The sequence below is a fragment of the Anoplophora glabripennis genome, unplaced genomic scaffold (genome assembly GCF_000390285.2).
Source record: "Anoplophora glabripennis isolate ALB-LARVAE unplaced genomic scaffold, Agla_2.0 scaffold288, whole genome shotgun sequence".
Lineage (NCBI taxonomy): Eukaryota > Metazoa > Arthropoda > Insecta > Coleoptera > Cerambycidae > Anoplophora > Anoplophora glabripennis.
Genome location: NW_019416427.1, coordinates 418,662 through 562,840, shown reverse-complemented (window position 1 = coordinate 562,840; position 144,179 = coordinate 418,662). Strand labels below are relative to the sequence as shown.

The following is a 144,179-nucleotide window of genomic DNA, read 5'->3' as shown; positions in this document are numbered from 1 at the left end:
ACAGGGTATTTAAAACATTTGAATGTGTTCAAAATATAAGAAGTTTTGTTTAAGGTGAAGTCACAATTGTGAACCAGAATTACTCAGAGGCAGATGAAACTAGTGAGTCCAAATAAAATTATGCCCCATCATTTTTGATGTTACATTTCGCTTATTTAGGACAAAAACCTTAAAATTCTAAATTTTAAAGTTTTGGTTCAAAGTTAGTAAATTTTTTTTTGAAGAACTGATTGGGTCAAATGGACACCGGATTTGGATTCAGCAACCCCAAAAACATTCAGATATATGAGTTTACTTGATTGGCAATTGGTTCTATACATTTGACCTTGAACTGACCTTCAACCAGACCTAATCGGATCAAACGGACACCGGATTTACTGACCCCAAATAATAAATCTCTTATGTTTTTGGGGTCATATCTACATATGTATACATGTTCCCTTTGTCGGTAATTGATTATCTACTTTTGACCTTGAACTGCCCTTCAACCAGCGTTAATCGGATCAAACGGATACAGAATTCGGATTCAGCGACCCCAAAAATATATGACTACCATGGTCTTATCTTTCGGACCTCCCACTTTTTTTTATTTTCTGGGCTGTATTATTATTCTGTTAAGAAAAAATTGGTAGTTACCTACGTGATGTTGCAATAGTTAAAAAATATTCCTTCTTGTCGCTAGTCATGTAGTTGTAAATTATCGGCAGACGCTGTAATGCATTCACTTAAATCATCAACAGTTTCCACTTCATTATAATACCATTCTCTAAATGTCCCCATAAAAATAGTCAAGAGGGTTTAAGTCAGAAGATCGCAGTGGCCATGCTGCTGGTCCGTCTTCTCCAATCCATTGTACTTCTTGGTAATTATGAACATTTTGTCAAATTATGGAGTCGCGCCATCGCATCGTGCAAGAACCACATTGGTTGTCGAATAGCTAAAGATACATCTTCAAGAACTACAAGCCGATCATTTCGAAGAAGTTCGAGATACTGAAAACCATCCAATCGATTTAACAATGAATGCTCCAGTTAAGCAGTTGTTCACAACCTCTACCTTAACATTTAAAGAATAACTATGCTGGAAGTAATTTCATTAAATCGCATGCGGATTTTCAAATATCCAGATATGGACATTACTTCATTTCGTGTAATACATCAGGTGTAAATTGAGGATTTTGTTGCAATAATTATTCACAAAATTTAACCCATAATGGATTCTGCTACATGATAAGAATACATTTGAGATTCGTGTAATCTGACTACTTATATGGAAACTTTCCTCCAATTGTCATTGAATTGTTCAAAGAATTGCCGACAAATGTCCACACCATTTTCTTTCTGCTGTTCGGTCATCAAACGAGGAACAAATTTTGCTGCATCTGGATGCATGTTCAATTTTTTAGTCAAAATTTCATTAGCATGACTCAATTGAGATGCTAAACTCTTCTGCAATTTCTCTGACAGTCAATCGGCGTTTTGCATGCACCAAATCTTTGACTTTCTGAACGTGGTACGTGGTAGTCATCAGTCGAAGGCCTTCTGGGTCGAGGATAATTTTCAATTGACTGATGAACACTTTTAAATAGTAAAAGTTTTCCTCAGTTTCATTCAAAATGTTACGTTGTTCGTTGCACAGTGGATGAAAACGTTCAAAATTCCGTGCGAGGTATTAAAAGTTGACCAAATTAGGATAGTTTTTTTAAATACTCGTAATTATGTCCGCTTTCTTATGTCACTGCGATAATTGCCATATTTTAAGATCTCAACTTGCGATATGTTAATTACTCTTAAAAACTACAATCAGAAATGTTTCCCATACTTGATACTACAAAATATGAACAATATTTAGCGAACATAAAAAAAGTAAGGTATAAATCTTAAAACTGTTAATTGTAAACCCTTCAACCACAAATTCTTGAAACCATAAGCCTAAAAACCGATCCTAATAAATCTAAATTCATTAAACTAAACCCAAAAACTCAGAACCATGAAATTTAAACCAATAAAATCTAAACTCACAAAACCTAAACCTATAAGACCTAAACCCATAAAATCCATCAAATCTAAAACCACAGAATCCAGACCCATACAATCTAAACCCAATCCCAAACTTGTAAACCTTCAAATTTCAAACTAATAGATTGTAAGCCTGTAAATCCCAAACTGTATAAATTTGTGAGTTTGGATTTTGAGCGTTTTCGCCCACTGTTCCTTGATCCAGAAAATCACAAATTTCAAAAATCGTCACTAACACTTAAACACGTTGCGCTCAAAGAACTATATCACAAAAACTAAATGAGATATCAACAACCCAAGAACATCTGGTTACAGAGGAGGATATGCGCAGCGCAATGCTGCCAATCGCATATCACTAAATATCTTAGCACGTAATTTAAAAAGAATTTTCTAAACAGACCTCGTATCCCCAAAGCTTTAGGATAAATTGTGAATCAATCGGTGTAATATAAATAAAACAACTTGATGCTGTAGTTTTTTGCTCAAGACCTCTACGTGACACAAAATGCTGAAATCACTTAACTTAATCACTTACTTAAAATTAATAAATTGTTTCATTTAATTCGCATTTTATAAGGTATCAAAACGTAGACCTATGTTATCGTTATAGCCTTTTAACAAATTCCATTTACTTAATGTAGGTAAATGTGATATGTAGACAAGTCCAATGTAATCACAAATAATATCCCCTGACAAGGGTAATATGAAATAAACTAGTTCAACTATCAAACTAGTCTGAGGAGTTTGAAGAGCTTTCGAGTACGTCATTTTATATCTACTAGCAGTGCTAGCTGGTGGCTGGAATCTCCGGTATTATGTGTTTAAACCACTTTACTACCTTCGGCAATCCGAGGTTGACGCTGTGCCCCACTTACAGAGGGAGAACGAAAAACAATGGATTGGGGCATAAATTTGGAATTACATATTATTGTGCACAGCGCCGAAGTGATAGTATCATAAACTGGTATATAAATGTCACATTTACGAAGTAATGTTGGTTAAAATTTATGGTCTGTATCTTACAGAGAACATTCATATCGTTAAATCAAACGCTTATAAAGTACATAGTCGATCAGCAACGTATTTCGTGATTGAAATTTAAACCGAAGCAAATATTTAAAACATTAAAGCATACGCTTTTCGTATATGGGAGACTGAGGCACGTTCAGATGCAGGGTTGCTCCAAAGAATCAGCAGTTGGTAGGCCAATGATTTTACGTGTGCTAGTAGTAGTATCATTTGGTAGATAGAGTAGTCATAAAACCAGCGGTAGTATGTTTATGTGATCGCGCACCCCCGTACTTGAATCGGATTCAGCAACGGTTTCTGGGTCCTCTGCTTGCCCGCAAAAGGGTTACCAGAGTAGGGGATTGGTGGACTAGGACATTAAACTTTATGTATGTGTCTTCCTTATACTGTCTGTGAAAGCTTTAGGAGCTTGTGGTTTGTATAGCAGCTTTAGGAACTTGTATAAACAAGATTTAGGAAGCTTGTATCCCGTAGGATCTTCATCGCAGGGTAGAAAATGCCTAGGTGGCACGTGCTACGTGAGCGATAGGAGCTTTTTTAGAGAAATTTAACTCGGTTTTGATTTTTATAAGAAATTGTAAGATTCATTGCAATTTTTGTATTAATTAACAACATGAATGTAATATTTTCATATAAGACAGAAGCATGAATTAATTTTGAACGTAGAACATGTATTGGCCTGGTTATTGAACTCTATGGTCCCTGGTTGACTTTCGAACTCGATGGTGACTCCGCAGGCGATCCTATAGCAAGGTCCGCATCAGAATCGGAGAAGTGGTATTTTGGTTAAACGTAGTTCACGTTTCGAATTTTCTGGACAAAAAAAATTCGAAAGAGGGTTGAAGATTTTGGTTTCACGCACTGAGCTCTAATATTCTGCGCAGTTTCGTTTGAAGTTCGGGATTACTTTATTACAAATTTTAACGAGATTTGGAGATGAGTTCCTGGTCGATTCGTCTGAATTTTTGATATGTTGTACTTGACACTCTCCTGACAGTTTTCGAGATATCGAGGACGCAAAGTCTCAAAATATTGAATATTTTCATGAACCTAAACATGGAAACGAGCACTTTTGAAAATAATTATTATCCATTTTTGATTATTTATCGGATTTAATCGATTTGAATAATCAATATATATCTGGAATGGAAATCAATACGACTACACCCCCGGGACACACCCAAAAAAAGGTTGAAAAACTAAAATATTTATATCTCAGGTTGTTACGATATTATCCACTTGTTTTTTTTATGAATCATTCTATATATACTGCTAAGAGCATGTGTGGGAAAATCCTCGAGCTATTTCCACCCTGGAACANATCTTGAAAAAGCCCTTTGTTTTATCTTTTTCCACCCTTGGCCGGGGGTTGAACAAAAAATTACTCTCACTTATTGTTATAATATACCTTAAACTAACTCATATCAAAAATTCAGCCAAGTTGGCAAAATTTCGATTTAAAGGCTTAGTTAATTGGACTATAAAGATTTGTTTAGTAAAGGACCCCGCACAAACCTTATGGATTTGAGTTCCTGGTCGATTCGTCTGAATTTTTGATATGTTGCACTTGACACCCTCCTGACAGTTTTCGAGGTATCAAGGACGCAAAGTCTCAAAATATTGAATATTTTCATGAACCTAAACATGGAAACGAGCACTTTTGAAAATAATAATTATCCATTTTTTATTATTTATCGGATTTAATCGATTTGAATAATCAATATATATCTGGAATGGAAATCAATACGACTACACCCCCGGGACACCCCCAAAAAAAGGTTGAAAAACTAAAATATTTATATCTCAGGTTGTTACGATATTATCCACTTGTTTTTTTATGAATCATTCTATATATACTGCTAAGAGCATGTGTGGGAAAATCCTCGAGCTATTTCCACCCTGAAACATCCTCCAAACAGTGGTAGAAAAACTAAAATGTTTATATCTCAGGTTGTTACAAAATTATCCACCTGTTTTTTTATAAATCATTCTGTACGGCTAAGGTCATATGTAGAAGTATCCCAGAGTTATTTCCACCCCGAAACACCCCCAAAATAGGGATTGAAAAACTAAAACTTTATGTCTTAGGTTGTTACGTGATTATTTTAGATGTTATTTGATTTGGGTTACTGACCTTGAAATTGACCTTGAAGATTAACAAACTAGTAAAACTGCCTAGCAACGCTTTTGTTTGTCGCATACTTGATGGTTCGAAGCCAAATCATACGATATATAGAATCTTCCGTTCTTACCGAATCTGGGGTAAAGTTTATCGAGAAAGTAGGGGTGCCTATTTAAAATTATAAGGTTGATCTTCAAATGACCTTGAGTATCTAGTTCCAAGTTTGCTATTACCATCAGCTAACCTCCTCTGAACCCTACAACTCCTGTACAAATCATTTTTCACTACCATGCATCCTTAGTCCAAAACTCGACCTTATCTTACCTGTTGCCTTATTAGTCCAGACGGTATCTGTTTCAAAAAGCCATATTTGGGTGAATGAATGAAAATTTTTCTATACGCATAAAAAAAAACGTGGGCTTAACTTTTGGCGGCGCAATATGTTAAAAAAATTGGAAAAATGTCATATTTTTCTTCCTATTTAATTATGTATCTTTTTAAGAGTTGATTTTAGGCGAAAATGGAAGAGGAAAAAAATGTTTGTAATTAAATTTTTTACAATACATGACTGGTTACAAATCGAATGAATCATGATTATTATGGTAAAAATCGAAAAAATCACAAAAATGGGGTTAAAAAACAAAACTTTTTAGGGAATNTATCTTTTTAAGAGTTGATTTTAGGCGAAAATGGAAGAGGAAAAAAATGTTTGTAATTAAATTTTTTACAATACATGACTGGTTACAAATTGAATGAATCATGATTATTATGGTAAAAATCGAAAGAATCACAAAAATGGGGTTAAAAACAATACTTTTTAGTGAAATTTTTTTGGTGTATTCAAATTGGGTGTAGGTCCTTTATACTTGGCTCAAGAAAACTTCATGTTATGTAGAATCATCACACCAAATTTCATCAAAATCGGTTCGATAGATTTTGCATAATAATTTTGCAATCCAGATTAAAAAGAAAATTGCAAATTTTCAAAATTTTGCACAGCAAAAACCAAGGCCCTTAGATACTTGAAAATTTAATCACATATAGAAGGGCTCTCAGGCTTTCAAACTTTTTTTAAAAAATTCGAATCCGTCAATTAGGAGAGCTCTGGCGCTTGTTTAAACATTGGTCGAGTTTGTGTACTTATAAACAATTAGAACTTTGTGAATATTTAATCAAATCAAATTTTTTAGGGCAGGTTCTACACAATGACATATTTAAATATGGCACAAATAAAACGAAAGTATACCCCTCCCAAGAAATGATGTAAATATAGAAAGAAACACAATAAAATAAAATAATACATACGTGAGATTCATGGGTACTATTTGCTTAGGATCATAATGAAATAGTCACTCTTAATAAAAAGTTTAAACCAAACATTTCATTGGAGGCATATTATGTCACGATATTCTTGGGACGTGCAAGTCGTTATTGTTACACTGCACAGTAAATTCATCTATCTTTGAAATATTGTCAGGTTCTAGCAAATCACTTTGTATATATGTACTGGGTTGTTCAGTTTTAGGATGAAGAAATAAATGTTCAAGCTGCATTAACTTTGCGGTCTAATTTTAAACGGTTTAATTCTTAATGGGATCAATTATTACTATTCATGACATTCAGCCATGACACAAAATAATATATTTTCATATTAAGAAAGCTTTTTCAAGTAACTTCTGGTTAAAAAAGAGATTAGACACCTATGTTTCAACTATTAAATTTTAAATTATATATTTAGAAAAATGTAATTTCTAAAACTGAAAAAACCAGATTAAGAAACGTGTTATTATGATCGTGACTTAATTTCGTATTGATCTTTGTCCAGAATGGTATGTTTTGTTTCGTTTTCGCAATTGGGTCACAAAATAGTTGTTTTATTTTTAAATAATTATAATTTACAGGCTCCTATGGCTCATGGAGTTATTTTTTTTAGATACAGAGATAATTGGTATCAAAAGTATGCAACATAATTTTACGAGAACTTTCAAACTCAATCAATCAATGATAATATTTCAATGTAGAAAAATGTTCCCCCCTTTTTTTGTTAAAATGCCTAACGATCCACAATGATTGAAGCTGACGTTACACGTAAATGTTATCAAATATATTAAAATTTACTTCCATTTGATCGAAATTACTTTCCGTTTTCTCAGATTTGCGACCGATACGATCTGTCAATTCAGAGACGTCCGTGTTTCCAGTGTGTGATTGTATTTATTTGTGTTCGCCGACTGCGTTTTTATTTGAGTTTATCGTTAATATTCTAAATAATCAGTGTTTTTCAACGCTAATCATCTGTTAACTGCTAGTTTTGTAGCAAGGAAGCAAATAGTGATGATTTCTTCGATTAAAGTACTCGAACTGTTTTAGGTTAGGAAATGGTCTTTTCGTTAGAAGACGATAAATTTATTGTAGAGGCCTACTTTCGGAGCCAACGAGATGAAAACGGTTGAAATTATTCAATCGATTCTTGTATTTCGCAATTCCAGGAAGAGTTTCCAAATCATGAAGCTACAAATTATAATATTTTTGCTCAGCATGTTCGACGTTTGGTGACACGATTCAGAAATACTCGCAGTGTTTGTAAAGGGAAGTCACCTGGAAGAAGGTTTAACTGACGATAAACTGGAAGATGTTAGATTTCAGCTCAGGCGGATAAATTTTTACAAAATGTTAAATATCATCATTTAAAAATATTAATTATAGGAATGTCATATGGTTCAGTATACAGAGCTGTAAGAAAATTTCATTTACATCCATATAAAGTTTCCATGGTGCAAGGATTATTACCATTAGATAATGAAAAAAGACTGGTTTAACAAAAACCTAAACGATGACAATCTTTTAGATATCACTTTTTTTACCAATGAGGCATGGTGTCATCTTAGTAGATACATAAATTCATCAAATTATCGTACGCGGTCTGCGAAGAATCCACACGTATTAATGGAAATGACTTTACATCCTGTTAAAATAGGAGTTTGGATAGCCATATCTCGACCTATTTTCTTTGAGGATAATGTTACTGCTGAGCAATATAGACAAAACATTTGGCAGCCATTTTTACATCAGCTACATGAAGACGAATTGCACAATGGTTACTTTCAAAAAGATAGTAAGTAAGTAAGTATGTAAGCATTTATTAATCCAAAAGATCATATAAAATGATATAGGACACGTCAAAAGGAAAAAAACAAACAAAAACATGTTAATCACAGTTCAAATATTCATCAATAGAATAAAAACCCTGTTTAATTAAGAACTCCTTTACTACCTTAGAAAATGCATTAAAACCAACGATATATAACGGTGCCCATATAATAAGGATTCGATTTATATAATTCCAGCCTATGCACTGGGTGTCTCAAATTAAACCCATGTCGTGTAGGATATTCACGATAAAAATTTTGAAAAAAAAATCAGACAAATTTCATTTAACAAACATTAAAATTTCGAAAATATAAAGACATGGTAGCGTTAATATGTTTTCCTTTACAAATGTTGGTTTACAAGATGCTGTATATTTTAGTCTAAAAGTAAAACGAATAGCCCTTTTTTGGAGAATGAAAACTCTACTCGCAAGTGAAGAATTTCCCCAAAAAACTAGACCATATCTGAGGTGACTTTCAAAATTTGAAAAATGGAAAGTTTTAACAGTATTAATACCAGATATTTGACGTAAGCTATTTAAAGCATAACAACTAGATGCACATTTACCACAAATTATTTACATGAGATGGGGCAACAGCACACACAGCTAACACAACACTGGAGTTCCTAAGAGAATTGAATAACGATCGCATTATTAGTCCAGGCTTATGACCTCTAAGATTTCCGGTCTTAACACCCTTAGATTATTATGTCTTTGGAACATTACAAAATTCCATATATGTAAACCGTTTACACACAGTGGATGAACTAAAGGACGCCATAATAAATAAATTAGCTAATATTACTACATAATGTATTTAATAATTTCAGAAGACGAGTAAATCTGTATATACCGAACAAAGGTAAACATTTTGAACAATCATTATAAATAAATTGTGGTAAAAAATATTAAATATTTTTATTCTTCACTTCAGTGTATAAATAATTATAACAAATTAATAACAAAAATTTAATTTTGAGATTAATAGTAATACTATCTAAAATATTCCATTCCTTTAACAAATTAATAATAAATCTCTCAAATAAATTAATGTCAACATTCTGCTTTTTGTGTTGTATTTTTGTGATTAAAATGAATATGTGACCCTATTGACATTGCACCCAACCCGCCACTTACTGAAGTAAATCACTATCAGTGTTGCCAACTACTAAGAGTGAAAATAATAGGAGAGCGGCACACAAAATATTTGTAAATAGTGGCGTCATCAATCCTCCTGGATCTCTCGGTATAAACATATTTATACTTAAACATTAGTTATAAATAATTATGAGTTATTATGTGTTAACATCGAGTACCAACTCCATGATAACGTTACAATATTTGTTTTAAAAGCTAAATCCCCTTGTTATAATAAAAATAAAGTATAATTAAAACTATTCTATTATCTTCATAAATTAGAGTTTTAAAAAAATTAAAGAGAAATTATTGTTTTAAAATGTAAATAAATAAAACTGGGTAGACGGTATTACAACTATTTTGAAATATACCGCACTTTTTTGCACCAACAATTTTGCAATAGAGCATTGTCCTTTTAAAGCATACAACGTCGATAGAATAAGCAAAAAACAGGAAATTGCGAAATTACAAATACCGCTAACAGGAAGAACCGCATAGATCAATCAGTAGGTATACGTATACTTTTACAATAGGAGAAAGTATTAATAAATTAAATTGAAACTTTGATCGCAGTACTTATATTTTTCAGGTATCTCAAAAGAAGATAAGGCAAAGCAGCTTATTTTCAACAAAACAAATATAAAACTTTTTCCAACTGAAGAGATTAAAGTAAATATGGTTAGACTAAAAACTAAAACATAAAACTTACATTTGTATTAAATATTATTTATAAAAATCTAAAATTTACATATCTGTAAAAAATAAGGCAAGATACAATAATTAGATTCAACAAAAACATTTTTGCAAGTAAAGTGTAAAACTACTTTTTTTAATTAAAATATTCTAATTTTTAAACGTCCCAAATTACTACCAAAGTTAGTAGGTACATAATAAATTGTTGACATTTTTTCTCTTTTAAGACGAAACACGAAAATAAGAGTGTAAAGTTATGATTCTTGTAAAACATGTTCTCTTAAAGTTGTTGGAATAGTTTTTATATCAGTATTAAAGCAAACAAATTATATGAATTTTTTGTTGCAAATATTTTAAAGTTACAGTATATTACAAATTATTATTTTTCCTCCATGCAACGTTAAACTATTTGACTCTTTTTAAATTAAAATACAGTTATTGTTGTGGACTATCTGTCTATAACTACTTAATGCTATTACTTTTTTATTCATCATGTTCCTAAACAATATAAAAATATAAAACACTTCTAGTTTGACTTCGATTAATCCATAAACGCGTTTCTTTTGTACTATAAAGTGTCAGTAAGCATTTGGTAATGGCTTCAGGCATAACTATACATTAGTCTGCATAGTAATACAACGAAATTTTAAAATCATACCAACTTAATACATAAGTGGATTGTGTACATGATTTACTTTATGTGTTTTCATTTAAATGTTTAAAACAATATGACAAAATATCTATAAATTAGGTATATTAATTATATTTGGAATTATTCAACCGGGAATTTTTAAAATATTGTCTTCTGACTGATGGGTTTTGTAGCTTGAATTGAATTATACTCATAGTTCGAACTGTGTAAAATATAACTTTATAATTTAATGTTCTTCCGTACCTAATGACCTGTTTTAATTGAATGTACTAAATTTTGCTGGGAAATTGGCAGTTGCTACATAACTTCCTTCAACTTTGCGTCCTGTTAACTTAGTTAAATATTAACAAATAATTAAAATTTCGTCGAAAAATAATCTTCTAGTTATCCGACTATAATTACACTAAATGAGAAAAGTTTGATATAATTTTGCATTAAGTATAATGAAAGATAATTAAAAAGATAGTATACAGAGTGATCCCAAATAAAGTACAACAAATTTAGCAGTGATTCTACTATAAAAATAATGGTACAAATTATTATGACACTTTCAGTGGAGTAACCTCAATCAATTTTGATATTTTGCCATAACTTTTATTTGGTAAAACATTTTTTTCAAATTTGGTAGACTTATTATTAGTTACAGACAACATCCGCAAATGAAAAGTCATCGAAATTTTAACGCCCTAAAGAACTTAAAATTGATTTTGTTGATTAGAGAATTGGTCAGAACTTTTCTGTTTGGGGTAAAAAAATTCAAACTATTTAATATTAAAAAAGATCTTGTTCCAAATCAATAACATAAACATTTTCGAACAAAAAAATATATTTAATGCTTTGAGATATCCTTAAAAACGGTTCAAATTGACCTACTTTGGACGTGGGGAAGCAAAATTTGAACATTATCTTGATTCATTTACAAAAACTGTAAAATAACGATAACAATCTATCCCGATTTGAATGGAAAATCTGGAATGGAAAAGTCTTACAAAACATTCATTAAATAACGATTAATGTTATCAATTTGAAACAGAAGGAATTTCTCAATTTCTTAATGATCTTTAATACTCAGTGATTTAATTATGTGTAAAACTGCAAACAATAAAGTCCTCTCTAATTAATGAATTTGTTACCAATAATGACTGTACCAAATCTAAATAAATCTCTTAACAAGAAAATAAGTTAAGATTATGTAACTCCTGTAATATTGAATTTTGAAAAAAGTGTCGCAGTAACTTTTATTACTATTTTCATGAGTAGAATCACTCCGTAATTATTTTTATAATATTAAAAAATATATTTTTCATAAATAAACCCAATTAGATACAGAAAATATTGAAGAAAATCTAGGTATGCAAATGATATATTATAGCCCCATAGACATGACTCCTAACTGCTGATATTGATGGACAACTACTCTGTGGACTACATGCCCCAACTAGTATTGAATTACATCAATGCAATACCTAGAAAACAGCTAAGAATAAATAATTATCCAAAATTGAAATTAAAAATACATGTTTGACAGTTGGGTCAGATTAAGTTCGGTTAGGTTAGGTTAGAATTGTTGAAAATGGTGGAAATGACGTACGGTAATTCACTTTTATCGAAAACTCGAGCATCCGAACGGCATTCAAACATGGTCGATATGTGGTTGATTATTATTTGTCATGTTCTTGTTATCCTTCAACGTCTTCAACTGAAGAAAACATCGATAAAGTGAACAAAATGGTGCTTGAAAACCATCATTATAGTTTGAGAGAGCTGGCGTATGAAAGCATCGAAGCACCGTTGGTTCCAAAATAGTAGAATTTTCTTCAAAAAGAGCATAGCAAACAAGTTGCTGATGACATGCTTGAAAGGGCTAATTCGAACCCTACATTCATGCAGCGCATCATATCGGGTGACGAGACAAGAATTTACGAGTTTGACATGCAAACAAGCCAACAAGTTTCGGAATGGCTCTTTTCTAATGAGCCGAAACCAAAATCGCTGGAGTTGGAGTCCATGCCAGAATATGCGTTTAAAAATTGCTGTTGTTCATTAGACAAAGTGTATTTTGCCTATTTCGAAAGAGACAGAATAAGTTTTAATGATTAATTGAATAATTTGTGTTTTATTGATAAGTTCCAGATATACTACAGTTAGAAGTCTCGTCTGTGAGATTACATATCTTTTGCACACCTAGATTTCTACTATCGAAGAACTTTGTTTGACGTCTTCATTTGATACATTTTTTTTAGAGAAATACATTATATTGAATTTGTTTGAATGAATATAATTAACAAAAAATAGGAGAGCTAATAATTAAATAAAAATTTTAGAAAAAAATATTCTCCCTTCTGAAATTTAGATGTTATAACATTATTTCACTTTATGTGCTAAATATACTGTACAATTTTTCGAAATTTTTCTGAGTTGAATTGATTGATGTGTCCAATTTCTATCGAAAGAAATTTAATTACCTATATAAAAAATTTTACAAAATGTTTGTTTCGTGTTATGTCACATCCTATATAGGTGGACAATTCAATGAAACAAAACCACTCGTGAACAATATCCATAAAAAATTGTTGGTCTCTGTTGTAACAGATTGTATTGCAGTGTACACTTGCACATCCATTCGACCATCTTAAAATGATTCGAACAATTGATTTCTTAACTCCGATAGATTCAGTCTAAATAAATTGAATCGGATTTGTTTTCTATGGTTTCTGCAATTTTTTTTTTTGAAAGAATGATACAATTCCCCTTTACTTACTACAAAGCATATAAACATTTACCCGTTGGTATAAGTAGAATTTGAAATCTTTATTGTTACATAGCGTATCTGTATCAAATCACCCCACATTGTATATTAGAATTAAATCTGGAACTAGAACCAGGTACTGAATTATTCCTGAACAGTAAGCTGTCTTGAATAATAAGTCGGTCCAACTCCCCACGAATTAATGGCGCATTCAAATTCTAATCCAGAGAATAAGGGTCGACTACTCTTTTTATATTGAATTGCTAGAAATTGTAGGTAACGCATCTTAGAAAGAAAAATAGAAAACCTTAACTTGATAGAGAAAACCATTGTTAATACGCCGATTTGACTAGCTAAGGAAATTCCAATTTTCGCGGGGTGATAGTTTTTGAGTCTTGACATAATCATGAAAATTATTTGTTTGAACAACCGAGTACATTGAAGAACCTAAATAATTGAATTTTCTTTTTACTTTCAGCGCGAAAAATATCCATTTAAATGAAAAAGTAATTTTAATCTGTTAACGATGACTTAAAAAGTTTTCTTCACATATCCTCATTTTTATATTTGAACAAATTATTATGTTATTATTATGTTTCTTGATTTTTCTTCTTCTCTGATGATAACATAATAGCCGAAATTAGTAGGAAAGAAAATTTTAAAAAATGTCATACAGGATTAAAAAGGGCTATAATTTTCCCCCTTACATTCAGTGTAAGTAATGTTTAGTTCTTTTTTGTCAAATTCATCTGCTTTCTCATTTAATCGTCTTTTTGCCTGGCACCCAACACATGAACGTAAATTATTATCCATCAAAACGCACGTTTTAGCTTGGAATGACAGACTCTAAAGCTATAGATTATTTGCTAACTGGGCACTGAAAGTTTACCCTTTGTTGCATTGTCTGTTTCTAGAATCATCAGTAAACTATGTCAGGCTTATTTTTTTCCAGTGCATTGTATATCGACTCTCATTCTTCTTGATTCCCTAGTTAGATCTCCCCATTCTTCAATGCACGTTAAAGAAACTCGGGTCTGACTGTCGAAGGGTACATTCAATGTAGCATTCTTGGTTTCAGTTTCCTAGTTCTAGGATTCATCCCAATGTCGTTAGAAGGAAAGACATGACAAAATACTTTTGCTCGATTGTAATATGGTTAAAAAAAAATCATATTAGTACTATTTAGTAATTTTGGTAGCGATTCCCTAGAACAAATCCAAGAAATTCGAAATTCGCTTCGAAATTTACTTCATTTCATTGTGGCCGATGAATGGTGGTAATTTGATATTATGCTACAAAAGTATTCTATGGATTCTAGATTCCGGAATAATTTGGAGAGTAACTCAGTATTCTGGATTACAGCTCTTAAGCCCCATTGTGCATCCTCCCAGCGAGAGATCAGCTCTCCTGAGCCATCAACCAACCTATCAAGGACAAAAAGGTGATGACGTTGCTCAAGGGGATCTCTCTGATGTAGGCCATAGAAGGCCACCGTTCTCCTAGCACGGTTTCTCTCGTTGACGAGTCACTAGTGCACTCACAGAGTACATGGAAAACTGTTTTCCTGCTCACAACCTCTACAGAGAGGTGTTTCGCACTACCTCATGTTGTAGAGGTGTTTCCTTAGCCAACAGTGTCCGGTCTGAATACCTATCACCAGGCGAAGGCTTACCATGGACATCACCAGGTACTTTTTGGCTGTGTCTGCTGGGATATCCTAAGAACTCCTTAGCAAATCGACAGCGCTTTATTTCATCCCACCGTGTTCTAAACTCTTTGTGGGTGTGTTTTCCTTAATCATTTCAAAAAATGCTGACAACGAGAGCACACTGGAGGGACCGGGTCGAAAGATAAAAATATCCTAATATCTGAATTTTTTAAAATGTTTTATTTTTAGAACATAAAAAAGTCTCTTTTGTGACAGTATATTAAGTATTATAATTAGATAGAAATAAAATGTGGAGATAAAATAGTTGCTCCAAGATATGAGATTTAAACTGTATTGCGTATGACTCAATTTTAAGTTTAAAATATGAACCAGATACCTCAAAGGATTTTTAAGGCATAATTTCATCATCTATTATTGAGAAGGTTTCTATATTTTTATATAAAAAGAACCCTTATTTTTACTACTAGTACTTCTTGAAAATATTGGGAGATAATTTAAAGCCCCTTCTTTATAAAAAAAATAATGGGAGGGTAAATTTCATTATCATATTCTATTATTTTTCTTTAAATTCTCAATATATTAAAACATGGAATGCTTGATTTGTTTTAAGAATTTATGATTCCATTTTTGAAGATTGAATACAATTAAGTTTAATGCGTTGCATTAGTGTCTTAAGAAACTGTACTATTAAGGTATTTTCAAACTTTATTCAATTGTTTCGTAAAATAATCAAGTGTGATGTGGATTTCTTGTTGAAAAAAATTGGTAAGGGTTTTGGGATGTCATAAACAAAACCATAACAAATTCAGTAAAATAGGTTTTAGTAATCTTGCCTATAAATTAGTAATCAGGTATAATGCGATTATTTACTCATATCTATTTGAGAATTAAATAGAAAGACACAAGTTAAATAAGTTAAGAAAACTATTCAGGTCCAATATTAAAAAACCTAAGACACTGTTACTAAAATAGACTCTATAATATCTTTGCAACAAATATGATGCAAATAATATTCCCAGCCCTAGTCCCTTATCCAATAAAAATTAGTTATATGGATGATTTAAAATTAAGAATACTTCAAAATTTCTTGAAATGTCAAAAAAATAACACAGTACGTTTAAGTGAAAAGTTAGTTACCACAAAATCTTATTACCAAAGGAATGTACCACAGACATTTCCTATTATTCTTAATAATGTGTGGAATGGACACATAAAACCAAAATAAGCAGTAATGGTATTAAAGAAGACAAATTAGTTCCGTATAGTCATAATTCTATTACAGAATAGTGAAACCGTAAAGTAAAAGTAGTGCCTTTGTTTTTGCCTCTCATTCTCTGTTCTTTTCAAATCAGGCATGAATATATAATTGATTAACCGCATTATATTTAGTAGAAACCAAAAGAGTCGAATTGAATCCTACTATTTATATCCTTTCGAATGCATTTTTCTATAAAAAAGCCTTACATTTTTCTACAAAAAGCCTTACACACTTTCCTGGTAATTGAAGATACGTATCGATAACCAATTAGACACACACCACAAAGATTTAGTAAAATTCAGTGAGTTTTTTAAACAAATCCCCTTTTTTGTTTTTGTATTAGGTCTAGTATATCGAAAAACTGATAATTAAGTTTAGAATACTCATTTCTAAAAAATAGAACGTCTATTAGGCATTTTTTGAAAAAAGGTTTAGAGTTGTAATTTTCTTTAAAGAACCTGCTGATTTGTTAAAAAGAAAGAAAACTTTTCTATCTCCTCTCTCTGTGCTGTACTATATAATTTCAATTTAACAATTTTGCCGCTAGATTAAATGAATACCATGCAAATTGGATTGTTGTGAAATTAAGCAATTAGATTTTTTTAACAAAAAGCACGTTATCTTTTTAAGAATTATTCACGGTATCGATAACTGTATTAATTTTCTTACTTATCAAAAAGGATAAAGAAATTACACTTCATGCTTTTGTAAAGATCAAGGAGTAGATAAAAAGTATATAAACTCATAGACGCAGCATTGTATTTTAATAATAGGTTATGAATCTAAGAATATTTGTATCACTGGTGCTACAAATCTGATAGCTACAATCTATTGGCAATTGACTACGTCGGAAATGTAGATTCTTCACCGTCAAAATTTCATGACATTTGGACGACTAGAAGCGGAGTTATTGCGCCTGAAGTGAAGTTTGTGTCGTCGCGTCGGTACAAAAATGTGCATCGAACAAACAGCTAATATGAAATTTTATTTTAACCTTTTACCGAAACGTTTCAATTAACGAACCAAGTTTCCATCAAAATTGTCCGTGAATTATTCAAAGATCAGCCAAAATCTTCATTGAAATTCATGGAGTTGGAATTGAGCATATCAAAAACATCAATTATCGCAGTTTTGCTGAATATTTGGGCTACTGAAAAGTGTATTCACGGTTTGTTCCGTACAAGTTGACTGAAGACCAAAAGTTGATCAGAACTCAACATTTGAAGGACATCATCAAGGAGGCCAAAAAGGACAAAAAAATCCTTTATAATCTAGTGACTGGTGATGAAACGTGGTATTTTCAAACCAAACGCTTAAGTGCCGAGTGCTAGGCGCCAAACAAGCCAAAATCCAAAAAATCTCGTTTGGGGAAGTCAAAAGTGAAGACAATACTGATTTACTTCTATGATTCCAAGGGCATTGTCCACATGGAGTTGGTTTCACCGTTCCAAACCAAGCGTTTGGTCCATCGTATTCGTCGTATTCGGCCAGAATATTGCTCAGAAGGAAGTTGGCATTTCTTGCACGATAATGCGCCATCTCATCGATCAACACTTGTGACCGATTTTTTTTACTAAAAATCGCATTTTAACTGTCAACCACTCCTCGTATTCGCCTGATTTGGCACCGTGCAACTTTTACCTTTTTGGAAAAATGAATTTGCCGACCAAGGAAAGCGTTTTGTGGATGTAGAAGCCATCCAAAAGGCTTGTACCGATATCCTTAAGGACATACCGGCCGACGATCTAAATTACTCTTTGACGTGCTTTTAGACTGCAAATCGCTGTATTGAGTCGTTAAAATATGGAAGTCGTTCAAGCATACATAATTTTGAAGAATGCATTTCTAATTAGAAATTGAAACTATTTTTCGATTAACAAAGTATTACAATATCGTGTAATTGTCGCTACACAAAATACCTTTATAATAAAAATTGTACTACTATTTAATTAATAACATTAAATAAATTTTAAGACTACAACTAATCTAATTACCCTAGACTAAAAATATACAGCCTTGTGAGGAAGAAAGGAATCACGAATTCTATGATCCATTGTTTTGATATGTTGGAATATAAAACTGATGCCGTTTTTTCTAACGGAAATAGACAACCAGAAATGCTACATAGCTGTTAAATTAAAACGTTTTGATTAATAATAACGCTAGGAAATACAATAATACAGGCAATGAGATACAAAATGCTAAAGACTGTTAGCGAAACTTACAGACCTTTAAATATTGAATCGAAGACAGCAGTCACCAATCACTATATCAGAATGAAAAATTCAAGGCAATAATAAAAATAATAGTAATATGATATACAAATGTTGGTTTATTTCGCCTACCTTTGCGATATTCATTAAATCTGCTAGAAAATTCTGAAGCCTAATAAACATTTTTATAAATTTATTATATTTTTATTACTTCCAAAAATAACAGCTACAGGTAGGTTGTACAGAGAGACACTCGCTACTTATGAAAAATCTTCTAAATGATCTACTTTTACTGTGTTGTCTGGTATAGATAAATTGTTCCATAAATTCAATATCAGTTTTGTAGTATAATAACTCTAGGTTCGATCAACAAAAAATACGTAAACGAACGTAGTTGTGGCCAAAAATATGTGATCGTCATAAGGAATACCTACGTTGTATGTATCTATTTTTTTAATTGACCGGAAGGCGATGGCTACTAACTTTTTTTGAGGGGATGTATGGTTTAATTTTATAAAACAAAAGCAGAGTAAATACACCTAACTTTATTATTTACGTACAACAATCTTCAAGTCAAACATGTGACAAATAGAAAGAACAACAAAAACATTAACAACCATTTAACATAGAATGAGAGTTCCAGGTTCACCTAGAGCTCCTGTGGGGAAAGAGCATCGCAGAGAAACCCACGATCGTTGCTCTTATGACCCAAATATAAATACAAAACAACCGCTAACCAAAGGCATAAATTAAGATCCTTTGCTAATGATAAATAAGACCTGTCTCATTTAATGTGTCACTAAATGTCATCTGTTACCTCATATTAGTCATACACACTTCCAAGTAAAACTGAAGAGGTTTGGTGTTAGTTAGCCGGCAGAGCCGGAAGGTACTGGAGTCCCATATGGGAGGCAATCCAGCTATAGTTGAGATTTCGGAAGATCCTTCATAACACTGGAGTCCCATACGGGAGGCAATCGAGCTTAATCCAGATTCGTTCCGCACAATATTACTTTTTCATTGTTATACAACACCCATGTAGCAGGTGACGTGGAAGTTGATAAGATAAGTACGGTTTTGCACAGTTTGTCAATTCCTTTTCAATATTTTTTTTTTGCAAAATGGGCTTGATAGTGTCTTAAGGATTGTATATAAATATCATTAATCTATTTTTAAATGGTTAATTAATATACTCTTGCATGGAATGTAGGACGTATTAATAATATTCCTGATGATCCATAATCACTAGGTACCAATAAATTATCTGCATTGTATTCTCACACGTGTTGTTCACTCATTCAAGCTGATCATAAAATATATACGATTCACCTTTTAAATTACCTCGAGTACAACTACACTATCACCTTTAAAAACAATATTAATTAATCCATATGCCTGTAGATTTATTATAGTCGAAGAAAGTGTGCTTCTTTAAACAAGGTCAGGCAGATTTTATACAAAGTTGTAGGCTTTTTGTCATGAACAGATGTGATATGTATGTTTTGACAATCTAAGCTGGCTGTTTCATCAAAACGAACTGTTCTTTGTCTATAGGAACAAGCCATTCTTTCCTTGAATGTTATAGGTTTAAAACTATTAATGAAAATGTTCCATGCACTTGCCTATATATTAAAAATAATATTTAATTCTCACGATGATTGTTTTTCATTTACCATCATTATCAGAAATAATTTTTAAAATTAATTTAAACCAGCTTAACACCTATAAAGTGAAGTAAAATAATATATAAAGTAGATAAAATCAGAAAATAATTAAGTATTTATATGCATGTTAAATACTGAAATATTTTGAAAAAACTAAAAATTCTAATTTTCGATAATGGTCAATTAGCCTTTTTCTTATACAAAGAAATACATTAAATTCAAAAAGACAACTTATGTGTCGAATTTTTACAGATGTTTTCTTTAAATATGTCATACAGAATATCAGCAGTTTTACATTATGGCAATTTTTTGTTTATTTAGTACCTACTTTACACGTTTTTGCATCTTAAATTTTTTTGCCGTGAAAACAATAACAGTTATGGGAAATAATATTTCAACAATGTATTACAGAACGGTCATTTCAAAGCCATAAAATAAGTAGGTACCTATATAAAACATTATATTTCCAAAAATAGATCTATAAATTTTTTATTTACAAATTGTAATTCGATATGTATATTTACGTTAGTTTTAAATATAAGGTGTGTGTTGTTTTACAAAAACGGTCCATAAATGATTTTTTCTAAAATTAGAATTATAAAATTTTTCAAGAATGGCAAGAGATATTTATTTTACCTTCAGACGCATGAACAGATCCAGCATTTTTTAATTTAATCTATTTCAAATTTCTAATTTACAAGATGCCAACACAGAGAAAGGAATAATGGTTCACCCTGTATACTCGTCAAATTGAATAAATTCTCAGGAAATAATATATCCTCTACAAAACACACATTGTAACATTAAACATAGTTTTCAATTATTACACAATCTCTCGCAGTTTATGTTAATTTTGACTTCATGCACCATAAAAGGTACAGATGCCAGTCAAAAGAGACAAATGTTGCACTGATAAATGATTTTTATCTGGAATTATTGGTTAAAATGATTAAGGGTGAGTTTTTTTATCTTCTAATTTTATCCGTTAGTTAGATCTAAGCCTGTCTCAAAATTATATGCGTAAATATAGGACAAATAGGTACATTTATAAACATAGATTTACTTTACGTTTGAAAGCCGACCCTTATAATAATAGTTTTTTTTATTTTTGAATAAAATAAATTTAAATAAATTCTAAAATTGAATAATCAATATAACAAATACAATGGTCGGCATTACATCGACATTTTACAAATTATTTTAAATAATTCTGGTAATTCTGTAACGTAATGTTAAACCACTATGTCATTTAAATGTACAAATATGCAAAAGCTGTTAAAAACGCAATTTGAAATACATATACCATATAATAATTACATTATAGCTATTCTAAGGCAAAATTGATGTAATTAGTCTCATTCAATAATTTAAATTAAATTATATGTTATTATTTTAGAACATTTACAAGGAAACTATGTCGTATCAATAATATGCAAGTTGTGACTTTTACCCAGTTGTTTATTCCCTTTTCGAAGTGTATTAATTAATCATATACAGGGTGTTCCACCTAAGAGGGATTCTTCTGTAACTCTGTAACTATAAAATTGATAAAAAAAAATGGTTTTAATAAAAGTTGCCTGGAATCTGTGGGCCATGTAGAGAAAATATTTTTAGCTTTACAACCCACAGTTTTCACAGTTCGGTTTGGCATAAATTACTACTTGTCATCTGTGAGCAGAACGTGACGTTATTCAGATTCGGAATTACTGAGACCTACAATAATCTTACGAGTTGAAAAACTTTTTTTTCAAATGGAATGATCCATATTAATTATCATGGGTGAATGCAAAATTCAATGCCCTTTCGACTGATATCAGATTGTCCGTACTTACCTCTAACAGTTTTCCAGAAAAATCAGGTTCTTTTCTAAAGTCCAAAAAAGTAGCTATGTAACAGCGTTAAAAAGGCCTTGCAATTGTATTAGTACAACGTCGATAGATAGGTTTTTACAAAAGCACAGCATATCATCCTTATCGCATCCAATTATACCAAGAGTTACTAAAAGTAGACTTTCAGCGGAGACTGGTGTTTTGTCAGTGGACACTTGAGATGTTAAATCAAGATGATGACTTTTTTAAACGGATCATGTTCTCCGATGAGGTTACTTTTCATAAAAATGGTTTCATTAATAGTCATAATTGCCAATATTATGACACAGTAAATCATCATCAATTCTGGAGAACTCATAGCGAACAATGGTCTTTGAACGTGTGCGGAGCAATTTTGGGATCCCATGTCATTGGATCATTCTTTGACCAACTGCTAACTGGAACAGTTTATTTAAACTTTTTAACAAACACTTTAGAAGAATTGTTACGCGACATTCCTTTATATGTATACACTTCGAAGAAGGTGATGGTGCTCCACCTCACAATATCGCTGCGGTTCGTCAGTTTTTACACGAAACTTTTCCCAGCAGATGAATTGGGCGCGGGGGACCAGTGAGTTGGCCTTCAAGGTGTCCAGATATGACAAGTTGCGACTTCTTTTTATGTGGATTTATAAAAAGCAAAGTTTACGTTACACCAGCAACTACCGCGGAAGATATGTGGCAGCGCATTACAGTAGCATTTCAAGAAATTACGCCAGACATGCTGACCAATGTTGAATAGTCTTTTAAAAACCGAATTCGTTTGTGTATTAATTAAAATAGACGACACTTCGAGCAATTGATGTAAATCAGCGGTCTAAGTGTTCTTCTCCTTGTTGTGTTCTGAGTTTCAGTTTGTTTCGTTTTGTTTTAGTCGTTGTTAGCGGATTATTTTTGTTCGTCAAACCACTTTTTAATCGTGCCAGTAAATATTGGCACTGTCAGTCTCAGGCCTGATAAAATGTGAGAGAAAAAAGTGGTTTTGCAAGGCCATCTTGAGGTTGTTACATAACTACTTTTTCGGACTTTAGAAAAGAACCTGATTTTTCTGGAAAATTGTTAGAGATAAGTATGGACAATTTTATATCAGTCAAAAGGGCATTCAATTTTGCATTCACCCATGACAATTAGTATGGGTCATCCCATTTGAAAAAAAAAAGTTCAACTCGTAAGATTATTAAATGTAGGTCTCAGTATTTCCGAGTCTGAATAACGTACACACTTTGCTCACAGATGACAATATAGAGTAATTTATGCCAAAACGAACTGTGAAAACTGCAGGTTTCTAGCTTTTACGGTTTAGACGCTATCTAGCCTCATTTAGAGAGTTGAAATCGTGTTTTTTTTTCAAAAACAACTAATTATCTGGAAAACGGTAAGTTTTAAACACCATGTACATTTAATAAACTCTACCTATGTTAACCAAGGAATTCAAAAATGCAATAACATCTGTATGTTACTCTGTAGTGTACTATTACTATTTAAAATAACAACGTTATGTAGTGCCCATGCGAAATGGATCATCCTGTAAAGCTAAAAATATTTTTGTTACATGGCCCACATGATTCCAGGCAACTTTTATTAAAACTATTTTTTTATAAATTTTACAGTTGCAGAGTTACAGAAGAATCCCTCTTAGGTGGGAGGTAAAGATTATTTTTTTTAACAGAAAATATATTTGAAATCAGAGCTACTAAGAATAATTGTTATCTCTTTGTGATCTTTGGAATTAAATTTATATATTTCATGCAAAATTCCATAGTAGTGTGGTTATGCAAGATATTAATTTTTTATTTTTTCATTGATCTTTATTTCGTATTTCATTATTAAAAGTATGTTTGTATGTTGATGTTACGCAACTACAACACAAGAAACATATTTATGAAATGATTAGTATTAGTTTTATTTTTTTAAGTAAAATAAAATTTTTAACAAAGGAGCACAATAAATATTCACGAATTATTGCAGTATTATGTAGATAAAACTCTATTGTATTTTAAAGTATTCATCAAAACAGTTTCGGTCATGAAATCCTTGAAATTTACCCAAACAGTGGAAGACCCTCAGACCTAAGCAATCCTGATTTTTGCAAGAAAGTGTAGATAAACGATGGTTTTGAAAAATCGAAAGTATTAAATATATATGGACCAAAGATTTTCCAATTCTACATTATAAACTAGTCATACGTAAAGTATTAGAAAAATTGATTCCAAAATTGTTAACTCTACTCCAGTCTAAGGAAAGATAATTTCTCTCTATGAAAGACATTTTCTGCTACCGTACGAAAATAAGAATTTTAGACTACATATACTATACAAGGTGATTCAGTCATAAAGTCATTAATTTTAACCACGTATTCAGAAGGCCCAATAAAGACAGAAAATCGAAAAAAAACAAATTTTACTCGACCTTTTAAAAAATAAGCAAATTATCCCTTAACTCCCGATAATTCGGCGCCCAACTTTGCATCACATTTTCTGACTGGGAACGCGCCGACGCACCACAGAACGTTCGAACGTTGAAGCGAAACAGCTGATTTCCCAAGTCATCTTAAATTTGCAATTGGTTTAAAAAAGAAAGTGCAGTGAATCATCGTTTTATTAACAAAATGCTATGGACGGTTGAGAGTTGTTTTAGTCGTACTGGCATTTTAAATAGGTAGATACCATACTACTTCCTGAAAAGCAATAAGTCACACAATAAGGTATACGTACTACAAACTGAATAATTTATTTAACATAATACTAAATAAAGAAAACGTACAATGTTATAAATTCGAAATTACAATAACCTAACATTCGAAAACAATTATATTATCCTTTTACATTTGCTTTTATTAACAAATAAATATCTTATTCGTTCATATGTCTAGGTAAAAATGTATGTTTTTGTCGTTTACTATTAAAAACAAAGTAAAAGCTAGGTTAATGACCTTAAAATTCACTGTAGGTTAGCGATCAGGAGCGGTCCGGAAAAAGGTATAAATAATGATGTGAAAATATTTTTTTTCAGCCTAAATATGCATTTATTTTTTTTAGTAGCGTATTCGTATTCTACTCATTTTTCCCTATGTTCCTTTAAAATTAATATTTTAAGGCTGAATGAAAAGAGATGCTGTTGAGCCAACTAAAATTTTTATGTTGGACGTCGCGTCGTGACAAGTTGATTATTCCAGATAATTGTTTTAGTAAAAGTAAATCTTCACGTTTAAACTTACGTAGCTATCAAAATTTCAAGAATCAGGTAAAACAAAATGATAAGAATCTTCTAAAAAATGTCTAGCTTACCATCAAATTAGGCAGAGACGCGTGGGATCTAGTGGACCAAGTTAATACGGACAAAGCATTATACACTGGAACGGAAGCCACAATGAAGCAGAAAATCTGAAGGAAAATTGAGAAACCACTAGTAGAGAAGTATCCTAAACGGACAAATTCTATACAAATCTCGAGTCGTCATTATGAACGTAAAGTGCCTTTTTGTGTAAGAAATGATGAGACAACTACGTGCAAGGGTTCTCCGCTGCCTCAGACGATTTTCAGCTAAAAAGCTCATAACCACCGTTTTTAAGACCGATCAGGAATTATAACCAATTGGAAGTTTGAAGAGTAACAGGAATTATTTTTTCTAATGGAACAAACACGTTGTAGGACAGGTAAGACGTGCAATGTGAAATATAACGTTTTAAATCATCTATTGTCGTTTTTGAGTCATGATTGACCGTCAAGAAAAATTTACAAACTGTGATACCTCAAACAGCCACATTAAATTAGTATCATAATTATAAACCCGCAATAATTTGTTTAGACATGCTTTAATTTATTACATACTAAAGTGGGCCACCACAGACATTTCTATGTAAATTTAATTACTGTTAAGAATCTGTAATAATTTACCTAAATTGGATTTTTTATTGGTTGCATTAATGCAACTGACGCAAATTTAATTTAGTTAACTGATGACAGAGGTTTCTAAATTATCGATCAGTTTCTCATTAGACAGCTTCTACATCAATTTAAAGTGGAGCGGTGTTAAGGCAAACTATTCGAATCAGGAATCGGAAAAGTTTTATATAGAACGACCCGGAATATTAGATACTTTCGAAGCGTGAAATCGTAATTTGCGATCTACCTCTTTGAACATATTCCTATAAACGAGATTTTGAAACTACATTTCTTTAAATAAACGATAATTTTCGAGAATTATTTCAGTTTAACACAGGATCTACAATGGATGATCACGTAAAAAAACATAAATTAACCAACGTGAATAATTGTATACAGGGTGTCCTATAACTAATTGGACATTAGCTAAGGGGAGACAGCTGGCATCAAAATAAAGCGTTGGGTCCCAACATACTTTAAGAAACTGTTACTTATTTTCGTACTACAGGCTGCTCCATTATCTTCATTTTCCAATTTTTTTTTTAAATATCTTGAAAGCTGTTCAACAAATTTCGATGAAATTTGATATTGTATTATTACTCAGCAAGCGAAATATGTATGAAAATAGAATCAATTTCACCATTGCCGCCAAATGACACCACATACAGCAACATTGGTTCAATAACATGGCCATAACTTTTTTGTCTACCCTGTATGTACAGGGTATCTTAAACTCGATAGTATAGGCCTACTGTGAGGAAAGAAAAAATTGAAATAAAATTTGGGACACATGCTGTTAAATGGGAAGGGGTAAGCTCCATTTTCAATTTAAAGTATTATCTTTGGGATTTTACAGAAACGACTAATGACGTCAACAATTATATTTTTTCCAGAAACATACCCAATTTTTTTCCTGTTAAAAAGCTTTGTTTTTTCCAATAAACTTTTATTATAGAAATTTTTCTGTGTTACTTCCCGTTTAAAAGTTATAAGCAATATCATCCTAAAGAGTCTCAAAAGAAATACCACCTAAATATCACATTAACGGTGGAAGGATAAAGTAGTCGTTGGAAAATAACACAGGTCAACAAGGGTCAAGAAGTAGACACACTAATATGCATTCCCGAAGGATTTTGGTGCGCTGAATCCGAATCTGGACGCAAAATTGCTCTATCACGTCAGGTTTTTGAGATATCCTAACCTAAATGTGCAGAAAACACTGTTTTTCGTCATATTTGAGGTTATGTAATAATGCCATATATTCTTAAAAAAAAAAATACAATTAATTTCAAAGTACAAGGCTCCCTCTTTCGAATGCCGTTGAGTTTGCTCAAATATCTTTTTTTTTTTTCGTTGAGATATCACATGTTGAAATTTCTAAGTTTATCAGTTCCTTAATATGCGAAAATCTACTAAGGACCCCTTAGACGTTAAACAGTTGATTCCAGTTCAGTAACTTCATACTCAGAAACCTTCAATACATACGAACTCAAACTCACAAACTCCAAATCCACAAATCCACAAACCCCAAACCCACAATCCTTAAACACACAAACCCACAAAACCCGAACCTACAAACTCCAAGCTTACAAACCCCAAGCCCACCAACTCCAAACCCACAAACCGTATGGGTATGAAGTTTCTGAATTGCAATCGACTGCTTGATGTCTAAGGGATCCTTAGTAGATTTTCGCATATTAAGAACCTGAGAAATTAAAAAATTTCAACATGTGATATCTCAACGAAATAAAAAAGATATTTGAGCAAACTCAACGCCATTCGAAGGAGGGAGCCTTGTACTTTTAGATTCAATGTATTAGTTTTTTTACTACATAACCTCAAATATGACGAAAAACAGTGTTTCTTGCACTTTTAGGTGAGGATATCTCAAAAACTTGACGTGATAAAGCAATTCTGCTGCCAGATTCGGATTCAGCGCACCTAAATCCTTTGGAAATGTATAAGTATACAAGTTTCTGCTTCCAAAAAAAAGTTAAATTTTGTTGGTCTGTGTAATTAAATATTCGTTGTTTAAAGTGCATAAATGTCATTAAGAATAAATAAAAGGATTAAACTCGATAATTCTTTAATACAGTTAAAACAAAAGGTGATGATAACAGTAACTAAACTTAAAAAATGGGGTAAACGCTTTCATACTACATACATATTACAATCTATTCTCTATATGACCTCCTCTCATTTCAATACACATATCCAAACTTCGCTTGACTTCTTTGTGGACTGCGTTTATTAACATTTCGCCATTTAACTCATTACAAGCGTTTGTGATTTTTTCTTTCAAATTATTAATATCTCGCGAAGGTGTTTTGTAAACGTTATTATTTAAAACGCCCCATAAAAAAATCGAGGGGTGTTAGATCTAGTGACTTTCTGCGCCACTGAATAGGTTCATTAAGCCCAATTAATTTTTCTGAGGAAGTGTTATCTAATTATTGCTGCACAATCATGATCTTATGGGGTGCTGAAACCATAGGTTTCTCCTTAGCTACAAATGCACATTCTGCAGAAGTACAGGAAGTTCTTATTGTAGGAAATTTAAGTAACTCACGCTGTTCAATGTATGTTCATAAAAATAAGACCCAATTAAATGCCTACCGATGATGCCGCACCATGCATTTACTCTAAAGTGGCCTTGATTTTAGACTGGATTTACAATGTAGGGATTTTCAATGGACCAGTAGTGTTCGTTGCGCCTGTTTCTAGATTTACTACAATTTGAGCTATAAAATTAGATAAGTCTGTTTTCAATGTGACGCTCAGGCAAATACTCCAAATTGTGACTTTTGTAGTCATGATACCCATTAAAATTCATTGAACGGCTGATTTATCCAAATTCAATTCCCGGCTAGCATGCAAACACTATAACAGTCTACCTGTATTAACATGGTTTCTTACCCTTCGGTCAATTATTTGTTTTTTCGGATCAGAAAATATTTCTTCATTTCGTCGCAAGGTCGCCTCCAATCTTGTAAAGGTTCTATGATCAGGAATGAGGCGATCTGGATACCTTTCTCGATATAACTCTACATCTCTTCTTTAATTTTTTGTGCGTGACTCGTCGTAAATTAGCAACATATCAACTTTTCCTGAATCTGAAAAGTAAAAATCTAGGGGTTTAGATTAGGACTACGTGCTAGCCATATGTGTACACTACCTTTATCAATCCACCTATGATTCATCTAGATAATTCCTAACTTCTAGGGTGTAATGTGCTGGGGCACCATCATGCATGTATCAAGAGTCACGTTTTAAAGTTAAAGGTGCATCTTCTAAAAGAATTTGTAAATCATCTGTCAAAAAAACTGAGATATTCGCTTTGTCAAGTCTAGGTGGTAGTTCAGACGGTCCCAAAATACACACCAATTGTTTATTGAAAACTCATGTTGAAAATGGTGTTCTTGGAGACCATGCGGATTTTCCATTGCATAGATATGGCTATTGTGCAAATTAAACACACGAATGAATGTGGCTTCATCAGTAATTAAATTTTTGTTGTTGAATTTGGATCCTCTAAAAGGCGCTTTCTTAGAAATTGACAAAATTGGAGCCTCACTGGAAAGTCCTGTGGTAAAAGCTGTTAGACTGGAGGAATATGGAAATAGCTTTTCTTTCAGTATTATTCTGGACACCGAAGATTTGCTTATACCCATGGCTGCACCAACACGTCTTGTGCTAGTTTCTGCATCTTCGGCAATACTACAACTTCATCCTCCCTATCCGCATCAATTACTCTCGGTCTTCACGCATTCCTGTTTTTGGGATGAAATGGGCCAGTCTAATCTGTCGTATGACTTGAAAGTTTTGTGGTTTGGCTGGCTGCAAAATTTTCCTGGGCATACAGGCAGACCATATTCCCGCATTCGAAAAATCATTATGACGTGGCATTTTAGCGCAAATACTCCATGGGCTAATACTCATTAAACAGTTAGTAAAAAATAATTATCCAAAATAAAATCCAAAATTAAATGTTTATATAATTAATAGAGAATCATTCAAAGGTGAATTCAAGAATATAGGATGTTTCTTTGATTTTTTTTTAATTAGTTTATACCTTTAAAAATAAGTAAAAACAAATGAAAGCTAATAGAATATACAATTAAACTTATTAATTCTTGGAAATCTTAGAAAAACTGTCAGCGGTATTTTTTCTTTACCTTTACAATTATTTTAAGAAAAACGAAAATAAAATTGAGGTATCTACGTACACGTGTATGTTTATATGGTTTCCGAGTCGAAATCACAAATAAAATATTCCAAATTATGAGTATGGTCTTCTCTTAGGGGATGGAATATTACATCCGCCTTTTATTTTCAAGACGTTAGTCGATCTAATTTTCAACGATATTTTCCTGTCATACAAAAGATACTCTTGGAATTCAGAGCAGAATTTCCGTATGCCGTGGAATTATTAAAACAGTAGCAGCAGATGTCTAGAAAATTCGGGGTCCCAATATTTCTCATATTTGGAACTACCGCAAGTTTCTGGTCTATACAAAATAAGTAGATTTAATTTAATTTGCTTTTATTCAAAGTTAGAGCACTAACCGCTAGAGCACGTCAAGGTTGGCAAAAAATTTTAGGTTTTTTTTTCAAATGACTTCAAATTGAAGAATAATGTGAAAACAAAATATAAAATCAAGTCCTTGCTTATTTTTATTACACAAAATTTCAGTGACGTTCCATAAAATACATTAATTTCAATTACGACCGTTATTAGATTTAGAGCCAATTTTCATTCATTACTTTAATGTATTTTGAGGGACGAGTTTCAATCACCCTTAATGCCGACTTACATTTCTCTGGATAAAATACGTCATTCCAATTCTTAAAAATAAAGGATTAATTTATTAGAACGCGGATAACAGCTGACAAATTTCATCCCCGAAAAATCTTATCTAGGTTATACATAAATAATCAGACAAATTAGATTCAAATTAGGTAAAAGTGAATTTCTATAATTATAAGAATAAGTTTTTATGTTATTTATTGCTACATATAAATAAAAAACACTAAAATTTACTCTTGACAGCTGCATTAATTTTGTATCGAAATACTGGAAGTCAATTCTAGATAACGTACGTCAGAAGTACTAACCCAAATATCGACCCATTAAACAAATATATTTGATTGATTTATTTATTTATATGTTGTTACTAAGTCATTCATAATGTATAGACTCACGAAATGATTATTTTTTAGTGGAAAATCTTAGTGACTCGCTTGCTAGTTATACTAAATTATTTTACAGTTACAAACTTACAACTTCCGTTAAATCTATAATGAGAAGTTCGAAAAAGTTGACATCTATTTAAAATTCTCAGTACTACGTATCGTGTTAATCATTATTATCATGGCTCCTTTTCTTTCGTAAAAACGAAAACTACTTTCCTTTTTTTTAATTTACGTAATTTACACAATTCTATACTATTAAATTAATGATTAAAACACTAACATAAATTCAGCAAAATACAATTCCCATAAAACTGGCGTCAGATGATATTTTGCCAGTTGTAAACAGATGCAGTATGATGTGACCGAGAAGACGAACATGTGTGTAGATTTCCCGGAGTGCGCATATTTGTCAAACCGCAAACAAGTGCTTTATCGTGTTGATGCTGCATGTCGATACAATCGAAAGCATGTCTTCTTTTGCCAAATACCCACAAAAGCTTCACAAAGGGCGCGTCGTTTGAACTATTCAACAAGTGAAGGTTATTCGGAATGTTCGCATAGAGAACGATAATAAAAATCTGCCTGAATGTATGAGCACCGCTATCAATACTTTAAATAAGTTCCACCGTCTACCTTGAATTCGTAAAAAAATAAAAATTCAAATTCGGATGTTAGTTAATGTGCTGACATGTTTCTTACCCCGTTCTTGCACTAGTCTATAGCACTAGATAAGATTCTATTAAGCGCACAGATACCATATTTGCAGCAGGTGAATCGAGTACATTTTTAAATGTACAAAAATATTTTAAAAAATGGACCTGTTTAATGAGCAGAAAATCTAGAAAAATTTATCATGATTTTAATAGAGTATCAACAATTTTGTTTTCATATCTTCCTTTTTTAAGCTTGCTCTTAGCCAGTGAATTTGAAAACAAACATTTTTATATTGTTTTATCAAATTATACATATTTTAAAATATTCCGTTAAAATTATTTCATGAATACGTTACTCTTTTATAGGAATTTAAACTAGATTTATTAAAGCAAAACATTACATTTAAACAATTCTAACTGCATTATAGAATACAAACTAACGTACACTGCATTTTCAATAGTTTGTTATATCCTCTTTTTGGACATGTATTTGATATGTTATTTGATCTATAAATTGCTACATGTCCTTTTGACTGTCCCTCAAGATTATACAGGGTTTTAATGAACATATGTCAAAAATTTAAAAGGGGTGAAAAACGAGCAAAAACTGAGTTAACTGATGTCACAAACTTATCGGAAGTTTGAGGTCATAGAGAAAGAAGCTAATTAAAAATGTGTTTAAAACTGTTTTGGAACTGCTGGAATACACGTAGTTTATCTCGGCGAGTACTTACAAAAAATTCTGTAACACTGTTTACGAGTTTGTAGGTCTCTTATGTAGCCGGACTGTATGCGAAAGTCAGTTTGTAATACATTGTTGTAGTGATTACTATGCTGTTTTTCGAGAGTACATTTAATAAACGTATTTCCAAGTTTTCTTTTGAAAATGACTCAATTTAATTAGCAATCGCGAATATTATGATATGATCATAATTTATGGCGAAGCAAACAAAAATGCTCAGATAGCTTGTCAATTGTACCGTGCAAGATATCCTGAACGAGGTGCCCCCGCACCAGAAATATCGCACAGCAAGTAAATATTTCGGATCTTGTTGTGTGGCGTACATTACGTGAAGCTCAGTTGTACCCATTTTATATTCAACGTGTTCTAGCGCTTGCTCCTGAGGATTTTCCACTACGTCGAGGTTTTTGCGAATGGTTGCTTCAGGAACATGCAAGAAATCCTCAATTTACAGCAGAAATACTTGTTACAGATGAAGCATGTTTCAGTCGAAATGGTGTACGTAACATCCACAACACTCACCACTATCGAAAATCCACACAAAATGCGTCGCGGTGCCTTTCATCAATAGTTTGCAGTGGACATGTGGGCCGGTATCGTGAATGACACCTTAGTAGGAACTTTTGAATTGCCTAGACGCTTAGACGGTGCTTCATATCTACATTTTTTGCAAAATCGCTTGTAGGAGTTATTGGAAGACGTGCCATTAAATGTTCGGCAAAATATGGAGAATACGCGACTTCCTAAGCATTATTTTTCCCGATCGCTGGATAGGCCGCGGCAGCGTAGCCCCGGGTCACCGGACCTCACCCCTTTGTGAAAAGTGTTGTGTATTCCACGGAAGTTCGTGACATCGACCAACTGCGACATCGTATTGCCGAAGCTTGTAATACGATTCGAGAGGACGTGACAATGTTGCAACGCATGCGAGCCAATTGGATAGGTCGCGCTGAAGCTTGTATGCAAGCAAATGGTGGGTACATCGAACATCTTCTATGAAAATCAGCAGTTAGCAAATCCGTGTATTTACCTCATTTTGACATAACGGACACGTGACAAAAATATTCGACATAAGTTCATTAACACCCTGTATAGATTAATGAGTGGGTATATGCAAGAACATATTCTGATATGTAAAATATTCCTCTCTTGTTTTATTGCCGTTGGAACACACTTGCATGAATATATCCAGAGAATGAACAAAAATCAATCCATTAAATTAAATGTGTTAAATGAAATTCTGAGTTCATATTAAAAACTCCCCGCTATAGAAATATCAGAGTTATGCTATGGCGTGCATACATAGCCCAATTAATACCAAAGCAGAGGTGGAATTGTGTAAACAGACGGAGTAGAAAGTAAAATAATTGGGTTTTACCTGTATATGAGAACGTACATAACAGGAAAAATCAGCTCCTTCATTAACCGCACTGTTATTAACAATGCGGCGTCTATTAATTTAATCCCGAAAAAGTTAATTTCGGAGTAATTTGTGCAGTACAAAAACAATTTATTTTCATTTACTTGACTCGTGATTCAAAATTATAACCTATTCAAATGAGCTAATTTGAATATTTTTCATATTTTTATGTGTCTAGTGAGTAAAAATTCATTTTTTGTAGAGCATTAAAAAATATAATACTTTTATTTATTATATTTTTTTGTGTATCCAGTCCTACTTAAAGAATATGGTTTCTAGTAAGTACTATTAAAAAAAAACATTTATATGGAGAATTAATATACATCTTTATTTATCCTTATTTTCTACGGTATTCATCATGTATAAGGTATCAGTGTTTGCGAGTATAGTGTAGGTACTGATACCTACCTCATAGACCAGGCAAGTTAGACAATAAATCAGAAAATTCTTTCTGATGAACCGATCGAGTTGTGTTTTTCGACATTGTCTTCGGAAAAATATCAGGAAAAAAGTTTATCTATTACACTTTGGGGTTGGATCGAAACTGCATTGCGGGTGCATAAAGTGCATCTTGGAGTGCATCAATTCTTCCGAATTTTCTAAAAATAGTAAAAATTGACTAAAAGTTGTAAAAATTTTTGTGCACGGGTTTTCGGGGTCGGAGATTCCGAATCTGACCCTGAAAAATATGTCCGACGGCCCTGGGGCTCCCCAGGGGGGCAAAGGGGGGCCCTTCTGTAAAACATCGAATAGCTAAGTAATTGCCTTCTAAATCCCCACGCGGGGTTTTTTGGGGTCGCGGATTTCGATTCTGACACTGAAAAGTATGCCCGACGCCCTGGAGCCCCCCAGGGGGCAAGGGGGGACCTTCTGTAAAACTTCGAATAGCTGAGTAATTGCCTTCTAAATCCCCACTCGGGGGTTTTTGGGGTCGGGGATTTCGATTCTGACACTGAAAAGTATGTCCGACGCCTGTAGGGTGGACTTTCTGGAAAACATCGAAAGGCACATCAGATTTTTGCAATAAAACTGCTCCACCTGCTTACCAACCATGATTTTGTAGGCTCAACAAGAAGGGTAAGAAAAACTAATAGGAAATTAATGAGTCGAAAATAATCCCCTTTATTCTGAGAACCAATTTTGTTTTTATTTTCAAGGCAATTAGTGAGACAACTACTATCATATGTTTATCTAACACTTTCACTATCAATCACAATTTTCATCATCAGTACTGTTATCACTGTTTCCATCACTATCATCTATTACATTTTCTACTATTTCAGGATTGGAACAGTTGGTTCCAAAATAATTTGTACATGCAATTGTGCATGTAATTCCATGCTTAGGAAGGCAATTACTCAGCTATTCGATTTTTTACAGAAGCCCGCCCTGGGGCCCCCACGGCATACTTTTTTCAGTGTCAGAATCGAAATCCCCGACCCCAAAAACCCCCGAGTGGGGATTTAGAAAGCAATTACTCAGCTATTCGATGTTTTACAGAAGGCTCCCCCTTGCCCCCCTGGGGGGGCCCAGGGCCATCGGGCATATTTTTCAGGGTCAGATTCGGAATATCCGACCGCGAAAACCCGTGCACACAAATTTCTACAACTTTTGGTCAATTTTTACCATTTTTAAAAAATTCGGAAAAATTGATGCACTTAAAGATGCAGTTTATGCACCTGCAATGCAGTTTCGATCCAGCCCCAAAGTGTAGTAGATAGACTTTTTTCCTGATATTTTTCCGAAGACAATGCCGAAAACCGCAACTCGATCGGTTCATCAGAAAAAAATCTCCGTATTCTGGGTGATTTTGGTCTAACTTGCCTGGACTATCAAGGATGTGAAACTATTTACCACAACCTTTGCAATTTATTCTATCGAAATAAAACATTTCATAGATGTAAAAACTTGCCAAAGCGTGTTTGCAATTTTTTTATTTTCTTTACAGCTGTGCAGAATTGTTATGATATGTTTCTTGTGTTAAATGAGATATTTTATTGCAAAAAAGTCTCAAATTATCCGTGCATGAAGGTATATCCGCTTTCACCTAAGTTTTGTAACTTGTATTTGCCTAGACGCTAAGGAAATATATTAAAAAAATAGCTGAATAAAAAAGTCCCTATAATTTACATTAACGGAACTAATCTTGTTTGTACAATAGATAACTTTTGTTACTATTTTGGTCAAGTTAGGTACGTTTTACTCGTATGTTTCAAAATTGCTTGAAAACTAAAAATAAAATTAAACCAAAATTCTATTGGTATCGTTTACAAAAACTTTCAAAGAATATATATTACTACTGTAATTTAGATTAATAGTTATTATTACTGAATCATAAAAATTAATTTCTGATATAGATATACCTGTATGTATAAAACAGCCATCAATATTGTTATATTCAAACATTCTAAACTAATAAGTAATAGGTATACATGCCTGAAAGGAAAGCTGTAGAAATTCCGTAATAATTAACAAAACGATTTCAGATGAAAAAGCAATCATTGGGCATGCAATCGCTTAGGTAAATGGAGTATCGATTTACTTTTTACTAGAAAATTGTTACGCAATGAATAGTTCTTTAATAATACAAGTGTACTGCGAAACCCATTTTGTTGATTTTAAAATGGAATATTTCGGTTGTTTGTAGATATTTCATTGTTTGAATGTTCTTAAAATATAATATTAGATAAATATTATTAAATTTACATATTATGTCAAGTTATTTATTTGCGGTACAGTTTTAGTAGTAGTAGTGAAAAGGTGCGGTCTCAGCCTGGCAATTAGGCCACAAGTGGGTCCTTTTTGAGTTTGAGTGAGTTTAAATGTACATATATTAATTTCGAGTAATTTGAAAGGCGCCGTGAAGATGGCACCACTTACATATTGCTTCTGTAATCTCGACCATAGCTGATAGGGGGCCGTTAGAAAATAGTGAATTAATTTCAACATTGTAAAACCTAATTAATCATTTATGAGGGATTTATTTTTGCACTCAATATTTAGTTAATTGAAAACCAAGTCTGAGTAAAAAATGACTCAATAATAGTTTAATAATAATAAATTAAATTTAAATCATATTAGAGAAAAAGTCAACTCTAAATTGGTTTTATATACTCAGAATAGAATCAAGTCGCTCAATTGATAGTCAGTAATAACAGTTGTACTCATACTAATAGAGTGAAAATTTCATTTATTCGGATGTGGACAGAAATTGATACATTATTGAGTAAAATTGAGTGAAATTTGAGTGAAATTTTTTTTACAGTGCAGTATAGAAGTTCTACAGACACATTTTCTGTACGTACCTAATTAGATATCTAGAACTGGATTCACTGAACAGAATGTCAAAATATTTATTGTATGGCTGTATTTCGCATGTTGTTCGCACATAGGCACTCATATTTTAGTTTTTATATTTACTATAAATTGATATCAATATGGCAGATGTGGTTGATCTTATACAAGCTTAAAACTTTCCTATACAACATTCTTTAGATTTGAAAGGCATATGTATATCTATACCTATACAGGGTGGTCCGAATTTTATGTAGGAAACTTCGAGGGTAGATAGATCTCTTTAAAATAATATGTGTTTGCCTTATAAACATAGGTCTGGAACGGCCCCGTTTTAGAGATACAGGGTGTTGAGGTTTTCAAAAAAATTGATTTTTTGTTTATATCGCACACTACCTCACAGATGGTGTAGAAAGGAGTGTAAATAACTTTGTTGATGTGCTTACAAATTGCACTTACTTTTAAACATAAACAAATATTCTTGTAATATTATCGTTAGAATTGTTTGTCACAAGGGGATTGTATTGGTATGAATAACTTGAGAACGGCGAATCTTAGGGAAAAAACTAAAGTCACCTTTTTTACGTATTTTGTGCATTAAAATATAAATCAGTTACAATGACATGTAAAAAATGCAGTGGCGTAGGTTTTTTTGTAAAAGAAGGGGTGACCCCTGTCCAGTTGTACACCACTGGTTGAACCTTTAATGCTCATATTTCAGTGAATATAAGGCCTACTATCATACATTTTATGTACCAAATTTTATTGAGATCGATTAATAGATTCGGGAGATATAAACAAAAAATAATTTTTTTTGACAATTTCAACATCTGTATCTCTAAAACTTTGCCGTTCCAGACCTATGTTTATAAGGCAAACACATATTATTTTAAAGAGATCTACCTGCCCTCGAAGTTTCTTGCATAAAATTCGGACCACCCTGTATATGTGGGACTTTTTACGTAGAACTTTGTGTAAAGGTAATTGTACCTTCTTATTGATTTCGACTATATAATTTGGCAACCAATTCCCAGTATACGAGTAATATCAAATAATGTTAAAATACTAAAATCAATATTGTTAAAGGACAAAATGTAGGTAACTTTTTGCCAAATAATAAATCACATCCTGCGACATTTCTAAGTTCTTTTCAGTCGTGCTTGTTTTATTACTTGTTTATACTATTTTTTAAGATGTAATAATTATTGGTAAACTAGTTTTTGACGCTAAAATCATATTTCCCTAGTCTTTATACGAGGTGTAGCTATAAAATAACGAGACTGATGCTGTAAAACTTTTGATTTTAAATTTACACATATTCAATATACACCCCTTCTCTATCCCTACACCGCTGGAATTGGGAGTCTTCTTCTGTGAGCTCGCTCATAACGCGTGCGGCTTTCTCTTTCACAGCTTGTTCTGAAGTATTGTTCCTTTTAATGCAAATTTGACCTTGGAGAACAGATAAAATTCACATAGTGCCAGGTCAGGCGAATAAGGCGGATGGTCTAACGTTGTGGTATTATACTTGGCTAGAAACGTCTTAACAGACAATGCAGTGTGAACCGGTGCGTTGTCCGGATGAAGTACCCATGACTTTTCCACAATTCGGGTCCCCTTTTTCTGATTTTTTTCACGGAGTTTAGCAAGAACCTCGAGATAGTAATGCTGATTAAAAGCTTGAACTTCAGGAAATCAGTGAAAGTACACTATCCCATAGATATTCATCATTGCTGTGAATTTTGATTGCTCATTCGAGCTTTTTAACCCTCGAATTTGAGCTCCCCCAATTCATCGCATGTTATAATTCTTTCCAAGAATGTGGGTCATTTCAATGGCATTTAGTGTCATTACAAATATTTTCCCGAGCTTCTTTTTGTTCGATTGTAAGAATTTTGGTACCACTTTCGCAGAAATTTTTTGCAAGTTTAAATTTTCATGTAAGACTTGCTCTACGCATATTTGTGAATTCCTAAAGCTTCAGCAATAGCACAAATAGTTAACCGACAGTCGGATCGGATCAGATTAGCGATTTCTTCAATATTTTTTATCCGTTTTTGATATGGAAGGCGTCCCGGGCGTGCGTCTTCTCGGCCATCTTGGAAACGCTTAATCCACTCAAAAACCCGCACAAGTGATAAATATTCATTCCTATAAACTTCTGTTAATAAAAGATAAGTTTCAGTAGCGTTTTTTTCCAAGTTTCATACGAAATTTCATGATAATTCGTTGCTCTATTATACAACACTTATCATTTTTCCGACAGAACAGAAAAATAAATCTTATACAAACAAAGGCCATAGCCAAACTGATATGTCTGCAGAAAAGCTAAATTCACGCTACACAACTGTCGCTCGTATGACTAGTTCGTCTCTAGTATCATCAGTTTCGTTATTTTATAGCCACACCTCGTATATGAAAAACCAACTTTTCTGTTTTCAGTCCCTCTAGTAAGATATATTTAATAAGTGACTTCAGGGCCCCAACCATGAGGAGGTCCCTGACGTTGGTCAGGGAAGTCAAATACCTGGAAATAATCCTGGATAGTAAATTGTCCTGGGATCCACATGTTGAAAGGATTACCCGGAAATTAGTGGTAACCTTCTGGAAGTTAAGGAAGGCCTTGGTCTGGTGGCCGAGTGTGGACCGGGTGACGGTAGCCTGGAAATTATCGAGAATCCAGAGACTTGCCTGGTTAGGCATTACAGATGCAATGAGGAGGACCCCAACGGCTGCGTTAGAGATTTTTCTGGGGTTGCTGACCCTCCCTACATGGACTGTTAGGGAGGTGATGGAGACATACCTAAGGATAAGGGACTCAGGCGGTTGGAGAGCGAAATGACGAACTGAGGGTCACGCTTCCGTGGCCCTTAGGGTGGAGAGGGATATCCCAATATCCGCCATGAGGGTCACAGAAGTAGAGGATAGGCTTAGGTTAGGAAGGAAGTATATCGCCTCCTTCCCCTCGAGAGAGCAGTGGAAGCAAGAAGGTGATATGTCGCCCCTGGGATCCCTAGTATGCTATACTGATGGATCTCGGGTAGGAGACGAGTTTTCAGGAGCAGGAATTTATCTTAAAGGTAGTGGTATCCAGTAACGTTTTTCACTGGGTATGTATGCCCTTGTCTTTCAAGCTGAGGTTTTCGCTGTCTTGGTGGTGGCAAACAAGAAGGAGGTAAGGAACTGTGTAGAGAAGATTTTTATCTGCTCTGACAGTCAGGCCACGCTCAAAGCGGTTAGGACCCCGAGGACAAGGTCTGCTCTTGTTCAGGAATGTGGAGACGCTCTGGAGTCATTGGCCAGACGAAGAAAGGTATAGTTGGTTTGGGTTCCGGGCCATATGAGTATTCCTGGTAACGAGATAGCTGATCAACTGGTTCGTCTTGCATCTAGTGGCCTGGGACCTGAACCAATTCTCGGAATCACACGTGGTAGTTGTAATGGGACCCTTAATAAATGGGCCTACCAAACTTTAGGTCAAAACTGGAGGAGGAACAAAGGTTGTAGGCAGGTCCATAGTTTCATATATGGATCTAGCAAACCTAAGACGAGATGACTGCTGAGCCTCGGTCGAATAGTCCTAAACCAAATGGTGGGGGTTCTGATAGGCAATTGTAGACTTAGGCATTTAAGTTTAATAGGAATTGAGGAGGTCCCTTCATACCCGAAATGTTGAGTAGGGGAAGACACCCCTGGCCACTTTCTGGGACACTGCGCAGCCTTTGGGAGGTTAAGACATAAAGTCTTTGGTGCTGAAGAGCTGCAAAGGGTTGAGGTAAGGGACCTTCCATGGACCAAAACCCTGATGTTGATCAGGGCGTCCGGTAGGTTCGAGAAGGGTTAGAGGCAGAGAGTGGACGATGGGTCAGGTAAAGAGGGCCCACCTGTGGCGTACTTTCCAGGCTGAGGCCGCCCCCTCCAATAGTACTACTACTAAAGGTATATTTAATAAACGGCACATCAATCGTAAAAATGCGCAAAATTAAAGTTAATAATAATTAAATAATAATGAGTATTAAGATTAAGAACTAATTTGATTTTCAAAAGAAAAATTTAAAATTGCTGTAATTATTTGAAAAAACATTAGTTAAAGGCTCTTGAAAACCACTTCAGAGTGGTTTAAACCTTGCTTCGACTACAAATTTTCTACTACTTTACTGATTAGCCAATTCTCTTTATCCAGTAAGATAACTATGTTAGTCTTCTTCCAAAAAGTGGAGCTGTATGATTCTTATTAATTAAAATAATACTGACTCTTAAATATAATAATTCTTATTATTCTTAACAAGCCTAAATTTTCTTAAAACGGGATGTCCTTAAAATTTTATTTTGCTTTACTTTAACTGCATGTACCACCTATTCAGAAGATATAAAACAGGAGATACAATTCATTTAAGTATCATTTTAATACCTGTATTAAGCAAGTAGGTTACAGTAATTAGAAAGAGATAGAAAGGAAATAAATAGCGCGCGTTACATTTACTGCTTATATAATAAGCTTTTAATGATAGGTATAGACACACACACGACACGAGTCTTAGAGTTAATCGCGTGATTCAAAGAAAAACGAAAACCAGTCTTTATGAAGAATGAGGTGTTAACATACATATTTGTACTGGAGTTACGGTAAAGTGAATCGTTAACAACAGATGCGAAGTTTTCACTTGCACCACATGGGTTATATAGGTGGAGGAATGTAGGTGTATAACAATTCGCAACACACTTAAAATACGGATGTAAAATTATTTAGAATGATTAATATAACCGTAATGGCGTGCTGCTGCAAAGATGCTTACATTATAATTTTACATGTTATTGATTTTACCATTACTGGCACCAGATACTATAAATCAAAGTTGCACTAATTTCTACCTACTTTGTAATTTATTGAGCTGGATTTTAAATGCTCAAATTAACAATCTATAGCAGACTATAAAATAGGGATATATATACAAACATTTTGAAGTAGGGGACTGAGTACCAGTATTTTAGAATTTTCAAAATGATCAATAACCATTAAAGCAATTGTTAATTTCGCTTGTTTATTTGCAATTTTAATTATATTTTAAGTCCACTTATATTTGTCTGAATTATTATTATTTTTCGTTGCACAATAATTTAATAAATCAAGCTTTGAAAACATATATAGCAATTCTGAGAGAAGGTAAATTTTGTCAGAATATTTACAAAACTTATCCAAAATATATTGGTTAATTTATTGGTATACTAAGAGCAAACCTCATTTTCTTCTTTTGTTCTATATCTATTCGTTGTATAATACAGCATTAATTAATTTTTGATAAGGAATATTGGCCTGTCCCTGATATCAGGGACAGGCCATTTACCTCCTAAAGTAAGATAGCTATCGAAAAATAAATAGACACAGACGGTTTAGGTTTTTTAATCTATTAGGTACAATAAAAATTAAGTTGTGCAAAACCATACTTATCGTATCAACCTCGACGTCACCTATTACGTGGTGTTGTATAATAATGAAAACGTAATATTGACAGTTGGTAGAAGGAAGCGCAAAAACAAGCGCATAGGTGGGGAATCCTGGAAGCAAGCCTAATTAGTAGAAGTGAGAACAGTGTGGAGAGTGAAGTAGGACGATCGGTGCACGGTGAAAATATATAAGTAATGAAAAATTAAAAGTGTTTAACCGGTATTAGTTAGCAGGTAATTATTCTCTAAGTACTTTGTTGTTAATTGTTCTATGTATTCTTATGATTGTGGTGGTTATATATGTTTCATGGTAAAAATTCTGTGTATGTTTAGCCTTCATTGTTTTACGCTCAGGGGCGTATATTTTTCTAAAGTAAAATTGTTACAATTATTATTAAAGATTGCTCATTATTTATTACATACTGAAATTTGTATATATTGTCGTGACTGCCCGGATATTGCAATAACAACTCCTTTGTTTCACATTTAATTTGTTTTGTCATGATTACGTTGTTCGAAAAACAACTAAGAAAGCATTTCTTATGCTCACTTTATGTCATACGCATATAAGAGCTTTGTTGAATTTACTAACATTTTCGCCCGTGAGGAATGAATCTGTAAAAAGAATAATTAAATACAAAAAAAGAATTGCTAAAACAGGTCTTCCGAAATCTCAACTCATAGCTGGATTGCCTCCCGAATGGGACTCCAGTACCTTATTTATTATTATTGTTATTTTTATTGTTGTTATTGTTGTTGTTATTGTTGTTGTTATTGTTGTTGTTATTATTGTTGTTATTATTGTTGTTATTATTACCTTCCGGCCCTGCCGGCTAACTAACTTCAAACCTCTTCAGTTTTACTTGGAAGTCTGTATGTCTAATTCGAGTAAGGTGACATTTATTGACACTTTAAATAAGTCAGGTCTTAATTTTATCATTAACAAAGGATCTTAATTTATGCCTTTTGTTATCGGTTGTTTTGTATTTATATTTGGGTAGTTAGAGCAACGATCGTGGCTTTCTCTGCCATGCTCTTTCCCCGCAGGAGCTCTAGGTGAGCCTGGCACTCTCATTTTATGTTAAATGGTTGTTAATGTTTTTGTTGTTATTTCTATTTGTCACATGTTTAATTTGAAGACTGTTGACGTAAATAATAAAGTTAGGTGTATTTACTCTGCTTTTGTTTTATAAAATTACACCATACTTCCCCTCTTTAAAGTTAGTAGCCAGCGCCTTCCGGTCAATTAAAAATAGATGTATACAACGTAGGTATTCCTCATGATGATCACATATTTTTGGCCACAACTACGTTTATATTTTTTCTTTTTTTCGATCGAACTCGGGGTTGTTATACTACAAAGTATACAGGATCAGTCAAAAAGTCATGTCGAAATAATGTTGCATTTTCTTTAATGGAACACCCTGTATATTATTGCAAATTTCAATTCTTCTCGAAATTTTAAAGCAGATGTATCTAAATTAATCGTTTTTGAGATATCGAACTTTGAAAATCATTTTCTTATAAATTATACAAAAATATTTTAGTCCATCAAGTTAGAGTAGTTTTAAAATCTCATGAGCCGCGAAATGCGCGAAAGGGTATCCACATAACCTCCTCATCCTCATTACAACCAGAAATGAACTAAGGCGCTCGGGCATCAATAAAGTCAACTGACGTTATATAAAGTCGTTATATATATTTTTATTGCTTAATTTAAAATAATAAAGAATAGGGCATTTTATTATAATATTACGAGAGCTCGAGATATACTGTGAATAATGGATGTAATGTTTTTAGGACGTAGAATAATTTAGGCGACGGTCGGAATTATGTTACTGCTTATATGAAGGTCAAAGCTCCTAAGATTTTGAAACAACTCTACCATTGAAAGCTTCTAGCTCCATAATAACGCCCCATCGTTCTTTTGTCTAATAGTGAATAGTGTCTTGATAGCACATCAAAAATACATCTAGTGTGAATAATTTCATCGCAAAAATGGCACGTTTAAGTGAAACCGTGCGTTTTGAAGTTTTAATGATCGTATCGTAGGATATGGTGATAGAAGACGAAATTGTGACAAAGTAGTGGATATTTTTCATGAATTGCATCCCGATCTTGAACGTATTTCTAAATCAACCGCTTCAAAAACGTTGCAGCGTTTTCCTGAAACTGGAGGTGATACAGATCGACGAAAAAGTGGAAGACCAGTAAGCGTTATAAATAAAGAAAATTTTTTGAATGTCATGTTAGATGTGGTGGAAAATCCAACAAATTCTAATCAACAGAGGGCTTTAAATAAATGAGTCGATATACCATTAAAAAAAGGGAAAATCACATCCACATAAAATTCGTTGTTACAAGAATTGAGAGAAGACGATTATGATCGAGTTCTGCGAAGTTATTATGAATAAATTAAACGAAAATGTCACTTTGTTACCCACATATTGTTTTCTGACGAATCTACATTTTGTTTAAACGGGCATGTAAACCGACGCAACTGTAGATATTGGTCCGACCAAAATCTACATTTGATGGAGGAAGTCCACACCCAACGACCGCAGAAAGTAAATGTTTGGTGTGGCATTATTGGTGGACACGTCATAGGACCCTATTTTATAGACGGAAATTTGACCTTTGAACGATATTTATTACTTTTGAAGGAACATATTATTCCCGAACAAAAACAATCTCAATTTACCGGCAGCCCAAATCAACATGATGGAGCTTCTCCACATTTTGGACGTGTGGTACGGGCATATCTAGATGAAACTTTTCCTGATAAATGTATTGGACGCAGAGAGGCAATTGAATGGCCAGCTAGGTCTCCCGATATGACCCCGTTTGACTTTTTTCACTATTCCTCCCAACCCCCTTTTAGATTTACTACAAAATTTTCTTCAGGGAATTTATTATAGTCAGGAGGTAAATGTTGAACACTTTGAGCACCTTATAAAATAGAATTCCGAAGAAAATATTTGTTGTTTATTATAATTTATTTTCTCTTTTTTTTTACTATTGTTTTCATAAAATTTAAAATATCCAAGACATTCATTAAAAAATAAATTTTTTCGTTTTATGCATTTTTATCAACTGAACTATTCAGCTTTTCCATTTTCTGTAAAAAACTAATAATAAGATTAAATCATATCCATATTTTCCACCTTGTGTTATTTTCAAAATATTTGGGGACCTTTTTCTTTTATAAAGAGAGTAGTAAAAAGTTACATTCCAAGTTAGACATCTCGAAAACGGTTAATTTATCCTTACATGAAGTGCTATATCTATTTTGTTCAGAATTTCGAGCAGAAATGAAATATGGAATAATATACAAGGTGTTCCATTTAAGAAAAGCAACTTTGTTTCACCAGGACTTTTTGACTCGTCGCGTATACTTAATTTTTCTCTATTGTAATAGATTCTAAAATGTTTGTGTTTTATAGTCTTATGATTTTTCAATAGCTGTCTTACTTTAGGAGATAATTGACTGTTTCCATACATATGAAATAATCTATATATATCTAAAGCATATAAAAAACTTGATCGTCAAAGTACATATTCGTTGCAGCTGTCATTTAGCGTTCCTCTAAACAAAACGAAAATGTAAAGAGAGAATTTTCTACAACTCCCCTTAGTGATAAAATCAATTTGTATTGAAAGCGAAAAGGCTATAACAATGTCCAAACCTTAGAGTTGTCTGGACGAGAACTGATGTTGTTTTCACATAGTCGAAGGTTAACTTTTTTATTTCTATTGACGCTGTATGAAATTATAAGTGACGGCATGTCACGCACAACAAACTAACAACTGAAGAAAGTAAACTTGGAAAATACAATTTTTTATGTATCTAGATCGAAACTTAAACCTCATTGCAAAAAGTTTTAATATAACTTTTCAAGCAATATACAGGTAACAGTTTAAATTAGATTTATTACCGCATATTATATGTATAGAAAGAGATATTTTGCCGTTCTTATTTCAAACGTTCTAAATTGGTATTAGTTAATTTGAGAATAATTCCTCTAAATTTTTTTCTCTGTTATCTATAATTTCACACAGTCGGTTTACAAAATTTCGCTAAATTTTTCTCGTATACAGGGTGTTTTCAGGAGAAGTAGGACAAATGGTACCGGTGTATCTACAGATAAAAAGAACACGTTTTGCATAAAAATGAACTTAGTAAAATCCTCAGGAAATACAGCTTCTTAAATTTCCAAAAAAATATGGACCAGCAAACTTCTGTCCATTGGAGGGGTTCGAAATAACCCAAATTATTTTTTGCTACAACTTTTTTGTTTGAAAAATACTGAATGTCCAAAAATACGTATCAGATAACTTTTACCTCTCTCACCTTTTTGCTTTAAAAAAATTATCCGTTTTACTAACATAAAATTAAATTCATTATCAGAGACCCTGTGTGACTTTTGCGAGTGCTTCCTTGGAATGTCGGAAAAACTATGCTGCAGCAAGAAGAATGTGGCAGTGGTATCTAAATCTAATGACAGAAATTAGCATGACAGCCGTCTACTTATACATATATTTCTTAGTTGCAATTGTGCGAGTTGTAATGCGAAAGATCGAGAATTTAATGTTTCTGTTAATAAACGGTTAGTAACGGTTAGTTTTAAAGCAAAAAAGTAACTGAACAACTGCAACTGAAAAAAATATTGCGCCTGAAAAATGTTGGTGATAGCTTAGCCCTACAAGGTCACATTTAAGTCAAGTCAAGATTATTTCAAGGTCAAAGTAAAGAAATGGCCTTTCACGAATAATCTGTAAGTATGTATGCTTTTGAGGTCGCTGAACCTGAATTCGCGGATAGCTTAGCCCTATAAGGTAACCTGGAAATCAAGTCAATGTCATTTCATTTGACTTAATCTCAATTCAAGTCCCGCAGGTGATCTTATAGGGTTAAGCTATTTTCGAATTCAGGTTCAGCGACCTCAAAGGCATACATACTTACAGGTTAACATTCGTGAAAGGCCTTTTCTTTACTTTGACCTTGAAGTGATCTTGACTTGATCTAAATCTGACCTTGTAGGGTTAATCCTATCCCTATCCCTAAATTCAGTCCCTCCCCCCAAAAAAAAAACTTATATACGCACTGGTTGAAATTCAATACAAGCCTTATACTTTAGTTTGATCTTGAAATGACCTTGAATTGACTTGAAGGGTTACGCTATCTCCAGATTCAGATTCTGCGAGCCCAAAAACCTATACACTCACTGGTCAAAATTCAATACAAGTCTTTTCTTCAGTTTGACCTTGAAACGACCTTTACCTGACCTCCAGATGACCTTAGATAGCTAAGCTATCCAAGAATTCAGGTTCAGCGATCCCAAAAGCATTGTACCTACTGGTCAAAATTCATTACATGTCTCAGTTTTTGAATCCATCAACTTGAAACTTCGTGAAGCTTACTCAGTCCTACAGCCAAAATCACACACTTCCCCCTATATTTCTATATCCCTGAAACTATCAATAGGATCACTTTGGGCTCGTGACAACTTTTCATCAGAATGTCGGGAACTATAACATATTACAATTTCAGCAGCCAAATCTAGCGGGACCCAATTTCCATTCATTTTGTGCGGGGTCCTTTATATTTTTAACTCTAAAATCTTACTTATCTTGTGCGTCTTGTAATTCCCATTGAAGTATATGACTTTATCACTGCCTGCTGGGATTGGGAAGAGTATTGAAAGAGACAGCACACTCCAAATACAATTTATATCGTTTGTTTTTCATTTTTAGGCATTTGCATATTTTCACACAAATGACTCAATTTTTTAAACATTCATAACGCATTTTTTGGATGGTAAATACCAATATCTGTGGTACTTTTCAATCCGCCATAATGGGTCCACCAGTTTATATTTAAGATTTTCCGAATTATATCCTTCGTTATTAACGACTTTGAAAACCACCGAGTAACAAGTTTCAGCTCAGCCACAATATTCAAATTTTGAATGCTTTTACGATTTTTACACCCGCCATCTTTTGTTAAGGAATTTTCGCATTCGGACTTCATGTATATTTCTCACTGTTCGCCTGGCGTTCGGCAGGATACGGGTCTATGCTGCCCTGGTGTTCTGGACTGCGATCTCGAATCTGGAGCTCGAGGTGGTGACCTATTTATTCCCTTCCAGGATTACCAAGAAAATTGTAGAATGTTTGTTCTTAAGTTTGTAGTGACTACCAAAACTTTAGTTACTTAATATTCACTATGAGATCTAATTCACTAGTTATGACGAAGTTAACTACATTCGCCTAACTTTAAATATAACTAATTTTTTGAGACTTTCTCAAATACCAAACCTTATGTCTTTGAGACTTAAATAAGAACGACAGCTCTTATCTTTCATGTAGAATTCCAAAAAACTTTTCTGCAAACTATTTAAATTCCAAAATTGTAAAATTTTTAGCATTGTAATATTTTCTGAAAACTGATTTTAAATTTTTGTAGAATTTTTAAACAGTATAAAATTGTCTGAAAGCTGATTTTAAATTTTCTGGTAAGCTCTATTGTTGTAGATTTTCGTTATACTTGGTGATTAAATTTAATTAAAATATTCGATTTTATTGTAATCACACGCGAGCTGTTAGTTTGTACCAGTACAAAATGAAAGAGGCCTTAATTCGCTCCGGCAGTCGTTTTATTGACTCGATTCTACAAAAAACTACTCAATCAATGTGATTGGTCTGTTGAACACAGTACATTTCCTGACTGGCAACTGCTATTTAATCATCGCGAACATCTTCTACTACTCTATGTTCTATGATCCACCACAAATTATCAACTCTCAACTCTGTGTGTCTTAGGTCTATGGTAACAGAGCAAATATATTAACCTCCGATGTATAACAACCAAGTAACCTAATTGTAGAAACTCCAGATCCGATTTCCAAATAACAATATTAAAAGAAAATAATATAAATACAAGGTAGTACAGTTAACATTACATATTCACAGAACGATTACAATTCATACACAAAGTTTCTCCATGTTTATACAGGAAAATAGTAAACAATTATTGCATACAGTTTAATACATTGGTGTTTTATAACTAATTGCAGGGTTTGACAAAGATTTAATAGATGTAACAACAATATAGCAGTATACAGGTGGAAACAAAACTAACTAATAGTAATAACAAAGTTGAATTTGGTGCTAAGGTCTCAAGAAGTTGTTTAATAGTTGACTTTTAGTTAAAATAAATTGTGATATTCACTCTTAACAGATAGTGAATGTTATACTATTTTAGGCAATATTTTAGTGTTTTACTAAAAAATGAACTGTTAAATTGGGCTACGGACTCGGATTCAGCATCAAAAAATACACAAAATCTATATACTCATATCTCTGGTGATGACATATGAAATTGTCTTGAATACACACCACGATCGGTCACCAATTTTGACGTTTGGTTAACCTAAAATTTGTGTTAATTTTATTACAGATATCTATGAATATCCATAAACTCTAATAAAATGAAGAGGGGGAAGTGAATATATAAACAATTTAGACCTATCTTAATATTCGCTTGGCTCCAAAATAAAAACTGTGTACAATTTATAATATGATCTTATTGCATTGCTTTTGTCTTTAGTTAAATTTTAGATAAGTTACCAAAGTACTTTATAATAGACTGCAACATAATTATTTTTGTACGTACCAATTAGTTATCATATTTATCCTTTTACAGTTGATGTTCCGAATTAAAAAATTTCTAAGTTTTTACAAGTAAACAATACAGTAGTTTTTAGTCTTGAAAGAGTGTTAGGATTTAGATGTAGGAATAAAAAGAAAAGTTATTCGCACAGAACTTTTGATATAACATTTAATTTTAAAAAAAATTTCCAATCGCTTTTCTAACAGTCACATCAATTTGTTATACAACAATAAGAATAAATTTAGTCATTTTGAAGTGAATACAATCAGTTAAACTAGAGATTTAACATTTAACCTGTTTTCTTTAAGTCTTTTTCTTGATGATATACTTAATAGCTCTGCTTGAAGATTGCATTCAAAGTTTGAGTCTGTGTACTATAAATATGTCCAATTATATGATTAAACAAATCGCTTCTTTTGCACCGTTCCACCCAATCTTTCTAAGCCTTTTATCCTTGGGAAACACATTAAATAAAGTTTTTATAAATTGTCTTGTTTAGCACTATAAAAATTATTATTGCAAATTACAACACTACACCTCACTCCTGGCATTTTTACGTGGTAAATTAAGAGTTTATATTAAACACTACACCATCAACTTATTAAAAACTATTATCAATAACTAACTAATTACTGCAAAATACCAAAACAACTATGACAGATTTACTTAAATACTTGGAAAAATGCAAAATTACTAGTTAAATCGCATGTAAACAAACATAAATTCTAAAGGTTAGACATCTTGTGACGTAGTGTGAGATAAGCCACGCCCATAATTTCTGTCTATTACGCGACCGTCTTTTTTACGGACCGTGATAAAAATGTGCCAAATATTATTAGATTATTTGCATAAGTGATTAAGTTTGGCAGTCGAATTAAAGGATGTCCTGTATGAAAAAAAAATATGTATGTTTACAAATAAACATTGAAATGAATATTAAACTGTTTTTCTGTTAGGTTCCCAGGTAAATTTATATTTATCTAATCGACTTTACCTTTTAATGTTTTAGTGTAACGTCATTTTTACATTAGTTTCAGTAAGCACATACATACTGTTGGTACCGTTATGTGGGCGACATAATTATGTACCGATTCGTTTTGCTGATTTCCCTGTTCTTTCGTTACACATAACTATCTTACATAAGTGGTCCACGAGTGTTGTTTCACGGATAATTACAATGACATTTACTTTCTGATCCAGTTAGATGTTATTTTTATTTTGTAAATTGTAGCAGAGATTTTCTGTTGTTTTTTGCTAATTTATGCGTAATAAAAAATATAATCTACTTTAATGTGAACAAGTCTGCTAAAAGTTTATTAAAAAAGTGAATTTATTTGATTTTAGACGCAATATGTTATGAAAAAAAAATAACTTTTTAAATAAAAAATAAGAGAATATTTGTGTCTACAAGTAAAAATATAAGAATTCAGACATCAAAAAATGCTTGAATTATTTCTGTTTCTCAACTTTTTGCTTATGAACAAACTAGAATTTGCAATGAAATGGTTTATTGACATTTCTGTTGGAAGTATTACTAACAGTACAGATACCATTTATTTTTAAATCATTTTAACAAAAAAGTAACTTTTAAGTTCAATAAAGAATTTGAAAATTTAGTAGTGCTTTACTTCGCATAAGAAACTGTGTGTGAGAACTTTGTTTTCAGTTTAAATAAATTTCATATAAAGCACATCTATTCCACTTTTGTTTTCATTTCAAAACCATAAGCTTCGTAATTTTAGTAAAGCATTATCAGTATTCAAATGAGGTTGTTTGCTTCATTCCGTACACCACTTCTGAAAAGATACGAATACAATTGTTCCCTACCCAAATCACCATTTAATTTTAAATGCCGTGTCCTTTCATAAACTGTTCGCTCAAAGCGTAACTGTAAAATTATCTACGCATCTACTAAACGGTATAACAAAGCCAAGCAATTATTTAGTAAATTATTCCAATTAAATCTCCTGTCAGCATCATGTTTCCTCGACCCCTATTCCGCGCCTAACACAATAATCTCTCTATTAACATATTAATCGAGTCACCCGCGTTGTAACTATTTAATAGGAAATATCATAGGTCAATTGTTTTCCACTTGAACCGGGAAAATGTAGCGTATTATAAGCTTACAAGTTAATAGTGCAGTGCTAAAGGGAAACTGGTGAGCTCTAAACAGATTCGACACTTAAGATACATAGAGGGTGATTTAAAAGTGAGGTTTATAATCCAGAATCGAACAACAGTGTCTTGAAGTTTTAGGTGCGTAATCATGAGGAACGCATCTGTTGATGATGTATTAGAATTATCATTTTGCATTGCAAACACACCAGGTGTTAATCGAAAAGGGATATTTTTTATTTTTTTTTATCATACCTACGCGTACGAATAAGGTGGGGCTCAAAGTAAAAATGACTTTTTAAAATAAAAACAACAAAAAGATTTTTTGGCAAAACCGTATTTTATTCAAAATAGTCTCCTCCTTCCGACTCAATACAGCGATTTGTACGGTCTAAAACACAGATCACCTCGTAGATTAAATACTTTGGAGCACCTAGTAGTCCAGTCGGCAGAGGCCGAAAAGTTACTGTTGGTGACATTTTCTTGATAACTCGGAAATAACTACACAGGAATACTTTAAATGATGAGTACAATAACAGGCTAATTTGCAGACAAAGTATTTTATCAGGAAAAAAGTTATTAACAATTTAATCGTAAAAAAAAATTGTTTAGTAGTTTTCTTTAAATAACTCAGCGGGATGACTTTGTACGAAAAAATGCTTAGGACATGATTTTGTTCGTAATAAAAATAGCTACAAAATGGCTGTGGTCCGATTACGAAATTTGCAATAACAAAGCCGTGAGATTGAAAAAACGGTATAAAACGCCAATTTTTTTAAGTTGCTGTAAAAATGTCAATTATAAACAAAAAGTGATAAAACTTTCGAAAACTATAGTTCAATATATATACAATAATGACGCTAAAGCCGAAAATCAGGAGAGCAAAACTTTTTGTTCTATAAGGTGTTATACATTCATCGGCATCTGAAACTCGAAACTTTGCCAAATTTGTTCGAAGCTTTGCTGACACTTGAAATTTGGTACACACATAGTGTAAATATGCAGAAACCAAAAGCAATTTGCAAAATTCAAGTATCTTCATTTTTGCAGTTTTGGTAAGGTTTTATACGTCACCCTAGTTTTATACGTCACCGTTTTTTTAATTTTTGGACGTATATTTATGTATATTTATAAAATATTCCATTACGGTAGATTAGCCAGCATAATTACCTACAATTTAAAAAAATATATATTTTCATCGTTTAGATCCTAAGCTACTTAACATTTTGCGCCTGTTAGCCGTAGTCGTACATTATTCAACATATCAACATAAAACAAAATCGTACGTGTGGGGTAAACTTTTAACTTTTCATTTTCGAGCGCGAGCTCCGCTCTTCGGCGCTTGTATACTATTAGAAATATGCACCAGTAAATTTAAACAATTATTTACTTAAAGTTAAAGGTCCGCTTCTCTTCGTTCAAATGTCATGCAGTTTTGAAAGTACATCAGTGAAGGATCGACCTTCCCGACGCATCCGCCAATAGATGGCCTTACTAGAAATATATATTTTTAAAATGTCCAGTTCACTTTGAAACGCACCTTTTACAATAATTGTTTATAAAATTTCAATATTTTAATCTATCTATCTTGTAGCGCTGAATAAATTGTTTTAGAGTCTTTAATATACAGGGTGTCCCGTTATTATTTAAAAAAATATATTTTATGTGATACGTAAGAAATTAAAATTATATTCTTAAATGCAAAGACTATTGGTAGCTAAATGTCTTCAGCTCATTCAATGGTAACTTCAATGTACATACATTCAATACAATACATACATACGAGACAGTAAAATGCATTCATTGCACTTGTGCCACTTTATGTGAGCATAAAAATGCAACTTCATTTTTCTCGAAAATGGTGCACGCTACCGTATTTCCACAAGTATACGTTTTTTTCTTTTTGTAGAATGCTTTAAAGTTTACAAAACCGTTTAGAATTGTAAGAAATTTTGACTTTAAACTTTTTTTTTCGATTGTACCCCTCCAATTACCTGTATCGGCGACACTGCTTTTCAGAAAGCGCTTTATTCTTAACGCACAGTTGATGTTTACTCATGTACAAATTTTTATATTTTTATCTTTCGCCGATTTAAAGATAATTAAGTAAAACCATATGGCAAGTAACAACTTCAACACACTGTATCTCGAAGACAGGGCATCTAATAAAAAAACGTTACATGAACTTCCCCCACCATTTTCCCATGAGGAATTTACACACAAGTTTTTTTGAAACATGAACACCCTAAATATAGTTTTAATTTCGTTTTTAAAGTAATATTTAAAGTCTTAATAACTTTTAAGGTGTCAGGTAATATGTTATACTTAATGTTACAGCCAAGTAGGCATATGATCTTTGAAATTTCTTAGCATTTTATGTATCTGTACTGTAATTAAAAATCAATTTTTTCTTACACTTTAATAAGTACGAAGTACTTTTATGATTTTAGGGGGATTCAGGCTCACCGCTCTTGGTGGAAGGCAAGCAGGTGGGCATAGACTCGTTCGTCACAATCGCTTGTGGAACAGTCAATACAACTTATCCGAATGTTTATCNTTTTTCAATCTCACGGCTTTGTTATTGCAAATTTCGTAATCGGACCACCGCCATTTTGTAACTATTTTTATTACGAACAAAATCATGACCTAAGCATTTTTTCGTACAAAGTCATCCCGCTGAGTTATTTAAAGAAAACTACTAAAAAAAATTTATTTCACGATTAAATTGTTAATAACTTTTTTCCTGATAAAATAAATACTTTGTCAGAAAATTAGCCTGTTATTGTACTCATCATTTAAAGTAGGCCTGTGTAGTTATTTCCGGGTTATCAAGATTTGACACAGGCCGAACCTCTACCAACTGGACTATAGAGTGTACGTTTTCTATCCCAAACCATGGGAACCGATAAAGTCAAATTGCGGGGAAGTGGAGTGTGCGAGGTAATCTGACCGCGCATACTTTGAACAGGTCCGGATTAAACAATACTTTTACACTTAAGACAAATATTCATTTTCCAAGTTTGGAATTCAGAAAATAATATATTTTAGTGCCTTGCTTATATTAAATAAACCTACAAAATAATTTAAATATATTTATCAATTGTCCTTTAAATAATGTTAGTTTATTCAATATTTGTAGATTGCACTGAATTAAATATTTTAACTTCATGATTTATTCTCACATCAATATACTTTTTACATACAGTCCTCACAGGATCTTATGCATATTTTTAATCATATTCACATTCAAAAAATTTTTTAATACATAATACACAATTTTATTTTTCTGTAACTTGGGTGTACTGTTTTTATAGGAGTTATTAAAAAAATTATTTATATTTCCTAAATAGTAATTTTTCTTTTTTAAACGACAGTTTGATTACCACTCTTAGCAAGTTTAAAGTTGGCACTGCATTTTCGGATAAATTTCTAACGCCGTTTTTATTAATAATAATAATCTTCTCTTGAAAATGTAAAGAACATATTACAGACGATTTTGAGGGCGCCCAATCTGTTTTCTTAATGGCTTTGACTCATTTCAATTTCAATTCCATCCTCTTTAGGAAACCTGAGAATAAAAACAAGAAAATGGGTAATACAATTTTATTCAGTAACTAATCACCTGTAATTTAACATTAATCTATGTTTATTATTGAAATTATATGTTGGGTAGGGTGGCCCAAAAAAACGAATTTTTTTTCGTGTTCCTTTGGAAAATATGTTAGTTTATGTTTTAAGAGCCCCCTCAAAAAATCAGCTCAAAAAAAATTTCGGTTTTCGAGATCGCTCAAGATTTTTAAAAATTTCCAAAATCGTCAAAAATTGAATTTTTCTTTAAATTTTTTTTTTCGTTATTTTATCATTTTCTAGGTTGAAAAAATCGCGATTCTGAAAATTTTAAATCGATATTTTAATTTCTAAAGGTAACTCATAATTATTTCAACTTTAAAAGTAGTATACCTATGTTTTCGAGCGACCTCTAAAAATAAATATCAACGAACTAATAATTTTTTTATTGAATTTGATGAACAAAAGAATAGAAGTAAATCACGAGACACTTAAACAATATCACGAGGCAAAATTTACTACCGCATTGTGAGTATCAAATATTTATAATTTTAAAATTTTTTAAAATTTAAGTGTCTCGTGATTTATTTATATTCTTTTGTTCATCAAATTCAATAAAAAAAAAATTAGTTCGTGGATATTTATACTACTTTGAAAGTTAAAATAATTATGAGTGACCTTTAGAAATTAAAATATCGATTTGAAATATTCAGAATCGAGATTTTTTCAACCTAGAAAATGATAAAATAACGAAAATAAAATTTTAAGAATAATTAAATTTTTGACGATTTTGGAAATTTTTAAAAATCTTGAGCGACCTCGAAAAGCGAAATTTTTTTTGAGCTGATTTTTTGAGGGGGCTCTTAAAACATGATACACTAACAAGAGACACGAAAAAATATATTCGTTTTTTTTTGGGCCACCCTAATGTTGAGGGTTCAATATTTATATAATTAAAAATAGCTATCATGAAAATAAACACCAATTGTGACAAAAAACTAATTGCAAATAACAGGTTGATAATATGAGCCTGTATATTTATAGCAGTTGATGGAATGCTGCGCGAAGCCGTCGAAATGCCATAAAATATTTTTATATTATTACTTACCTAAGGAATGAAATTTCAGAACTATTGTGATCAGATCTGCTATTACAATCGTCAACGCAGCAACAATGTTAACACAGCGAATGTCTAAAAGCGACTGAGAGCGCGAGGCTGGCTGGGCTGAAGTTAGGCTGACATAACGGTTGACTTCGCCGACTTGTCTGTACAGTTCAGTCTATTTTGTCTGTGATCTAAAAGCATTTCGAATGAGTGTTTTAGGTGTTTTCAGGATGTCGGTACAAGCCTTTTGGATGGCTTCTACGTCCACAAAATCCTTTCCTTTCATCGACAAATGCATTTTTCCGAAAAGGTAAAAGTCTCATGCCAAATCAGGTGAAACGGGGAGCGGTTGACAATTAAAATGCGATCTTAGCCAACAAAAAAATATCGTGCAACAAACGCCAACTTCCTTCAGTGCGATATTCTGACCAAATACGACCAATACAATGCGTGCATTAACGGTTTGGCCCAGTGAAACGAACCCTTTGTGGACAATGCCCTTTGAATCGTAAAAGAAAATCAACATTGACTTCTTTAAGCGAGACTTTTGGGGTTTTGGCTCGTCTGGCGTCTTCCTCTCAGCACTTTGGCGTTTGGTTTCTGGATAATATTAAAAACACCATTTTTCATCAATAGTCACAATGTTGTAAAGCAAGTTTTTCTTCTTTTTGGTCTCATTGATGGTGACCTTCGAATTCTGATCAATTTTTGATAGATGATAGAAAATGCGATAAATTGATGTTTTTGAGATGGTCAATTCTAATTCCATCAATTTCAACGAAGACTTTGGCTGATCTTTGATGAATTCATGCACAATTTGGATGAAATGTAGTGATAACGGATTTCGGTTGGTCAACATGTTGCTCATGATTTATATGTCCTCACTACCATTTTTAAACCACGTATACCATTCATAAACTCTGCTTCAGGATAAGCATTGATCACCATAAACTTCGTTCATCAATTGAAATGTTTCGGTAAAAGTTTCACCAAGTTGAAAACAAAACTTAATATTAGCTCTTCGATCTTATGTTCGATGATTTTTTTTACCAATGACACACACTTACTGTCAATTCAGACGTAATAACTCCGCTTCTCTTCGTTCAAATGTCATGAAGTTTTGAAAGTACATCAGTGAAGGATCGACCTTCCCGACGCATCCGCCAATAGATGGCCTCACTAGAAATATCTATTTTTAAAAGTCCTGTTCACTTTGAAACGCACCTTTTACAATAATTGTTTATAAAATTTCAATATTTTAATTTAACTATCTTGTAGCGCTGAATAAATTCTTTTAGAGGCTTTAATATACAGGGTGTCCCGTTATTATTTCAAAAAAAAACTATTTTATGTGATACGTAAGAAATTAAAATTATATTCTTAAATGCGAAGACTATTGATAGCTAAATGTCTTCAGCTCATCCAATGGTAACTTCAATGTACATTCAATGCAATACATACATACGAGACCGTAAAATGCATTCATTGCACTTGTGCCACTTTATGTGAGCATAAAAATGCAACTTCATTTTTCTCGAAAATGGTGCAAGCTACCGACAAGTATACGTTTTTTTTTTGTAGAATGCTTTAAAGTTTACAAAACCGTTTAGAATTGTAACAAATTTTGACTTTAAACTTTTTTTTTCAATTGTACCCCTCTAATTACCAGTATCGGCGACATTGCTTTTCAGAAAGTGCTTTATTCTTGACGCACAGTTGTACAAATCATGTACAAATTTTTATATTTTTATCTTTCGCCAATTTAAAGATAATTAAGTAAAACCATATGGCAAATAACAACTTCAACACACTGTATCTCGAAGACAGGGCATCTAAGAAAAAAACGTTACATGAACTTCCCCCACTATTTTCCCATGAGGAATTTACACACAAGTTTTTTTGAAACATGAACACCCTGAATATAGTTTTAATTTCGTTTTTAAAGTAATATTTAAAGTCTTAATAACTTTTAAGGTGTCAGGTAATATGTTATACTTAATGTTACAGCCAAGTAGGCATATGATCTTTGACATTTCTTAGCATTTTATGTATCTGTACTGTAATTAAAAATCAATTTTTTCTTATACTTTAATTAGTACGAAGTACTTTTATGATTTTAGGGGGATTCAGGCTCACCGCTCTTGGTGGAAGGCAAGCAGGTGGGCATAGACTCGTTCGTCACAATCGCTTGTGGAACAGTCAATACAACTTATCCGAATGTTTATCACAAAATCACGGCCTCCCTGGATTTCATAGATAACATCCTTAATTCGCATTAAATACATTTTATTTACATCAATAAATACCTTTTCAAAGATCTCATCATTCTCATCATGTTGACCAAATAAATGCTAAATTAAAATGAAAATACAATCGGATGGAAAAGGATGCTTCTCAACAGGCAGACTGATGGGAACTAGATTGCACTGTCTATGGGAATATGTAATAAGTATTTTTTAATACTATTGCACTTAGAAATATCTTTCCTCTTTATTATATTATTAGTGAGGCCTAAATAAGTGTCAAATTACCGTCAACAATTATGCTGTTGCTAAATGTTCGATGCTAAATTCGATTTAGGTATAAAAAATCTAACGAAACTGCACGTAATATCATCCTATTAACTTAGATAAAAACCTGATTTACTTATAAAAGAATGGTGATTGAAAAGAATGGTGATTGAAAAAAACTATTAAGTAGTTTAAAGCACTTACAGCCACAGAAATGTTCGCTATCTTTTTCGTTTAATAAATACCCACTTACATACCTCAAATTTTAACAAAAAAAATATTATAAAGAGGAAAGATTTGTATGTATGTATGTATGTATGTANGGATGCTTCTCAACAGGCAGACTGATGGGAACTAGATTGCACTGTCTATGGGAATATGTAATAAGTATTTTTTAATACTATTGCACTTAGAAATATCTTTCCTCTTTATTATATTATTAGTGAGGCCTAAATAAGAGTCAAATTACCGTCAATAATTGTACTGTTGCTAAATGTTCGATGCTAAATTCTATTTAGGTATAAAAAATCTAACGAAACTGCACGTAAAACGAATTAACTTAGATAAAAACCTGATTTATGTTTAAACAAATAGGTACTTATAAAAGAATGGTGATTGAAAAAACTATTAAGTAGTTTAAAGCACTTACAGCCACATAAATGTTCGCTATCTTTTTCGTTTAATAAATACCCACTTACATACCTCAAATTTTAACAAAAAAATATTATAAAGAGGAAAGATTTGTATTTTTGTATGTATGTATGTATGTTTGTTACGAATAAATTCAAAAACTACTGGACGGATTTCGATAATTCTTCCACCATTAGAATGCTACATTATCCCTGAGTAACATAGGCTAAATTTTTTATATCCCAAAATGTTTAAAATAAATGTCCACCCGTGCGAAGCCGGGACGGGCCGCTAGTTAGACAATAAAAGAATATTTTGATTCAAATACTGGGTGGAATAGTAACAATTGACAGATGTTGGTAATTGAACAATTATTGTGTATACAAGACCACAAACAGAAATCAAGAGGTCCTTTTTCCCACACTAGGTGACTTTTATGTTTTTGGGGTTGCTGATCACGATCCCGGTGTCCATATGACGTCTAGAACAAGGTCAAATGAAGGTCAAAGACATTAACACTTTTTTGGCCACTGATTCTGTAAGAGCGGAAAGTTTTACGTCCGAATGTGCTTCGACCTGTTGGTCGAACCGATCTTTGAAGGTTATTTGCATAACAAATCCTTCTTTTGATCTCCGTCATTAAATTTCTCATTAAAAAATGAATGAATGAATTTATATGCTTACAATTAGTAAGATGATGTTTCTAATGCCAACTTTGATTTAAAATAAGAATATTGTCTGAATGATTTCAATCCATTTGTACAATTAATTGTTGGTTGTCTGTTTCTATAGTTACATCTTAGTTATTAAATCGAAAGGTTTTATATTTTTTCTACTATGATAGTGTCATAAGTAAGATTGCTTACACGCAGTGCCTTGGGGCAACGTTTAAAAACATGTATTCGAAAACATGTTTGATCTATTTATATTACAACTACAATAGATTTTATCCCACTAGAACGTTATAAAATAGAGCATTCAGCCTGACAACTTAAAAAAGAACTGAAATTTAATATTAAATAAAGACAACTTAAAAAAGAACTGAAATATAATATTAAACACAGACAACAGTTTAAGAATTATTATTCCATACATACCTTTTAATGCAGTTGTAGGAATGCAAGTATTGAATCTAAACAACTTCCAAATAAATTACTATTATTAAATACAAATTTTGTTCATTAAGTTATACATATATCGTGAAATGGAGCAGAGAATGTAAACAAATTAAATCACGTCTAACGATACCAATGAAATACATTCACTAATACTCCTATATTATTTTCGTGGTGTGTTGTTACGACATATTATTAAAATTAATATGCATTTTAATATGTATACGAATAATATTACCGGGGTTCAGTTATATGTAACAACGGTAAATCACGCAAGCAAAAGGTGAAGGTCAACTTTCGTTTTTTTTTCGTGTTATTGTTTCCGATATTTTTATAGCCGCCTAGATTGACATTAGCAAAAATTTGTAATAGTTCAAAAGTTTAAGTGTTTTGCTCTTTTTGTTTTCTGTTTTCGAGTTATCAGGGAAAATTGTTATTACAAGATTATCATAGTAATAATTCATTAGCTGCATGTAATTAATAAGGCTCGCTTAAAAACGTTTTTACATTTTACAGAGTGGTTCAATATGTGCATAACATTTAAGGGTTTTTAATTTTGTCACATAAATTTAGTGTTTCTGCAAAATAATTTTACTTTGAACAGTCTTTTCTTTATTTTCACACCAACATCTTAAAAATAAGATTTTAATTTATAACACAGGTCAACATTTACTTTGAAAAAAAAGCACCGGACTCTACCTAGGTACCCAGGGATTTTTGGAGTCATTGGCATCTCAATAGTAACCGACACAGAGTTCATCAAGTATTCCACACTGATACTTGGTGGAGTGGTATCATCAGCAAAGAGAGTGCGTTTCTTTGGCGACATGAAATGTATAAAATCATTTACATAAATGAAAAATAAAAGTGGTCCTAGTACAGAACTTTGAGGTACTCCGTATCGAACTAATTTGAATGTTAGAGTTAATTTCATTAAATGAAACAAATTGTTTACGATTTTTTAAATATGGTTGCAATAATCAAGCTGGTAATCCCCTTACCTCATAATATTCCAATTTTTTAATGAATACAATATCGTGTGAAACACACTCGAATGTCTTGTTTAGGTAACAAGCTGTAATAGCACAATGTAAACCTTCCCCAAGTCCTTCAACAATAAATTTTGTTATTTTAGAGAGATCATGGGTAGTATAAAACCAAATTCACATACATTTATAAAAAGATTACTTTAAAAAAACTGGAGAACCTTTGCTTTAGAACAATTTCTACTATTTTTCAAAAACAGGAATGACAAAGATATAATTTTTCACTTCATTGTTACAGTCACCTATTTTTAACAAAGGTTGTAGTTTTGAAATAATATTATTTCTTTTTAACTTTATTAACCTCTAAAATACGGACGACACTGTTTAGTTTATTATGGAATTTCCTGTGGAAATTACAATTTATTTATATATGTGGGACAACTAATAAAACGAATGAAACGCATTGGTTCAATTCATCGAAAGGAAACTGTTGTTGAGCCACTGCAAAAAGAAGCATATCTAAGACATAAATGTGGATCGAATTGTGAAAGTAACTCTGGATTCTGGTCAACTATTATATGGCAAATTTAATATACCGCATATTTTAATGCCCAATTAATTATAAAACCACTTTAAAATGCACGTATGCAGCAATTTCAATTTCGTGAGGTCTGCTGGACCATGCCAATATCTATTCGTGTTGCAGCCTTTTTTGGCGCTGAAATAACTTTATGTAAAAAGTGGCATATCTAATTTTTTTCAATTAATGTAGGATAGTTTTGCCACGATGAAAGTGAAATTTATTGTGTATCGTTTATAATTAAAATAAAATTTAGGTATTAAAAAATAATAACACTCAATAAACTTCCTGTTATTAAAAGCATTATACGTCTAGAGATTTTGTTCTTTTATTTAATATTGCCAACAAAGACCGTTAGGAAAATTTTTAATTAAAGCTGTTTTTATAATAAAACTCGATATAATCCTATAACTTGCTTCACTGAAGTTTTTCTTTAAGGATTAAGTGCATTTACAAACGATTTTTAAGTGGAAGCGGACTTGAAAAGTTTTAAGTTTGTAAATTCAAAGATCAAGGTAGGTTAATATACAAATCTTAGTGTCTCCGCAGGACCTTTAAAAAAGTGAAAAATTTTGAAAGCAGACAGCGTGTCAAATTTTTCAATTTTTCAAGTATGTCCGATTTCAATATGGCGATATCAGTAATTTTAAATTATATCGCCAAATATAAACTTAGATCTTCTGTTAAGGGCTGTGATGGTATTGATTTAAAAATGATATATCTTGTAACTCCCATATTTAAGCAATCATTGCACTTTTCTTATAAACAAATGCCTCGTGACTGGAGTTTTTCCTTCTGCGTGGAAAGATGCTAACATTATACTTGTCGCGAAAATTAATAACCCCACAAATATCTCAAACTTTCGTCCCATTAGTATCCTTCCTAACTTATCAAAAATCTTAGAAAAAGTAGTTTCTGAACAAGTGAGCAACTATTGTAATCAAGCCAATACACTGCCTGATACTCAGACTGGCTTTCGAGCTTAATATAGTAGTTGTACTGCTCTGCTTAAAGTTACAGATAATCTGATAAGTGATGTCGATAAAAATAAATGTGCCTGTCTTATTCTTCTTGATTTTAGTAAAGCATTCGACATTTTGGATCATACAACACTGTATATGTATATGCATATGTATATGTATATATATATATGTATATGTATATGTATATGTATATGTATATGTATATGTATATGTATATGTATATGTATATGTATATGTATATGTATATGTATCATACAACACTGTAAATATTTTGGTTTTAGTAACATTTCTGTCGCTTTCCTTAAAATTTATCTGTTGGACAGACGCCAGAGGGTTACTTTGAACGCTGACGAATCCAGATTTAATCTTTTCTCTTCTGGAGTTCCCCAGGGTAGTGTTCTGGGCCCTCTCCCCTTTCCTATTTATACTGCTGATTTTTGTAGTTATCTCCGTTATTGTCAGTTCCATCAGTATACAGATGACACTCAATTATATTTTTCTTTTTGTCCTTCTGACATCTCTTCAGATGTGGCCCAGATCAATACCATATCTCTGAGGTATCTTTGGCCCATAATCTTATTTTAAATGAATCTAAAACTCAAATGTAAATTTTTGGAAATAAAAGGAATGTCATTGTAGATAACTCAGATTTTACAATTATTTTGAATGGACATACTATTGTTCCAACTGAAAACTGCAAAAATCTTGGGTTGTAGGTAGACAATTCTCTTAGATTTGCCAAGCATGTCAACTATCTTACTCAGAAGTCTTTTGGCAAGCTGAAAGTCCTTAACATGTATAAAGATCTTAGTACTAAAATTAAATTAAAAATCTATGATTCGCTGATATTATTCACCATTTCAAACTGCATGGCCGCATATTGGCCTGCTTTGGTCCTTAGGGATAAAAAGTGTCTCCAAAAAGTTCAAAATATCGTTTTAAAAGAAGTCTTAAAGTCTTTATTAGTTAATTATTGTATCAGTTGGTTGTATTATTTTTATTATTACTGGATTTAATTTTTGTCGTAATATGAGTGTGCATTTGGGTGTGTAATGTGTTTAAATAATTGTTTTTGTTTCTATTTTATGTTTGCTGCTACTTTATTTGTTATAGCATATGTTTGTAATACTTCTTTATTTTCCTTCTTTGTATAATTTTTTTTTGTAATATAAATAAAGGCATTATTATTATTAGGTATTATTAAATATAAAATTATGCAGGGTATTTTTCCAAGTTGGAGTATTATTTTTAACAAGACATAGAATTTAAAAAAGTAATAACTTGTTTCAATAATTTTTTTCAAAAACTAAAAAATAGTAAAAATTAAAAGTTAATCTTTTAATTCAGATAAATCCGTTTTGAAATGAGATAATTAAAATTATCACGGTTACTTTCGTTCATACAAGCTATCTTTCGGAGTATCTATTTTCACTTCACTTGCACTAAATTTTTATGTAATCCAACAGGTAAAAATCAGTTGGATTACAATCATACGACCTTGATCAATATATACGAGACGATGTTGATCAATTATTGCTTCCACATGGATTTTCTTACATTTAAAGGCAGGTCCTCAAGTAGGTAGTTCAGGAAAATTATTTTTGAAAAAATGTTTACATTCTAAATTATTCAGTCTGGTGATATACTTTTTAATGGTCCTATACAGGTATCTTTCTTTGTTAAAGAGTTACAGAAATGGTTAAATGACCAAAATGTGCAGAATTTTATGACGATCACGGATGCGTTTTTAAATTTAGAAAATTCCGAAGATATTCGAAGAAAACCGATTTTTTTGACGTATTTCACTTGTCTTTCAAAATTTTTGGACAAAAATATGTAGTCTGATATTAAATGATATGAGGAATAGATTTTTGCTGTCAGTATTAATGTATCGCTAAAAATGTGAGCTGAGAGGTTTTGTTTTGTTTTGTTTTTCTTATGGACGTCATATTTAATGTTTACCTCATTAGAAGAAAGAGGAAATTCTCTTTACAACGATATAATTTATGCGGTTTTCATATATAGGACAATTAAAAAGTTGTAACCCTGTATAAAAGCCAATAACCATACGGTTAAACTCAAACATTTAAATAAAATTTCAGTTAGAAATGTGTTCCGGGTATAATGAAGGGATTTTCCATAGCGTCTACTCTCGTTTTTCAAAAATGATTTATTCCATTGTAAATAAAAGCTGCCTCATTCGTTACTAGAACAAAATTAATGAAATTTACAATATTGCGTTTTGTTGTAAAAGTCGTTCATAAAACTGTACTCTTTTAGAATGATCTTGAGGCATTAAGGCTTCAACTTGCTGCACGTGATATAGATGAAGTTGATTTTCACGTAAAGTGGTCCACATTTATTACGAAACGCCTCGACTTGATGTGTCGTCTGTCTGGGAGTAGTTATTAGATTTCCGTCGATGGCATCTAAAACATCTCTTCGACCTGCAGTATTCTAGGCGGCCTTGGTCTTACTGCGACCACGATTTTCTTATGAATAATATGTTTCTCGAATTTCGAAAAACCTATCAGTTCCTGGATGAAAATCGCTCGACATATAGGTAATCGCGATGCTATAGCATTTTGGTGACACTCCCTGTGTACTAATATTATATCGATTAATTCATTACTGATGTAAATAAGGGCTTTTAAAACGCCGAAATTTTGTAGTATATTGTTTAAAACTCAAATTACTAGTACTTTCCTAAGAAAAACACGATTACTAACATATAATATTAGGTATAAAGTAAATAGTTATTAGGTTTTTATTGGACTCTCGGGCTATTAATATAAAAAATAATAAGAGCTGTCACAGGGATTGGAGCTATTTCAACTAGTTTTTCCGTTATTATTGAGATATGGAAAAAAGTTTCAAAATTGTTTGCTCTGTTGAGTTCTATTAAGTTGGATTAAATGGAAAATTCTAATTTAAAAAGTACATGTATTAGAATAACTAAGAATAATCAAATGAAATTATTATTGAACATAGTTTCAAATCTCAGTATTTCAGTTTATTCGAAAAATCAGCAGATATGTCAGAGACCATAATTAAATTATTGACCCAAAAATAGTGGGAATATCGTATATTGCCAGAAGAATGTACCTATTTCTGTAATTACCACTTCTAGTCTATGCGTTTCTATATCTATATTTCAATATTCACTATTAATTTTCCTTGACTTTGAAATATCTTGAAAGTACCCTCATTTTACCTGGATATTAATTTCACTTTCATTTAGAGTAGGTACATTATTTTCCATAAATGTATACAATTACTGACATTGCTACGTTTAATAATGTAGATGAAAAGAGAAATTTTTCTAATACATCGCAATTATGTTGATGCAGCAAACAAAATACTTCTTACATTTAACCAAGTTTACTAGATAACTTTTCTTCAAACCATCCTATTACTACACGGGTGGCTTGGTAGCAGACTCGTACAATTTTTTATGTGTGATAGCATGGTCTTGAGTTACAGAGATTTATTGCTTTATTCTCATTACCACACGCAGGCGGAAGGTGTTGAGCGACCCAGGTCTCTGGTAGGCTGCCACAGCCACATCCCAGCCTGCCTTAGGTCACCCATCCAAGTTCCAGCCTGCGTCCGTTATGCTTACCTCGACCAATCGAAATCCATCGGCCAAGACACCCGGCTAGGCGGTCTCATGTATCGAGCAGGTTCACCAATACTACTAATCTGTAATACACTCAAATAAAGTAGTTAGAGTAAAAAACAGTTCAGAAATTTCCTGTTTATTAGAAAAAAAATTCAAAAAATTTCAAAAATGATAAAAGTTAAATAAAAAATAAAATAAAATAAAAATAAAAAAGTTTTTTTATTATTGACCTTTTTTACAGAAACAAGATGACTTCAGTCCAAATTTCACGTAAAAATATTGATTTTTCCCAAAGTTATGGATCAGCTGATTGATTCTTTGACATGCTATAACATTGAGCAAAATTAATGTTTTGACATGAAATTTGGACTAAATCTTTTTTATTTTAAACATGATTTTCGAAATTTTTTGCAATTTTTTCTACAAAAACATGAACTTTCTGAACAGCTTTTCACTTTAACTAACTTCTTTACTTGATTGTACTACACATTAGCAGTATGGGTGATCTTGCTCGCTACACAAAATTATTCGACTTAACAATACTATACAAAAACAAAGTTTTGGATCAAACAGTAAAACACAGTTACTTTGGTATCAGTTTTTCTAATTTAAACAAATTATCAAAAATTACTGAAAAATTTATTGTTGCGTCATTTTTTGCATTTTTGAGCATATTTTTGAATTGTGATAAGATTTTTTATTTTATCAAAAAGTATGTTAAAACGAAAAAATGAGCACCGGCAGAATCTGTAGGATGATTTTAAAAAAAGTGTTTCTGACCGGAAAAATGAATATCTCAGAAAACTTTTAAATTTTTTTACCTGAGAAAATTTGTGGTTATTTAGGATAGAGAAAGGTATACTTTCATCAAGTTTCGTCAAAATTAAATGAAACATAGAAAACGAAAAAGGCAAAAAAACGATTTTTCGCATTTTTCTCGGAAAGTTATGTAAAAAAGTGACCTCTACAAATGTTGCAGATTTTTTTAATGATCTATAACTTTTGTATTAGATACTTTTTTTTAGACGTCAACAACAAAATCGCAATAATACCATTCTCCACCCTTTTCAACCCCCCCAAATCAACCCTCTCTCAACCCCGCTCAGACATTTATTTTTTTACATTTATTTCCAATTATAAAAGTCCAGGTAACATTTTTTTTCTCTAAGTGTAATTTGATTGGACTATAATGCAAAGAGGGGTAAAGGATGAATCTTGCTTGATGTGTTGACAGTGGAGTTTATTCGGGCAAATTCGTTTTGACATGTTTTTATTTACTGGCCCCCTAGGTGAACAATCACTGAATAATATTACAATTATTAACTAGTCCAAACAGTATTATACCATTTGTATAGCTTTGGCGAACATTTGGCATGTGAAGACATGCTTTTGAATATATCTAACGAGCGTTCAAATAAAAACGTGGTCAAGTTGGTTCTGAAAATTTGGACGTAGGGCGTAGCGTATAGCAAATGAACTTAAACGTCATCTGTCAAAGCGCTATATCGCCGCTATCAATTTGAATATTTTCGTTTTAAAAAGCGTTTAAAATGGTGTTTTCTCAAGAACAAAAAGTGTTTATCATAGAGTCCTACTTTAGAAATGGACGCAAGATTGATGGAATATGGAAGTATTCTATTGAGGAATGTTTCATAGAATTTCAAAATCAATTTCCCGGCGTTGTTGAGTACAAAATTTTTCAAAGTGCAGTTCAGCGTTGTGTTAATGTTTTTCGTGAAACGGGCAGTGTAACAAGAAAAGAAGGAAGCGGCCGACCTAAAAAGCGGACTGAAGAATTAAAAGAAAATGTCCAACAAATAATGGAAAATGCGCCAAGAACTTCTGTACGTGTTTTATCACAAATGGTGGGAGTATCAGTCGGTACCTGCCACACAGTGTTAAAAAAAGATTTGCGTTTGTTCTCCTATCGTTTAACTTGTCAGCAAGAACTTCATGAAGTTGATTTTCCGCGACGGGCTGTATTTTGTGAATGGTTTTTAAACAACTACGGTGAACTTCATAATATCACCTTTTTTTCTGATGAAGCCTGGTTTCATTTAAGTGGTTACGTAAACTCACAGAATATGAGAATGTGGTCTTCTGAAAAACCAGATAACTTTTTTGTCGAGGGCCCTCTACACGCTCAAAAAATTGGAGTTTGGTGTGCTCTCAATCGAAGGAGGATTTATGGACCTATTTTTTTTAATGGTACTCTTACTGCGCAAAGGTATAGAGAAGAAATTATCGCTCCTTTTGTTAACCAGCTGGAAGAAAACGAAATTACAAACTTTTACTTTCAACAAGATGGCGCAAGGGCACATACGGCAGGCGAGACGATGAATATGTTGAGGGAAGTTTTCCAAAATCGACTAATAAGTCTCAATGCTGAACATGAATTTCCACCGAGGTCATGTGATATTACGCCGTGTGATTTCTTTTTGTGGCCTTACCTTAAAAACACTATTTTTGAACTGCCTATTCCTGATTTAAACCATCTGCAGGCTCGACTTATAGACAAGATTCGTGAAATTAACAATACCCCGAGCATCTTAGAAAATGTCTTTAATTCTTTGAGGAACAGGTGTGAAAAGTGCTTGGAACAAGGAGGGGGACACTTTCAGCAGCTGCTTTAATTTATTGTTATAACAAGGAGGGGGACACTTTCCGCAGCTCCTTTAATTGTTTGTTATTGTTATCACGATTATTCTTTAAAATAAAGTTATATAGTCATTAACGTTATTGAAACTGACAGCTGCTATACAGCTCGTTGAGAAATGAGGTTAAGCTACTCCCTACGTCCAATGTGTCAGAGCCAACTTCGACCACGTTTTTATTTGAACGCTCGTTATATAGTCTACCCACACGATGGTTTATGTTTAACAAATATATGAGGAGGTGATTTTCAAAACGCAGTTTTTGAAACATAACACATTATGAGATTATTACGTAATAATCATATGTGAAAAATTGTTGATGTTATAAAGATAATAATAATTAAGTGTATTAATCACCTGACATTAGAAAATATTTTTTTTGTGGTATTTTGTTTAAAACTTTTTTGAAACGAAAGAAATGCGTTTTGAAAACCAAAGTCGAAAACTGCGTTATGAAAATCAACTCCTCATATGTATTCTGTTAAATTTCACACGTCTTCGCATTCTGGATCAATCAGTCGTCCACACAATATTGCATTTGTTTATATTTGGCAAATATTTGGCATATAACCGCATCATTTGAAACCAGTTTCAAGAGTTGAGATATATTATATAAGAGATATCTTAATTTTTATTTTTCCGTTTTATTATTATATTTTAGTTCAACGCTATTAATTTTGAAATAAGCAATAAAATTTGTCTACAAAAACCAGTACAGAGGGTAATGTTCTATGATATCGGAGAATAATTTGTATAATGATTTCAAAACAGAAACATTGCAAAAAAGGTTCTGTAGTAGACATTCGACACGGTTTGTTAGTATTTTTAGCGTATCGAGATTATTGCTTAGGCATAGTGTTAAAGCAATATAAATACTTATGCCATTTGTTCAACCGCGACAGTTTTTTCTGAAATTATTATAGACAAGTAATAGGTACCTACCAATTGTATTTGCAGTCAAAAATATGGAAACCTCCAAAAATCTCAGCGGCTAAGCATTTTTGGGATAAATGGTGAAGACAAAAGTCTCAGCAATTTTCACGATGTATCCGACGGTAACAATGACCTTGAGGTCAAGGTCAAGGTTTAAGGTATATCAAGAACAAGTCGTTTTTTTATGGCGACCCTCCTTTTCGGCCCCGGCAATGAGAAGAGCAGAAAATTCTGCATATATTGACCGTGATCTCATAGTCAATTGTCAAGATCAGTTCAAGGTCAAATGTTGATTTTTACTTTGTTTTTTTTTAAATAAATACGGAATCAGAGGGAGTGACAACCTTTGAGTGTACCTGATGGCACTCATTAGTAACCTTGATCTTGAGGTCAAGATCGAAAGAACATGTCAAGGTCGTATCGGTTTTTGGAGTAGCAACCTCTTATTTCGACGCTAGAAATAAGAGAACGTAGAATTCTACATGTTATTATGATCTTAAACATGACCTTAAGGTCAATGGTCAAGGTCAGGTATAGGTCAAGTAGGTATTATTCCGGCTGTCATTTTTTATTTTCGACGATGGCCTAGAAGGCACTCACAATTTTATAGTGACCTCAAGATCAAGATTTCCAAGGAGTGCCATCAGGTACACTCAAAGATTGTCACTCTGATTCCGTATTTATTAAAAAAAAAAACAAAGTAAAAATCAACATTTGACCTTGAACTGACCTTGACCATTGATATAGAGGTCACGGTCAATGTCATATTCGGATGCAATTTTCTGCTCTTCTCATTGCCGGGGTCCAAAAGGAGGGTCGCCATTTAAAAAAACTGACTTGATCTTGATATGACCTTGAACCTTGACCTTGACTCGGATGGGCCGTGAGAAATGCTGAGAATGAGACTTTTGTCCTCAACATTTATCCCAAAATATGTTTTTGCGCTGGGATTTGGAGGTTTCCATACTTTTAACTAACCCTGTATATTGCATACATTGATGTTTGAATCAAAGAACATTGTTTCACTCTATTTGATAAGATTTTTAGGATTTTTTTTTAGAATTAATTTGAATTAGGTTAACTTTTAAAATAATGTAAAAGTTCAATAGATAATAAAATATTATGTTCTGGTATTCTGATAGACTTATATACGTAGATGTGCTTATAGCACATCCTGATATTAGTATGTCAAATGGCGTAAATTATATAGATTAATAGATAATGTTACAAGAAAAGTGTATCATTCAAAATTTAATGTAGTTGGTCCACATATTGTTGGCTAGTGCGTTGTAACTGTCTAATTGGATTATCTATGTTGATAATCCAATCCAAGTTATTCCATTTATTTGATATAAATCAAATACTTATGTTGAAGTAATATGTCTGTAACGCTTTTTTTATTGTGGCAGTTGTGCTAAAAGCTAGTTTAGGAACAACCGTTTATTTGGATCATAAATCATACGATATCTTCTTCAGCCAAGTGGTCTGAGTTATAAAATTGAAAATACAATATATTCTCCTGATAATGGAATATATTGAACACAATGAAACTATTTTACTAGAAAATTCTGCTTATGTTCAAATATAGGTATATAAATGTAGTTTTAAGTAAGGTAACATATACAGGATGTCCCTGTTAAGAAATATAATTGTTGATTTCATTCCTTTTTAGCATTTAATATGTATAGGGTGTTATCGTTAGACACAATTTTATCAATTTGGGAAACCGATCTGCATGGTCAAAAAATAATCTGCAATATATTTTTATTTATGAAAAATTAAATAGGTTTTACACGAACAGAAACGTTCTCTCATGAGTGAGTAAACTGCATTTTCGTATATTAAAAATTCATTAAGAAATGCTGTTAAAATTATGTTATGTATTATTCTCATGTTTCAAACTGGAAAGATACCTACTTTGATTTTTTCAATTTCTCCATCATATGAAGTGTCTTTTTTGTGTAAATATTAGAAGTTCAGAAAGAAAATTGATCTTAATGTCCCAAATTTGCTGGCAGTCGGTTTTTAATCTTGCATTTAGTGATTTATCAAAATAAAAAATATAAAAGTAGGCCCATTATCTTTAAATTGGTTATAAGGACTTAAATTTCTACTATAAATAACTTCTCTCAATAAAATTGTTTGACACATTATAAGAAAAATTCATTTACACAGAAAATATTTTAAATATTTTTTTTTTATTATAGTTACAGGATCACATTCTGAAACATCAATTTAAACTTGAGAATTTTTTGTTGTCGATTCTTAATATTAAAACTCGTGTTAAAATGATGTTATGTACGGCGTGTAGTGCATATTGAATGCTGAAAAAGTTTTGGAAGTTTTTAACTGACGTGTATTATAGAATTCTAAAGATACAATCAGCAACTAAGTTTCAAATTTTTTCTATATTGTGGACACCCTGTATATGTTAGTCCACTGAAAATTACATTTCTCTATATCTGTACATAAATAGAAACTTTTAACAAGAATGATTTTTGTCGATAAAATAAAAAATAAGAATATCCTCCATCCACTACACTGCTAGTACAGAGCCTTCATAAATGTTTACAAGTCACTTGACCGCCGAGCTTAGGCAACCCCACATTGGACGACTGGCAACGAAAATTTTCTAAATCTTCGCGTCACCTATATTAACGATTCGTTTACAATGAACAATGACAAACCGTTATGTTTACGCTCGAGATAATGCGACCGCTGATTGGTTGAATAGTATCTCGAGAAAAATTACACCAATCACAGACGATGAAACAGAATGTTGTGTTTTAATGTAACCTTGATATTATTGTTTTAATTTTACCGACATTTAATTGCCAACATGAAGGAAATAAAATTACTGTTCCAAACATAATTGCTGGTCACGTGGCTTGTAACCATTTATGAAATCTGTATATTATAATATTGATTAATCGAAATGTGATGGGTTATCTTAAAAAAATACAAAAAACAAAAAATTCTTTTAAGGTCTGTCACTTTTTAACGAAGGAAGCTTTCATTAAATTTATTATATGTAATTATGAATCACTCTGTACTCATGATCTAGAATAGTAAAGAAATAGAAATATGTTCTTGTTTAGTTTTGATAAATCGAGGGGTTTTTAAAAATTTACAATTACTTTCAAGAGTGCACTCACTACATTAAATTTTTCTATATCGATTGCACATCCTTTGAAATGTCACACTTTTCAGTCAACTTCCATAAATCAAGTGACCTAATTGAGTTGTCTCTCAAAAAACTTCAGCAGCAGCAAGATCAATAACAGCAAAAACAGAAACAGCGACAACAACAACAACAACAACAACAACAACAACAACAACAACAACAACAACAACAACAACAACAACAACAACAACAACAACAACAACAATAACAACTGCTACTACTACTACAATAACTACTACTACAGCAGCAACAGCAGAAACAACGACAACAATAGCAACAACTACAGCAGCAATAACAATAATAACAACAGCAGCAGCAGTAACAGCAACAACAACAGCGCTGCCAGCAGCAGCAGCAGCAGCAACAACAACAACAAATTTGTACCAGACAATGTATTTCAATGTTCGTATATTTTCTTGAAATTTCCGCTGCTTTTATTTCCTTCTAAAAAATGAAATAATAATAACTTTTTAAGCAATAAACTAAAGTATTTGTATTATGGATTGGTAAAAAAATATCACAAGAGCACCGTCTAAACTAATACTGTATCGAAAATTGGTATACTTAGGGTTTTGAACATCCTCTAAATACCATAATTTAATTATCTTAAATACTTATGCGAATGCCCTTTTGAAGTACCCAGTAGATTAAAAATCTGATTTGCCGTTTTTTACCCTGAGCTATTAATGCTTATTTTATACTAAATATTTTTTACAAAGATTTTTCATTTTCAGATCTATTTGACCATCAAGAAAGAAACAGTCAACTATTTGCTAACAGATAAACTGTAAGTACAAAAATAAAATAATACAATATTTAATTATCAGTTGGTAATAAATTACCATAGGCATAGGGACATAGGCGTACGCATTATTTATTAAAAAGCAACAAATTAAACTGACTACAATACACCAACATAAACACCAACGGATAGGAATCAATTGCACAACATCCACACGATAACAAAGCCAACAACTAACGTAACGTGAGGCAGCGGCTCACGCATGTCTCTGTTGACCCGCTTGGCATGCCATTGAATTGCGGTTCTCTCTGATAGCCTTTGATATATTTATACTTCTACAACATATTTTTCACTCACATTTATTTCAGAAAGGTCAATTTAGCTAACTTCAGAAAGCGTCATTCCAATTTTATCTTCGTAAATTTATTTTCAGAAGACATCGTTTTATATTTCAAATTAGTCAATTATTTTTCAGAAGTCATGAATTGTATTTCCGGCAGTTATTAGATATTGATATTCAACAGTTGTCATATGTAGGATGTTATGAAAGCTATAATAATGGAAGATTTAATCGTTCCATTATAGCTTTCATAACATATTTAACAACTGTTGAATATCAATATTTAATAACCGTCGCAAATACAATTCATGGTTTTTTGAAAAATAATTTACGCTTTCTGAAACATAATTCAATTATTGAATGAAAAAATAAAAGGTTATCATTTTTGCATGAGCACCAAGAAATTGTGAGTTTACCAAGTTTTGCGTCAAGAACTTATTATTCAGAATAAGATCTCAATCTTTTAATTTCATAGTGGAGATTAAATCTACCTCCAATGCAACGCACATGTATGCAGTATTTTTAACCTAAATTTAAAATTCATATTTAAAAAAATTGTAAACATTTCGAAATATTAATTTCAGTAAGTTAAAATGCCTACTATAAAGTTTAAATATGTACTATTTAAAACACAAATCTATTAAATTACTTAAGCAATAAATTTTAACAAAGTTTTCATAATTATAGAAAAATTAAGAAGCTAAAATTATTATAATCTTCTCAACCATACAGGGTGATTCACAAATGGTGACCAAAAATGAAACCTCGTATTCTTTGTAAATTTTAAAGCCTCTCTAAAGTTTTTATCTAGGACCCTTTGTTAAAAAGATACAGGGTGCTAAACTTCAAAAAATATTTTTAATTTTTTTAAATAATTTAAAAACTAGTAAGTGAAATAATTTAAAATTGGGTACATGTATTTATGTACACATTGTCCAAAATCTGAGGGCTTTTCCTAAAATTTACATGCTCCTGTGGCGGAAATACAGGATACCGGTGGCATATTTTTCTAAATAAAATAGTACGCCACTGCTTTATGATAACAACCATGATATTTTCGGATTCGTCTTTCAATTTTGTAAAAAAAGCCTGATTTTTTAGTAAAACTTAAAAAACGAATTGAGAACATAATGCTTTTTAAAATTACATAGTGGACTGCGATAGCAACTTTGACATTCTGAACAGTTAGAAGAAAGAATAAATAATACTTTTCATCAGATTCAAGCAACAATAAATTTCGAACAAATTACATTTTCGTTACTAAAAAAATGTCGGGCCTGTGTTAGTGGAAATGGTGGTATTCTTGAGCATTTACTCAAATAAACGATGACTAATGTTATCAATTTCTTTAGTCGAATAAATAACCGAATGATTAGTGTTTGTCATGTCATTTAAGTAAAAGTGTTTTCAGTTAGTTTTTTAAGTTTTACTCGAACATCAGGTTTTTTCGAAAAACATAAGTAGTACTTTATAGAAATTTGAAAAACAAATCCGAAAATATCATGATCGTTACAGTACAGCAGTGGCGCACTATTTTATTTAGAAAAATATGCCAGCGATACCCTGTATCTCCGCCACTGGAGCACGTAAATTTTAGGAAAAGTTCTCAGATTTTGGACAATGTTTACATAAATACATGTGCCCAATTTCAAATTATTTCACTTTCAAACCCCAATCAAATTTTTCACAAAATTTTTTGAAGTTTAACACCCTGTATCTTTTTAACGAAGCATCCTAGATAAAAACTTTATAGAAAAGACTCCCCTTAAAATTCACTAAAGAATATGCGGTTTCAATTTTGGTCACCATTTTTGTGAATCGCCCTGCATATACGCAAATCATACCTGCTCATGGAACACTAAAGCAATGAATTTAAGTCAGGAAATTGACAGTTAAAGACACAAAAGTCAATACTTTTTAATACTTTACTAATTTTCATAAAAAGGACATAACTTCTAGCATTTTAAACATTAATTTTAAAAAATAGATTGAAATACACAAATAACGAATGTTAAATTGGGAGGGAGAAATACGTGTTCTGATTTGTACAAATAATATTATGCTTTAAATAAAATAAAACACTCACTGGTATGGTATAGAATAATGTTTAATGCACTGATTTTTTATTTACCGCAACGTTAGTTTAAAAACTCACATAAACTTTGTTTGCAGACATTGTTTATAAGTTACGCTACCAGTGAATAAAACAATCTCTTGTATTGGACAGTGCATAATTTTATTGATAGGTACCTACATTCGCGCTGGCAAATATTTTTTGACCGGTTGACGAAATTGTGTTGATTTTTTTCACAGATAGTGTATTTCTTTCAATTGAAATATTCGACTAAAATATGGCTGTTAACGCTGTTAGTGAAGTTGTAAATATGCTAAAATTATAATTTCTGTGCAGTGAAAGTGCACAAAAAAAGGGATAATTGTGATTAGATCTGTTTTATGCTTTCAAAAGCTGATAAGTTCATAAATACACCAAAAACCATTGTGTAAATTTAGCGGATTTGTTAAACTTTTGTAAGAAATATCAAGGGAATGTGGCTAATTGAATATATTTGGTTTTGGTGTAAACATTTTGTAAGGTGTTTCATCTGTCAGTAAAAGCTCAATATTTATATGTACATAGAAATAGTTAGTGGGGAGGGGAGAAGGCCATAAACATTTTTATTTTCTTTCCAACTCATACGAAAAGTTTGAAAGCTCTATTTAATACCGGCAATATTGCATAGTTGATCTCCGTTCAGACCAAACTGCAAAACTAGATAAATTATGATACGCGTAAATACCACAATAAAGTCACCTGTTTCAAACAAGTTTTCTATTCAAATATCATGCATATTTATTTTAAATTTAACTTTTTTTTTGTAACTAAAAGCTATTAATTATACGTGGAAAGAAGCAGTTATCAATATTTCGAAGGTATTTATTGTGCACGTTCGGATGAGTCTAAGCGAAGTATTTATACTATCAATAAAAAGTTCATCACTGCGTTCTTTTTAATAAAAGGCTATTGATGGCACTTTAATGAAACTAGGATGGTTTTTTAGTATAATTAATCTTTTAGGAGTGTGTGTTATCCCCTTTCTTTATATAGCACTCGAACAATACACAACGTACCGTTCGAGAGCTATCAAAGGAATGGAAACCGGAGGAGAAAACAAACAGATAGCCTCTCGTAAACCGTGAATCGATTTGGAAATTCAGGTATATTTTAACTAAAAGACTAAATGCTGACTGAAAGGGTATAAAATAAGTATAACAAGCAAACATTCGAAACAAAAGTGGTAAATTTCATATCGGGTCCAAGTCACCGTTATTATATGTATAAAAAAACATCCAGGAAAAGTTATACGAAATAATAATGCTCTGCTTGGCAAATAGCCTCATAGTATACCCTGACTTTTCAAATATTTTCCTGTTCCTGTTTATAACTGAATGTTATTTGAATCTGTTTTTAATTATTTACAACAAATTTTTCTTAAAAAATCATAAAATGTATTTAGTTTTATAAATTATTAACTTGGGATAAAGAACGAAAGGTACTTTATTTTAATGGTAACAATTTCAATATTATAGTAATAATTCTAGAAATCTTAAGTATTGAAAAGTAATTTGCACAATTTTACAAATTTATAACAAAAGTAAACATCATAGGCAATAAAATATCTATAATTTTTATTATATGATTTAAATATTATAGATAACCGTGATTCTAAACGGTAACTAGAAAAAATCCTCAAAGCCAAGTCTGATATGCCCCTTTAAAGAAGTTATAGTAGATGTTTTTTGCGCTCTTAAAACTTTTTCGAGATATCTTAATATTTATATTTTAAACTTAAACTTAGAGCATTCGAAGATTAATTTAGGGATTTTTATTGGGATAGAAAATTGTTTGAAATGGATAGTTCAAAGCATACGCGATTGATGGCATGGAATTTTACCAAGATTAAACAACGATATTTATTTCTTTTATTCGTTTAGACCTAAATACTTTTCAAAAAATTTTTAAAATGCGATAAAAATAAAAAATATTGTGATGCATCTAGAGGTAATATTTTAAAAATCTACTGTCCCCTTTAAATTGATACATCTTCTTCATTAAGCACTTTTGAAAAAAAAAATGTATAAAAGAGTACCCTAATTTTGTAACGTACTTAGTTCTCCAAAAAATAACGGAAGACAATTTAGAACAACCCTGTATAATTAAATCAAACCTTAAGTTAAGTTCAACGATGATGTGTTACCTATTATTACACAGCCCCACGAAAAAAAAGTGGCAGGTTCGAAAGACAAGACCATGGTATCCATATGGTTTTGGGGTCGCTGAATCCGAATCCGGTATCCGTTTGACACGATTAGCTCTGGTTTAAGGTTAGTTCAAGGTCAAATGTAGAAAATCAATTGTCAACAAACTAAACCTGTGTATACGTTTTTGGGGTCGCCGAATCCGAATTCGGTGTCCGCTTGACGCGATTAGCTCTGGTTTAAGGCCAGTTCAAGGTCAAATGTAGAAAATAAGTTGTCAACAAACTAAACCTACGTATCTATATGTTTTTAGAGTCGCCGAATCCGAATCGACTCGATCAGATCTGGTTTAAATTCAGTTCAAGGTCAAATGTAAAGCCATTTTTGTTGTTCGTATTTGATCCTATTTTCAAATTATGGCACTCTTGTTTCAATGTGCGTTAGGTTTATAACACCCATGTTTGAAGTGATTCATCCAACAATATCATTGTAGTAACCTAAGGAAAATTTTTCATCGTTAGAAAAATATTCCTTATTTCTGTACTGATAGCAAAAAGCTTTCACTTTTCCGACTTGCTTAGTATTTTTTTTAGCCATGATATTAGGAACTCTGCTCCATTCTCTGCCAGGCCCAAATCTCGAACATCATTTACTTTTTTTTATATTGTTCCTGTCTTTTTCACAACGTGATATGGAGTATATTCGTCACCACTAGTATCACTAGCAATATCAATATCAGTGATAGTTTTATTGCCACCCAAATTTCTCCCTGCTTTAATATCATGGTGAAACCTTTCTCTCTGCTCAAACCCAATCAAATTTTTCACTTAGGTTTAAAACAAAATATTTGTCTATTAGAAAGTATTTAATAGACCTGATCGCTTCAAGCGGACAGATTCGGATTCAATGACCCCCAAAACGTATAGATATGTACGTTTACTTTGTTTTCAATTGATTCTCCACATTTGACCTTGATCTGACCTCAACCCAGAACTGATTGAGTCAAACGTACATCAGATTCGGATTCAGCGACCCCAAAAAAGTAGCAAAAATTGTAAATTTGATATATAAATCAAATTTATTTATCTAGGTTCGTATAAAAATATTTAAAAAATGTTAATATTTTCGTTAATAGAGCAAAGAAAATCTGATATTTACTTTTTTCCTAAAGGAAAATTTAATTGATCATGCCCTTATGCACCATATTTTTCCTTGAATGGCGAAGGATTTTTTGACTGACTGGGGGTAAAAAGACAACATAACTGCGTTGTTGCCAGATTTCTACTACATCAATGTTGTGTTGCCTTGCCCCACAAAGATCAAGGATATGCTTCGCTAATGTATGTATATTGTTATGTTTTTGCTGTGTGAATATGAGACTGAAATTGAAAGAAAGTCACTACCTCGACCAATCCAACGGTTTGGAAATGTTTTCTCACCAAATGGCTGTAATGAGCAAGGGCACCATCGTGCGTAAACATTTATCATAGTATTAATTGGTAGGTACCTACTTCTTCGAGAGCCCCAGTGACATCGAATTTGTCATGCTGTTATGGATACGTAGTTATTTTAAAAAATATGAGATATGTGTTAATAATTATTTTCTGTAATATCTTCATAACCGAGCATAATTTCGACTTTTGATAGGTACACATTTTTTGTGTAGAATAAAATTATCTACCTATTTCTAACAGCTGTGTGTAAAAATTTAAACATACAAAAAAGTTACTGTAGAATATTCACAAAGGGTCGCAATAAAATGAACGCCCTGTATGATTTAACCTAATAGGAACACTATCACTGCATATTTCATGAAAAGAAACTAAGCAACAGCAAATTTTGCTTAAATCGGTTAACTGGGTTCTTAGTTAAGGAGAAAATAAGAAATAAAAGAAGAAATTTTAACATCCTGTAACTTTTTTTTGCGGCATTTTTCGTTAAGCAAGTTTGGTTAAATCGACACCATTTGAGTTCTAAATTATACCCTTGAAGTATGTAACATTCGTTGCGTGACACCATGTATTCTTTATACAGTGTTTCTAAAATAGGGTTCCAAACTTTCTAATAACTTAATTAAAGAGCAGAGTAATTTTCAAACTCAATTTACTCGAAAACCATTGGAAATATCGATTTGGACAAAGACAATATTTTTTACGTAAAAGATTTTATAAATCTGTAGAGAAAATTGTAAAAAAATTGAATTAAAAAAAATTACGGGCCGAAAACCCCCTTCACCAACCTAAATGGGACGCATATGATTTGCATGTCGAAAAACGGAGTAGCCCGTTATTTAACGTAAAAAGTTATGTAAGACCCAAACATGTTTTTTTCTATTTATTTGCGACCGTTTTGTCAATAACAGAAAAAAAACAGTTTTGTTTGAGCCCTTTTAAGGATAACTTCCTAAGGGTGAGTTTAATGGCACATGTTAATAGGAACTTTTTGGCTTATTTTAATGAGTTATAAACGCAGCAGAAGTTTGGAACCCTATTTTAGAAACACCCTGTACATAGAATAGGTAATATTAAAGAGAATTTCTCGACCAACTGAATTTTACGACCCATAATTTATGCAAACAAGTCTGTCACACATAATGTATAAATATAAGCGTATTCTAGAAACGTTTGCTTGTCTGTGTCCTACATTCATGGGTATGTTTGGCACAACAGCTAACAAGTCACGGGTCAATACACGATAGCAAAAATTTGGAGAATCCATTCTTAAGTTGTACAATTAAATTCAATAAATGAATTATGTTTACACTTGACGGAATAACCTATTTTCAGGACTCTGCAGTCACTTTCAGTGGACTTATTCGAGACTGTTTCGGTTACATGCAATGTAATTTAATGCCTTGATCACTTCTCGTGCTTACCCCGCTACCTTCCCAGCCATACCAGCAGACCGTAAACCTACATAAAGAAGTATCCAAGAAGCAATTATTCATTTTTGTGTCTAACAGTGTCGACAAGGTACAACAGCGAAAATATTTAAATAGTGTGACCGATAGAGCCGATCAACGGTGACTTATTCTGTAGTTTTTTGCATCTGGATTTCAATTACGCTACCACCTTGTCCCGTGAAAGTGATAGTTACTGTTGGCAAGCCGAACAAGAACTGGATTTTAGTATAGTTGCAGACTCTGTTAAAACTGGTTAAGAGACAGTCAAGTTAAATCTATTGTGTTATCAGTGTTGTGAGTTCGAGTGATCTAGTGATTTAAACGTATGGTACAACTGAATGGAATTTTTTATCAGTTCTTTCTGTATATGAAGACGGTGTTTAAGGATTAATTTGCGTTATTATTTTAAATGGTACCAAATTAGAAACATGCGCGAAAATTTCTATTAAGAAATAATTTATCAATTTAGATATTTAACAGTCATACAATTACAATACTGAATTATTTTACGGTTTGAAACAAATGCATTATTATCAAGGACAGTATTTATTTACTGTAAATATTTTTGAATAAACAGATATACGAGTATTTTTCAAATTTGAAACATATGTTGGATACAACATTCGTCCCATAATATTTTCTTTACTTGACCTCTAAATATGTTCTTCCTTCTTTGACTGTTTCGCGTTGTCTTAGAGAATAATAATAATTAGTGAAACTAGATTAAAATGAAAGGACAACTAAACAATCGCTGTAAGTTGGTGTAAAAAAAACTAACGATATACTTATTCAATTAAAAATATTTTATGGTGCAGCTACTTTAACATTTCAAAAGGAATTCTTAAATACATTTTTTATTTAATTATTTCTGGTTCTTTTCTAAAACCAGTCAAGTTTAGTGAAGGTTGTGTAACTACGAGATATTAATTTGTAATAAAAAAGTCGTATACTTAATTGTATTTAGTTACCAAAAAAATAGATACATAATAAAAACGTGTAATAATTACAGTTAAACACTTAATTTTTCAGATACGATATAATTCTATAAAATATTGCTATTATTTCAAAAATAGTAAAACCTACCATCTGTTTATAAAAGCCATAATGCGATAAATAAAAAATTACAGGTAAATGTAGTTTCTGTCAAATTAAAATAACATTATTTATTATTCAATAGGTGCCCAAATTATAATTATTAATTATTTATTATTATTAATTATTCATATTGTATTCATAACGTTTGCAATGTAAACAATTTTATGACTAGAAATTAATAGAATTTCAAAAGTGCAACTGAAAGAAAACAAGACCATAACACAAATAACTATAATTCAGTAAAATAAATCAGCAATATATTTAGAAAAATGGTACCGCTGTTTGGAACATTAAATTAACAAAAAACTTTTCTTAGTGGCCTGAAATTTTACTGGGCTTATACAGGGTTCTTCACGGTAAGTGACCTATTAAACGATTCAGAGGAACCAAAGATAATATGACTCTGAAATTTTGTTTACGGGGGTTAACAGATATGCTACATTCAGTGAAAATAATGCCATCAACATAGCACTCCCGGTTATACCGGAAAGTAACTGTCAATTTCGTTATTTTAAATGGAACACCCTATATGCATTATCTACAAAATAAATAAAAAATAAGTCAAATATGTTAAAGCTTCCCTGTACCTAACCGAGATAATCGACATTTTATAACAATTTTGACAGATGCAAGCGTTTCGAAAATTCCTTATATCTTTCCTCGTTCTGAGAGCTTCCACTTTCTTTTCAGAACACTCAAAGAACATGCACTCGTAATATTCTTGAGAATGTTTTAAATCAAATATCTGAGAAAATTGGAACTATAACCCTTACAATATCGGTGAAAAGATAATTTGATTTTCCATAACATGGTGCAAAAAATATAGGGCGTTCCATTTGAATTTAAAAAGTTTTTTCGATTTCAAGTTTTCAAAATGTAACGTAAAAAATGGGACACTTAGTATAATATTCTGCAGGTAATTTTTATAGTAGAAGGTAGTGTATCTTATTTCCTTTGCGAGTTCTGAACAGGAAGTGAAAGCTTCCAGAACGAAGAAAGATATAAGATATTTTCGAAACGCTTGCATCTGTCAAAACTTTTACTTTAAGTGTCGATTTTCTCAAAAACGGTTAGATTTAGGTACAGAGAAGCTTTAACATGTTTGACTTATTTTTTCTTTATCTTGTCAATAATGCAATCATATATAGGGTGTTCGATTTAAAATAACGAAGTTGGCAGCTTCTTCCGGTATAACCGGACGTGCTACATTGATGACTTATTTTCATTGAAGAGAGCATATCTGATAACCCCCGTAAACAAAATTTTAGAGTCAAATTATATTTGGTTTCTCCAAACCGTTTTATTGCCACTTACTGTAAAAAAACTCTGTATATTACCTACTTTTATATTAATTTTATATCCAAAGTTTTAAAAACTTTAAAATAATATGTACCACCGTCACAAAAAAATAAGAATGTACTTCGTAATTTATGATTGAAAATGATAAACAAAATGTTTTCAAAATTATTTCACTCTTCATAAAGCACATATAAAATAAATAGTTTAATAAAAATATTGCGTTAATTTAAATAAATTTTATGCAACCCAACGTATCGTATCGTGATTCAACAATTAGAAATCGTGTTATGCTGTAAGTAGCTCTAAAAAATGTCGCTTGCTGTAACCCAATTTTCCAAGTAATTATTTCTGCTGCAAGCCTTGGCAATTATTTCCAATAGTGTAAATTGAATGTTAAATTAAAATGCCATTATAAAAACAGTATATTTTGTTAAAGTTAATTCGATACGTGATAAAATTCCTACAAAAAAATATTTTGTTGGAGAGGTCAAGAGCTTATACAAGGTGTTTCATAGTGAACAGTATAGGGTATCCCGTTGGCGATATCTAATGTATTTCGATTACACAGCCCCACATAAAGAAAGTGCCTTACCAGAAACATGTGTACGTGTTTCGATTTACCAAGTAATTTTTTAACAAAACGTTAAAATGTCCCCTAAAATAGGATGAAATAGTGAGGAGTAAACGTTTATAATTACATAAGAGCAAACATTTTGAAATAATTTGGGAAATCATTTTAAAATAATATCTTGAGCACTGGAAAGAAATGTACGAGGGGGTTAATTATATACCTAAGATCAAATAACGAATATGTGAAAAACCATAGTCTTGTATTTTATACTTCCAAATATATGAATGTAGGTAGATCAACAACATCAACAACAATATAACTTATCCCCCAAAGGATTAGAAACCACCCGCAAATCAGGACATTTCTTTGGGTGGTAAGTAAATATTAATTTCTATGATACCTACTTTTCAGTCATAATGTGTCCGCCATCCTGATTTAAGAGTTTCCGAATTAAAACCTTACCTATATTCCTGATTGTCGACTTTGAAAATCACGTAGTAACGAGACCCCAAAAACTAGCGATAATAAAATTCAGACAAGAATATTGAATAGAAAAATGTGTGACTTAAAGAGGTAAGTGGGACCCTGGTCTACAGATGGTTTCCAACCCTTTGAGGGATAAATTATATCTATTACACTTTTGTGGTATATTGTCTATCAACCTACATTTAAATATTTGGTAGTATAAAATACAAGATTATATATCATTATAAAGCTTACTTACACTGCTACTTATTTTAAGGGATGTTTTAGCGTTTTACTAAAAAATGAAATGGAAAATCAGGTGGACTGCGAATTCATATTCAGCCTAAAAAAATACACAAAATCTATGTACTCATGTCTCTGCTATAGAACTGTTTTTTGTTTTGGGCCTGTGTTATCAAACTAGAAACAGGATAAATGTTCGAAATATTTCTCAATTTCGGAATTATAGCCGAAATATTCGGAATGATTGTGTGGGTGATTTTTGTAGCTTTCCCTAATATTGGTACCCTAACTTATACATTTTTAAGGTAGAATCCGGTAACGCAATTAGTTAAATTTTTTACTAAATAAAGAATAAGGGTTATTTTGCACTTCCCAAAAATATATAATTTGTCATATTTACTTCAAAAAGAATAAAGTTAGTTATATCACTATTTCCTAAATAAAACAAAGATGAAGTAGATCATGATTAAAATCAAATGCACTATGAAACACAATCTGAAGCCATTATTTTATGTATCTGGCCATGGAGAAAAACAAATCCATGTAGTTCTTGTGAACAAACATTTTTTAATGAATGCACTCCGCATACTTCTAGTACTAATTTCTATAGTTTATGGAAAGTACATGGATCATTGAAATTCTGACAACTTTTTATTAATTAGCTTATTTAATAATAATAAAAATCTTTCTTGTTTTTACCTACTCATGAAAACTGACACTGTAATTAAAAGAATCATCATCTGCACAGCGTAAATAGTAAACACGGAGGTAATTATCGTTATTCGGAATTCTCTTTCATATAGAAATTAATAGTTATTTTAGCATCCGCTTCGCCATTAACACAGCTGATTAAAAGACAATATACTAGTAATTAGATGAAAGATAACATCAATGAGGCCTAAACGTATTTGTATAGAATTTCACAAGGAAATAAAATACTCTTGGTTGTCTGTTTTTATCCAATAATACACCAATATTGAAAACCAAATTAATCAGTGTGAAAGAAACACTTTTTAATTTTTTAGATAAGTTTTAAATATATATTGTATTTTTATTGTATGTATAAAATTTTGTTGTCTTAATTATTTTTTTTATGTTTTCAATGACCTTATTAGCAAATGTTTCTGAGTACTGATTATATAATATTTTTTTTACGAATTCTCTTCCACTTTTGAAAATAGGATCTTTCGAAAAAATTAATTTTTCACATTTCCATAAAGGTTTTAAAAAAGCATAACATGATGTCATTTTTTTAAAACAATAAAAAGTTAAAAATCGCGTCCATACAATCCCTGTAACATGTACCTATTTAATAGTATATAATATTTGTATGATCTTATAAATAAGATAATTATAATGCTTAGATACAATAAAATTTCTGAAACCTCCACATTTCACCCACTTGACCCGTAATTTGTTCAAGTTTAAATTCAGTCGGAAATTCAATTTAAAGGTTGGTTTGGCACGTTCTTCAATCCCACTAATAGTTTTCCATTTAAGTATAAATTTGATTTACTTATTCGATTTGCTTGCTTTAAGCATCCTTTGAAATTGTACAATATCCTCTTCTAAGTGTTTTTAAACATAATAAAGGAGTCTATGAATGTGGCCTAGATTCCTCATTATTAGTAATTAATTGTATACGAAAAAAAAATAAAAATTAAGAATACTGCAAGTACCATAAAACGATGTTTTTGAAATAGCACATTATTTAAATATAAAATTCATTGTCAGTTATATTATTAGTAGTCATTAATTCAGTGTACACCACAGGTATACAGGGTGACCCAGAACTGATAGTTCGTTACTGGAAAAAACAGAAACAGCGAATAGGACACTGCAAGCGAGGTCATGATGGTATAAGTAATTGACTTAAAATTTTAATTTGGTATGTTTGCGACCCTAAGGTTTGTGACATCAACATTATTTTCCCATTTTACACACATATTTTTACATCAGGTTCTTATTTGTCTCAACTTCTATTAAAAATGGTTTCAAAAAATATAACTAACAAATTTTTGTGTAGATTAACTAAAAATATATGTTTGATTGATTAAGTCTGTTACTGATTGTATTAATGTTGCCATGGAAACAATGTACTTTCAATGTCTTATATTTATTATTGGCATAAATCATTTGTCTTTACAAAGCTGCACTGTTAATTTCTAATCTTTCCAAACTTTCACAAAATTAGAATCACATGTACTTTTTTATTGACAATTTTTTTTTAATAAATGTAATAAATTTGTGCAATTTGCCAGTAATTAATAGAAATATTGAAAACAGTTTTCTGTTTATCTACAACGCTGATAAAAGTCAGTACAAACTTGATTGAGTATTTAATTTTTCTATAATTCTTACATTCCTATATTTTTTGAAAGGCAAAACATATTGAAAAACTTTTTTAATAAAAGGTGTTCAGATGAAGAAAGAAGAAAAAATATTTACGAAATTGGGAAAAATACTTAATTAATATTAAGTCAAATACAAAGGCTTGGAATCGGTATTAGGTACTTTAAAACAAATATACTCATGTTTTTTGTGAGTGATCTTAACAGTTTTAGTTTTAACCCAAAATAATCGGTGGTAGTTTAATACAGACGAAAAACTGGTACACCCTTATCTAATGTAAAATACCTCCTGGAACGATAATCATGTAAACATTTAAGACATTATTTTTTGAAACGATGTAGCGTAAAATATACAAGTGCAGTAAAATTTCTATTTTCTTTATAAATGCGCTTAATAATAAAAAAAATCATTACAATAAAGCACGTTATGTAATAAGGAAACACTCCATTATATTTTTTTTATAATTAATAAATAGGTAATTAAATTTTTATAAATTAAAAAATAGAGCGAAAGCCTCTATCTGCGTTAACAGTAGAATGTTTATATTTACAATTTACACTTTTACTCAAGACTTACGCAATATTGTCCAATAAAGCAATACAAATTAATTTGTCATAGCACACTTTCACAAAAGCCAATTTAAATACCAGCATTTTAATAACAGCCCCACTCCGCAGTCTGGATTAATTTTTGCAATGCCGTAGGGCTATAGATAAAACAAAAGACTGCTCCGTTCATAACTGGATGGGTCTCCATCTATAATTAATTCTGAAAACTCAATTATAAGTGTTAATCCTTAAATTCTCGAGCTGCGTTTGTAGGTTATAGCTTCAACTTGGTCATTTTGCAGAGGATCCTAAATTAATGCAGTTTACATAACAATTTACTGTTGTTTCTACCAACTAGATTTTAATGACAACTTCAATTAGGCATGGTACTTGCGAAATTCATTATCATTTTTAATTTATTGGCAGCTTATTATGAATGCTTGGACACGCGCTGATGAAATATTTACTGTTATTGCAGGAGTCATTAACTCGAGTAGTTAGGTTGGTGCGTATGAATACGTTGATTGTCCTGTAAAATGGTGCATTTGAATCCCTGCAGATTCACAATTTCGCATATGTACGCACTTAGTTTTTAACATTTTTAAATACTGACAAATCTATAGTCTGAAGTTATTTATTTGTGAAAAAACTGCCAAAGCGAGTAAAACGAAACGTCAAAAAAAAAAGATTCCGACGAAAACAGATATATTTTCGAAATGTCAACAATTTTTTGAGTACAAGAAACAAAGTGATGTCTTTTTTGTTCTATATTTTGTATTTGTCTGTTCTTTCAGTGTGAGATTTTTTGGTAAGGCAAAACTATTTTCATAAAACTTGACTTCTGGCGCAAGGCCTTATTTCACTAATTTTAAAATTTTTTCACAGTTGGCAAAATACCCAACAAAAATTTAAGAGAAAACGAATAAATATAATCAAAACCAACTAATTTGTGGTTTACATACATATATAGTGTGTCCAAGATAAGGATGGATATAGGAAACGGTAAGAGATAGGGAGTGGCTCAAATTAGAAAAAACTTGTGTTTTTTTATACCTAACAATATGCCGTTTAGAAAGTTTTAAAATTCCGGGTAGTTCCGGAGATATCCGGAAAAACCCTAAATTTTGCAAAATCGTTTTATTTTTTATCTGGCTTTATTTGAAAACGAATTTTAAAATAAATTGCATATTTACAGTGCCACTTTTTTCGCTCTATCAAATGGCGTCACCATTTTGCAATCCGACGTTTCGTCTTCGAGGGGCCATCATCAGGTTAGTTTTTTTTAAATACGTCTCTGTTATTTTCATGACAAAATCTAGTCATTTTTAGTTCCGAATTAGATGATATTACTATTGTCATCAAAAAGCTTTTTAGCTTGTTTTCGCTATCATATAAAATTTTTCCTTAGTACGGCTCTGAACGCATTCAAAATATTGCAAATATATTGACGCTATTTGATAGAGCGAAAAAAGTGACATTGTAAATATGCACAATTGATTTTAAATTAATTTTCAAATAAAACCAGAAATAAAAATTAACAATTTTGCAAAATTTCAGGTTTTTCCGGATATCTCCGGAACTACCCGGAATTTTAAAACTTTCTAAACGGCATATTGTTAGGTATAAAAAAACTTTTTTTTTTAATTTGAGCCACCCCGTATCTCTTACCGTTTCCTAGATCCTAATGCTATACCATCCTCATCTTTGACACATTGTATTTGTATCGTTTGTGTACAGGGTATTTAAATTAAATCAGCACCATTGTCGGCCTCGGTTTGTTGAAGATGAGAATTTATAGTAATTTATGAACATCGAGATATTCGTCAAAATAACTTTTCTTCAAGAGGAGAACTCCATATTCGCATATATGCTATAATAGAACAGAACGTACTTCTGAATCATATTTATACAAGATGCATGCTAAAGAATATACCAAATTTTACCACCCGGTTCTACATTGAAGATGGTAGTTGTTCATATAAAAAATTGTCGATAGATTTTACATCATTAATAATATAAGCTCAAGCTTGAAAATCCAATGACGCACAGATGTCATCATATATTTTTTAATATACAGGGTTGGAAAGTCCCCATGGTTCATCGGCCGTTACTTGAGAGCGATAAAGTAAGTCATAGAAATCCGTGCGATAGAGAAAGATGGCTATAATGAAGGCTTCTAATAGTCACCGCCCATTTCGCCTTTCCACAAATAAGAAGTGGATCTTATTTGNTTGAGTAGCTTTTCTAATACTGAAATTGTTAGAATTTATTGTGTCTAAGGACATTTTCTTTGGGATATGTCATTCATTTGGCCGCCATGAGCAAACTGAAAAATAAAAAAAGAAATTGCTAGAACGCAAAGGAATTTGTGTTAGTTTTTCGGAAAAGCAAATATAAAATTATAAAATTGAAAGGGATTAATGTACTTCTGTGAAAATATTAGAGGTTTTCTAGACAAAAAGGAGGTAACTGATGTCTTATGCACGATTTCTCCCCCTTCCCCCACACCGCTCAAAAAACCGCCTCTGGAAGAATTTATTAAAATGCAATGTAACGTTTTTTAATAAAATTAAGCATGTTTTAAGTTTTTTTTACCCAATATTATAGTGGAAGCACTTCTAAACAAAAATTAGCTATTTCACATTATTAAATGTAACACAACCTATAGTCCGGATACAAGAAACGGGGTGCCTGATACCGTCCACTTGTAATTTATAGTGTATCAAATATTTTTATCCGTTAATGCAAAAATTTTCTCCTAAATTTATGCTGCTTTTAAGTTTAGGAAATAAAAATTTTAAAGGAATTAAAAACACATAATTTTAGGTTAAATTTTGTTTAAATATCTTAGACAAAAAAATATGCTAAGAATCCGAATAACCTCAAAGTTTTTAAAAGATAATAAAAATACATATAATACAGATAGAATAGGACGGATTTAGGTCTTTAAAAAGTACATTTTCACCAAAACCAACTCATACTATTTTTTTGATTTAAATAAAAGTGGTAGAAAATGTATGAATAAATCTTGAGTAACTATGTAAAAAACCAATACCTTCCAACTGGACGGTATCCGGAAACCTTCGTTTTTTAAGTATCATGTTACCGTCCACATTATTTTTCGCTTTAAAAAGGGATTTTTAGATTTTTTGATAAAAAAAGAATATGTACCACCTCCCAAGGCAACCAGAATTACAAAAAAAAAAATAAATAAAAACTCACCTGGTTTTTCCTAATTCAAGAAAAAATCACTTATTCCTTAAATCCACATTTACTTTTTTCAAACCGAAATTGGCCGCATATCGTACATGCTGAGACAAAGGTTCGATTTAAAATGACAGGGTCAACTGTTTTAGACCCACGCATGCGTAAATATGTAGAATGGTTATATATAATCTGTAACTGACAAGCATAGGCTGTGTTACGAGGGTATTACAAAAAATTATCTTTAATTAATTAAAGTGACCCGATACATGGGGTCGGACGGAAAACGGTGCCGTTACTTTACGTGGTTTAAATGACAAAAATCTATAAATAGGGCATTCGTTTTGCTCCTAGTTACCCCTGAACGTATGTGCACCCGGCATAACATTTAGATCAATATTAGCGCAAATAAAAAGTATATTAGTTTAAATAATATTAAATTGAAATATTTTCAAAACGAATTACTAGAGCATGTCCACATTGTTATTAGTCGTTCAAGAGCAGATTGTACAATAAATACCTCATATGCAGTTAAAATATTTGCGTGTTTAACTACTATTTATGTCTACCTTATTTTTCCACCGTATTTGTTATTGAAATGAACATAAATAAATCGATCGATCGATAGAATATCTGAATTAGCAAAGACATACTTGTATGAATTTGACAGTTTAAGAAAATACATCAAATATAGTGGAATTAAATGTTCAATTATCTACTTACAAGTGAAGGTTTCTCAGTCTATGGTTGTTTCACCTTCATCCAAAATAATTTAAGGGTACTCTGAAAACAAAAAATGTTCCACATTAGTAAACAAACAAGATGTGCAATACTACTAAGAAATGTTAGTACCTTATAGGTTTACTTGCAAGAACTACATTTTAAAACGGTTATTGTTATATTTCAAATTGACAAAAATAAATGAAATTCAAACTAGGTATAGATTGTGAAGGTATAAGATGCACAAGGAACACTACTAACAAAAAAAAAAACAACATATTCCATGGATCTCTTGAAAATATCGATTGGATGTTTTATTTGATCGTTGCATTTGCTCTTATTAATTCAAAGTTTTGATAAAGAAAAGAAAATAGAATTACCGTTAAAAAAATACTCTTTCTATTTTTCAATTTATTCACCAAATATCAAAATAACATATAAACAGGAAAAAACTGAAAGTACGCTACAAATATATTTTTATTTTTTTAAAGGGTAAAATCGTTGTGAAAATTTTGGTCCCATATTCCATTATTAAATACAGGGTGATTCAGAACTTATCCAAAAAAAATGTACAAGGGACTTACAACCACAATTTTGTAAAGAAAAAATCAAAAAGGGCAGTTCGAAAATGATTTAAAAATACACTTCTGCACGACACTGGAAACTGATCCACTGTAAAACCTGACCTCGCCCAATGCGATCGGCATGGCGGTGTAATAAAAACGGACAAAAACTTTCGGAAGGAAAGAAATAAATAGAATTTTATAGCACCTATTTTGTATCGGCAAATTCAATTGCTTTTGCCTTTATTAATTAATAAAATTAATTTGTGTTTTTAAATAATAAAATCATATGACATACCCGATGTTACAACAATTGTTCAAAATTTTATCCACCAACGTGCAAACACATTTAGGTTCGTCTTACTAAGTTTATACGAACTAAGGCAAATGTTGCCTCGCTTCACCATAACACAAATGCTTCACCATAATACAAATGTTGTCTTGCTTCACCATAAATTAAAACGATATCCATCAACCCCGAATTGTTATACACGCAAACCATGAAAAAACTATTGTAAACACCACAGATAACAGATAAACACTATCGCAACGACGACTGCAAAATGGATTTCAGTCGTTGTCGTTGAGGCCATGTGGCTCTCCACGCATATTGTGAATGACGCTAGAAACTACAGTTGTCCAGCTATGTAGAGGTTAAACTTCAATATTTTTTTTTCTTGGAAACTATAAGGATTTTACAAAAAAATTGTTTACAATATTGACTCCATTTCTCATGCCGCATCAAATTTTTTGGATAAGTTGTGAATGACCCTGTATAATGAAATGTTAATAACACTTATTCTTCTACTATTATACATTTATAAGCAAAATTTGAATTCATTGAAACTTGTTTTAAGCGAAATTTTTCTATTATCATCATTTTTATAGGCTAAAACTCCCCCCATCAGATTTATTACGCTGAACATCACATATTTAATGGACATGAAGTTGCTGAAAATTGTGCCAAATGTTCATGCTCACAAAATACTACTAAATTAAATTTTACAAGCAGTGACATCGAACTTAAAGAAGAGTAACGCTTTCTAAAATTCCTAAATAAATAACATTTTGTCAAACAGTTGAATATACAATATTCTTGACTTTTTATTAGCAGTAATAATGCCCTGTATGTAAATAGTAAATTGATGATAATAAAAAATATTCTTTCTTTAACTTCGTTATCATATATCGTACCAAATCAATCTTTTTTTACTGTTTTCCTAAATTTAACCATATTTCAAAAGAACTACGAAACAAGAAATGTATTTTTTTAATTTTTAAAAAGAAACTTATTTATATTACACATTGTTGTATATCTTGTATATACAGTACCTTCATACATGCCCGAGTTCCACGTAACCACGACTGTTAGGCAAACAAACTTACAATGGAGTCAATGATTAACACAAAATTCTCTAAAGACAAACCAATGGAGTACATTTTACATTTATTTACAAACTTTGAACCTAAATATGCAAATTATGTCTCAATAGAAACGATTAGTAAGAACACATCCTATTTCTGAATAATTGAATGAGCAAACATAACAGAAGAAAAGGTCATAACATGGCCCCACATTGCATTAATAAATATAATGAAAAGTTAACTCTTACTTACTCTTATACCTTTCTAAGTAAAATTTGAAGTAATATTATTGTTAATTGAAACTTGTTTTAATCGAAATTTCTCTATCATCATTATATTAATAGGTTAAAACCCCCCATATATAAATTATAGTTTACTATGATATCACTAATTAAATGTCATTATCACAGACTTGTTCATTAATATATTGTTTTTTATACCTTTTGTACTATGTAATTATTTATTATCTATTATTATTACCATATAAAAACATATTCAGATAGATTAAGAGATTATGTAATATAATGAGATTTTAATGAACTCGTGGAAGGTAGGTCGAATCGATTTCACTATTAATAATTTTGAAAGCTTCTTATTTCATTTATAAATTAATAACATAGTTGCCTTTAACAAGGCTTTTTCCGAACACCTAATTAAATTAACGAAGAATCCATTGTAAGATGTAATTAAACCTGAAGTTGTCATTTTCTGACTGACCTTGACCCTCTACTTTATATAGACAAACAAATAACTTTCAAGGAAGAACTCTTTACGGTTCGATGGTGTTAATTAATCGTAATCCATTGTAATTTTCAGGTAATTTGATTATATATTTTTTTCCTCTTAATTGATAAATGATCCATTGGTATACTCTCTAGGTCAAATTTTACGAGACGCCGAATACATGCAGTATTTCATTGTAATTTTGGTATACAGGTTCGGAAAGTCCTCATGGTACATCGGCCGTAACGTGAGAGCGATAAAGTATGTCATAGAAATCCGTGCGATAGACAAGGATGATTACATTGAAGACGTTTCATAATCTGAATAGTCACTCCCACTTCTAACCCGAAACGGGCCGTGAATATTCAAATTATGAAAAGTCTTCAATGTATCGCTCTCACGTTACGGCCGATATATCATGTGGATTTTCCATCCCTGTATAATCTAGATAGATTGAACAAAAATCATTGATTGATACAAAACACACTCTAAAACTACTTATTTGATAGATAAACTGAAGATTATAAAATTACAAATGGGTTGATCATGTTGACACAAATGGTTGCCGTTTTAGTCTGGGCAAATATTTAACTCCGCGTGGGTCTTGAAAAATGTATAAAAACTTTAAAGGTCAAGAATACTCCAAAAAAAAATGAGAAAAAAGTTAATATGAACATATACTCCATTTATAGGGGGTGTTAAAAAAGTAACTGATTTTAGAAGCAAATAGTACCTACTCCAAATAATATGACAAAATTTGTTATGAACTTTTGTCCGCAAACGTTTCGTTATATAAAGAAATCTATTTTGTTTATATTTTCCAAATGGGTTGACCAAATCAATTCAATTCATTTTTAAATTACTCCTACACCAAAAAATTTCTGAAAGAAAAGGATAAATTAGATAAGATATTCTTATCTCCTTTAGATAGAAGGCATCGTTTTCTGGAAAATTGTAATATATGATTTTAAAACCAGTGCCACAGAGTTGTTAACTAGTTATTTCGTTTTAGTGTAATCGCAAACAATTACACAGGCGCACAAAAAAATAAAAGTCAAAACCCAAGAGACCCACATATCTTTTCTGAAGGAATTCGTTGCGCTTAACACGATTTTATAGTCAAAACTCATGCTGTGACTTGGAGAATAGTGAAATTTTTGGTTGAAACCGCCCAAAATGGGTCAAAACTTATTCTTTCCTAAATTTTATCCAAATCTATCATTTTCGTGGCATTCTGAGGCACTAAACACGATGCCTTTAGTAAAATTTACCCATAGCCTCGATATTTTCCAAAAAATCCACTACTTGGGTGAAAACTGGCCAATGTTGTACGAAAATGATATATTTCGACAAAATTTAGAAAAAAAACAGTTTTGACCCATATTAGGGCCTCTTTTCACCCAAAAAGTGAATTTTCTGAGAAATATCGAGGTCATGTATAAATTTTACTAATAGCATCGTGTTCAGCGCTACAAAATACTACGAAAGTGGTATATTTGGACAAAAATTTAGAAAGAAATTAGGTTTCACCCATATTTGGACCAATTTTCACCCATATAATGGATTTTCTGAGAAATATCCAGGTCATGGGTAAATTTTACTAATTGCATCAGTTTTAAACCATATTTGAGCGTTTTCAACCAAAAATTTTACTTTTCTTCGAAATTCATCTGCAAGTCATGAATTTTTGGCTACAGGATCGTGTTCAGCGCGTCGAATTCCTTCGAAAATGATATGTGGATCTCTTGGGTTTGGACTTCTTTTTGTATGCCTATGTTATCTACTTTCTTAGGGTGTTTGTGGTTAGTCAAACCCTTTAACTGAACCTTCTGATTCAAGGCGTAATTTATTTAAAATTTTCCCTTTTTTTTTCAATGAGACCAAAATGCACCATTAAATAAAAGTATATACAAAAATATTTAAATGCCATTAAATTAAATATGAAAAAAAGACTGACAAAGCGAATCTTAAATTTAATTTGTGTTGTAAGGTATCATAACAGAATAAAGGCATTAATAAATTCTCAAAATTTTTCTTGGAGTTAGACTTAAGTCTAATGTATCTGTTATATAAAAATCGAGAGCAGAATTAGGGCTTAGACTTACTTGCATCAGATAGATGGGATACAATGAGATCGACTGCTTTTATTTTATTAATACATTTCTTTTTTCATATTGGCTTTGAGGTCAGATTTATTACGCTGAAGATCACATATTTAAAATTGACATGAAGTTGCGGAAAATTGTGCCAAATGTTCATGCTCATAAATATTACTAAATGAAATTTTACAAACAGTGAACATAGATATGAGTACCTAATATAAACAAGAGTAACGCTCTTTAAAATTCCTGAATAAGTGACATTTTGTCAAACAGTTGAATATACAGGGTAGTTGATTTTCGATAGTTTTATAGGGTACAACCAAAACGGTGATAGATACAAAAAATCTGATATCGACGTCTGTCCTCTTTTTTTAGTTTACTTATTAAACATTATTTGTTCTATTTTTTATGACGAAGCCATTGGCGTACTCAGATTTTTACAACAAATTACCTTTCAAAATTTATATAACCAAGTGTAAGTCGTTCAACAAGCTTTCAATCGGTCAAAAATAAATTAACTGTGAATATTAAACAACAAAAGACGAATACTAAAATAAATCACATGGCCAACTGAAAAAATACTTAATATATTTCGCATTCTTCATTTGGGCAAATAAAAAGTATCTATTATTATATATGGTTCAAAAGGTAAAAAAAATTCTATTCAACGGAATGGCCAAATGCAGGGTGTTCTATTTTAAAAAAAAAACTATATTTATGTAATATCGGAAAAACTGTGCTACCTACGCCAATGGCTTCCTCATAAAAAATAGAACAAATGTTCAAACTTTTTCTTCTAAATTTAATGACAACGGAGATAGCGAGGTTAATTTAAATGGGCGATTTTTCAAAAAGACCTTGTAACTAATCAAGTTAGCTAAGATCTTTGGTACTATCGAAAATCAACCACCCTGTACAATATTCTTGACTTTCTATTAGTTGTAATAATGCCCTGGATATAAATCATAAATTGGTGATACTTTAAAAATTTTTGAATAAAAAATATTATTTCTTTTTTAAGTCCGTTACCAAATCAATCTTTTTTTAAATATTTTTCACTGTCTTCCTAAATTTAATCATATTCCAAAAGAACGATGAAACAAGAAGAATATTTATTTATTCTTAAAAAGAAACTTATTTATATTACAGATTGCCGTATATCTTGTATGAATATTTGTATACTTTGCAGTTTTTAAGCATGTAATATGGAAGGGACTATATTTTCCAACTCAAATGACATATATGTTTATTGGACAAATCTAGTTTATGAATAAAAATATTCTGTGAAAGGCATTACTATTTTTTCGTTATATGTTACGATTATCTATATACATATCTATACCACTGGCTGTGGAATATGCATTAGATTGAGTTTTGACATCTATGTTTATATACTTTCAAGGAATTTAAAAGGAAAATTATTTTTCTTTACAAATACCAAGGGAAAAAATATCAAGGGAAACAACAGCAACAAGGGGAAATATCAATGGAAACAATTTTCACTGCTACTAAGGCAAATAAGTATGTAAATTTTAGTCAAATATTTGTCGAGTCCTTCTGCGACTGAACCACTCAATTTTAGTATTATTTATTTTTCTTTTTAAATTCGCAAACTACGTATAAAAAATGAAAAATACATTAATTTATGTAACTACCAAGTATAAATAAATAAGTTAAAAGAACATCCACTAATTTAATTTTGTTTTTATGCCAGACACTTCCAGTTGGTATTTTAGTAGAATTAGAAGCTCAAACACGTACATACTTCAGTAATGAAATGCAAAATTAAATTATTATGTAAGAGAGAAATTGTACGTTAATTCGTTTACATTTTAGAGAGGTAGTCCAAAGGGCCACCTTATAAAAATATGAACATTAAAAATCATATTTCTTTGTTAAAAACTGACAGTTTAGTACACTTCCTATCACGTTGTTACAAACTAATTATAACGTTAATATTATTTTAAATGTTACGTTGAAAGAACATATTCCGGACATATTTTGATTTTGTTCGGACGTTTTCAGACTACCGTTAAATAAAACAAACGTGAAACACAATGTCGAAATATTATTGCAGTAAAAATATTTGCTAAAATAAAGTCTACTCACAACAGGAAGTTGGCTATACAATTTAAAACATGTACAACTTGCTTTATACTACGAAAAACAGTTATAATCAGAATAAATATAAGTAGTGGATGACAACACACACCAAATAGTGAAACAAATCAAAGCTAACGACTACAAGATATTGGTGTGAGACAAAATATAAAAAAATCTAGTTTTTATGCTCCTTATTATATTAAAAATCATCTTTCCATTCAGACCTCTATTTTCTTGATTAAAATTTTTGCTTGTCTTTGAAATGCGATTGGCATGCACAATAAAAAAACGGTATATTTTCTTCTATACCATTGTTTCTATTTTTTTGCCTTCCTAACACTTATCTCCACTTATAATATAAGTAACGGTTTTCTATCGTCCCCACTTTTTTGTACTATTGCTTAATAATATACTCTGATTTCTATTTTCCGTTTCAAAAATTTGTAATTTTTATGGCTCTCAATTGTTACAGACCTATACTTGTAATAAAGATATTAGTATAATGTTTAGGTATTATAACTATTTCAAATCGAAATTTAAAAATTTATATAAGGAGTTTGTCCATGTGCCCATCATCAAATAAAATATTGGTAAATTTCTGTTTCTAGTTATGCCGGAAACAGTTGTCAAGTTATTTTAAATGTAACACCGTACAGTTTGAATTTGGATACCTACATATTCAAAATAAGCGGAACATTTTATGAAGAAATACTTCGTTTTCGATATAATATTTATGTTGCTATCTCATTGTTGGAAATATTCAACTTTGTTTTTAAACAATGTTTTATTATTTTAACAAGTTGGACTACTTTCTGGGTAATTTTCCAACATTTTAGTTGCACTCTATAATTTAAGTAAATTGGAATTGTAGTGATTCATATAAATTATATTCAAGCAATGCATTTCGCTCTAAGCAAAAGGAAAAGTGAATGTTACCTTTCTAGTAAATGTTTTGAGTATAACTAGTTATTACTGGTATTATTCCACGCAAACCTGTTTGTTGTTCAACCACAAAAGCTCAATACATAGAAAATCATTTTGTAATGTTGACACAGCAATTATTTGCCTTGTACGTATAAAGCTTTGTTATACGAGCTTTCGTTTGAAATTCTCCTTTTGTGGAAGCAATGTTTGTGTTTGCTGTTTAATAATATATTACAGTGAAGACTGTGAAAGTGACTTTCAATCGGCCAATTTAAGGAAAATCGTATATGATACCGCAGGTTTTTTAAATCATATTAAATACATTGAAGTTGAAATTAAAAGCTAGCTGTTTTAAAGAACCATCGACAATTAAAAGCTTTTAATTATGTGATTAAATTTAACATTTTTAATTGGTACCATATCATAACGCAAATTAATTCTTATATTGTAGGTGGAAAGATTTTAGGGCGTTTTATGAAGACGATGTTAAAATGTATTTTTTAAATAAAATAATAAAATACATGTCATGTTTGTCAATACAGCATCATAAAGGATTCTTAACTACAGAATTTTCACATCAAATTATAAGAAGATAACATTCAAATCAGAGTAGAACAAAGGAGCTTAATGAACTTACAGATTACAAAGTCACTAAATTCCAGGATAGAAGGTGTTAAAGAGAATCACATAACTCAAATATGATTGTTGTTTCAAGAAGACAAAGTTTTAACTAATTTAAGTATAGACCTTTTTTAAAGCAAGAACAATATTTTTAAGTATTTCAGGAACGCATAGTGATAACTTCACAAAATTTTATAGGGCAATACCTACATTTAGTAGTTACAAAATTCAGTTGCCAGTGCTGTGGATATGGGAGATAAGGAACGATCAACCCATTTCGGCAAGCCCAACTTCTTGAAGTTTTAATGCATATTTTGTTAAAGAGAGTTATGAGAGATTTATAAAATTAAATTAGTCTTGCCAGATTTTCTTAGATTTTGGTGTAATGTGCAAATCTTGATTGAACTTTTCATTTGTTTTACAAGAGGGACTACAGTTATTCGGGGAACAAATATTAATTAATAGAAAAATTGAATTTAACGAGGATGATATACAAAAATAATAATTTAAAAAAACATACGATTAAACATAAAAATATATAAACATAGCCATACCATTACGTTTCCCGTAATAAACTTTATTACTCATATTTCAATTAGTGCACTGTATAAAAAGCGTGAGTATTATTCTCAAACCCAAATCTAGAACGATTGTAAAAATGCTTGTTATATAATATAGTTTTGTCCTAAGTAAAGGTATGCGTGTCCAAATCAAGATTTTTGCTTAGTTAGCATATACAGTGTGTATCAGCCAAATGGAATAAATTCAATAATAAATAAATGGGGGCGTGTTCGAAAAAACGCTCGGACACGTCGATTGGTATCTTTAGTTGCGCATTTTTTCCAACAAAAACTGTTTATACAGGGTGTGTCATGTAACAGTGTTTTTGGATTCTTCAGAAAATTCTAGACATATTTCATGTACAACGTCCTATACCTATCTTCAACTGTTTCGGAAATATTAAGATTTATTGCAAAAATTAACATTTAAAAAAGAAAATTACTTGATTACAGAAATTCGCTACAACTCAAAAACTAATAATAATACTGTTTATTTATTGATAAAGTAAAAAAGCAAAAAAAACATTAATGTCAATGTAGGAGATGTTCAAAATGCTCGTCGCGAACGTCTTGGCAATATCCTAAACTTAATGACCGATCTAATCGCAAGCGTTATTCGTCTTCTTAATTCGGAGTCGAGGTGTTTTGTAGGTATACAATACTTTTGACATATCCCCATAAGAAGAAGTCTATTGGTGTTATATCAGGGGATCGTGCTGGCCATTCCGTCGCCTCCCTATCCACCAATTTGGAAATATTCGGCTGAGGTACTGCCGGACATTGATTTGGTAATGGGGCGGTGCTCCATCTTGCTGAAACCATATCATATTCGCTGGAACTTGTGGGTTTGCTGGATCAGGATATAAGTTTGTCAAAGTTGGCACGACATTATTTTGGAGCAGTGCTAAATAATTATCGCCATTCAAATTCAATGAAAAAGGGACCTATGATATGATCTCCAACAATTCCTGCTCATACATTATTAACCTTTTCAGGATATTGCGTATGTTCTTCTGTAATTCAGTGAGGATTTTCACTAGTCCAATAGTGGTCCAAAGGTGCCTATCAGAAAACAAAACATGTTCTAATTGGATCACACTGTTATCTAACATTACCGACATTTGTTCACAAAAATACGTTCTCCTATCAAAATCGTCTTCCATGGGGCCCTGAGTTGGTTTCATTTTATAGGGATGCATTTTATTTTCTTTTAATGTTCCAACTTTGGGGCTGCTTTTCGTCTAGAAGTATGTGGGTTTTCCTCAAGCTCAAGCATAATATCCAATTTGGCATAATCACTTATTGCATTGACAGCTGCTTTTTTATCTGCCTTGCATGTCCAAGCTCGTGAAACTGCCTTTTTATTTTACTAATTATCTGTTGGGATATAGGCGGCAAATTTGGAAATATTTCATGAAATAAGCGGGCAACTTCCATTTGTGTCCGTGGGTTATCCCCACAACCAATCATCTGTAGAATTGTTATTTTGTGCATTTCTGTTAAATGAACCATTTATCTGATATCCAGTTAACGAAATTCCAACGACTATAACACTGACAACTACTGTCATGCAGGCCGACAACACGTTGCTAAAGCCAGGCGTTTTAAACAAAAGTAAACAAAACTATTTATAGTTTTTTTTTTTTCTTTTCGTTAAAAGGAACGCTGAAATGGCTTTTGCTTACTTTCTCATTATCAAGAGCTAATAGACAAGGCGAAATCGGCGGCTTCGTATGAAAAAATTAGTGGATTCGATTTTTTTGCATAATCACCTCCGTGAGATGTCTCTGTATAAGGATCAAAATGTTACCGGCCGATAACCTGGTCACAATTTTTTTAAACTAATTTTTTTTAAACAAATTGCAAAAATAACTTGTTTTGCTCCGGAAAAAGTTTTATTAGGTATTTCTGGGTATTCTAAACAAAATAGTTCCTATGCACTATGCTCCTAAAATCAACGGTTTCTGAGTTATAAACAATTTAATGTACGAAAAAATGCAAAAACGGCCATTTTCAAGACTCAAAAACAATAACAAAAAATCAAGTTTTTGATGTTACTAAAGTTTAAAAGTAATCTTTAAACATCCCTTGACAAAATACCGAGGAGTTATTTGGTGTAATTACATTGCAATGCGTATTATTTTACCTATTAACAATATACATTTTGACTTGCGCGCCGCGCCGCTCGGGCACTCCACTCTGCGCCGACCTCGTGTATATATTCATCACCTCACTTTTTGATACATTTTAGCAATGCTGAATTTTTATTTATTAAAATTATTTTTTGTTTATTGATATTATAAATTTCTAAACAGTAACAATAATAATAATAACAATAATAATATATCTACTTTACTTAAATAATATCTAATTTTGAATTTGCGAATATCGCAATGAAATTCCCGCGCCGCTATAGGTTAAATATTTTTTCTCGAACGTGTGGAATGGGTATAAACTTAGGAAATATTCCATGTACTTCTGATGTCTTTAAACTACACGTATTAAGAGCATAATTGCAAACGTATATTTGGAAAAATTCAATATACCTACTCTAAATACCAGACGTTGAATATCGAACATTTCGGTTACAAAATTTCGGAAAATGGTGCAGTATTACCCATGTTTATGTTAAATAACACCTGCTCGATTGATGTAAATGTTTGAAAACATGTAAAACTAAAGCATGTAGTTGTAGAAAAAATAATGTTACTTGTGTTACTTTATGTGGTTGTAATGCAGACGAATGTGAAAATTTTATCCTTAAATAAATATATTTATAAGTTTAAGACATTTTACTCTTTATTTTTTATTTATTTTAAAATATATGTCGAGATATATGAAAAAGTGAGGCGCTGACGGGGTCGGCGCACAGTGGAGTGCCCGAGCGGCGCGGCTCGCAAGTCAAAATGTATATTGTTTATAGGTAAAATAATACGCATTGCAATGTAATTACACCAAATCAGTCCTCCGTATTTTGTCAAGGTATGTTTAAAGATTACTTTTAAATTTTAGTAACATCAAAAACTTGATTTCTTGTTATTGTTTTTGAGTCTTGAAAATGACAGTTTTTGCATTTTTTCGTACATTAAATTGTTTATAACTCAGAAACCGTTGATTTTAGGAGCATAGGTATAGGAACTATTTTGTTTAGAATACTCCGAAATACCTGATAAAACTTTTTCTGGAGCAAAGCAAGTTATTTTTGCAATTTGTTTAAAAAAAATTAGTTTAAAAAAATTGTGAACCAGGTTACCGGCCGATAACAATTTGATCCTCATTCAGGGACATCTCACGGAGGTGATTATGCAAAAAAATCGAATCCACTAATTTTTTCATACGAAGCCGGCGATTTCGCCTTGTCTATAATGGGAAATAAGTATTTAGTGTGTTGTAGTTAATTTTTTTGCAATAAATCTGAAAACACTTAATATTTCCGAAACAGTTGAAAATAGGTATAGGACATTGTATATGAAATATGTCTAGAATTTTCTGAAGAATCCAAAAATTTAATAATATATAGGGTGTTGCATTTAAAATAAGAAAGTTGGTATTGACTACTGTTACAGGATGCGCAACTAAAAATACCAATCGACGTGTGCGAGCGTTTTTTCGAACACGCCCCATTTATTTATTATTGAATTTATTCCATTTGGCTGTATAAGATAGACAACTTCCATATTATTTTAAAAACACGTCGTTTTAAAGTTTTTAATAGAAAAAAATACATTTACCATACTATTGATTGATTGATTGATTGATTGATTGATTGATTGATTGATGAAATGGAACTCTATGACTATTGATTAGAAAAAACATACAGGCTCAAGTCAGACTTACTGTCGGACCAGAGAGTATGTGATTCCAATTTTTAAAATAAATATGTTTTTTCTTATGTACCATTTCGACAAAGTAATTTTGTTTTAAGCGAATGTCAATCCTATAATAAAAAAATAAAATAAAGATAGTAAAATAATTCTAAGAAGATTTTTTAAACAATCTTTACTCGCTCTATGGATAATTTAATTTTCGACTAACGAAACTAGAGTTCAATTCTTTAATCAGTTTCTTCATATAGAATGTTATCACATTTAATTTGATGATGCCAGAGATAACAGTTATTTGTTCTTCGTCTTTATTTAACGCCCTACATTCACCACTTCATATCAGAGAGCTGTTGTACAGCCGAGGATTCGTATCATATAAAAAATAATTTAATGTGTTGTAATAGGTAAATGAGATCCAACAAGAAGAAGGTGTCTTTGCAAAAATTGTCCAGTGCTAACACAAACTGCAATATGCACAAGTGACGAGAATCTGCGTCTACTTTCACATGAGTGACTATTCGTTTCTAAACAATGACTATAAACTTTGAGCGCCTTCGAAAATTAACAAGTGTTACTTGCAGACTTTTATAAAAAAAACAATGAAGTTACTATTAATAATAAGTGTTTTTACATCAATAAGTGCAATAAAAGTACCTAATGCTTGGCCCACGCTGCCGAACCAAAACAATGTAAATAGAGACAGTCAACCAAGAAGGCAGCAAGAAACCCTTGCTCAGGCAGTACCCGATTACAACAACATCAATCAATACATTAACAATGTACCAAATACAGCCCCAAATGGACTAATTTCCAATGGAAACTTATTTGGGAATCTAGCAACGGATTACGATTGGTTCAACGCGATAGCTCCGAATAATGGTATAGTCTTGGTTAATCCTCCTAACCATATAAGCAACGCAAATCTACAGAACAGCATCAATCCACTCGCCGACAATGAAAACGAATTAAGAAGAGATCCTTATGCCCAACAGAAGCAACGTCCACAATTTCAGAGGAATTACAACAGAAGACCTGTCGTTCCTAATAATTCAGGCCCAGCATCGTACAGTGGAGTACCAGGTCAAGTCCCTTACATAACCTATACAACCCAAAGGCCAGCGTCTCAGTTAGTTGCATTCAATACCGTACCGTCTCAAGCAGTCAATAGAAAGCAGGCCTATCCGCGAGTGAACAATCCTAACACTGTACTTCCCATAACCGAATTAGATTTCAGCCCATTAGATCCTTTTCCTCACAGCAATCAAGATGGTCAAGCTGCCACTCAAATAAATAATCAAAATACTCTTTTCAGCACTTCTCAACCAATAAATACTTTGAATTTCAATTTACACAATCCCTTTGCTCGAAATCCTCAAATAAATGGTTATCAAATCAACCAGTTTCCTCAGGCTGGCCAAGTACCTAGCAACAAATTGTTTCATGCGGTAACAGATAATACAAAACCTACAAATAATCCAACAGCTTTAAAAAACTTAAATTTTAATCCCTTTACAAAAAATTATCGGGATCACAGAACGCATGAGCCTACCCAATATGACCCAAATTATGTTAGAGAAGCTGTACCAAAAGTAGAAAGGCTAGAATCTGAAAAGGCACCTATAGTAAATAATCATGAGCACACAGAAGATGTTCCTACCAGGCCTATTTATCCCGGTGAAGGACAATGGGCTAAACCAGGGTTTAAACATCGACCCTTTGTTAGTAAACAAAAATACATTAACTTAGAGGAACCTAACCAACAACCTGATGGATACGATACATTCTTAGAAGCTCAAAAATTGTTTGAGAATCAAAAGAAAGAATTCGGGTTGAAATTGCAACCAAGCACTGATAGTTCGCCCACTCAACAAAGTTCTAAGGAAGCAAACACTGAAGAGAGTGAAATATTTGTACCAACAAGACTGTACGCTCAAGTAAGACATAGCGAGGATGAAAAACACCTGCCTCCGGAGTCCGATGAAAATGGACGACTCAAAGAACTTGTCAAAGATACAAAAGTTCAAACTATTTACTCTGAAGAAGGGTTTGAAGATAGTGCTTACGACCATGCGGGTCATGAGAAAAAAGCTGAAAATGTCGAAGATTTCGAATCAGACGAGAAAAATAAAGAATTGAAGGAAAAGAAAAAGATTCCAGTAACAAAAGTCGACCGACAATCTGCAAGTTACTCTATCGGCGACCAAGATTTAAAAAAGGAGGATATAGAGAAACTTAAAAAAGAAGAATTGAACCTAGAAGATGAAGATGATGAAGAAGATGACGACTCTGAACCAGCTGGTACCCATTACGAGGAAGAATCATACTTAAATAAAATCATACCGACAAAAACTACGGATGGTGTAAAAAAAGTGGATGCTTTAATTAGACCTAAAGAAGTTAAAACCGTAACCGCTAAAGCTAAAACCGGAGAAAATATAGAAATGGAAATATCCAGTGAAGTTAAAGCTGTACCTCAACCAAATAATAGCACAAAGTTTCATAAATATGTAAAAATCTATCCCAAAGTCAATAAAACTGTGACTGCCAATATTAATTTAATAGAACCTGAAAACAATACATTACACTATGGGAAAGAAGGTAAGCTTGATGCAGAAAAAAGTGTTTTATCCCTGAATCCGCATGAAATTTTTATCGAAGAAATAATTAACCAAACAAATAGTGATACCGCAGAACAAGAATATATTTCTACTACGGCAACACCTACCGAGTACACAGAAATTGTAACAATGGAAATACCAACAACTACCGAGGCAACTACTTCTCTCCCGAAATTAGTAGTAAAAAATGAAGATCAACCTCCTGAAGGTCTAGAAAGACCCGAATTAAAATTACAGGCACGTAAAAAAAGATCTGCTGATGGAATTGCTACAATTGAAATAGATACTGATTTTATAGACGAAATAAATCACGACATAGGTAAACCAACAGAAAAGTCAAACGCTCCGATTGAAAATAAATATCCATATTACAAAGCTTATGAAGAGAAAGGTCTAAATGAAAATTCACCATTAAGATACGCAGAAGATTTGCAAAATGCCCCGAAAAAAATTGAAGGTAAATTAGCCTTCTATGATCTCGCTGATAAAAAAATGGCCTGCTCTGATGTTAATCCAGAAGTCGATCCGGTACCTGATAGAATTAAAAACGCAGACGAAAGTATTGAAGATGAAGAAGAAGATGAAGGTAACGATCCAGCTACTAAAGATCCTAGACTGGGAAAGTTAGGTGATAAAATTGACTGCTTCAAAGTAAAATACTTTGGCGAAAATCCTTTGGACAATCCATTCTTCCAGGAAAAACTGGTTGGACCTGTGAAACCTATCTTCTCAGAAATTGAAAATATCTCTACGAAAAAAACTGAAGATAATGTAGGGAGGAGATCTAACACGCAAAGTACAAAAAATGAACCAAATAGCCCTATAAACGCCAATAAAGAAAAGGAACTGTTACACGTTGCAGCTAGTAACCATGGCATAGAAAATGAGGTTGTTGACAGTTTACCATACAAATCTGGTTTGAGAAGTTGGTCTCCAGGGAAAAATTTTGGACTGGGTGAAAACACCGAAAGAGATTCTAAATATACAAATCACTTTGTTGAAAAAAACCCTAATCCAATAGTGAACATAGAACTAGAGCCAAAGCAGTCTAAAATATCTCATAATGATGGTGATAAAATGAATGTACAAAATTTCCATGAATTACCTCCTTTGATCACCACTCCAAAATATACCATACAGTTAAAACCAAAACATATTTACGACCAAATTGAACTCCTTGAATATTTGCCAGAGGACGAATTTGAGGAAGTGAAGAAGGCAATCAACGCTGAATTACCTAAACTGAATATAACTGAGGTCACTACGTCTTCACCAATTATAAATAAAACCGAAACTGTTTCCAATGCACCTGTAGCAAAGAAGAAAAAGAAAAAGGGTAAAAAGAAAGGTAAGAGAAGAAGAGCAAAAGTACTTAAAAAGGCAGAGGAAAGTATGAAAATGGAAACATCTGATATTAAGAAACCTGAATCTTTCTCAGAAGCAGATACTTTACAACTCGTAATGAAACCACGAAACCCTTCGTACGAAATTTTTGACATCAACAAGTTTATACCAAAACCTCCACCGATTCTAACGAATATACAACCCAGTAGAAAAATCAGTATTCAACCCAGTAGGCCCAATTATATAATACCAGCTTCTTTACATAATCCGACATACCACATTTTTGATATTAACAAATTTCTACCCACTACACCTTTCCCAATCTTTAAAGACCTCATGACAAGAACCACTGTTCTCCCCAAATATAAAGTTATAAGTGAAGTTTTCTACAAAGACGACATAAAACCCAACGAACAACTTAACGTCTTTACAGACGTACTTAAGCATATAAAGAACTTTCCTAAGCCTAAAGATGATTTTCAAGAATCATCAGAGCCAATCTCTGTTAAACTGAATGCTGAAAAGATTTCTGAAGAATTTGCCCAAAATTTATTTGAAAAAGATAACAAAGTGTTGTCAAGTACTGTTACCACAATAATATCAACACTTGAGCCTAAAATACAAGCCAGTAATCACAAATATCCACAAGTAGAAAATCCTGTTGGTTCAGGAAAACATTTAAAAAAAAGAAAGAAGTCAAAAAGAAGAAGACGAATTAAAACTACAACACAAGAGACACCAGTTGTTATCGAGCAATCAACATCAACTTTATTCATCAGGGAACCTACGGAAGTCATGGGTCTGATGCCTCCAATAATTCAAGGCTATAAAACCATATATCATCCAAAGAGAGACAATGCTCAACATATTTCAAACCCGACTATTAGAATTGAAGAAAGGAAAATCAATAAATATTTTGTTCAAGGTATGAGACCACCGCCAAAACAAAGGGTATATCTCTATTCAGACTTCCTAACAGATAATCATATTGGACAAATTATGGGTAAACCAAATAGAAATAAGTTAAGAAGTAAACGAAGCGCCCAAAGGCCTGCATATGCACAAGTATCCCGAAATAATACTAAACAACCAGATGCAGAAGCGAAAAAGGAAGAAGATGACTACGTACCTCAAAGATCCAGAAATTATCACTATGACGAGAAAACGGGTAAAATTATATACGATAAAAAGCCTCAAGAACAAACAGAAGAGGAAGAAGAAGTAGAATATATCGAAGTTGTTGAAAAAGCTCCAAAAACAACTGAAAAACCTAAACAGAATCCTGTGTTTGCTACAGCCACACCTCCGCCAGAAGGGCAAAGTTATACTGATTTTGTGAAATTACTTAAGAGTGCTAGTAATTATAAAGAAATTCCTGATCCAACCACCACCGAAAAAGGTGCTGAAGAAGTAACACAGAAAATGATCACATCTACACCGACATCAGTATCTACCAACCCACCTGAATTTTTATCTATACTTGCTAAAGTTCGTAAAGATAATAACTATAAATTAATTGAGGACAAGAAGAAAACTACAACGACCCCAAAACCTACTGAAGAAGAAGAAAAAGAGGAAGAAGCTGAAAATTCCGAAGAAGAATCTCAAGTTGATGATGTAAGAAACTCGCCAGGAGGGTACGAAACTGGCACCAATTTAGAAATTTTTGATATATCCGACTTTTTGCCAAACATTAAGAGTTATTTACCGAAGACGTCCATTGACACATCAAAATATAAAACTATAGAACGACCAAATGTTCGACACAGTAGTAACTCTGAAGAGGACACTAACAAAGAACCTATATCCAAAACGGAGAAGGCAGCAGCAAGTACTGAACAGAGACAAACGAAAGAGCAAGCACAAAGACAGTCCGCTTCAATTCAAACTAAAACTACCACACCTGCTTCCGAAGTAACCAGTCAAAAAATTATTCGTTTAAGTAGAAGACGAACAACAACTGCTAATACCATCGAAGCTCAAGTTGATGCTGAAAGTACCACACAGACTACTTTAACAGCTGACGGATCTAGTGCAGTTCAGCACGATAAACCTAGAAGGAACTATAGAAGAAGACCAACAAGAATCAAGACGACACCTGCAACAAACGATACTTCTGAAGTAGTAACAGAAGCTTCAAGAATTGTGCGAAGAAGAGCTGAAAGAGACTCAAATTTACATGCAGAAGGTAATGAGAAACATGAACAAATTATTGAAAGAAATGGTAATGTGCCTAATCAACCGATTATTATGGAAGATTATGTAGACTATGAAGTTCCAGATAACGTTAATAGTACTAGTGAAGAGCAAATAGATAACGTAGAATCAGTAGCGAAAAAAGTAGTCGATGTTTTCAAAAACTATAATAAGGAACAAAAACATGGAGGGAATTATAAAAAGGAAGATGAAATTACTGAACAAGCTGAAATTGCAGCACTTGAAGAACAAGATAAAATTAGAGAATCTGTAGACGATATGAAAACATCCGATAAATTAAAGAAGAATGGAACAGAGGATACGATCAAACCAAAAGAACACATAAAAACTGTCCCTAAGAAAACGGATCTGGAAGACGTAAAGAAGGTAGAAGTCTTTAAAAACTATGATAAAAGTAAAAAGCATGGTGGCAACTATAGACCTGCAAATGACAAGATAAATGTAAATGAACAAGGCGAATCAGGTCTAGAAAAACATGAAAGTATCCAAATAGCGAACGTAAATGTATTTCAAGATTATGACAGGACAAAGAAACATGGTGGAAATTACAAAGCAGCCAATGATACCTTGGAAAAACAGAAAACTAATGGTCAATTGGAAAACCCTGTACTATTAAAAAATATAGACGTATTCAAAGATTACGATAAAACGAAAAAACACGGGGGCAACTACAGATCAGAAAATGATACAGCTAATATTCAATTAGAAAGCCCTGTACAGTTAAAAAAAGTAGAGATATTTAAAGATTATGATAAGACGAAGAAACACGGAGGCAACTACAGATCAGAAAATGACCCAGCTAATATTAAATTAGAAAATCCTGTATTATTAAAAAATGTAGAAGTATTTAAAGATTACAATAAGACGAAAAAGCACGGAGGCAACTACAGGTCAGAAAATGACTCAGCTAAAATTAAATTAGAAAATCCTGTGCTATTAAAAAATGTAGAGGTATATAAAGATTACGACAAGACGAAGAAGCATGGGGGCAACTACAGGTCAAAAAGTGAAGAAGCAATACCGGAACAGCAACTAGAGGAAAGTCAGTTCGGATCACCACAGGTCAGAATAAACAACTTTAACGATGGAACTGAAAAGAAAAGTTCGGTAGAAGTTTTTAAAGATTATGATAAGGCGAAGCATCACGGAGGCAACTACAGGTCAGAAAATGACTCAGGTAATATTAAATTAGAAAATCCTGTATTATTAAAAAATGTGGAGATATTTAAAAACTACGACAATACGAAGAAACATGGAGGCAACTATAGGCCAGAAAATGATGAAAGGATTCCAGAGCAACAATTAGAGGAAAGCCAATTCGGATCACCACAGGTCAGACAAAACAACCTTAACGATGGAACCGAAAAGAAAAGTTCGGTGGAAGTTTTTAAAGACTATGACAAAACAAAAAAGCATGGAGGAAACTACATGCGTGAAAACGAAAGCACGGACAAAGCGGCAACACTTGAGAATCAACAAGCAATAAACCAAGCCAAAGATGTTGACGTTTTTAAAAATTATGACGAAACCAAGAAGACCGGAGGTAATTACAGACAAGAAGATGAAATTATTGAACTGAAAGCAGATGAAACTCGTTTTTCGAAAAGCGAAATACCCGTCCAAACGAAAAGGTATGTAGAAAACAGGAATGACGTTCAGAAATTAGCGAACGCGGTACCAAAACCCGAAGAGATTTATTCAGACTTAAAGTTACCACTCGACATCAACGCATTAAAAATTATAAAAGACTTGCCAAATGAAGAGTTGGAAGAGATAGTAAACAGCGCAGAAGATGATGATGATGGTACGAAAGAGGGAGTAAGGGAAGATGACCAAACTGCCAGAGTTATAACAATCGGCAATAAATTTAAAATTCCATCGTTTGTAGAAGGATTCGCTGCACCTACGAAGAAACCATTTTTTATTAAAGACCCCAGTAAAAGACTATACTTCTATGCACCTGTTAGATAAATTGTAAATAATTAGGTTTCTTATTTAATTGTACAATAAATTTATTTTTATTACGGCTTTGCGTATTATTTTTCCAATAAATCCATCACTACAGGGAGAAGGTAAAAAATTGTAAAAATAATTATAATGCTGTTCAAGAATAATTGTGTTACAATATACAGGGTGGTCTGTAATAATTGGACCATAGAGTGACTATAGATTCTAGGCACGAAAATAATGAGATTTAGCCAAACATGCGTTAACAGAATATAGTTCCTACAGTGTTAAACATTGATTCTAAATTTATTAGTTATTTCATATTATATTGTTGTAAATTTGTTGTTGGTTAGATGAAATAAATGTTTATTAAATATAATCGGCAAAGCCTACTTGGGTAAGTAAAGAAATCATGTCAGCGTGATCAGAAAGTCCACTTGTACTAAATGATTCATAATGTCATTAATTTTAACCACGTATTCGGAAGACCTAATAAAGATAGAAAATCGAAAGAAACATTATTATCGACCTTTTAAGAAATAAGCAAAATACCCCCTAACTCGGCGCTATAGGGAACTCACCAGCCGGCGAAGTACAAAACTATTAAAATTTGTAGCGAAATAGATGATTTTCCCAGTCATCTTTTCGCTTCTTCCAGTATTGCTATTTATTAATTTCAAAATCAAAGTGCATCATCTCATCTTTATTAAGACTTTGTGGACAAATGAGTGTGTTTTTGCTAGCCGTAGTGTCATTTTAAATAGGTAGGTACCATACTCATTAAAAAGAAATAACTCACACAATAAGATATACGTACTACAAACTGAATAATTAATTGAACATAATACTAAAAACTCATATTCAATGATAAAATGTAGTAAAAACGTTAAAAATACTAAATTGTATAACCGAACAATCGTTAACAATTATTATCCTTATATACTTGTTTTTATTAACAAATAAATAATACTTGCTAATATTTAAAATGTAAAAAAATATCTTATTCATTTATATGTCTAGTTAAAAAGCTCTATTTATTTATTGTAATTTGCTACAGATTAAAAACAATTTAAAAGTTAGTTTAATGACCGAATATTACTGTAGGTCAAGATTTGCTCTCGATAATACTTTGTAGGTTAGCGGTCAGGAGCCGCCCGAAAAAGGGTGTAAATAATGATTTGAAAATATTTTTTTCAGCGTAAATATACATTTTTTAATAGCGTATTCGTATTCTACTCATTTTCCCTATCTTATTCCCTTCCCTTAAAATGAATGACATTGTGACTGAATCTTGAAACTGGGGAGGTTTATCTATATCAAATAAGTGTACATTTTTTAACTCGCATTCGGATTTCTCGAAATAAAAAATTCCCTATTGTGCAAAACCGTACTTATCTTATCAACTTCCACGTCACCTGTTACATGAGTGTTGCACAACAATGAAAAAGTAATATTAACGGTCGATAGAAGGAAGCACAAAAAACAGGCACTTAGGTAGGAAATTCTGGAAGGAAGCCTAAAGAGTTGAAGATAGGCAGTTGGAATGAGAACAGTGTGCAGGTAGGTAACAAGACGATCGACGGGCAGTGTGACAAAGTAGTGTAAAATTAAGTGTTTAACCGGTATTAGTTAGCAGGTAATATTCTTTAAGTACTTTGTTGTTAATTGTTCTATGTAATTTTATGATTGTGATGGTTATAGAAGTTTCATGATAATAATTCTTTGTATGTTTAGCTTCCATTGTTTTGTGCTCAAGGGCATATATTTTTCTAAGGTAAAATTGTTATAGTTATTATTAACGATTGCTCATTATTTATTTCTTGTTAAAATATATATTGAGAAGAATCAATAATTCAAAGGTTTAAATGGCAGTATTGGGATAAAAAGATATTAATGTCAAGGAATGACAGTGGAAGTTAATTTGATGACAATTTATAAGTAGATTATGAATTTTAGTGGAATATTAGTCTAAATCTATAAAAGTGGGTATAAAATAAGGGCATTAGATAGTGAATTGGGAATTAAATAATATTAGAAAAGTTAAATTAAAAGTGTAAAATTTAAAGTGATCTGATTGGTTAATAAAAAAAAAAGGAGATTTTGTATTTTAAATTAAGTGTGTAGTGCGACGGTAATCAAGGAGACGAAAAAAAATAATAATAATAAGAAAATAAGACAGGAGAGTACAGAGGAGGAATTGTCAAAAAGAATATAAGAAGATTAAATTATTACCAGCTAATTAAAGTATCAAAGACGAGAGGAGAAGTTATTGAGAACCTGAATGAAAAGTTTCTGGAGATAAGAATTTGTATTGGAAGAAAGTAACAGGAGATACGGATAACGAAAAACGTAAATATTAAAAAGGTTAGATTATTAAAATTGTCTGAATTATCCTAGCCAAGAATAAAAGATTCGAGGGGTACGAGAGACCAGGGGAGAGCTAGAAGTCCCATCTAGCATATATCGACAATCACCAGGAGAGAGTACGTAGACGCCTAGAAGGGAGAGGATATAAGCAACGCTACAGAGAGAAAGTACCGACGTAAGAAATCAAGGACAGTGTAAGAAAGAAGGATTGTTGATCGGTCTGAAGTGAGTGACAATAATAATTATAAGAATAGAATAAGTACATGTTTGTAGCATAGAACTAAGATAGAGCAGGTTAAATTAGGGAATAGAAAAATTTAATAATTTATTTGTCATCATAAATATCAATAGAAAGTTTGAACCCAGATCACACTATATTATTTAATTTTATTCAGTTTAATCTATGAACCGACTTCTGAGATGGGAACTCATGTTCTAATAAAATTCATAGAAATTATTTGTGCAAAATTAACAGAATAAATTTAGTTGTCAATCAAATCATAAAAAAAAAGAAAACACTAATCAAATTATAAGTTAATTTTAAATTCCGAATACTAAAACCATTTTTTATCTTTGAATTACCATTTAAATTACATTGAGTGATATCCTGTGAGAAAAGCTAGCCTGGTAAGTGATCAATTATATTTCATGAATTAATAGAAAAAGTTACAACATTTTACTGGCGCTCTATATAATAATACACACCAATACACAAAACAGAACAAAGATATTTGTCATAATTGAAGCATCACAATATATTGTCGTGATTGCCTGACTTTACCATAACGACTTCTTTGTTTCGCATCTAACTTGTTTTTGTCATGATTGTGTTGTTCGTGGAATATGGATGTTTCATGATAGTGGTTCTGTGTGTGTTTGGCCTTCATTGTCTTGCACTCGGGGGCGTGTGTTTTTCTAATATAAAATTGTTACAATTATTGTTGTGGATTGCTCATTGTTTATTGCATGTTGGAGTGTGTGTGTTGTCGTGACTGCCCAGATGTTGCATTGACGACCTCTTTGTGAGGTGACGATGATTGGGTTGTTCTTTGATTTCTTGTGCTCACTTTATGTCGTGCGTCTGTGCGAGCCTTGCGTGTGCGGAACGAATCTGGATTAAGCTCGATTGCCTCCCGTATGGGACTCCAGTACCTTCCGGCTCTGCCGGCTAACTAACACCAAACCTCTTCAGTTTTACTTGGAAGTGTGTATGACTAATATGAGGTAACAGATGACATTTGGTGACACATTAAATGAGACAGGTCTTATTTATCATTATCAAAGGTTCTTAATTTATACCTTTGGTTAGCGGTTGTTTTGTATTTATATTTGGGTGGTACGAGCAACGATCGTGTAGTAAAATTAAATTTTGCTTTATATTTTATTGTAAAAAAAATGTTATAGCAGAGGGAAAAATTTTGTACAAGATGAGTCAGCCATAATATAATTAATTTTAATAGGTAAAAATGATTAGAATACGAATACGCCATAAAAAAATGTTAGATGCATATTTACGCTGAAAAAAATATTTTTAAATCATTATTTAAACCTCTTTTAAGACCACTTCTGATCACTGGCGGCATTGACACATTCGCTACCAAGGCAACTCGATGTCGACTTTGCCAAATTTAAACATTGTCCAAGTGTTAGCCCTCATAAATAAATGGTTGTGTTGACTATTTTAGAAACTCGTGTTTTTTCTTGCTCACCTCAGCCAATAAGAGTATAACGTTAAAATATGTAATGAATGACATAAGATACTTTTTAAAACCGTGCAATTAGCATATCGAATTACCCACCGTTGCCCAGCAAAGATTTCGAGGAGGTATGAACATGCTTTTTCAAAGAAAAAACAGTTTAAATTAAATTTTAAACAGCTTCTATCTCATTCAAGTCATTTTGCCGATGCTCTGCAAGTTCTCGTCGCGGTATCAAAGACATTGTATCGTGAAGATGTTGAAAACTCGCACGAAGGTACGCCGATTCGGAAAATAAGAGAAAATCATCCGATATTCTGTTGCAGAGGCACTCTCATTTCGTTAAACATTCTCCATATAAAACCACCATTTCCGCATATTCAAAATTCGTAAAATTAGCTAATACGACCGACTCGCGAAACAATCCGAAATAAACTGCGAGTTGTATTGCATCCTTGCATTCTGCATACTTTCTGCATATCCCCTCTCCATATGAATGACGTGATCTCCAAATTTGCGGGAAAACAATGCGGAAGATACGATTAACGGTAGCAGATTTGAATATTTTATTACTTATTTGCTTTTGATATGGCAACGCTGTTTCGCTTCAATCTTCGGGGTACGTGGTTAAAATGATTGACATTATGACTGAATCACCCTGTATATTTTACAAGTGTATAGTGCAAAATATTTAGTGTCAATTCACTAACACTGTAACAGTAAACTTTTCAGTTTTATCAAATGGAGCTTGACAATATGCATTTAGTTTACTACTTAATCAATAAATGGTTTTCTTTTTTTCAGGTGTTTGTTACTGTTAATATGTGACATAAATAGGATAGTATTCTTCTTCATTGGTCGATTTTATTGATTTTATTTTAACAAATCTTTTCGACTTAAAAGAAGCCTATAATCTTGAAAACTGCGATAAAAATTAAACTGTATGTTTGTGCGGATGTCGATCTGTATTTGAGTTGTCAGTACCTGAATCGACAAATGGATCAGCTATATTTGTAGATGGAATTAGACATCCTCTCTGCGAGTATAGTAAGGTGAAAGAACGTTGTCTTGGAATTATTAAAAAGGGTTACTTTATTTTGTCTCAGTGTTTGTTTAAAGTTATTAATATCCGAGCAGATTTTCATAAAACACAGTCAGAGATTTTCTAACATACAGGGGAGTCTAAAATATAAGTAACAATTTTTAAAATTTTAAATTTTAAAGCATAAGTTGAAATACTCGGTTGAGTTAACAATAGACAAAGGAAACACAAACTCTACGAACTAATGCCGAGGCTTCAGTCTCGGTGAAATTTTCACACCACTGCAGATGCCGATAGTAAAGAACAGTGAAACGTTGGAAGCATTGGACGCGACAGAGGCTACTAGAAAATGTCCCAGAACCATTGTATGGTTCCGCCACAGTGGCCTTAAAACCAGCAACAAGATACGAAATCAATATCAGGGTGAACCTAAGGGTTCTGATAGTATACAGCGTATCATGTGAATACAGGAAAGATTATATAGGTATGGTGGTGGAGATACTTGTGACAATGAAAAGGTTTTACAACCTGTTGAGAGGGTTATGGGAAATAGAACAACATCCAAATAATTATGAATCATGAAGAAGATTTTTGGTAAGAACAACAACGGTGTGAGAAGAGAATGCGTGATACACCTTTGCGCAGACCTTAAAGCATAGACAACGGCACGGGAAATACAGCAGATGAACGTGAAACCATACCAGCGATACCGGGAACGTAACCGTTGCCATGTTTTCTACCCCACTCCACTGGTGCGCGCTGCTGTAAGTATTGACAATATGGGCAACGTAAACTGCCGCCACAATCCCACCATTGGATTGAGAAGGCATAGAAGCGCATGAAATGGCACGCGGACGATATAAAACCAGTGATGACGCTGTAGTTGTAATAGGGATGGACATCGATGTTTTTTTCGATGTAATATATCGTATGGTGACATCAATGTTAGAATATGTCGAAAAATATATCGATATTTTCAATACATCGATTGTTTTTAGAGTTTAATAAAGTTATAGTTTTAAAATACCTAAAAATGAAAGAAAATATGCCTGGAAAATATGCAAGGAAAATGAAAGTCCAAAATCTTTATTATCAACCGAAGAAAATGAAAAAAATTATGAATTAAATATAAAAAAAAAAACTTGATGCGCACAGACTTGTGGGAACAATTATTTAGAAATGAAATTACAAAACTATAGTTTTTCAAAAATTTTATTTAATCTATTGCCCTTCAATCAATTTCGTTGTTGATTATGTATAAATGAATAGTCTATTTTCATAATTCTCCCTGATTTTATATAAAAAGTATCAGTCAGTTATCTTATAATCAATTTGTCAACCACCATTACCAACTCAGTGCTAGAGAAAAACTAGATACGAAATTTAAAAAAACTATAGAAAAGTGGATATACCAGTCACCACTGAAGGTGTCGAGTGTGAAGAACGGATAAACGTTTAGACGCATTTGATACGACCAACAAGAACCGAAATTAATATCGACGGTCCTAGGCGTTCTGACAGCGAGTGTGTCCCACAGAACCTAGTGTTAGACCAACAAGGGCAGCTCGTGTATTCGTCTGAAAGATGTCTGAACAAGAAACTCTGCGATGATGGTTGTAAGCGCAGGTATAAAAGTAAGTCTTCATTCGGCCATCTCGCCATGGTTTGATTAAAAAAGCACGTCTACACTTGAGAGCACGTACTTCTGTCGGAAAAACCGACTTCTTAATAAGTATTGGGCGGAATTATAAAATTTAAAGTCTGTTGTACAGAGAATTGTAAGAGCTTTCAAAAGAAATATTACTTGCTTACCCTTGCTTGGGGGTGAAAGTGGCGGAGTAAAAAATATCAGTAAAGAATGTCCCCCTTTAATCTAAAATCGACGGGTCTGAGCGTTTTTCTACAATCTTGACGCAGTTCCTGAAAATGGCTCTGTTTCGTTTTCATTTGGCCACCCTGTATAACCAATAGGTAGTATCTAACAATACATTGTGCAGCTCTGAATGAAATGCGTACGCCTACCTTTAGATAATAAAATACTGACTTTGTTTTCACTTATATTAAAATCGCAACGGAAAATGAGATGAAATTTACACGATTTGATGAGAATATTTTAAGGTACGGCGAAACAAAGGTGTAGGGATTTTATTTTTCGGAAGATTATGTTGAAAAAGCAGAGGAACTGAAAGTTAAATCAACTAGAAACCTGATCCGAAATTCGGAACTGAAACGTATGTGTTTCAGTGCATAATCTCGATCCACTTAAAAGCTTTACATACAATTTCGAATCAAATGTAAAACAAAGAATAAGGGTGAAACGGAAAATATCTATTGGTTAAGGTTAATGGTAACATACAAGATGTCTAAAACTGAGAGCGATAACATTGTTATGTCGGAAACAGTAAAAATAGAGATATCGTTAAGTTTGGGCAAAGTTACTTAATTTAGGGAATAATAGTCTTCGAAAATAGTAGTTGAGGATATTTTCAAAAGTATCCTGAGTCGAAGATTAGCCATACCAGCCGCAACCATCCTCATTTGCTGTCTCGTTTTGGTAAAGAAGATCAATCAGTAATTCGAAAAGAAGATCAACATTTAATACCTACCTAAAAATAGCGTATGGAAACAATATATCGAGTTTTGTAATAAAAAGACATATAAAATAGATCAGTCTTTTTGACTGTCAAACAATTAGCGAACATTTTAAAAGATTATGCATCCAATATGAAGAGGAGAAATTATGAAAATTATAAAATATCATTCAAACATTGTGGAACGCCACAGCAAAACGATAAATTTTCATGAAAAATATAGAATTAACTTCAATCCGTCTTTTTACTTTTCTTGTTGTTCCAGAAGTTATCAAGATAAAAACTTATACCCTGTATATTCAATTCAAGACGTGCTCGCTATTATTTTTAATAAAAAAATAAGGTTCTTGCCATTCACGTTCGATATACACCTGAAACATAAGTAAAGATGTCGAAAATCATCTATGTAGGCGAGCAAAATATTTTAAACCAACAAAACACACGTGTTTACTTAATTCTGATTCTTGGATGTTTGCAGTACGACAAGCTTTGATTATCTACTCGTGCGGAAGAGTGAGTTCAAGTGGGTGTTAGTTCCGCAAATTCATATTGACTATTTGCTATATTCGTTGAATCAATATTTAGCCTATCAAAGTATTAAAATTGTTTTTTAATTTAGATTTGGTAACATATCATTTGGCAAACCCTTGAATACAGAAATATTTGTATTATTTTCAGTATCATTTGGATTGTCCCAAAATAAATTCAAACTGATTAAACGTGAATTAATAAAATATGAAAAAACCTATAAGTTCTTTTGATCTTGATAAAAGTGTTGGAATGCTAAAATATTTAGAGAAAAAATGTTAATAGGCAGTTATAGTAGCAAACAGGATACAAGTAAAAATAAGCACAAAATAGGAAATGAGGCTAAGTAAGTAAATCTGCCATCCTATAGGAAGCCGTTTTATCGAAGATGATATTGGCTAAAACATAATATCAAAAACTTTTTGTGAAATGTTTTTAACATTCTATTTAAATTAAACTTGATTCCACAATTCAAAGTAACTTTCATTTTACGCAAAGATCGGCCCCGTAAAATTTGAACTTCTCCTGCTATCAAAATCGTTCATTGAATATTTTTGATTTTTCTGAATAATGTTATACTTAGAGCATATACTACATAGAACAAACACCGCGTGTTAAAAACTGTATACGCTGTAGAGAGAAAGGGCGATAGTTCAGGTAAGTTCAATGCCTGTTCTGCTAGAGAGCGAAGGGAGTTGCATTACCCAATCACGTATCTGCGCGTGATAGAAAGATAGTACCCTAATTATGTCTCTCTCTCTCTCTGTCATACGTCTACACTGTCGCTGTAAGCCTGCTTCTTCCATGTAGTAGGTATATGCTCTAAGAGTTTATATGTATGGAACCGATAATAGGGATCTAAACATGAATGATTAAATTAGTTGATAAAATATTTATCTTCAAACATCTGTATGTTTTTATACAGTGGCATATCAACAGAAATATTTAAATTTTAACAATGCTCTTATGACTTAAATACTAATTTTTGAGCTACAGGGAACCTACAATGAGAATCATTTTAAATTACATATCTTAACAGCGTAATTGAGAGTTGAGTGTGCAACCCATTGGCAAAATATCAAGCAAAAATACAGGGTAGCCGCTGAGGTATCCGAGATACTTTGCGACTAAAGAGCTTAGAAAAAATCTGGTTTATTTTAATAAAAGCGTAATGACATTGTAGCTATTAAAGCTGCCCATCTCACCATCGCCTTGTGCAATGCATAACTCAATCCTCTGTCGTTCCCAGTTGTAGTTCTGCATATTATTTTTTCATCTCATCAAACGCTGTATGAATCTTCTCAATGAGTTGATCCCTGCAGTTAGGCTTTCCCATTGAATAGGTAAGTAACTTCACATGTCCCCATATGAAAAAGTTCAAACGAGTTGAGATCCGAAGATCGCGGTGGCCAAGCAATGGGATCACCGCGACCTATCCATAGATTTGCATTCTTATTGCTCCACTATTCACAAAGACGAACTCTTTGAGGAAGATCCGTGGGGAGAAGTTACTTGTTTACTGGTTGGTAATGATAGGGATGCAGTCCGTTTTCTCGCAGTCTTGCAAAGCCGTCCTACTTTGTCCAGTAAGAACAGAAATTCTTCTAGTACTACCAGGATCATTTTTAACAAGTTCAAGCACTTCTGCAGCGTTGTCTCTTCGCACAGCTCCTCCTTCACAAGTCGGTTTAGGGAACACACATCTTAATTGAAGAGTTGTGAAGGTTCTATTGAACGTTTGCTTGTCTGGACGACGGCGGTTTGGATATTGACGTTGATATTCTCTAACTGGGGCGGTGGTACTATCATTGCAATGTCCATATTACGAAAATCATGTCCGCGTATTCTTCATTTGATTAAATTAAAGGCATGATTTTAACAGATATGACGCAAAAAAATTTATAAAAATCAACTGTTAATGACGACAGTTAAGAAACTAAAAAAAATTATTAAATTACCTAGCCCTCTAGTCGCAACAATGTAATTTACTCTAGCAACTATTCATACGATCTGGCAACTTCAAACCCCGTTATTTCAAGAACTGTTGGGAATTCGGGAAGAGTACGAAGTATCTCGGATGCCTCGTCGGTCATCCTGTATAACCTTGATGCAGATGCAGGAAGAGATGTTTTTAAGGGTGTTACCACCGAATTTGTACGAATAATTTGTTACAAAAATTTGTAGATATGATTTTTTACATGCATACATGCATAAAAAAATATTCAGAATTTGTCGTAAGTGGCCCAACGCAATGCTTACTACCATCTTTTCCATTTAGAAATGTCACTGTTGTAAAAATTTATATTTTTACAAGGCAATAGATATAATTTCCACCCCATGAAATGCCAAGGGTAATCTAAATTAAAGCAGGCACTTTATTCAGCATACTGTTTCGATTTTTATGTTACCCATGCAGCGAATAACATTGTAAAGTTAGTGAATTTAGGTGCTGCCTGTCCAGTTATTCCTCAGTAGGGGGATTTACATATGTTTCCTCTGTTTTATTAGCTTTCTTTATGCAAATATATTTCTACGACTTAGGGCTTTGTTCTTGACACAATTTTATTGCTAACCTGTTTTTTTAAGTGTAAATACTTTTTAAAAAATGTATGTTATATCAGATTTCGTTATTTTTACTTTGTTCTTTCAATTAAGTATTTTAAGTATATTGTATATAAATGAATTTTTAAATATATTTAACACAGACAAAATGGCTATCGCCACAGACAGCTACTGAAATAGGCCAACAGTTTTAAATTTCCGAATTGCCGGTAGAGTACACCACCAGCAGAATTTTAGGAAGAATCAAATGCAGCGGCCCGCATACCTACGCGTATCCTAGCAACATATAAACAAGACTTTGGTAATGTTGCCAGGCGTACTTTTGTACACTTTTTTTATCAATATCTGTTTTTTGCGTTACTGTATTTACTTAAATGTGTGATGTAGGTATTGATAAAAATGTTTTTAAAGAATCAACGAATATCTATGTAGTTTCATATGATATTCTGCAGCGGTGTTACAATTAAGTTATTTAATCATAATTTCGTTAATTAGCTACCTACTATTTTCATTTTTTGGTATTGAAATACTGCAGAAAATATATTTCCAAATAAACAAAATTCGTAATAATATTTTAAACAGCTTGTAATATAATTTTTTTAATATTTGATGATGACGATAAATTTATTTAATATACAAGGTGGGTTATTAGTACGTCGCGGAATGTAGGTACAGGTTTTTTTTTGTATTTTGACATCCACTTATAGGTTTAATAATTAAAGATAGAAAGAAACTTTAAATACAAATGTACGACTTTTCCTTTATTTCATTTGACATCAAAATTTACTGGCATAAAATATATATGTTTAAAATAAAAAAAATCATTAAAAAAAATTAAAATTCATCCTTATGAAAATAACAAAGAACGCTTTTTATAACTAACCTTTACAACAACATAAGGAGAATAACTAAAAACGAAATAACATTAATATACCTACAATTTTTACAAATCAACATGCAAGTGATTGTGATGATACAGTTGAAAATATGTTTCAATTTACTATTAATTGCTTCAAAAACAAATTCAAAATTATCAAGCATTTCGTCCTGTATTTTTCTTTCAATACTTGTAAATTTTCAGGTATTTAAAAAAAATATGTCTAAAGGACTAACAATGAGATCGGTGCTGTTTTCTGGCCACCTAAGGTTTCTAATAATATTTTTTAGTGTTCGTTGACGGGATTCTTCCTCCAAAATAAATTTGCCAGTATTCCTGAAGAACTTTTGCAAATTATTGTTATTTGAATAATACAGTTAATTATATAACCCATTGTAATTTTTTAAATTTTTTAAATTAAAATGGGTTATTCTAATAATGATAAATCCCATGTATTTTTAAAAGAAGGTTCGTTTGTCATTTTTGTCTGATTGTGTGCGAGAGAGATAGAGTGGCTCTGTCCTCATAGAGGGCTTCTCTCTCTCGCTGTCTTCAAAAGTCTCCCCAGCAATTTCAGGACACCTAAGGAGGGAGCGTCGGGTAGAGCGGATGGCCTTTTTTGCCTTCGTTGTCGATCTATGATGTCACACAGTAATATCAAAAAATCTCCCATGATGAACGAGTGAAAAACGTCAAAACCTCCATGCCAAAAAAAAATCAGGACCAACGGTGTGTAACATCATAAGATAAAAAAGTGTTTATAACTCGGAAACGGTGTGTTGTATGTTCCTTCTGCGTTGAATGCTAAAGGTCCGAAATCCGTAGGTCGAAAATAAATTTTGGAAACAAGAGGTGTGTGACGTGTTATAGTAAAAAAGCCGTATAACTCGGAAACGGTGCGTTAAATCGAAAAAATAATCGAAAAAATCTCCCCACTCCCCCGGTTCTATATGTCAGTTCTACGTTGAATGAAAAAAGTCCGAAGTCCGTATGTGGAAAATAAATTTCGGAAAAAGAGGTGTGTGAGGTGATACAGTAAAAAAGGTCTTATAATTCGGAAACGGTGCGTTGAATTGAAAAATAAATAAAAAAATCTCCCCACTCCTCTGGTTCTGTTTGTCCGTTCTGCGTTGAATAGAAAAGGTCCGAAGTCAGTATGTCGAAAAACAAAAATGTTAGTCAACACTTGTGTCAATAATTATTTTACCTATCTAAAGAAATCAACAGTAAGAGAGCAGTACCCATCTAAGGATACACAACGTGTATAATGCAATTTTTTTAAATATAGGTGTTAATATCGTACCATATTGGAAGTCGACGCACAAATCTAAAAACATTAATTTCGAGTTTTTGAATTTTCCCATTCAAAGTGATATAAAATAAATAATTAATTAGGTAAATTCATAGTTTTAATTCTAACTTGATTTATTTTATTTAGCATTTAAGGCAATTGTGATTTCCAAACAGAAGATAAGTTCCATATCTCTTTAATTACATAATTGACAGCATTAAATTTATTTAGCAGTTGCCAATTTCCTGTATTTAAGAAGCAGTCTGTGGCGATACGCTATATTGTCTGTGTATTTAATATATATTCACAAACACCAAATTCTTAATAATTCTAAAGTAATAGGAATATAAAGGAGGTTAGAAGTGGAATAATTTTATGGACAAAGCGAAGGAGAACACATGAGGATTTATAAGTGACCAGGACTTTTTGGGGACGTACGGGGATTTATTTAGAACTTTTCTATAAAATGTACTGGGGTGTACCAAGGATGTATTTATGTACCAAGGAATTTACTTGATTGAGCATGTGCTTTGAATTTTTTGTTCTGAAAGTTGTTGTTTTTTCAAATATCGCCGATTGTTCCGGATAAGAAATTTCGAATTTACTGTTACTTTCACATTCAAATGCATTTGAAATCGAGGGTGTTGTGGGTAGATACCGCTCTAAATTTGTATGCTTCAATTGTTTATGCCAAAAATATAAATTGTTAGACAATTTTACAGTAAAAACTATGTCACGTGCAGAAAATATGTGCAACGCAGTTTGTGAATTCCCAGTTCCTACACAATATAGTTTGATGGTGATTGATAACCACTTATTTTTTAATAAGAAGGTATAAAACTCTGAAAACTGATTTCTGAAATTACAAATTTATGGGTAGGGGAGAGCAACATTTTGAAGGAGACAAGGACCACTAATCTATAAAATTAATAATAAAGTTTAAAAAAATAATGTTTGGTTATTTTCTGAACAGACCCCGTATCGACGCTTTAGTACAAAAACATGCTATCTCAGATTTCGGCCGGAAAACATGCTATCTCAAATTTCGGTGGGAAAACATGCTATCTCAAATTAAGCTTGGAAAACATGCTAGCCCAAATCTTTAAGTAAAAACATGCTATATCAGTTTGACTAGAAAAATAAATTGGTATGAAATTGGAATGATTAAAACCATGCAGTTATAATAAACTATAATATATTTCATAGCATGTTTTCCTGTCTTAATTTGAGATAGCACGTTTTCCAACCGAAATCTAGATAGCATGTTTTTGTACTAAAGCGTCGGTATATACTGTACTATTGTGTAACTGATATGAATATATAATTTCACAGATATATCACAGATATTAGTAGTTAATATTATGGATACTATCGTACAAAAAAAATTATTTCTGTTAAGTGTCTTTGTTGTTTTACTTCTTTATTTCATTTGCCTTTGATTTGTTCAAGTTTTATGTTTTTTATTGTTTTTCTATGACTTTAAATACAACTGTTAAATAGCTACACGTTTGTCATTTATTTAATAATACCCGGTGTTTGTCAACAAAAACAGAAAGTTCTAATGAACATATACTAAAAATGCTGCTAAGAGAGCCACAGCCCTTGGAGGCACACCTCTGAGAACGAGTTTCATTCAATGTCTCCGAAAAATTACATACATTGTACTGTCTTTTCAACTTGTATTGACTGTTGGTTGATGTAGATACCCAATAAATAAATAAATAAATAGATAAAAATGTGAGTCAATATCTTTTATAAGTTATTGCATGAGTTTCTATAGTTCTTTCACACTGATATGATGCAAAAAATATAATTTATATTGTTTTGTTTTTGACTCTTTTCAATTAAACCCCAAGATAGCTTACTGGTTATTTAATGACCTCATTTATCTTGATTTAAGTAACGCCCAGTTGTCTCAGCGTTCTCTGAACTTTTCAGAACAATCTGCAAAGTCCTCTGGCAGCACAGCAATTAGCTGTCTTGTCGCATTTAGATAGGTCTTTCCTCAGATATGAAACCCTTTTCAATAATTATTATTTAAGTTTGGGAATAAGTTAGAATTGGGCAGATACCCCAATATTGTATCAAAACTGCGTGGAATAAGACATTGTTTCGTGTCAAGTTATTTCATAAAATTACCTATTTTTGCAATTTTTGCAATTTTTTCTTAATCTCAGTTCGATGACTCGAAAGACTGTTGAAAAATACAACAAATATGTTCTTTAAGTCTTTCGTTGAATCGAATTATTATGTTGAAATCAGGAATCTTCAGGAATTATCTAGCAATAATATTTGACAACTAAGGTTGACATATATGTCAACCTTAGTTGAGTCACAAATGACTAAAGAAAAAAAATTAAATCATGATACAGTGTGATTAAAAGTATAGCTGCATTTATTATACTAGCAGGTTTCTATAATAAATTATTTCAATAAGTAGATAACTGTAATAAGGCAACAATGAATAAATTAATTAAAATGAATATAAAAATAAGTAATTTAAGCTAATTCAAACAAATTCAAAAATTGATAAAATTATTTTAGAAAAGATTTTAGATTTGTCGGGATTAGATTGTGTACTGTCCAAAAAAAAACCAAAAAAAAACTATCAAAACACCTTCTACACCAAACTGTTTCCTTCCTAAGTATATAAATGTTTGACTGGACTGTTATTCCTGCTGGTGCATTAACATTGTGTGAGTTTAGGTGAAGAAAAAGTACCTAATTATCCATTTTTTTTTTGTAAACTTTAATACCCTGTATCTCGAATACCGAGTTCCGCAGGAAAAAAGATTATAGAGCAGACTCTACTTATTTCTTGGTAATGAATCTATTCCTGCAGTTTCTGTATTTAAAGTGAAATCACCCTGTATACGTGTTATAATTATTATTGATCATGTTCCTTAATACAAACAAACAAATAAGTGATTAAAATTATGTCCCAAAAATAAATTTATTTACTCACTACTATTTATTTTTAATCCTCGAGTCGATTTTACTAGTACAATAAAAAATATGTCTTGTGTAAATAGCAACTTCGGCAGCTAAAACCTTTAGGTATATACAAAATACATTTCATTATATCCGAGCCATTTTATCATTAGTTGCTTGATGTATAGAATATATCATTATTTGAGAAATCTACCCCAAGTACTGTTTACATAAATTTGTAGAGGTCATCTCAGTTAAAATTCTATTGAAAATATTTATTTAACGTAAAGTAACCTCAAATTTTAAATATTTAAACAATAAAATTTACTTTATATTGCGCACAAGAATAATTGAACTGAAATCCATATTTTAGGATGGTACGAATGGGAATATGAAAAGGAAACTGAAAATTATTAGTTAATAATGCAAGGTCTCATGAGATTTCGGTGTAGTTTTACGGGTAAACACTTTAATGTCTTTAAATCGTCTGATATTCTAGAACTAGATTAGAATACGTGACACATATATCCAAAGCAACGCTTAAAAACTTAAAACGAAATAAAATCTAAAATGAAAAAAAGTTATATAGAAATTTGACTTTAGTTGATGGATTTTATCAGAAACGAAATTTTAAAATACATGGTCTGGCGGGGAGGTGCTGGTGTTTTTGAAGTGTCGCACGCCTACTTCTGTACGATAAGTCAGTTGCGAAAAACACATCAGTTAGGTGGCGTCCATTTTTGTGGAGACATTCTTGTAGACGGGTGGCAAAATCATCCATACTACTTTCGAGCATAGTAAAAGGAAACTTCGAAACAATTTCCCGCGTTATCGTTTCGGAAAGAACTTCAAGAGTTCGCGGTTTGTCTGATGACAGGTCTAATGACCGAGGAGGCTAATACACATAATATAATAATTATAATTAATAATTAATTTATTCACACAAACAATTTTATACATAATAAAATACAGCAGTAAGAATAATAATGAATAAATAAGTAGACAATAAGTGACTAAACACTTGTTTTGTACAACAAAAGTAATAATAAAATATGTTAAATGAAACAACTTTGTAAATAAAAACGAAATTGAATAAAAGTATACTAAAGACCTAGTACAAACAAATTATTAAAAGACAGTAAGTATATAAAATCGTACAGAATTCCATACGCGTAGTTAAGTGTGTGCCATACAGGACTAAGCATAACATGTAAGTAGTTAAAAAGAATGGTCGATACTTAAGAGTTAATGAAATATGTTTTCGTACATCCTTTACAATTTACATTCAACAATATCATTAACCATTGATCTGTTGCTATAAAAGATAAACGTTTTCAACTCTCTTTTGAAGTGTTCGAAGTTTGTAAATATGTTTCAGTCTTACAGATAATGAATTAAATAACTTTGGAGCCATAACAGTATAGCAGCGTTGGGAGAAGGATTTAATTACTAAAGGTACGATATGATGGTCTTTATTACGAGTAAAGTAGTTATGACTCTAATGCCTTACTCTTATTGGTGTGATATTTTAATAATGCACAATAATAATAAATCTGTGGAATGTCCATAATCCTACTCTCAGCGTATAGCAGGTCTGAAGAGTAATCATATTTTTTTCCAAATATTATCTTCAAAAATCTTTTTTGGAGGATTTCAAGGGGGTTAATATGAACCCTTCGCGCAGAACTCCAAGCGAGAATGCCATATCGAATGTGGCTTTCAGCTAAGGCATAATACAAAGTTTTCAGATATATAATAGGTAGGTAGTTTTTTAGGTATTTAAATTTATATATGATGGACTGTAACTTTCTAATTATATAATTAATATGAAAATCCCATTTATGGTGTTTATCAATATAAATTCTAGGTACCTATTTAATTTCATTTACAGGATATATGGGGATCTGCTGACCATCTAAGATAATATTGAGATGATCAAATGGAGGAAGACAATTTATGTTGCAGCTAAATGACGTATGACGTTTTTTTCAATATTAATAGTTAGTAGTCTGTGGTTTAACCAATTTTTTATTATCTTAAAATCAGATTCGACATTTTGTTTTAGTGTTGCCCAATCGGTATCTTCATAAAAAATTGCGGTGTCGTCTGCAAATCCTATTATCGTTCCCTTACTATTCAATGAAAATAAGCCGTTTATATAGCTATTAAACAGTATGGGTCCCAAAACTGTACCTTGTGGGATACCCCAATTCATTAATTTGCGATCACTGATGTCGTCAACCACTCGTACAGCCTGATAACGATTAGATAAATAATTTTCAAACAGGTTCAGACAACTTCCTCGAATGCCTATATTTTCAAGCGACTGCAGGAGTAAGCGATGACTAACAGTGTCGAATGCTTTTGTTAAATCGATGAATATGCAGAGGCAAGGTTTAGTCTTTTCCAGTGCATTGTAGAATGGACTTATTAAGGCCAGAATGGCATCTTGAGTGGACGTTCTTTCTTTAAAACCGAACTGATTTCCGGAGAGTATTCGGTATTTGTTAAGAAAGGAAATTAATATTTTCTTTATGAGCCTTTCAAACACTAGAAATATGAGTAATAAGAGAAATAGGCCTATAATTACTGACCAAAGCACTATCTCCTTTCTTATAAAGTGGAATCACAATAATATTTTTAAACGCAGATGGGTATATACCCATGTTTAAACNGATATATGGGGATCTGCTGACCATCTAAGATAATATTGAGATGATCAAATGGAGGAAGACAATTTATGTTGCAGCTAAATGACGTATGACGTTTTTTCAATATTAATAGTTAGTAGTCTGTGGTTTAACCAATTTTTTATTATCTTAAAATCAGATTCGACATTTTGTTTTAGTGTTGCCCAATCGGTATCTTCATAAAAAATTGCGGTGTCGTCTGCAAATCCTATTATCGATCCCTTACTATTCAATGAAAATAAGCCGTTTATATAGATATTAAACAGTATGGGTCCCAAAACTGTACCTTGTGGGATACCCCAATTCATTAATTTGCGATCACTGATGTCGTCAACCACTCGTACAGCCTGATAACGATTAGATAAATAATTTTCAAACAGGTTCAGACAACTTCCTCGAATGCCTATATTTTCAAGCGACTGCAGGAGTAAGCGATGACTAACAGTGTCGAATGCTTTTGCTAAATCGATAAATATGCAGAGGCAAGGTTTAGTCTTTTCCAGTGCATTGTAGATTGGACTTATTAAGGCCAGAATGGCATCTTGAGTGGACGTTCTTTCTTTAAAACCGAACTGATTTCCGGAGAGTATTCGGTATTTGTTAAGAAAGGAAATTAATATTTTCTTTATGAGCCTTTCAAACACTAGAAATATGAGTAATAAGAGAAATCGGCCTATAATTACTGACCAAAGCACTATCTCCTTTCTTATAAAGTGGAATCACAATAATATTTTTAAACGCAGATGGGTATATACCCATGTTTAAACATTGATTTAAAATATAAGTTAGTGGTTCCACAATTTCTTTCGAAAGACTTTTTAATATTTCGTCACTTATCTCGTCATAAGTAACAGCCTTTTTTTTGTTTAAGTTCACATAAAATTTCCCCTACTTCCTTGGTATTAGTTGGAGCAAACATTACAGTATTTGGGAGTGTATGTTCCGATATAGGTTTTGTAACATCCACAATAATTTTTTTTGCTAAATTTTGATCCATATTTACATATTGTGAATTGAATTCATTACATATGTCTTTGCCTTCTGTTAAAAAATCTCCTGATTCACATCTTATGGAATCTATTATCTTGTTAGTTTTTTCATGACAACTGTTGTTTTTCACTATCCCATAGTATCTTAGAATTACCAGAGTTTGATTCAATCTGAGTTGTATAGTAATTGTATTTCGTAATTTGTATTACTGAAGTTAGTCTATTTCTATATGTGTTATAGATATTTTTCAATTCTAAATTATTAGGATCGCGTAATATTGCCTTAAACAATTTGTTCTTTTCATTAATTTACCTCAAAAGCGCATTTGTGATCCAAGGTGTAATTTTGGTGTCTTTTTGTCGGTATTTTTTAATTGTTATGCATTGATTAATTATATTTTTTAACATACTGATACATTTATTTGTTGCAGATTCTGGATCTAAAAGACTGTATATCTGTCCCCATAATGTACGCCTACACTGAAAGAAATGGGCTTATTAAACTGTTTATCTAGAATAATGTGTATAGCGCATATTAAAACTTTTATAACCAATATACAACTTTTATTAAAAAAGAGCAATCATCTCCGTACTCATTATTCAATCAGTTTAACTGGAAGGTGCTTAATACACCTTATGCATCTATGAAATAAAGGTTATAATGAATTACTTATACATTATTAGGTGTTATAGACTTTATATTCCAATTGTATAGTAGGGAAGATTTGTTGTATAAAGACCAGTATCCGAATTTGTATATAACAATTGTATTAACAGAATTATTCGTTCTTATACTGAATATGTTTCCGTTTTTAACGTGTAAAACGCATNTTACTATTCAATGAAAATAAGCCGTTTATATAGATATTAAACAGTATGGGTCCCAAAACCGTACCTTGTGGGATACCCCAATTCACTAATTTGCGATCACTGATGTCTTCACCCACTCTTACAACCTGATAACGATTAGATAAATAACTTTCAAACAGGTTCAGACAACTTCCTCGAATGCCTATGTTTTCAAGCGACTGCAGGAGTAAGCGATGACTAACAGTGTCGAATGCTTTTGCTAAATCGATAAATATGCAGAGGCAAGGTTTAGTCTTTTCCAGTGCATTGTAGATTGGACTTATTAAGGCCAGAATGGCATCTTGAGTGGACGTTTTTTCTTTAAAACCGAACTGATTTCCAGAGAGTATTCGGTATTTGTTGAGAAAGGAAATTAATCTTTTCTTTATAAGCCTTTCAAATACTTTAGAAATATGAGTAATAAGAGAAATCGGCCTATAATTACTGACCAAAGCACTATCTCCTTTCTTATAAAGTGGAATCACAATAGTATTTTTAAACGCAGACGGGTATATACCCATGTTTAAACATTGATTTAAAATATAAGTTAGTGGTTCCACAATTTCTTTCGAAAGACTTTTTAATATTTCGGCACTTATCTCGTCATAACCAACAGCTTTTTTTTCTTTAAGTTCACCTAAAATTTCCCCTACTTCCTTGGTATTAGTTGGAGCAAACATTACAGAATTTGGGAGTGTATGTTCCGATATAGGTTTTGTGACATCCACAATAATTTTTTTTGCTAAATTTTGACCCATATTTACATATTGTGAATTGAATTCATTACATATGTCTTTGCCTTCTGTTAAAATATCTCCTGATTCACATCTTATGGAGTCTATTGTCTTGCTAGTTTTTTTATGACAACTGATGTTTTTCACCGTATCCCATAGTATCTTAGAATTACCAGAGTTTGATTCAATTTGGGTTGTATAGTAATTGTATTTCGTGATTTGTATTAATGAAGTTAGTCTATTCCTATATGTATTATAGTTCTTTTTTAATTGTAAATTATTAGGATCGTTTAATGTTGCCTTAAACAATCTGTTCTTTTCATTAATTGACCTCAATAGCGCATTTGTTATCCAAGGTGTAATTTTGGTGTCTTTTCGTCGGTGTTTTTTAATTGTTATGCATTGATTAATTATATTTTTTAACATACTGATAAATTTATTTGTTGCAGATTCTGGATCTAAGATACTGTATACCTGTCCCCATAATGTACGCCTAGCAACCTCTTTCAGCTGTGTGTAATTTACATGCCTTGTATATTTTATTTTTTGTCTATCGTTTGTATTTATGTTAGCATTAAATATTATTTGGAGCAAGATAGTGAAATGGTCTGTAATATTATTTTCAATGACAATCGGAAGTAAATTATTTGTTACTTCAGTTGTTTTAATAAAAATGTGGTCTAAGCATGTCTTTGAATTGTTTTGCACACGTGTTGGTATATTTATGGCGGATAAAAAACCGAATTCCTGGAGTACGTTTATATAATTTTGCTTATCTAAAAATTCATCTAATAAATTAATGTTAATATCCCCTACAAAAATGTGGTACTGATGACTATCTATTATAATATGATTCTGAATATATTCTTCAAGGCTATATATGAATTCTGTAACATCTGAACTATAAGGCCTATAACAAGCAGATATTGTAATATTCATATGGTCATATTTTATGTTTAATATTATTAGTTTAAATTCATTTATATGTATTATGTCACATTTGTACTCATACACATCTTTTATGTAAATGATCACCCCATCGTTCTGATTAATTCATATTAACTTTACGAGCTTCTCTTTGATTTGTTATTCATATTTTTCTATTGGTATATTCCTCTGTGGAATAATCTAAAGCTATGAATATACCAGAACCTTTTAATTTTTTTGAATTGTTGAGAATTTCTCTCTTCAATTGGTATGAAACCACTTCAATTCGCACAGGTCTGTTTTTGCCTTCAATATAATTACCTAGTCTAAAAATGTCTCTGAAGTCACCAAATGCACAGGGAACATTTAGGGTTGAATTAAATAGATTTATAATCCTTTCTACATCTTCTATGCCATTTTCATCTTCTGTTAAACCATAAACTACAAAATTAAACCTCCTTGTTCTACGATCTATTTTACTTAATGCTTCTTTTAATTTCTTATTCTCCTCTCTCAGTGCTTCATTTTCTACTTTCAACTCCTGAAACTCCTTTGAGAATTCCTGTTTCAGTTCCTGTAATTGACGTGAAAATGTTTCTCTGTTTTCCTTTATTTCTTCTTTTATTTCTGAGTTATCCTTTACGACATTTTGGAGCAACAAAAGCACATCTTTTATTGTGACGTCAGGTGTGTCCGTCATTTCACGATGTTAATTAATATTTGTCTTGGTCGTAGATGTTAGCATTCGTACTAAATATCGACCAATATAAATATATATCCCACAAATTGTCCTGGCTAAAAAAAAACTGTTAGTTTCTTCTAAATTATGTTTTTGTGTTGCCGAAAAGATAATAAAGAACAAGACCGAAAAAGAGTGTATTGATATGTTAATTATTCCAGTCGCCAAAACACATAAAATTACTGTCTAATGAGAGCTTGTACCTTTTTTTTTTGAGATTATATTGTTCCCAGACTTCTATTGTTGTCATCTATGTGAAAATTTCACTTTTTTATGTGCACTTTACTACACTTTACATGCTTTTAAAACGGAGCCAACACAACCAACAAATATAAAGTTCTTTAATTTCATACAATACATCCCCACGCAACGAAATCAGGCGTTCAAGGAAACGTTTCCTTAAAAAGTCCATTGTTGTCCTTGACATATAGCAAGTCGCCCCATCTTGTTGGAACCAAACTTAATGCGACGTCTTTTTGGTTCTAGTAGGAAATAATCACGCAACATGGCGAGATAGTGGTCTGTGTTAACCCCATTTTCACGAAAAAAATACAGCCCGATAATGCAAGTTCGAGATACACTACACCAAACAGTTACTTTCTCGGAGTGCAGAAGTTGTTCATGCAGTTCATGCGGATGCCCAGTATCGAAAATTCTGTTTGTTTATCATGAAAATGGACTACGTCACTCAAGAACAAAACGATATTGTTGGCCAGTAATTTCAACATTCTTCGTGGAAACTTATGCCGTCTCACAAAGTCATTTTGCTGCAGCTTTTGGACAACCATAATTTTATATGGATGGAAATGAAGGTCCATGTGTAAAATTCTGCAAACTGAGCTGTCTGAAATTACAAGAGTGCGAGCGTGACATACCGCTGAACGATGAGAGCGGTTTTGCACTGCTTATCGCACCTTTTCAATGTTTTCGGGGGTTCGTACCGTTCGATGTCCTTCCAGTGCAGTACTAGGTCTCAAGAATCCTATTATTTGAAATTTCTTCAGCCACTTTATAATGGTATCCCATTTTGGAATGCGACCATGCCGACCAACATTACAATGGTTTTGAAATCGTGGCTGTGTGACCATCGCAGAAGGACCAGTTTCAATTAAAGTGTTGTAAATAAACAAACCATGTGCCAAATATCACGGCTTCATGGCTACTGGAATGGCATTCCACACGAGTAGATATCAACCATCCTGCAAATATCCACTCAGGCGCGCATAACAAGCGTCTCAAAAACACTAGACTTTCCTACCGGACCCTGCACTTACAACTTTTATTTTATTTATTTATTTATTTTTATTTATTTATTTAGCACATTTTTTAGCATAAAAGCTAGTTTTTACATTTATAATACAACAAAATATACAAATAAATAAACACATAAGTAAACACATAAATAGCTTACATACAACATAACATAATTAAGTACTTCTACTTATTATTGTTCCTATACATATGCTTTAGACGTACAGTAAACAGATGTACATTTGGCGCTTTTTTAATTTGATCAGGCAACGCATTAAATAATTTGACACCTTCGTGAAATATTGACTTCTGTAATATTGCTGATTTATAAAATAGACAGTTTAAATCTTCCTTCGATCTTATATTATATGAGTGTATATCTGAACGTTTAAATAAACAGTTCTGCAAGTATTGCGGTTGTTCACCCCTACAAATTTTATAGATTATAGTAACACTAGCTCTACTAATAACCTGCTCAATCGAAAGCCAGCCTAACGCACTTAACATAACATTAATTGGAGTATAAATATCACATCTTAGAATAGCTCTCATATATTTGTTTTGGAGCACTTGCAAGTTTCTTATTTGTTCTTTATTACAAGAAATCAATAATGAAGCACAATAATTGAAATGAGGATACAGAATAGTGTTGTATATTAATAGTTTACACCACTATGAGATTTCAGCGGATATACGATAAAAGAAACCAATTTTTTTGCCTATTTTTTTACAAAGATACTCAATATGATTATAAAATGTAAGTTCCGGTTCCAAAATTACTCCCAAATATTTAATTTCGCTAACATATTCGATCTTTTGGTGATTAATAGCAATTACGTAATCTTTACTTAAATATGTTGCACAATTTCGTTTTGTACCAATAACCATACATTTACTTTTACTTACATTCAGACTAAGTTTATTAGTACAAAGCCATTTATAGAGTGTGTGTAATTCAGAATTCATGTTGCCAAAATCGTCACCTGATATGGATATCAATGTGTCATCCGCAAAAAGACAAGTAAATGAGTTTTTCAATACTATATTCACTTCGTTCACATAAAGAATAAACAAAAGAGGACCCAGGACACTTCCCTGTGGCACACCATAACAATTTTCTATTTTACTTGATAATTTATTATTAACTCTTGTTTGCTGAAATCTGTTTTGTAAATAATTTCGTATCCACAGTAATGGAACTGAAGTAACACCGTAAGATTTTAGTTTATCAATTAACCTGTTTCTGTCTATTGTTTCAAAGGCACGCTGTAAGTCCACAAAAACACTTAAAATAGTTTTACCTTTACTAATGTCATTTCTCCAATTGGCACATACTACTTGCAGTGCTGTTTCACATGAATGATTATCTCTGAAACCAAATTGTTCACTATATATTAGCCCATTTTTTTCAAAATAGTTGCGAAGCTGTTCACACACTATAACCTCAATAACCTTGTCGGTTGGTTGCCGAGGAAGCTGCACTTTAGGTATTGGAACAACAACACTAGTCTTCAACTCTGAGGGCACACATCCCGTTCCTAAAGAAGTGGAAGCTATATATAGTAAAGGATAACCAATGACATCAAAGATTCCTTTCAACAGAGCTACCGACAGTTCTTCATCCGCTGTAGGCTTGTTCTTCAATTTAAAAATCACGTTTTTAAGTTTATTAAGTGATATACATGTAAACTGAGCATAACTATGATTAGTAGTAGGCAGGTTATAATNCACACCATAACAATTTTCTATTTTACTTGATAATTTATTATTAACTCTTGTTTGCTGAAATCTGTTTTTGTAAATAATTTCGTATCCACAGTAATGGAACTGAAGTAACACCGTAAGATTTTAGTTTATCAATTAACCTGTTTCTGTATATTGTTTCAAAACACGCTGAAAGTCCACAAAAACACTTAAAATAGTTTTACCTTTACTAATGTCATTTCTCCAATTGGCACATACTACTTGCAGTGCTATTTCACATGAATGATTATCTCTGAAACCAAATTGTTCACTATATATTAGCCCATTTTTTCAAAATAGTTGCGAAGCTGTTCACACACTATAACCTCAATAACCTTGTCGATTATAGGCAACAAATTTATAGGTCTAAAGTCGTTTGTTTGCCGAGGAAGCTGCACTTTAGGTATTGGAACAACAACACTAGTCTTCAACCCTGAGGGCACACATCCCGTTCCTAAAGAAGTAGAAGCTATATATAGTAAAGGATAACCGATGACAGCAAAGATTCCCTTCAACAGAGCTACCAACAGTTCTTCATCCGCTGTAGACTTGTTCTTCAATTTAAAAATCACGTTTTTAAGTTTATTAAGTGATATACATGTAAACTGAGCATAACTATGATTAGTAGTAGGCAGGTTATAATCCATATTAATACAATCAATATTTTCAGCAATATTCTTTATGCTCTCGCAGAAAAAGATGTTAAAATTTTTCTCTATCCCACCGCAGTTGTTTTCAAAAAGAATATTACTCATTTCACATCCCCCGCTTCGTTGTCCAATTACTTCTTTTAAAGTCCGCCACATTTTTTTACTATCTCCTCTACAGTTATCAATATTTCGTTCATAGTATTTCTTCTTTTCTTCACGTATTACAGATACAGCTTTATTACGTTTAATCTTAAAATCTTTCCAATAAGCTTCATTATTAGTTATACGAAATTTTTTATAAGCTCTGTCACGATCTGTCCTAGCAACTTGCACTTTTTTATTTTTCCATGGTTTTTTGTTCTGATACACTTTTGTTTTTGGAACAATTTTATTTACTGACTCTTGTATATTCTGTATGAAATCTCTGTACAATATATCTACATTTGTTGACGTATTATTCCATTTTTTAGCAACGAGATCTTCAGAAATTTTTTCAATATTCTCCATGCACAGGTTTCTCATGAAACGATATTTTCGTGGAGTTTCGACATTTATATTCAATTTAACACCAATGATATCATGGTCAGACAATTTTGGAAATATTCGTGGTAGTTCCACAAAGGTATGATTATTTGTAATAATAAGATCAAGATTTCGATGTATTTGTAACTCTGGTAAATGATTTTACTATCTGTTTAAAACCTGCCATATTCATCAATCTTATTAGATTCTTTGTATTACAATTTTCTCTGTCTTGGAACTTTATATTAAAATCCCCCATTAAAATTGAAATCTTCTTATATATGTTCTCATCGTTTAAAACATTATTGAAATAGTTTAAAAATTCATTTGGATTTCGTTTTGGTGATCGATAAAAGCAGCCAATGCATATCACTTCATTATTCATTTTTATTTCTAGGATAACAGACCAATAACTCAGCTCCTGAGCGTCATTCTTTGTGACTCTAAAACTTACATTTTCTCTTATGTAGATAATGACACCCCCAGTGTATCTACTTTTTGAGAAACAAACAACGTGTCTATATTGTGGCATTGCAATTTCTTCCAAACCAATTGCTTCAGTAATATGTGTTTCATTTAGACACAACACCATCGGTTTAGTGTCCGCAAGAAGTTGTTGAATTTCATAGATGTGTGATGTTAAACCCTGTACGTTAACGCACAAGCATACCTGACAGTTCTCTACAGAGTTGTTTATATTTGTTTGCTATAATTCATATCTAATTCTATTCCGACTTTGTTCTACCGCTTTTTGATAGCAGATACAGCTTTTATCAAAAACAGTGTGGTCGTATGGTACATTTGATATCTTAAGTACGGTACTTGCATATTTACAATTTGTGCACACTCGTCGATTTGAAATGCAGGATTCAGACTTATAATTTTCATTACAGAGTGGACAGACTATATTTTCCTGCTTACAATTTGCTGCTTTATGCCCATATCTCTAGCATTTGAAGCATCTGAGTACATCCACATATTCCTTAACGTAGAAACTATTCCACCCAATATTATATTATTGATTATCCATAAAATGGCCAAATACTTCAGGTGACACCTCTAATACAATATTGTGTAATTCCCTATCCTTGGGAATATACTTCCTCAGCAACTTTCCTAAAAATTTCTCAAAGTAGTGAAGATAAGCATTTTTAATTTCTCTAATGTTATTATTGTATTTACTAATTAAGCCAGTTTATGGAATTGCTGCATTTGAATAATGAAATGTACCTTGTATATACCTGTTTTCTAAGACTGTATCGTAACTTCAGGAGTTTATTATTCTAGCTGGACATTCAAAAAACACCTCAGTGAAGAGAATAATTCTACAGAATCCCAAAATAAAGACTTTTGCCCTAATTCTCCCATCAGTAACACTAGGAATTAAAGACGCTCATTTAATTTCCAAAATGGTCATTGTGTTGGATACAGTGCCTCCTAGTATTTCCGCTCCCACTTGACAGATTTGTATAGGTAAATACAGAGTCTTCATAAATGATTATACGCCACGTGACCAATAATTCTGTTCATAACAGTAATTCTATTTCCTTCACGTTGGTAATAAAATTTCGATAAAATAAAAAAATTATTAAAACAATAACATCAAGATTACGTTAAAATACAACATTCTGTTTCACCGGCTGTGATTGATGTAATTTTTCACGACATTCTATTCAATCGGGATTTTTCGTTACCAGTACTAGCTCTGCAATATTGATTATCTAAGCTTCGCGGTCACGTGGCTTGTAAACATTTATGAAGACTCTGTACTAATTCAATCTATGTTTTTCTTTAATTAATTATTATTATATAAGTAGCTCAACATTCATCAAATCAAATATATTCAGAGATGCTTCTTTAATTGTGACATATTTTTGGAAGTTCTCGAAAATTCGTAGCCTTAGACCCTTGACTCGTTATGACCTTTTTGTCCAGGTGTGAAAACGGTCAGGCTTTTTCAATCACGATTTCGCGATGTGCAACTTTGTACATTAAAATGATCAAAGGAACAACCTCTTTGTTATAACATATACTTAGAAATCACTACCTATACATATATTTCATATTCAAACATATCTACAGGTGTCGTAAACACATACGATTCCTATTAATTTATTTCTGCTATATTCAATGTTATAATAATAAGGTAATCAATACTAAGGTAATGAATCTGCGGTCACAATCTAATATCGTCAACATCGGGTCATGTAGCGTGTTCCAGATACGGAAAGGGGAAAGGTAATAATTAATAATAATTATTCAATTGATCGCAGTTAATATGTGTTACCGAACTTATTGGTAACGGAGCATTAAGGTAGGTTCATACCACAAATAGGGAACAGTGAAATATAATTTCGTTGTATTGATTCACATAATATCGCTACTTTGGAAGAAAACTGACACAACTTCAAAAATTGCAATTGTTGGCTATCATCATAACTATAAGAAGAATTTAGTAAATTTTTATGTGGAAAAGTGTCACAACGTTAGTTTACATATTCGACTGCGAGGGAGCGTTGATGTATGTCTTGAATTTAGAATTCGACTTCAGCATTTCGAGAAACACTGGCACATTTTTAGTAGATCCGCAGATGTCATACAGTGTGCACGCCGATTTTCTTGAAGAGTGTCGTATTTCAAAAAGTGCCAGGTTTGTGCTAATTTTTTTGGAAGAAAAACGTCACATTTTGGATTGTGTCGGTGTTCCGCATAATTAAGTAAGTATACACTTTATTTTTATTTGATACATAACGTACTATCTTGAGATATGCCGGTATCGTTAAAAATGTGAGGTTAGATGTAATTTGTTTTGCTGTTTTATTTCGATTTGTGTCAGTCTTCTCAAAAATTATTGTTCATATCTTTCGAAATACGCACCGCAATTGGTGCAATATTTTGACTTGTGTCACTCGTGAATAAATTGCAATTATAAATTGTTTCAGATGCAAAATGTCGTATAGTGCGAGAAGTAGACTTATTTTGAAATTAGCCGCCAAACACAATGAACAGAATGTTACAATTTGGGAGGCTCAACA

General features: G+C 32.0%; 1 protein-coding gene across 3 annotated transcripts; it reads left to right on the top strand.

Annotated features, from left to right (window-relative positions):
• Positions 1-82,994: 82,994 nt before the first annotated feature.
• Positions 82,995-114,241, top strand: LOC108906170. 3 transcript variants are annotated; one of them, XM_018709369.1, is made up of 2 exons: positions 82,995-83,050; positions 106,443-114,241. In XM_018709369.1, exon 2 carries the CDS (start codon positions 106,638-106,640, stop codon positions 114,186-114,188), a length of 7,551 nt encoding a protein of 2,516 aa, XP_018564885.1. In that variant the 5' UTR covers positions 82,995-83,050; positions 106,443-106,637; the 3' UTR covers positions 114,189-114,241. The 3 variants fall into 3 exon arrangements, with proteins under 3 accessions (XP_018564885.1, XP_018564883.1, XP_018564884.1); XM_018709367.1 differs by having other exon boundaries at positions 82,996-83,079; XM_018709368.1 differs by having other exon boundaries at positions 83,008-83,084.
• Positions 114,242-144,179: the final 29,938 nt, after the last annotated feature.

Coding starts and splice junctions, on each gene's coding strand:
- LOC108906170 (XM_018709369.1), top strand. CDS start 106,638: ATGAAGTTACTATTAATAATAAGTGTTTTTACATCAATAAGTGCAATA.